Source organism: Oncorhynchus keta, chromosome 28 (assembly GCF_023373465.1).
Source record: "Oncorhynchus keta strain PuntledgeMale-10-30-2019 chromosome 28, Oket_V2, whole genome shotgun sequence".
In the NCBI taxonomy this organism is placed as follows: Eukaryota; Metazoa; Chordata; class Actinopteri; order Salmoniformes; family Salmonidae; genus Oncorhynchus; species Oncorhynchus keta.
This window is the reverse complement of record NC_068448.1, coordinates 25,543,806-25,644,999: the sequence shown is the minus strand read 5'-3', so window position 1 is coordinate 25,644,999 and position 101,194 is coordinate 25,543,806. Positions and strand designations below refer to the sequence as shown.

The window sequence follows — 101,194 nt, the reverse complement described above, 5'->3', positions numbered from 1 at the left end:
GGTGTCTATGTTTTGCAATGGCCTAAAGGTCTAGCCTGCTACATTGCCATAGAGAGGGACTAGGATGATGAATAATGGATTCAATCACTTTCACGCCTCACTTCAAACATGGAGCTTTGGGTTTCCAGCATTTATGTCAATGCACTGGTTATGCCTGGCCTGCAGAAACCATTATTCATTTATTATAGACATGTCTGCACTGGCGTCGTCATGATATTAATATTTTCTATAGAAACAGGCTAACAATATTTGAGTTCAGACTCATTTTAATTTGTATAGCAACTCTATTGTGCATCTATTCACATTTGCAGTGCAAATTTAGCACTAGGGTCGAACAGCATTCCTGTGTAGATTAAGAGACCTCAGAGCCGGCGAGAGATATGTCTTGGAAAACGTACCTCAATCCAGAGATGAGAAAGGCATGGAACTCCAAATTGTCCCATTATCCCAACTGTTACACCAAGAAGATTAAAGGACTGTCCGACCCGAGTGCAGCTGCGGGTTCTGATGGCTAAACGCTGTTGAGCTACTACACATCATTGCTTTGAATCAAAATGTCAAACAGTAGAGTAGGTTTGTTCTGAATACAGGAAATAGAATGTTGCTGTGACCATCTTTTATAAACTTAAATTCAGCTGCCATGTTGTCATCCATTCCTAGTGTGTAATGGATAGAACTTTGGACTCTGAATCCAGTGATCCGAGTTCAAATCTCGGTAGGACCTTATAATGTCACCCAGAGTTCTGATATTACCGGTGGTGGGTCGAAGCATCTGCTCTAGATCAGTCCCTAGTCAACAGATCAAACCTGCTTGCTTACAGCTGCATTAGGGTTGGACAAGCTTCCTGTGTAGATTAAGACACCCCGGAGCTGGCGTGGAATATGTCTCGGGAAAAGTACCTCAATCTAGGGATGAGAAATGCATTGTACTTTTGAATTGTCCCATTATTCCAATTGTTACACCAAGAAGATTCAATAACAGCACATTTGTTCAATCTTCTCAGTGCATCAGTTTGGATAATGAGACAATTCAGAGTACAATGCATTTCTCATCCCTGGATTGAGGTATGTTTCCCGAGACATATCTTGCGCTGGCTCCACATGTCTTAAAGGCGCTGCATGGTCTATCCATTGTCTGCATTAGACGTGCAGCATTTACAGTGATACGACCTCTGCAGAAGTCAGGACATTCATACTTATTGCGCTTCGAGGAACAGCACAGAGATGTTAGCAGAACTGTTGTGAAGGAAGTTGCCAAGGAAGTGACCTCCCGCCCCCATCTACTGTCAACCAACCTATACTGAGCCCTCCTCAATGTTACAACTTTTCGGAGGCCCACAGCGATGCGGTACGGGGCTCAATTTGGCCTCTGCATGCCTCCGGAGGCTCAGGAATTGCGTCACACCCTCCATAGGAGTCTACGACCACATTTCTGGATTAAGCATAAATTGTCTAATAATCTACACAGGAAGCCTGTCCGACACTAGTAAAGCTTTAAGCAGTGGGTCAGATCTGCTGGCTAGTCGGTCCCTGGTGAAGGAGGAGCTGGTTTCTACATATTGTGTATATTTATTTATACTGAACACATTTCCATGTCCAGCGACTGTGAAGCCAACCCCAAGAGGACAGAACCTCTTGATGAGGTTGCTAGGTGTTTGATTAAGGTCACTACACTACATTGCGTGACGGTGTGTACCGAATGACACATTTCCCCAGAATGGTGTGCACTGTTCTTCAAAAGCTTTTTGGTTAGTGAAACTTAGTAAAATAAATATACAGTACCAGTCAAAAGTTTGGACACACCTACACATTCTTTATTTTTATTATTTTCTACATTGTAAAATAATACTGAAGACATCAAAACTATGAAATATATATAACACATATGGAATCATGTAGTAACTAACAAAGTGTTAAACAAATCAAAATATATTTTATATTTCAGATTCTTCAAAGTAGCCACCGTTTACCTTGATGACAGCTTTGCACACTCTTGGCATTCTCTCATCCAGCTTCATGAGCTAGTCACCTGGAAATCATTTCAATTAACAGGTGTGCCTTGTTAAAAGTTAATTTGTGGAATTTATTTCCATAATGCATTTGAGCTAATCTGTTGTGTTGTGACAAGGTAGTGTCACGCCCTGACCTTAGAGATCCTGTTTATGTCTCTATTTTGGTTTGGTCAGGGTGTGAGTTGGGGTGGGTATTCTATATTCTATTATTTGTATTTCTATGTTTTGGCCTGGTAGGGTTCTCAATCAGGGACAGCTGTCTATTGTTGTCTCTGATTGAGAACCATACTTAGGTAGCCCTTTTTCCCACCTGTGTCACGCCTTGGTCTTAGTATTTTGTGTTTTCTTTATATATTTGGTCAGGCCAGGGTGTGACATGGGTTATTGTGGTGTGTTTTTTGTCTTGGGGTTTTGTGGGGCGTCGACGTAGTCTATGGCTGCCTGAGGCGGTTCTCAATCAGAGTCAGGTGATTCTCGTTGTCTCTGATTGGGAACCATATTTAGGCAGCCATATTCTGTGAGTGTTTTCGTGGGTGATTGTTCCTGTCTCTGTGTTAGTTGACACCAGACAGGCTGTACAGGTTTTCTCGTTCCGTTTGTTGTTTTGTGTATCTATAGTTATTTCATATATCGTCTATTCTTCATTAAAGAACATGAGTAACCACCACGCTGAATTTTGGTCCGACTCTTCTTCAACAGACGAACGCCGTACAACCTGTCTTTGTGGGAAGTTGACCTGGTTTAGGGCACATAGCCTTTCGCTTCACGGTTTGTTTGTAGTGTTTATTGTTTTTGTCGGCGTCATCTTAAATAAAGAATATGTACACTCACCAAACTGCACCTTGGTCCTCCTCCTTCAACAGCTGTGACAGGTAGGGGTGGTATACAGAAGATAGCCCTATTTGTTTAAAGACCAAGTCCATATTAGGGCAAGACCAGCTCAAATAAGCAAAGATAAATGACAGTCCATCATTACTTTAAGACATGAAAGTCAGTCAATACAGAACATTTCAAGAACTTTGAAAGTTTCTTGAAGTGCAGTTGCAAAAACCATCAAGTGCTATGATGAAACTGTCTCTCATGAGGACCACCACAGGAAAGGAATACCCAGAGATACCTCTGCTGCAGAGGACAAGTTAATAAGAGTTAACTGCACCTCAGATTGCAGCCCAAATAAATGCTTCACAGAGTTCAAGCAACAGACACAACTCAACATCAACTGTTCAGAGGAGATTGCTTGGATCAGGCCTTCGTGGTCAAATTGCTGCAAAGAAACCACTACTAAAGAAGATGACTTTCTTGGGCCAAGAAACACGAGTAATGGACATTAAACCGGTGGAAATCTGTCCTTTTGTTCTTATGAGTCCAAATTTGAGATTTTTTCTTCCAACCTCTGTCTTTGTGAGACACATAGTAGGTGAATGGATGATCTCTGCATGTGTGGTTCCCACCGTGAAACATGGAGGAGGAGGTGTAATGGTGTGGGGGTGTTTTGCTGGTGACATTGTTTAGAATTCATTTATGTAGAATTCAAGGCACACTGAAGGCAGCATGGCTACCACAGCATTCATGGCTATCAAGGCAGCATGGCTACCACAGCATTCTGCAGCTATACACCATCCCATCTGGTTTGTGCTTAATCCCACTATCATTTGTTTTTCAACAGGACAATGACCAAACACACCTCCAGGCTGTGTAAAAGCTATTTTATTTTTTATCCCCTTTTCTCCCTAATTTCGTGGTATCTTGTCTCATCGCTACAACTCCCGTATAGGCTCGAGAGAGACGAAGGTCGAAAGCCATGCGTCCCCGAAACACAACCCTACCAAGCTGCACTGCTTCTTAACACAGTGCGCATCCAACCCGGAAGCCAGCCGCACCAATGTGTCGGAGGAAACACCGTGCACCTGGCCACCTTGGTTAGCATGCACTGCTCCCGGTCTGCCACAGGAGTCGCTGGTGCGCGATGAAACAAGGATATCCCTTCCGGCCAAACCCGCCCTAACCCAGATGACGCTTGGCCAATTGTGCGTCACCCCACGGACCTCCCGGTCGCTACCGGCTGCGACAGAGCCTGGGCGCGAACCCAGAGTCTCCGGTGGCACGGCTACAGTGCCCTAGACCACTGCGCCACCCGGGAGGCCGTGTAAAAGTTATTTGACTGCAGAATGAAGGAAAAGCAGCCAACAAGTGCTCAGCATATGTAGCAACTCCTTCAAGACTGTTGGAAAATCATTCCAGGTGAAGCTGGTTGAGAGAATGCCAGTGTGTGCAAAGCTGTCAAGGCAAAGGGTGGCTACTTAGAATCTCAAATATATTTTGATTTGTTTAACAGTTTTTTTGGTTACTACATGATTCCAAATGTGTTATTTCATAGTTTGATGTCTTCACTACTAATGTAGAAAATATTAAAAAGAAAAAAGAAATGCTTGATGAGTAAGTGTGTCCAAACTTGACTGGTACTGTATATGTTCACCTAATTTTAGCTTAGTAAAACACATCTCAAGAGGTTAAATGGAAAAATAAATTATAGTAAGTGCCTACTAAGTGCTAAATAAAGTAACAGGGTTGACCATTTCATTTTAAATCAGTCATAAATCCTGTCGTGACAGGGGGATGGAAGTTTGCTTTGTGTAACAGGAAGGGACAATTGAATGCAAGCTTCACCCAAATATGTTATTGTTAAAACATGTTTAACCTGTCTATCTATGCGTAACAGGGATGGCGAGTTATGCTCGACCCATTCAGTTTTCCACCATAAAACACCAGAAAATGTCCAAATAGAGTAGAAACAGCTAACCTGCTTTTACACTCTGATTCCACTGTTACAGTATATGTTCAATGTTTCTTTTGAAATGAATAGTTTAACCATGTTAAAATGAGATTTCAGTTCACTGTTCACTTGAAGGCAGTCAGTTGTACAACTGATTAGGTTGTCCCCCTTTCCTTTCACTTAATAGGGTTGACCTTTTACCATGAGGGACAGACATTTCATGTGATTAGATGAATCGCATCAAATAAATCATCTTCAGAAATGACTTTGTCAAAGCAACAAAATAACTAGGGCTTTACAGTGATGGTGAAACGCTGGGATTAAGTGGTTTCAAATCTTCCTCAAAGTCAGAGAGGGAGCACAGAGGGACATGTCAAAATGATGAATTTTGGCACTTCAGCAAGTCTTTATTTATATTTAAAAAATCAGATGCATTGAATTTTCTATATTAAAGTGCACTTCATTAAATAATAACAGGCTTTTGGTGTTTTATTAGGATTTCCATTAGCTGTTGCAAAAGCAGCAGCTACTCTTCCTGGGGTCCACATAAAACAAGAAACATGACATAATATAGAACATTAATAGACAAGAACAGCTCAAGGACATAAATAAATTCAAAAGGCACACGTAGCCTACATATCAATACATACACACAAACTATCTTGGTCAAATAGGGGAGAGCTGTAGTGCCGTGAGGTGTTGCTTTTTCAGGTTTGCTGTTCACTTGAGCAATATGAGATGGAACGGAGTTCCATGCAATAAAGGCTCTATTTAATCATATTTATATCAATCGCATGCTTCCAGTTAGAATGCCCAGCTTGGGTCTTGTCTGCTTTAACATTGGACCCAACACAGAACTTTCAATATGGGAAATTTTGTTTTTTTGCATCTGCAGCAACCAAGTATTCCAGCCACTCTCTTCCTATGACCAGTTGTTATTACTTGACATTTTTTAGACAGAAAACCAGTGGCTAGGGTATTTCAGTATTTCTGTTGCCTATCTCCGCTGTATCAGCACTATGGACCGTGCCCTACACACTAAAGCAAGGCGGTTTTGGTAATGCATATAGGCTACAAGATAGATACACTGTTTGTAATAGATGAATTATCCTATGTGAATGCAGTCGTACACATAGCTGTCTTACCAAAAGAATGCAAACTAAATGCCGAAAGTAGTAGCCTAGTTATTCATGCATGCAAACAAAAATACTGAATAGCAGTTTGGCTTAGAAAACGGACACAACCGTGAATAAGAACAAATGATTGCAAACAGAACAAAACAGCGATACCAAGTAGGCCCTAGTAAACAACACAATCTATATTTAGGCTAGTTACATTAAAAACCTAGTGACTCCCCATCCCGCATGCGGGAGCGTAATCATCGCCTGACACTAATTAGCATAACGCAACGGACATAAATATCCCTAGAAAATATTCCTATTCATCAAAATCACAAATGAAATATATTGAGACACAGCTTAGCCTTTTGTTAATCACACTGTCATCTCAGATTTTCAAAATATGTGTCACGCCCTGGTCGAATTATTTTGTGTTTATCTTCATGTATTGGGTCAGGCCAGGGTGTGGCATGGGGTTTTTGTATTGTGGTGTGTTTTGTCTTGGGGTTTTGGTGTTGGTATTGGGATTGTAGCTTAGTGGGGTATCTAGCAAAGTCTATGGCTGTCTGGAGTGGTTCTCAATCAGAGGCAGGTGTTTATTGTTGTCTCTGATTGGGAACCATATTTAGGCAGCCATATTCTTTGAGTTTGTCGTGGGTGATTGTCCTTAGTGTCTTTGTTCCTGACGCTGTGTTAGTTGACACAAGTATAGGCTGTTTCGGTTTTCGTTTCGTTATTTACGTTCTTTGTTTTGTAGTGTTTGTGTTAATTCGTGTTTACGTTGTTCATTAAACATGGATCGCAATCTACACGCTGCATTTTGGTCCGACTCTCCTTCACACCTAGAACACCGTTACAGAATCACCCACCACAAACGGACCAAGCAGCGTGTCAACAGGCAGGAGCAGCCCAAAGAGGAGATGCGCAATAAGGATTTCTGGACATGGGAGGAAATCCTTGACGGGAGAGGACCCTGGGCTAAACCAGGGGAGTGTAGCCGCCCAAAGGTGCAGCAGGAGAAGAGGCAACAGGAGCAGCCCAAAGAGGAGGACAGTATGGACTATACTTCTTGGGAGGAGATAGACAGGTGGGCGGTCGATCCAGGGAGAGTGCCGGAGCCCGCCTGGGATTCGATGGAGCAGTGCGCGGAAGGTTATCAGAGAATGGAGTTGGCGAAGCAAGCACGGCGACGCGGATGGAAGCCTGAGAGTCAGCGCCAAAAATGTATTGGGGGGGCTCCCAGGGAGTATGGCTATGCCAGGTAGGAGACCTGCGCAAACTCCCTGTACTTACCGGGGGGCTAGAGAGACCGGGCAGGCAACGTGTTATGCTGTGGTGCGCACGGTGTCTCCAGTGCGGGTGCATAGCCCGGTGCAGTATATTCCAGCTCAGCGTATCGGCCGGGCTAGATTGAGCTTCGAGCCAAATGCCATGAAGCCGGCTCTACGCATCTGGTCCCCAGTGCGTCTCCTTGGGCTGGCTTAGAGGCACCAGCCTTGCGCTCGGTGTCTCCGGTTCGCCTGCATAGCCCAGTGCGGGCTATTCCACCTCGCTGCACTGGCAGGGCGACCGAGAGCATTCAACCAGGTAAGGTTGGACGGGCTCGGTGCTCAAGAGCTCCAGTGCGCCTGCACGGTCCGGTCTATCCAGTACCACCTCCACACCCCAGCCCTCCGGTAACAGCTCCCCGCACCAGGCTTCCTGTGCGTATCCTTGGTTCAGTACCACCAGTGCCAGCACCACGCATCAGGCCTACAGTGCGCCTCACCTCTCCAGCGCTGCCGGAGCCTTTCTCCTCTCCTGCGCTGCCGGAGTCTCCCGCCTGTTCAGCGCAGCCAGAGCCTTCCTCCTCTGCAGTGCTGCTGGAGTCTCCCGCCTGTTCAGCGCAGCCAGAGCTGTCGGTCTGCATGGAGCAGCAAGAGCTGTCAGTCTGCATGGAGCAGCCAGAGCTGTCAGTCTGCATGGAGCAGCCAGAGCTGTCAGTCTGCATGGAGCAGCCAGAGCTGTCAGTCTGCATGGAGCAGCCAGAGCTGTCAGTCTGCATGGAGCAGCCAGAGCTGTCAGTCTGCATGGAGCAGCCAGAGATGTCAGTCTGCATGAAGCAGCCAGAGCTGCCAGTCTGCAAGGAGCTGCCAGTCTGCACGGAGCTGCCAGTCTGCAAGGAGCTGCCAGTCTGCACGGAGCTGTCAGTCTGCAAGGAGCAGCCAGAGATGTCAGTCTGCATGAAGCAACCAGAGCTGCCAGTCTGCAAGGAGCTGCCAGTCTGCAAGGAGCTGCCAGTCTGCAAGGAGCTGCCAGTCTGCAAGGAGCTGCCAGTCTGCAAGGAGCTGCCAGTCTGCAAGGAGCTGCCAGTCTGCACGGAGCTGCCAGTCTGCAAGGAGCTGTCAGTCTGCAAGGAGCTGCCAGTCTGTAGGGAGCTGCCAGTCTGCAAGAAGCTGCCAGTCTGCACGGAGCTGCCAGTCTGTAAGAAGCCGCCAGAGCTGTCAGCCTACATGGAGCAGCCAGAGCCGCCAGTCAGCGTGGAGCAGCCAGAGCCGCCAGTCAGCGTGGAGCAGCCAGAGCTGCCAGTCAGCATGGAGCAGCCAGATCTTTCAGTCTGCCAGGATCCGCCAGATCTTTCAGTCTGCCAGGATCCGCCAGTCAGCCAGACTCTTCCAGATCTGCCAGTCAACCAGACTCTTCCAGATCTGCCAGTCAACCAGACTCTTCCAGATCTGCCTGTCAACTAGACTCTTCCAGATCTGCCAGTCAACCAGACTCTTCCAGATCTTGCCAGTCAACCAGACTCTTCCAGATCTTGCCTGTCAACCAGACTCTTCCAGATCTGCCTGTCAACTAGACTCTTCCAGATCTGCCAGTCAACCAGACTCTTCCAGATCTGCCAGTCAACCAGACTCTTCCAGATCTGCCAGTCGGCCAGGATCCGCCAGTCAGCCAGGATCCGCCAGTCAGCCAGGATCTGCTGAGACCACCAGCCAGCCAGGATCTGGTAGATCTATCTACCTGCCTGAGCTTCCTCTCACTCCTGAGCTTCCTCGCACTCCTGAGCTTCCTCTCACTCCTGAGCTTTCTCTCACTCCCGAGCTTCCCTTCAGTCCCGATCTGCTCCTCAGTCCAGTGGGTTTCTGGGTGAGGACTACTAGGCCATGGTCGGCGGCGAGGGTGGACTATCCAGGGACGCAAGGAGAGGGGACTAAGACATTGACTGAGTGGGGTCCACGTCCCGCGCCGGAGCCGCCACCATGGACAGATGCCCACCCGGACCCTCCCTATTGTTTTGAGGTGCGTTCAGGAGTCCGCACCTTAGGGGGGGGGGGTTCTGTCACGCCCTGGTCAAAGTATTTTGTGTTTATCTTCATGTATTGGGTCAGACCAGGGTGTGGCATGAGGTTTTTGTATTGTGGTGTGTTTTGTCTTGGGGTTTTGGTGTTGGTATTGGGATTGTAGCTTAGTGGGGTATCTAGCAAAGTCTATGGCTGTCTGGAGTGGTTCTCAATCAGAGGCAGGTGTTTATCGTTGTCTCTGATTGGGAACCATATTTAGGCAGCCATATTCTTTGAGTTTGTCGTGGGTGATTGTCCTTAGTGTCTTTGTTCCTGTCGCTGTGTTAGTTGACACAAGTATAGGCTGTTTCGGTTTTCGTTTCGTTATTTACGTTCTTTGTTTTGTAGTGTTTGTGTTAATTCGTGTTTACGTTGTTCATTAAACATGGATCGCAATCTACACGCTGCATTTTGGTCCGACTCTCCTTCACACCTAGAAAACCGTTACAATATGCTTTACAGCCAAAGCTAGACAAGCATTTGTGTAAGTTTATCGATAGCCTAGCATAGCATTTTGGCCAGCTAGCAGCAGGTAACTTGGTCACGGAAATCAGAAAAGCAATCAAATTAAATTGTTTACCTTTGATGAGCTTCGGATGTTTTCACTCACGAGATCCCCAGTTAGATAACAAATGTTCCTTTTTTCCAAAAATATTATTTTTGTATGCGAAATAGCTCCGTTTGTTCTTCACGTTTGGCTGAGAAATTGCCCGGAAATTGCAGTCACGAAAACTGCAAAAAATATTGCAAATTAGCTCCATAATATCGACAGAAATATGGCAAACGTTGTTTATAATCAATCCTCAAGGTGTTTTTCAAATATCTTTTCGATAATATATCCATCGGGACAATTAGTTTTTCAGTAGGACCGATTGGAGTAATGGCTACCTCTGTATTTTACGCGAGAATCTCTCTGGCAGCATCAGGTGACCACTTGCGCAATGTAGCTGCTTACGGGTATTCTTCAACATAAATGCGTAAAACTATGTCACAATGCTGTAGACACCTTGGGGAATACGGAGAAAGAGTAATCTGGTTGATAGCCCATTCACTGCTCAATAGGGACTCATTGGAACGTAGAGCTTTCAAAACATGGGGCACTTCCGGATTGGATTTTTCTCAGGCTTTCGCCTGCAACATAACAGTTCTGTTATACTCACAGACAATATTTTTACAGTTTTGCAAACTATCCTAAGCTGTCAATTATATGCATATTCTCGTATCTTGTCCTGACAAAATATCCCGTTTACTACGGGAATGTTTTTTTTTTCAAAAATGAAAATACTGCCCCCTAGTCACAACAGGATATTATTAACAGTAAAAGAATGAGGCTGCTGAGCTCCAGGTAGCTCCGCATGCAGAGCCTACCCACCCTTCCACAAGCGCGGCCACGATAATAGCTCCACAGCCCCCTCCACCTCCAACTGTTCCTGATTCTCTTGGAACAGAGAATCCAGCCCAAGTTAGCTTAGAATCCTACTCTAGCTGCAGATTTTCTGTCCAAAAACATTAATTTAATAACAATTGGTCATAGGAAGAATGCTGCAATGCTCGATTGCTGCAGATGCAACATTTTGTTTCCAATGTCGACGGTTCTGTGTTTTGTCCAATGCTTATGCAGACAAGGCCTTCACCCAAGCTGTATGTATTCATATATAGTATTAATTTATGTGTCAATATTGTCCCTGAGTTTCTAGCAGATACCATATGGTTCAAGAGAAAATAGCCTAATTAATTTGAAACTGTCTAATTGTCACACCCTGACCTTAGAGAGCCTTTTTATGTCTCTATTTGTTTTGGTCAGGGTGTGATTTGGGTGGGCATTCTATGTGTTGTATTTCTTTGTGTTTGGCGATCAGAGGCAGCTGTCTATTGTTGTCTCTGATTGGGAATCATACTTAGGTAGCCTTTTAACACCTATGTTGTGGGATCTTGTCCTTGTATTGTTGCTGTTGAGCCCTACAAGGCTGTACGTTTTGTTGGTTCTCTCTTTCTTGTTTTTCTGGTTATCATTAAAGAATATGATTAACCTACCCCACGCTGCATTTTGGTCTAATTCCACCAACGACGATTGTTACACTAATCAACAATAGCATTAACATTCAATTAACTTTTCCAACTATTTACTTTCTTCACTACTGCCACCAGTTTGACTCCAAAATATTGACAACAAATACATTTGTTGACATAATAAAATAAATAAAACTATTATATATTTTCTTTTATTTCACTTTATTTAACCAGGTAGGCTAGTTGAGAACAAGTTCTCATTTACAACTGCGACCTGACCAAGATAAAGCAAAGCAGTGCGACACAAACAACAACACACGTGGAATAAACAAACATACAGTCAATAATACAATAGAAAAAGTCTATATACAGTGTGTGCAAATAAGGGAGGTAAGGCAATAAATAGGTCATAGTGGCAAAATTATTACAATTTAGCAATAAAACACTGGAGTGATATATGTGCAGAAGATGAGTGTGCAAGTAGAGATACTGGGGTGCAAAGGAGCAAAATAAATAAATAACAGTATGGGGATGAGGTAGTTGGATGGGCTATATACAGATGGGCTATGTACAGGTGCAGTGATCTGTGAGCTGCTCTGACAGCTGGTGCTTAAATTTAGTGAAGGAGATATGAGTCTCCAGCTTCAGTGATTTTCGCAGTTCGTTCCAGTCATTGGCAGCAGAGAACTAGAAGGAAAGGCGGCCAAAGGAGGAATTGGCTTTGGGGGTGACCAGTGAAATATACCTGCTGGAGCGCGTTCTACAGGTGGGTGCTGCTATGGTGACCAGTGAGTTGAGATAAGGCGGGGCTTTACCTAGCAGAGACTTATAGATGACCTGGAGCCAGTGGGTTTGGCGACGAATATGAAGCGAGGGCCAGCCAACGAGTGCATACAGTTCGCAGTGGTGGGTAGTATATAGGCTTTGGTGTAAAAATAATAATATATATATATACACATACACTGCCCTTCAAAAGTTGGGGTCACATAGAAATGTCCTTGTTTTTGAAAGAAAAGCAAAAAAAATGTGGTCCATTAAAATAACATCAAATTGATCAGAAATACAGTGTAGACGTTCATGATGTAAATGGCTATTGTAGCTGGAAACGGCTGATTAAAAAAAAGGGATATCTACATAGGTGTACAGAGGCCCATTATCAGCAACCATCACTCCTGTGTTCCAATGGCACATTGTGTTAGCTAATCCAAGTTTATCATTTTCTTTAAGAGGCTAATCATTAAAACAATTTTGCAATTGTTAGCACAGCTGAAAACTGTAGTGATGATTAAATAAGCAATAAAACTGGCCTTATTTAGACTAGTTGAGTATCTAGAGCATCAGCATTTGTGGGTTCGATTACAGGCTCAAAATGGCCAGAAACAAATAACTTTCTTCTGAAACTTGTTAGTCTATTCTTGTTCTGAGAAATGATTATTCCTTGTGAGAAATTGCCAAGAAACTGAAGGTCTCGTACAATGCTGTGTACTACTCCCTTCACAGAACAGCGCAAACTGGCTCTAACCAGAATAGAAAGAGGAGGGGTGGGCACAACTAAGCAAGAGGTCAAGTACATTAGTGTCTAGTTTGAGAAAGAGACGCCTCACAAGTCCTCAACTGACAACTTCATTAAATAGTACCCTCAAAACACCAGCCTCAACTTCAACAGTGAAGAGGCTGGCCTTCTACGCAGAGGGGCAAAGAAAAAGCCATATCTCAGACTGGCCAATAAAAAGAAAAGATTAAGATGGGCAATAGAATACAGACACTGAACAGAGGAACTCTCCTTAGAAGGGCAGCATCCTGGAGTCGCCTCTTCACTGTTGACGTTGAGATTGGTGTTTTGCAGGTACTATTTAATGCTTTTGCATATGATAAGGCCACACAGTAGACCAAACATGAAGAGAAACCTGTGATCATTTGAAGTACCCAAAAAGGACACTCAATGTCTTGTGATAGATTACATAAAATTCTTGAAAGAGACCACAATTCTGGTAGTTTACTGGTAAACTTCAAATGTTTTCAACCTTAGCCACCGTAATTACAATGTTTTTCAATTGGTCGCTACAGTACCATTTATGTTGAATTCAATGTTGCACACCGTTCTGTCGTTCTGAGGTGAGAGGAGAGCATACACTTCTTACAGAAAAATGCTTGTGTAGAGCACCATCTTCATGTTGGAACCTACGGTGGGCCTATTTATCATGCAAAGTTGCACTTTCATTGACTTCTATCTGCAATAAATAGTAACATCACCCAACTAAAGACCTGTTGGGAAAGCGAATTAGGCATATATATGTGGACGCCTCATGAACCTGTGCCAATGGCGTAGCATAGGGATTCGCCATTAGGCCTACATTTAATTTAGGCCAACATTATTTATTAGGTTCATGTGATCACGTATACACTTAAGGCTTCTCACAATAATAAAACAATTCAATCTAGTTAAACTAGGCCACCGAGCAGTAACACCATCAGCCCATGAAAGGTAACTTTAATTTCCAGCAAGACAGGATTGAAACAGGCCCTGTCCACCGGCACATACGATGAAAAGAGTCTGGAAAAAATACCACCCCCCTTTTTTGATTTTAATGGTTTGCAATAAATTCCCTCTTCCGATTTGTAAGATTAAGTAGAGTGGGAGTGAGTGAGAGTGAGTAGAGTGAGTGAGTAGAGTGAGTGAGTAGAGTTAGTAGTGAGTAGAGTTAGTAGTGAGTAGAGTGAGTGAGTGAGTGGAGTGATTGAAAGTGAGTAGAGTGAGTGAGTGAGTAGAGTGAGTGAGTAGAGTGAGTGAGTGAGTGAGTAGTGAGAGTATGTAGAGTGAGTGAGTAAGTAGTGAGTAGTGTGAGTGAGTGAGTAGAATAGAGTGAGTGAGAGTGAGAGTGAGTGAGAGTGAGTAAGTAGAGTGAGTAGTGAGTGAGTGAGTAGAGTAGAGTGAGAGAGTAGAGTGAGAGAGTAGAGTGAGTGAGTGAGTAGAGTAGAGTGAGTAGTTAGTAGTGAGTAGAGTGAGTGAGTGAGTGAGTAGAGTGTGAATAGAGTGAGTAGAGTGTGAATAGAGTGAGTAGAGAGTGAGTAGAGTGAGTGAGTAGTGAGTGAGTGAGTAGTGAGTGAGTGAGTAGTGTGAGTGAGTGAGTGAGTGAGTGAGTGAGTGAGTGAGTGAGTGAGTGAGTGAGTGAGTGAGTGAGTGAGTGACTAGAGTAGAGTGAGAGTGAGTAGTGTGAGTGAGTAGAGTGAGTAGAGTTGGTGAGCCGAGTGAGTGAGCAGAGTGAGTGTGAAGAGTGAGTAGAGTGAGTGAGAAGAGTGAGTGAGTTTAACAAAAGCTTTTCACTCCTGGTGGTCTTTATTTTAATACCTCTGCCTTTGAAGAGATCACATTCTGAGTGAGTCACATCTACATTACAAAAAAAGTTATACTTAAATAGAAAATAACAAGCAAAAAACTCAATTATAAAAGTTTATTTTAATACCATTGTTACACAATTAAATAGGTTTATAAAGTAGTGTATTCAGTTAGGCATTTATTCTGAAGTCAAAGTGGAATGTTTTTCATAAACGGCAGCATTTCAAATTCTCCCCACTACACACATATGTATGCATGTATAAATAGTTCAACTGCAGCTCAGTGCTATAATACATATATCCTTAGATTTGTATATGGTGAAAAGCTACTCAATAAACAAGACTTGTAAAACCGTAAGAAAATAAGACTGGATAAAAAGTGACTTTTGGGTGTTGTCAGACATAGGGCAACCCCACATCACTGAATCATAGGTTCTCCCATTAGAGTGTCAAAGCACACAGACACACTACTCCTCATTTTGTTGTGTGCCTTATTCACTGTCAGTCATCTTCCTTGCCTCTGAGAACTCAACATTCAGCAGTCAGAACTATGCCAAGTAATTTCATGGTTCTAAAAAGGCAAACTTATGCAACAAAATTAAATCATAAGTTCCACATCATTAAAGTGACATCAAAAAGACAGATCCTAATTTTAACAATATAAAAGGAGTGTCAGAGTTTAACTCATCAAATATAAGAGTGCTTATATACTGTACAAATGGTACAATAGGCCTACAGAAAATGATTATATCAGACACTAATTCGCATTGAAGGCCAAGATCAAACATTACCAGAGACAGCCATCTTCATTGGGTCCTTGTATCACTGGATTTGTTCCATAAGGCCAACATGAGCAACAGTGAGAAGCTACAGTGAAATGTATATACATTTGGGGTGAATACTTGTCTGCAAGGTTTCAACTGGACCCTGTAAACGGATCATTCATTATCAAATGTGTGTGTCTTTGTCTGTGTTGCGTGTTTGTGCTTGCATGTGTATCTTGTACACATTTGTGCGTATATTCTTACAGTGTGTGTGTGTGTGTGTGTGTGTGTGTGTGTGTGTGTGTGTGTGTGTGTGTGTGTGTGTGTGAGATCCTCTTTTTCTGCTCTGACCAATTGTCTGTGGCCACGCTGTGAGCTAAGTGAGCCTGTTTGTGACCAGCATAATGTGATGACACCTATTGGAATGGACAATACAATGTTCTCAGATGTCAGTGGTTTCCAGGATCCTTGGCGTGTCCATCTCCCTATTGGTGCAGCGCTTGCCGTTGCTCTGTCCATTGACTCGGTAGTGCACACTGCCACCTGGCTTAATGATGGTGTCCTCCTCAGAAGGAGTGAGCTCCAGGCTGACTGTAGCGCGACTCGTCTCGGTCACAGAGGAGTTGGTGTTGTAGTGGGAGTAGGAATCTGTCCATTTCCACACCAGCTTGGTCTGGGCCCATTTCCTTCTGAGACATGCCTGCACCTGTGGAACCAAAGACAGAGTGGTTTAAGAGCAACATAAATGCAAGCTTGAACCTTATCAGTAAATACTGGCAAACAATTATATATAGAATTCCTGAATGACAATGATTCTACTTCTAAATGAAATGATAGACTGAGGGTAATCATCAGCTATTTAAGAAATACTGGCACTTACCTCTGCATTGCAAAAGCAGAATATAATTGCGACCAGGAGTCCCTATACAGGAATAATTATTCAGTGAATATTTCTCCAGATTAAACATTCTTTAATGGCCTTATATCACTTGTGGATATTGGGTGTTGAAAGGTTATCAGATTTGCTTTTAATAAAAAAACACCCATACCTGGAAATGTGTGAAGATGTTCATGGTGAACTCATAGATGGCCCTGGCCTTATGTCCCTCTGGCCTCCAAGGAACCAGGATGAACTGGGCTCCCAGCAGAGGTATCAGGATTAGAGTGGCTCGCACAGCCTTCATATAGGCATTGGACTGCGCACTATGGGTCACCTGCAGCTTGGTGATCAGCACACGCACTATGTTGAGTAGGAAGAACAGGTTCACCTGGAAACAGCCAGAGGGAAGCAGAGGAGGAGGGATCGAGTTTGAGCACACTGTCCACTTTGGTTTCTATTTTTGTTAGATATTTTTGTTTTGGTAGTGCAGACTCACCAGCAGGGCAGCTTGGAAAGGACCATGGATGATGTAGAGCAGGTGTGTGTCGGAACTGATCCAGCATCTGGGAGACAAGGAGAGACGAGGCTAAAGTCAACTGAGACAGTCAAATAAGATCCTGAGCTTTACTGGGACATAAGTATTGTAACTGACAGGATGCAGCGTACTAATGCAGCGTGCATTGCACTGTCAACCTCTGCTACTATTGTGCACAGTAGCATATTATTCAGAGGGAGGAGTTGACACATTACCTGTCATCATAGAAGACCCCGCGGGCCACAGCATGGGTAATGGCAGGAATGATGGGGAAGCCTGGGAGAGAGACAGAGGAGTCCATGGCTGCAGTTCAAACGCAAAGTAGACAGCCCTCAGCCCTAAACCCTCAGCCCTTGAATGACGTTTTACATCGTCACATCAGAGTGTACCTTAAATGTCCCTTGCCCAAGCGAGGGAGAGAGAGGCAATGTCTTTGGTGAAAATCTTGAAGTTGAGCTGAAAAACAACCAACCTAAAGCTATTAATGTAGCTAGCAAGCTAACGTAACTAGCTAGCACTCCCGTCAGGTAGCTAGCTACAGTTACCCATAGCTGGCTAGCTAGGTTTATAGTTTGGTAATTTATTCCAAATCATTTTCACAATTCCCAAAAAATGTTTATGAAGCTAGCTACATTTTATAGTCTCATGGTGAGGAGCCTAAGCCAATTTGAGCGTTATTCCCATTTGCCAATGCTAAAATCAAATAAAATTGTATTTGTCACGTACCCGAATACAACAGGTATACAGCAGTTGCCATACCAGGCAGTGACGCAACGAGTCCGGATGTTATCAATGGTGCAGCTGTAGAATTTGAGGATAGGAGGACCCATGCCAAATATTTTCAGTCACCTGGCATTGTCGTACCCTCTACACGACTGTCTTGGAGTGTTTGGACCATGATAGTTTGTTGGTGATGTGGACACCAAGTAACTTGAAGCTCTCAACCTGCTCCACTACAGCCCTGTCGATGTCGTCCATGATCATCTCCTTTGTCTTGATCACATTGAGGGAGAGGTTGTTGTCCTGGCACCACACTGCCAGGTCTCTGACCTCCTCCCTATAGGCTGTCTCGTTGTTGTTGGCGATCAGGACTACCACTGTTGTGTCGTCGGCAAACTTAATGATGGTGTTGGAGTCGTGCTTGGCCATGGAGTCATGGGTGAACAGAGAGTACAGGAGGGGACTGAGTATGCACCCCTGAGGGGCCCCCATGTTGAGGATCAGCGTGTCAGATTTGTTGTTGCCTACCCTAACCACCTGGGGCCGGCCCGTCAGGAAGCCCAGGATCCAGTTGCAGAGGGAGATGTTTAGTCCCAGGGTCCTTAGCTTAGTGATGAGCTTTGAGTGTACTATGAATAGCATTATCACATCCTTTTGTCCAGGTGGCAAAGGGCAGTGCAATAGAGATTGCGTCATCTGTGTATCTGTTGGGGCGGTATGCAAATTGGAGTGGGTCTAGGGTTTCTGGGATAATGGTGTCGATGTGAGCCATGACCAGCCTTTCAAAGCACTTCAAGGCTACCGAAGTGAGTGCTACGGGTCGCTACAGGTCACAATATCATCTGTATATACACTGCTCCCAAAAAATAAAGGGAACACTAAAATAACACTTCCTAGATCTGAATGAATGAAATAGTCTTATTAAATACTTTTTTCTTTACATAGTTGAATGTGCTGACAACAAAATCACACAAAAATTATCAATGGAAATCAAATTTATCAACCCATAGAGGTCTGGATTTGGAGTCACACTCCAAAATTAAAGTGGAAAACCACACTACAGGCTGATCCAACTTTGATGTAATGTCCTTAAAACAAGTCAAAATGAGGCTCAGTAGTGTGTGTGGCCTCCACGTGCCTGTATGACCTCCGTACAACGCCTGGGCATGCTCCTGATGAGGTGGCGGATGGTCTCCTGAGGGATCTCCTCCCAGACCTGGACTAAAGCATCCACCAACTCCTGGACAGTCTGTGGTGCAACGTGGCGTTGGTGGATGGAGCGTGACATGATGTCCCAGATGTGCTCAATTGGATTCAGGTCTGGGGAACGGGCGGGCCAGTCCATAGCATCAATGCCTTCCTCTTGCAGGAACTGCTGACACACTCCAGCCACATGAGGTCTAGCATTGTCTTGTATTAGGAGGAACCCAGGGTCAACCGCACCAGCATATGGTCTCACAAGGGGTCTGAGGATCTCATCTCGGTACCTAATGGCAGTCAGGATACCTCTGGCAAGCACATGGAGGGCTGTGCGGCCCCCCAAAGAAATGCCACCCCACACCATGACTGACCCACCTCCAAACCGGTCATGCTGGAGGATGTTGCAGGCAGCAGAACGTTCTCCACGGCGTCTCAAGACTGTCACGTCTGTCACATGTGCTCAGTGTGAACCTGCTTTCATCTGTGAAGAGCACAGGGTGCCAGTGGAGATTTGCCAATCTTGGTGTTCTCTGGCAAATGCCAAACGTCCTGCACAGTGTTGGGCTGTAAGCACAACCCCCACCTGTGGACGTCGGGCCCTCATACCACCCTCATGGAGTCTGTTTCTGACCGTTTGAGCAGACACATGCACATTTGTGGCCTGCTGGAGGTCATTTTTCAGGGCTCTGGCAGTGCTCCTCCTTGCACAAAGGCGGAGGTAGCGGTCCTGCTGCTGCGTTGTTGCCCTCCTACGGCCTCCTCTACGTCTCCTGATGTACTGGCCTGTCTCTAGGTAGCGCCTCCATGCTCTGGACACTACGCTGACAGACAGAGCAAACCTTCTTGCCACAGCTCACATTGATGTGCCATCCTGGATGAGCTGCACTACCTGAGCCACTTGTATGGGTTGTAGACTCCGTCTCATGCTACCACTAGAGTGAAAGCACCACCAGCATTCAAAAGTGACCAAAACATCAGCCAGGAAGCATAGGAAATGAGAAGTGGTCTGTGGTCACCACCTGCAGAACCACTCCTTTATTGGGGGTGTCTTGCTAATTGCCTATAATTTCCACCTGTTGTCTATTCCATTTGCACAACAGCATCTGAAATTTATTGTCAATCAGTGCTGCTTCCTAAGTGGACAGTTTGATTTCACAGAAGTGTGATTGACTTGGAGTTACATTGTGTTTTTTAAGTGTTCCCTTTATTTTTTTGAGCAGTGTATATTTTTATCAACCAAGCTTAATCATTTTGTTGATTAAATTTGACACTTTGTAGGCACCGGAGTTTGACACGTGGCTACAGTTGGTAGTCACATGTCAAACCCACAAGTGATTAAAGTTCTTCACTCGCTCCCTCAAGCTAAATCGAGGGCCGAGGGGGCAACGTTTGAATTTAACCTCCACTTATGTCGGCAATCAAACTGTCTCTGGTTTTGACGGGGATTCTCCCAAGGGAAAGTGGCAAGCGCAAGGGCTGAGGAGGTAAAATGAAAGTGTTTGGACTGCAGCCCAAGAGTGTCATGAGCTTCCATAAGGCCTTCTTAGATGACACAATGCATAATATAGAGATATGAAACCATAGAATAAATGTTCAACATTGTGCTAGGGGAACAGGATGCTGAAACAACAATGAATTTCAGATAGCGGAGCAGAACATACAGCAGTGTGACAAAGATGCAGTCAGTCACTCACCCCAACCAAGGACATAATACCAGCCCAGCTGCTGCTCTCCCACAAACACAGAAACGACGATGAGAGTGTGCAAGTAGATCCCCTCACACAGCATCCAGAAGTAGTTGGAGCCAAATATATACTGGTTCAGGACTGTCAGGATCTTGCATCCAATCTGAGAACAGCACAGGGACAACTTTCTGAAGTTGTCACTCATTGCCATACATTGTGGAGTGTAGCACCTCAAAATTGCATCTTCACCAACTTCATGAGTTCAACCAGTAGCCATTCATGTTCAGAGTAATCCCCCTGATGGCAGAGGTGTACATTACTTACAGGGTAGCTGGCCCCCAGCTGCTGGTTTTTGGCTACAGCAGAGATCCAGATGACGGTGCAGATGGAGTTGAAGATAAAGGACAGGAACATGTTCTTATGGAGGGAGATCCTCTGGCAGCTCAGACTCCTAATGGGAGGATTAGAACAGAGGGACACAACTCAAGAAACAAGGGGTGTGGTAATTACTTAGTAAAAAAAAATAAAAAAATAAAAGTGTAGGTCATAGGATAACTTTCTTATTTTTCACTTTTCCACTTCATGGTGTAGCACTAGTAGTCAAATGTTGTGAATTCAAGTTGGCAATGTAGGAAGAACCAAATACCTCTGTTTTAGAATAGAGAGCTCAGTGTGTAGTCAGAACCAAATACTTCTGTTTTAGAATAGAGAGCTCAGTGTGTAGTCACAACCAAATACTTCTGTTTTAGAATAGAGAGCTCAGTGTGTAGTCACAACCAAATACTTCTGTTTTAGAATAGAGAGCTCGGTATGCAACACCAACAGAATCACTTTGATTCAAGGATGTAAAGTGAAAAAGTACACTAATGTGACAGTCTACTGTTGTGCTCTGAATATCTGCCTCAATGGGTCCATGGAGGAAACCATGAATGACTTACTTGAAGTAGGAGAAGATGCAGAGTGAGATGATGAGGGATACCACAGACAATCCATGTCCCACAATGGCCAAGTAGTACAAGCTGAAAGCAAACTGGGCAAGAAGGGAATGAGGATACAAGAGGAAGCATTAATTCACTTCTTTAACTAAGTGGACACAATAGAGATGTTGACAACAACAATCACTAAATGGACTCTAATAAAAATGGTTTAGCCACTGTCAGAATTTATAAACTACTTGGCTTAGAAGTATACCATCAGTTTATCCTTGGTGTACATCTGACACTGGGTGTAATTGGACCAAATTCGGTTGCTCTCAGGGTGACGAAACCACTGTCCATCCAAGTTGCACACTTTGGTCGCTTTCTCTGTTTGAATGGACACAGGGAGAATATGGATGTCACAAAACATTTCAGGTAGGGCATCATCAGTAAAGATCAAGTCAGTTGAATTGTGATTGAATGAGATGTGTGGCTGACTGGCTGGCTCACCTGAGGGGTCAAAGTCCTGGAAGTAATCAGGGCAGAGCTGCATGGCCGTGCCAGGGGCAGAGTCACTCCAACATAGCCATCCGTCCCATGTGCGGTTACAGAATGTGCCTGCAGGGGGCAAAGAGGGAGGAGCAGCTGTTTGCAGTGTATTATAGTAATGCAACTATTTCATGTTTCAAAAAGTTTAGGTTCATTGCATTAGTGAACTCTGAACTGTGTATTATATCATGAACATATACAGGTTGAGTGACATCTGGTATTAGTGATCAAAGAACAGTTCTAATAACCTAGGTATAAATCTTTCACACTCATTTTAAAATACTGTGTTGGGTCGTTTTCTAAGACAAACTGAAAACAACAGTCTATTATTTTCTGTGAATGTGACGCAAAAGCCAACAGAGAAACGAAAAACAGATGGAACCCAACACCTAAAATGTCCCTTCAAAATATTATTGATATAAAACATTGAACATTGTATCAATACTGTACATTAAAACAGCTGAGAGAAACAGCTACATATGCAAACACACATATCACTTTAAATACATTCCTAGTAAACAATACAAGGAAGTCTGTGTCCAGGTTGTTGCATGTAGGGAAATAGAGCGCAAAATAGCATTTCAAAGGCTGTTATTTACTGAGCTCCAGTAACGGGGGCAGCTTGGAGACAAAGAACACTTCCCTCCTTTCAGACCTGAGGGTAGTCACTTCCCTTCTCCCTATTTCTCTCCTGACCTGCACTACTCCTCCACTCTTATTATGATGAGTGTGTCTGTGGCTGCATGTCAGTGGCGGTCAGTGCCATTTATTTAGATTATTAGACTGTATTTAACCAAGAGAACCCATTGAGACCAGGGTCTCATTTCCAATGGTGCCCTGAGAACAACAGTGAGCAACAATTCAAGCATGTTCACTACAAAATTACAGTTAAAACATGTAAAATAAACTAAGTTCCATTCAAAAGGGCAGTAGAAACAAATAAACTCAGCAAAAAAAGAAATGCCCCTTTTTCAGGGCCCTGTCTTTCAAAGATAATTTATAAAAAAAACAAATAACTTCAGATCTTCATTGTAAAGGGTTTACACACGGTGCTTGTTCAATGAACCATAAACAATGAATGAACATGCACCTGTGGAACGGTCATTAAGACACTAACAGCTTACAGACTGTAGGCAATTAAGGTCACAGTTATGAAAACTTAGGACACTAAAAAGAGGCCCTTCTACTGACTCTGAAAAACACCAAAAGAAAGATGCCCAGGGTCAGTGCTCATCTGCGTGAACGTGCCTTAGGTATGCTGCAAGGGGGCATGAGGACTACAGATGTGGCCAGGGCAATAAATTGCAATGTCCGTACTGTGGGACGCCTAAGACAGCGCTACAGGGAGACAGGACGGAAAGCTGATCGTCCTCGCAGTGGCAGACCACGTGCAACAACACCTGCACAGGATCGGTACATCTGAACATCACACCTGCGGGACAGGTACAGGAAGGCAACAACAACTGCCCGAGTTACACCAGGAACGCACAATCCCTCCATCAGTGCACAGACTGTCCGCGAGAGGCTGGACTGAGGACTTGTAGGCCTGTTGTAGGTCCTGGCAGGTCCTGACCAGACATCCCTGGCAACAACGTCGCCTATGGGCCCAAACCCACCTTTGCTGGACCAGACAGGACTGGCAAAAAGTGCTCTTCACTGACGAGTCGCGGTTTTGTCTCACCAGGGGTGATGGCATTTATCGTCGATTAAATGAGCGCTACACCAAGGCCTGTACTCTGGAGCGGGATCAATTTGGAGGTAGAGGGTACGTCATGGTCTGGGGCAGTGTGTCACAGCATCATCGGACTGAGCTTGTCATTATAGGCAATCTCAATGCTGTGCGTTACAGAGAAGACATCCTCCTCCCTCATGTGGTACCCTTCCTGCAGGCTCATCCTGACATGACCCTCCAGCATGACAATGCCACCAGCCATACTGCTCGTTCTGTGCATGATTTCCTGCAAGACAGGAATGTCAGTGTTCTGCCATGGCCAGCGAAGAGCCTGGATCTCAATCCCATTGAGCACGTCTGGGACCTGTTGGATCGGAGGGTGAGGGCTAGGGCCATTCCCCCCAGAAATGTGCGGGAACTTGCAGGTGCCTTGGTGGAAGAGAGGGGTAACATCTCACAGCAAGAACTGGCAAATCTGGTGCAGTCCTTGAGGAGGAGATGCACTGCAGTACTTAGTATCTGGGTGTGGCCACCAGCTGCATTGACTGTTACCTTTTGACCCCGCCTTTGTTCAGGGACACATTATTCCATTTCTGTTAGTCACATGTCTCTGGAACTTGTTCAGTTTACGTCTCAGTTGTTGAATCTTATGTTAAAACAAATATTTACACGTTAAGTTTGCTGAAAATAAACACAGTTGACAGTGAGAGGATGTTTCTTTTTTTGCTGAGTTTATATACAGTCAATCAAAACAAGTACTGTTTTCATTGGTCAGATTTATTTTTAATCAGAGCCCTGAATTCACCTTTTTGGACCAAATCATTTAGTTTTAGAGTGACCTGTAGGTCATTCCAGGACGGAGACGCATAGTAACTGAAAGCTGTCTTCCCTAACTCAAAGGAGACACTGGAACCTTTAGTACCAACCAGTCTTGAGAGCGAGTTTTACAGTTACTAGATGTCCAATTTAGAAGTGAGGTGAGGTAATAAGGGAGTTCCTGGAGAAGTGCTTTATATACGAATAATAGCCAATGTTGGGGTCTTCTGTTAGTCAGAGACTCCGAGCCAACAGAAATATATAAGAGACATGATGCGTACGGAATTCTCACCAGTGATAAAACGCAAGGCTGAGTGGTAGACTGAATCCAGAGGTTTTAATTGTGTCGCAATAGTCAATTACAGGGAGGAGTGTCTTCCTCCTATTTTCAAAAGTGAGACAGGATTTATTTTTATACTCGCAACTTTGTCAGTTTATCAATGTGTTTTTTAAAAGGCTGGCTTATCGTCAATCAAATACCGAGATAATTATAATGGGGGCCTAGCTCAATTTGGACTCCTCTTAATGTACATATATATATATGCAGGTCTTTAGGATACATTTTATGAGACCTGGAGAAAAATATAAACTTTGTTTTATCAACAAATTTTTGCACTAATTTAAGATTGAATTTAATCAAAGCCAAGCTGAAAATTGTGAACGGCCTGCTACACTGAGGGGACGGGAATAAGTAACTGTCATCCACAGAGATGTAAGCCCCAGTTGCTGTTGGGGGACAAACCAAAATGATGATTGTAAATAGGGAACAGTAAGGGCCTAGTACTGAGCCTTGTGGCACTCCTTTGGTTATGCTAAGAAAATTAGACTGAACTCCATAAGATATACACCGACTTCTGTTGTGCAGGTCATTTTTTAACCAGCCGCAGGTCTCTTGGTCCAGACCAACTTCGAATAGCAGGAGTGATAAACTATATCAGATACTTTCGACAGATCAATAAAAAGGGCAGCGCGCAGTACTCTTTCCTGTCTGGTGTGTTTATGTCATTTAAGACTCGAGACGCAGGGAGATGGTGCTGCGACCTGGCCTAATGGTGAGCATTCAGAATACATTTTCTAAAAAGGACGACCGCATTTGAGAATTTACCAAAAGTTCTAATATTGTCGCTAGACGTGAACGTTTTGAGGTCTGGCAATAATTATTAAGATCGCAGGGATCACCACCTTTGTGGAGCGGAAGAACAAAAAGGGCCAATTTTCACACGTTAGGAATAATAATTAAAATAATTAAAAAAGATTAAAAACATGTCAAGGGCTGCAGAATCAGGCATTTTTATTTTACATTTATTTAACTAGGCAAGTCAGTTATGAACAAATTCTTATTTTCAATGAAGGCCTAGGAACAGTGGGTTAACTGCCTGTTCAGAGGCAGAACGACAGATTTGTATCTTGTCAGCTCGGGGATTTGAACATGCAACCTTCTAGTCCAACGCTCTAAACACCAGGCTACCCTGCCGACCCAGGGCATGGGTCAAGCATGTCTGTCCCAGTGGATTTTTTTACATAAATAAAATAGGATTATTAGGAAAGTTCTGGACGCTAACCGATTACTTTCATACCATAACTGCTACACAGGGATCGGAAGGGTTGCATTCTTTATTTATTTAACAAGGCAAGTCAGTTAAGAACAAATTCTTATTTACAATGACGGCCTACCAAAAGGCAAAAGACCTCCTGCGGGGAAGGGGACTGGGATTAAAAATAATTATAATAATTTCTAAATGTAATCCGTTAGTTACTAGATACCAGTCCAAAATTGTAATCAGTAACATAACTTTTGGATTACCCAAACTCAGTAATGTGATTACTCAGTTACTTTTAGATTGTTTTCTTTTAATGAATCTTAGGGGAAAGTAAAAAGGATCCATCAAACGCATTTAGTGTTTCATCACATTGGTCTCTCACTTGTGGTTCGACTCGCTCAGGTGGAACAAACTTAAATGTGTGCCTTTTTTCAATGCTGAATTGAATGTTATTGAGAGAACAAAGGTATCATAATGTACTTTTTCTTTTTTCGCTAACATCCTTTCTGAATTTAAAAGTAATCTAGGTTTTTCAAAAGTATCTGCAATCTTATTACAATATTTTTGTGGGTAAAGTAACTGATTTACAGTTAGTTTCTTTTTAATAACTGATGACATGCAATCAGTTACTCCCCAACCCTACCTCTACACAACCTACATCGTTGTCACGATATTAGCTAACATCATAGTCAACAGCGGAACTAACGCGTTAGTAAACCTACAACCCAATCCATGTGTACAATCACGCAGTACAGTGTACAGCAAGCAGTTCAGCAGCTACACCGTTGGGGCCCAGTGGCAATAAATTGATAAAAAATTGCCACTGCGTTGCAGTGTTGGATAGCCTTGGCCAGCTAGCTAACATTTTAATATAATTCCTCTCTGTTTAAGTCAGGTTGTTGAGTAGGCTAAATTTGCTGCATTAGCGAGCGAAGTAAGTGAAAGGTAAACTAAGAAGAACAAAAAAAATGTAACTACCGTAGCTCTCTCTCTGCTGCTTTTCCTTAATTTTTTAAACAAAGGAATTTGTTCAAAACTGTTCAACTATTGTCTTTCTCTCTCTTTGAGTCAACTACTCACCACACGTTATGCCGTGCAGTGCTAGCTAGTTGCAGCTTCTGCTTTCAGTACTGGAAGAATTATCTGATGGGATGGACAACATGTCAGAGAGCTCTGATAGGTTGGAGGCCATCATCCGGAAGTAATCATAATTGCTGTGTAAGTCTATGGAAGGGGGTGAGTGAGAATAGTTAAGTATTGAAGTCAATGTACCCAGATGAGGATGGAAGTTAGCTGTCCTCCAGCTACACCATGGTGCTACCCTACAGAGTGCTGTTGAGGCTACTGTAGATCTTCATTGCAAAACAGTGTGTTTTAATCAGCTAGTTGGTGACTTGTGAATATATATTTAGTATGGTTTTTATTAGAGCCTCCACAGGTGCATGTGTGTGTGGGGGTGCATGTGTATAGTGCCTCACCATCTTCATTGTGTGGTGGGTCATGGAGAATCTTTAGGTAGCACTCAAACTGAGCTGAGAGGATCTGGCTGCGGGTCACTGTGGTTGACACAGGGTTGATAGGCACCTCTTCTGATTCCAGCACATCTTCACAGTGGCACACCTATTGGATATGTTTAAGGGCCCCTTTTCAGTTTCTAATATGACAAAGACATCACACACACACACAGAGAGAGTAGTCGAGCTCTCTCACCTCAACTCCCAGGAGTAGCACCGGAAGCCATAGTGCTAGGATCCTCCACATGGTTCTATATGGGACAAAGAGAGGTGTTGCCAGTGAGCATCAGTGAACTATGGCGAGAGGAATCACAAGCATGGAAATAATATAGAGGTGAGTGGCTGTATTTCTAACTTTGCGATATACTTCATGTGGTTTGGTTCACAGTGGGGATTAATTGCAGCAATAGCTCTTTTTTGAATGGACCACTCAACAATAATTGGCCATACTATGAGGAAACAACAAAAATACTTGTTTGTTCATGATTCTACTGTCCGTCTTTGCACTCGCTGAACACGCAGCGCAGTGTGTACAAATGTCTCAGAACAGGATGGCCACTCTCAATAGGAGGTCACAGCACCGCAGTCGTTCCACTCAAGGTCAGGGAACATGCATATTTACAATACCAAGCAGGATGTTTATTTGATTATGGTTGAAATTTGAAACGGGAAAAAACGTGAAGTATAACAGTCTATACACTCTTTAAAAGAAAGTGCTATCTAAAACCATAAAGGGTTCTTTGGCTGTCTCCATTGGAGAACCCTTTGAAGAACCATTTTTGATTGTACGTAGAACCCTTTTGGGTTCCATGTAGAACCCTTTCTATAGGGAAAGCCAAATAACCCTTTTTTTCTAAGTGTATATACAGTGCATTCAGAAACTATTCAGACTCCTCGACTTTCCACATTTTGTTACGTTACAGCCATATTCTAAAATTGATTGTTTTTCATCAATCTACACAAAATACCCCATAATGACAAAGCAAAACAACCTTATTCAGACTATTTGATAGGAGATTCAAAATTGAGCTCAGGTGCGTCCTGTTTCCATTGATCATCCTCGAGATATTTCTACAAATTGATTGGAGTTCACCTGTGGTAAATTAAATTGATTGGACATGATTTGGAAAGGCACACCATATAAGGTCCCACAGTTGAGAGTGCATGTCAGAGCAAAAACCAAGCCATGAGGTCAAAGGATTAGTCCTAGAGCTCCGAGACAGGTTTGTGTCGAGGCACAGATTTAGGGAAGGGTACTAAACATTTTCTGCAGTATTGAAAGTCCAAGAACACAGTGGCCTCCATCATTCTTAAATGGAAGAAGTTTGGAACCACCAAGACTCTTCCCAGAGCTGGCCGCCCGGCCAAAGTAAGCAATCGGGGGGGAAGGGCCTTGGTCAGGGAGGTGACCAAGAACCTGATGGTCACTCCAGAGTTCCTCTGTGGAGATGGGAGAACTTTCAGAAGGACAACCATCTCTGTAGCACTCCACCAATCCGGCCTTTATGGTAGAGTGGCCGGATGGAAGCAAGTCCTCAGTAAAAGGCACAACAGCCCATTTGGAGTTTGCCAAGGGGCACCAAAAGAACATGAGAAACAAGATTATCTGGTCTGATGAATCCAAGATTGAACTCTTTGGCCTGAATGCCAAGCGTCACGTCTGGAGGAAACCTGGCACCATCTCTACAGTGAAGCATGGTGATGGCAGCATCATGCTGTGGGGATGTTTTTCAGCGGCAGGTACTAGGAGACTAGTCAGGATCGACAGAAAAATGAAAAGAGCAAAGTACAGAGAGAGATCCTTAACGAAATCCTGATCCCGAGCGCTTAGGAACTCAGACTGGGGTCAAGGTTCACCTTCCAACAGGACAATGAACCTAAGCACACAGCCAAGACAACGCAGGAGTGGCTTTGGGACAAGTCTCTGAATGTCCTTGAGTGGCCCAGCCAGTCCCCGGACATGAACCCGATCGAACATCCTCTGGAGAGACATGAAAATAGCTTTGCAGCAACGCTCCCAACCAACTTGAGGCTGTAAACGGCTGCCAAAAGTTACTTCAACAAAGTACTGAGTAAAGGGTCTAAATACTTATGATAAAGTTTTTATTTGTAATACATTTGCAAAAAAAACTCACAATGGTGTATTGTGTGTAGATTGGTGAGGGGGGAAAAAAACTATTAAATCAATTTTAGAATAAGGCTGTAACGTAATAAAATGTGGAAAAAGTCAAAGGGTCTGAATAATTTCCGAATGCACTGTCGGGTCCTCTCTCTTCAACGGCTTGTCACCTGACCAAAGTCCCAAAGGGAGACACAGGGACATCGTGTCACACATGTTCAATAGTGTTCTTGTCCAAGACTATACAACACCCTTTCACAATCAAGCCACGTTCCCAATCCCTTTACATCTGTAAAACTACTATTTGCCTCCTATGCCAAGGAAAACAAACTGTAATGAGAACTGTAATAACAGTCTGGTTGTTATCATAAACTGAGTAGTAATGAGCAGAATATTACATTCTGAGGACACCAATTTATCAGATGAGAGAGAGAGGGAGAGAGAGACTGCTAGGCCTGCGGGGAAGAATGTCCAACAGAAAATGTTTCCATGGAGGGACATATTTTCCATGGAGGGACTATTTTCAGGTTGTTCTCCATCATCTAGGGTTGTGTTTCCATGGAGGGACATATTTTCCATGGAGGGACTATTTTCAGGTTGTTCTCCATCATCTAGGGTTGTGTTTCCATGGAGGGACATATTTTCAGGTTGTTCTCCATCATCTAGGGTTGTGTTTCCATAGAGGGACTATTTTCAGGTTGTTCTCCATCATCTAGGGTTGTGTTTCCATGGAGGGACTATTTTCAGGTTGTTCTCCATCATCTAGGGTTGTGTTTCCATGGAGGGACATATTTTCAGGTTGTTCTCCATCATCTAGGGTTGTGTTTCCATGGAGGGACATATTTTCAGGTTGTTCTCCATCATCTAGGGTTGTGTTTCCATGGAGGGACTATTTTCAGGTTGTTCTCCATCATCTAGGGTTGTGTTTCCATGGAGGGACATATTTTCAGGTTGTTCTCCATCATCTAGGGTTGTGTTTCCATGGAGGGACCTATTTTCAGGTTGTTCTCCATCATCCAGGGTTGTGTTTCCATGGAGGGACCTAGATCAGTCTATCAAGTGAGTGACACCCTTCACTTTCTCCTTTTATGAAGGATAAAGGTCATCAGCAAACATCATGATCACACAACCCTAGATGATGGAGAACAACCTGAAAATAGTCCCTCCAACTGCCCTTTTGATGCACTATAGCTCTAGCATAGTGGTCAGTAGATGTTTTGCCAACAACAGTTTTTTTCCCAAGAGGAACCCGTTTGGGTCCCAGCTAGAACCCTTTCTACAGAGGTAACCCAAAAGGGTTCTCCTATGGGGATAGCCAAAGAACCCTTTTACACATCCCATGTAGCTCAGTTGGTAGAGCATGGTGTGTGCAACGCCAGGGTTCTGGGTTTGATTCCCACAGTGGACCTGTATGAAAAAAGGATGGAAATGGATTCACTCACTAAGTTGCTCTGGATAAGAGCATCTGCTAAATGACTAAAATGTAAATGTTAGTGAATTTTCTGCCAACTACAGTTTTAAGTATGAAATACAATGTTTAGTTGAGTAAATCTAGTTTAAAAAAAAGTGTTAACACCACTGTAGTTTGTCTGTGAACAAAGCTGATGTTGTGTCATTGAATATTAGTGTCTAACAAGTCTGGGATTTGTTTTATTTTCAATTTAATTTGGCACCATGCTTTGCCACATTTAATTACCCCAATTAACAAGTATTGATTCCATCACATGCAGTGTTTGCTATCAAAGCATTTGAATTCCTGTAGACCAGACAAATAGGCCTAATTAGGCTGTGAAAAATATCAAGACCAAGAAAGAAACTGCAAAAGAAAGCCTTAATCAAGCCGTTTCATTTGTTGCCAGAAACAAAGCCATGACTCATGAGCTACAACAGCTTTGGGTAAAGACCCATTTGTCTATTGTTATTGTACTGTTCTGTGTTTGTTGCTTTGATGTAGAGAATCGTAAAACAAAAGATAGAGGCCATGCTGTGATTGTGAACACCCTTGACTTGTATAAGAACGAGAAAGACATTACCAGAGGCCACTGCCTCCTATCATTACCCTGACATGGAGGGGAAGAGTAGTCTGTTTGGATACGTGTCTGTGGCCAACACTAGCGGTCCCATACTCTGAGTCCTAATCTAGGTTCAACAGAACTTCAACTCAAAACAAAACACACCAGAGATTGCGTTAAGAAACTCACATCCCTGGTCCAGCATCCTAGGTAATCAACATATTTAAAGATCATATTGGTACTTATATTAATAGTTGATGCAAAATTTTGATTTACACTATTTACATTGATTTATTCACAGGTTTGCACACTGACATATTTACAGGTATGACTATTTAAAAATGGTAATTACTGCTAGAAACTGTCCCTTGACTCCCAATCAGGAGGCTCTTCATAAGCACTCAAATAATTCATTCATTCCAGTCCAAGTCTTTTAAGTCTGACTCACAGGAATGTATTCTGTGTTCAAAGCTTTCAAAGCACTTTTACTTGTTTTGATTATCTTCTTGGGTTACATATAGCACATGTGGACTTCCATAGATAAATGAAAATGTCCATTTACACTTTCATAAATGTCTCCATGTACCATGGAGTGTATGGGTAGGTTCAGACAAGCCTTTCTCTTGTTCACTCTTCCTTACATTATTTTCTACCAAAGAGTCCTACCACTGGAAAAATACAGATGTGGCTGCAGTGTGTCTTCCCACATGAAAAAAAATACTACAGTTTTCTATAGTAAAATGTAGTATACAATACAACACACTCTAGTAATCAAGTCAAATCAAACTGTAATGGTTGCATACACATATTTAGCAGATGTTCTGGGGGTGTAGCAATGCTTATAATGTAGCAAAAAGCTTGTAAAAACTAGTATCCCTCGATCATACTTACTATAGAATGTTGTAGTATACTATAGAATAATATAGTAAATACTACAGTATTATCAGCAAAAACACACACTGTAGCAAATAAAAGTAATGTTTTTTCACTATAGTAAAAACTACAGTATTTAATTTGCATATACCCTGCCCATTCCCCTCCCTTTGTATTGCAATTTGTGCCACCCATTAGTGAGTAACCTAAACGCAAAGTGTTGGTCATATATTGTGTTCCCTACAGGTGCAGACTCAGCGCTTCTGCTCTGTTCGGACCCCAGTTTGACCTATCTACAAGTTATGGAAAATGTGTGCTTTTCTCCAGTATGTTTCCTGAAGGAGAAAAAATATAATAAAACAAAAACACTATAGTAAACACTGCAGTAATGTCCACAAAAACACTACAGTAAAAAATACAGTATACTAGTCTGCAAAAACAACAGTAAATACTACAGCCTGCAAAAACACCACATTAATTATAAACAAGTATATTTACTACAGTATTTAGTTGAGTTAACTGTAAATACTACATTAAATAATACAGTATTTCAGTGTAGTGTTTTTGCAGACTAAAGTACACAAAAACACTACGGGAAATATAGTTTTTATACCATAGTATTTTTTTAATGTGGGTCGCACCGTACATTGAACAACTTGAGTATTTCCGACAGCAGCAAGAGGAAGTGTTTATATTGTGTTGGACTTTTACGAGGGAACTCGAAGTGGATGGAGGGGAAGCAACACGTTTCCCACGATTTCCATAGGACTCTAAAGTGGCTGACGCGTTTGTGAAATGGATTGCCATGAAAATGTCATTTTCAACCCAGATCCTGAAACCTTTTTGTGTTATGATGTGCAGAATCATCCCAAGGCTCAACTACCCCCGTCATATGGCAAGAAGACCCCTTCTTTATGATTTGTCTAACCTAGCTGTCTTTGACCGGACAATACAATATCATCTTATGGTGTGATTCTAAAACCAAGGTCTCTCAGAAAAGCTTTTCTCCTGTTTTTTTGTCTCCACAAAGCACCATCCATCCTAACCCTAAGCTGTTTACCGTTTTATTTCACCATTTAAAAAAAACTTTCATCCAGTCAGTTTTATAAATTCCTCTGAGACATCAGACCTTAATGACGTCTGGGCTCTAAATTTCCACCCACGCGTTAGAAACATCTGTAACCCATTTGACTAGGAAAGATGCTAATCATGCATTCCATGTTTTTATGAAAAATATTTGGATTTCCCAGCTCCTTTTTGATGACCCCATGACCCCCGAGAGCAATTAATCTATTTCTGTCCTTTAGGGGTTACATTCTAATGGTGGCTCTCTGGTGCCAATTAGTTGTTTCTTGCCACATGACGTTGGTAGTTTTGGTATTTTATTAGGATCCCCATTAGCTGTTGCAAAAGCAGCACCTACTCTTCCTGGGTCCACACAAAACATGACATAATACAGAACATTAATAGACAAGAACAGCTCAAGGACAGAACTGCATTAAAAAAAGTTTTAATGGCACACAGCCATATCAATACATACACACAAACTATCTAGGTCAAATAGGGGAGAGGCGTTGTGCCGCGAGGTGTTGCTTCATCTGTTTTTTAAAACCAGCTTTGCTGTTTATTTGAGCAATATGAGATGGAACGGAGTTCTATGCAATAATGGTAAACCATTTGTTGAGCTTAGGGACGACCTCTACACAACTTCCCCATCTCTTTTGCTAATTGTAGGTCAGGCAGTCATAGCTCACTGACTGTTACTCACTGGGGAGAGGCCTGTTTATTTGTATTTCAAAGGGGCTGCGGAGAGATCTCCAAATCCCAGGAAGGATAAAGTATGAGGAGGCCTCTCTTCCTTAGTTGTCCTGGCACTTCCGTCCCCCTCTCCCAACAGCCACAGGTTAAAAATACGCCATTGTTACACCTACACAAAGGCAGAGGGTTTTAGAAGGAAGAAAATGTTGAACTTTCAACATTGGTTGTTGGTGTCAGTAATACTATTATTATTATTTATTTATTTATTTACATTTAACTGCCTGAAAATGTTTTATTATAACTAAAACAGTTCTGTCAATTACAATGTATTCGTCATATACAGCGAATACAACGGATATAGACATTACTATTAAAATGCTTGCTTACGAGCCCTTACCAATGATGCAGAGTAAAAAAATATTTTCAGCTTCCAAGGAATTGTATACATAGCCTTGCGACCATGGGGGCGTGCCTTATCACACTGAAACATGAGATGATGGCGGCAGATGAATGGCACGACAATGGGCCTCAGGATCTCATCACGGCATCTCTGTGCATTCAAATTGACATCAATAAAATGCAATTGTGTTCATTGTGTTCAGGCTTATGCCTGTCCATACCATAATCCCACCGCCACCATAGAGCACTCTGTTCACAATGTTGACATCAGCAAACTTCTCGCCCACACGATGCCATCTGCCCGGTACAGTTCATCGGGATTCATCCGTGAAGAGCACACTTCTCCAGCGTGCCAGTGGCCAACTAAGGTGAGAATTTGCACACTGAAGTCTGTTACTACACCAAACTGCTGTCAGGTCTAGACCCTGGTGAGGATGACGAGCACGCAGATGAGCTTCCCTGAGACAGTCTGTGCAGACATTTTTCGGTTGTGCAAACCCAGTTTCATCAGCTGTCCAGGTGGCTGTTCTCAGATGATCCCGCAGGTGAAGAAGCCAGATGTGTAACCACGCCAGCCCAGGAACTCCACATGGTCTGCGGTTGTGAGGCAAGTTGGACGTTCTACCAAATTTTCTAAGACGACTTTAAGAGATTTTTGTTCAGTGTACATCTGGATAGATGGTACTTAAACACATCCGGTATACTGTACATTATATATAGTGTTTGCAGTCATAAATATTATAGATCAATGGCTTTAAAACCCACCCCTCAGCTGCTCTCAGCCCATCCCACCTACAGTATCTCCGTAAACCACCCCCTTATACGTATGTGCCATATATTTTTCCAACTGTGCTGGGATAATTCACATACATTCTGACCCTTTCTAATCACATAGTATCTACAGATTGTAAGTTAAAGATGCATACATAAAGTTATTATATTGTTGATTGACAATGGCTTTCCAAATCTCCCAACAGTGTTATTTGCAGGGCTAGTTTTAGGTAAATGTGATTTTTCAGACACTCCCGAACCTGTGATCAGAAATAAGCCACACAGGGGTAATACCAGAATAAGTGATCTAATGATGTTTCTTCTCAGTAAAATCTGCAGAGATGAGATGGTTTTACGCCCCATACACAACATTCTATTGGTGGCAAGAATTTTGAATAATAATTTTAATTGAAAAACGTAAAGTTTTGAATAAAGCGTTGTTTTGTGTATCAGTTCATAAACCATGTGCCATGGAACATCCTAAATCTTTTCCCAGCTATTTTGCATCCTGTATTGCGCTGCCGCTGTCAACATTTGTCCTCAAATGAAACTGGTATATGCGTTTATTTTATGCCCCCCTAAAATGTCTAATTTTGGTATTTTAATTAATAAAAGGCAGACACACAAGAACCTTCTCCCCCTTCCACCTGCCTCCTTCATTTGTGCAGTAACGTTGCAATCAGTTGGTTAACGCTGCAATCAGTTGGTTAACGTTGCAATCAGTTGGTTAACGCTGCAATCAGTTGGTTAACGCTGCAATCAGTTGGTTAACGCTGCAATCAGTTGGTTAACGCTGCAATCAGTTGGTTAACGCTGCAATCAGTTGGTTAACGCTGCAATCAGTTGGTTATCACTGCAATCAGTTGGTTAACGCTGCAATCAGTTGGTTATCGCTGCAATCAGTTGGTTATCGCTGCAATCAGTTGGTTAACGCTGCAATCAGTTGGTTAACGCTGCAATCAGTTGGTTATCGCTGCAATCAGTTGGTTATCGCTGCAATCAGTTGGTTATCGCTGCAATCAGTTGGTTATCGCTGCAATCAGTTGGTTAACGCTGCAATCAGTTGGTTAACAGACCATACAAACGCTCCACACCGCGTGGCCGCGACCACCCTAATCTGGTGGTCCCAGCGCGTACGACCCACGTGGAGTTCCAGGTCTCCGGTAGCCTCTGGAACTGCCGATCTGCGGCCAACAAGGCAGAGTTCATCTCAGCCTATGCCTCCCTCCAGTCCCTTGACTTCTTGGCACTGACGGAAACATGGATCACCACAGATAACACTGCTACTCCTACTGCTCTCTCCTCGTCCGCCCACGTGTTCTCGCACACCCCGAGAGCTTCTGGTCAGCGGGGTGGTGGCACCGGGATCCTCATCTCTCCCAAGTGGTCTTTCTCTCTTTCTCCCCTTACCCATTTGTCTATTGCCTCCTTTGAATTCCATGCTGTCACAGTTACCAGCCCTTTCAAGCTTAACATCCTTATCATTTATCGCCCTCCAGGTTCCCTCGGAGAGTTCATCAATGAGCTTGATGCCTTGATAAGCTCCTTTCCTGAGGACGGCTCACCTCTCACAGTTCTGGGCGACTTTAACCTCCCCACGTCTACCTTTGACTCATTCCTCTCTGCCTCCTTCTTTCCACTCCTCTCCTCCTTTGACCTCACCCTCTCACCTTCCCCCCCTACTCACAAGGCAGGCAATACGCTTGACCTCATCTTTACTAGATGCTGTTCTTCCACTAACCTCATTGCAACTCCCCTCCAAGTCTCCGACCACTACCTTGTATCCTTTTCCCTCTCGCTCTCATCCAACACTTCCCACACTGCCCCTACTCGGATGGTATCGCGCCGTCCCAACCTTCGCTCTCTCTCCCCCGCTACTCTCTCCTCTTCCATCCTATCATCTCTTCCCTCTGCTCAAACTTTCTCCAACCTATCTTCTGATTCTGCCTCCTCAACCCTCCTCTCCTCCCTTTCTGCATCCTTTGACTCTCTATGTCCCCTATCCTCCAGGCCGGCTCGGTCCTCCCCTCCCGCTCCGTGGCTCGACGACTCATTGCGAGCTCACAGAACAGGCCTCCCGGGCAGCCGAGCGGAAATGGAGGAAAACTCGCCTCCCTGCGGACCTGGCATCCTTTCACTCCCTCCTCTCTACATTTTCCTCCTCTGTCTCTGCTGCTAAAGCCACTTTCTACCATTCTAAATTCCAAGCATCTGCCTCTAACCCTAGGAAGCTCTTTGCCACCTTCTCCTCCCTCCTGAATCCTCCCCCCTCCTCCCTCTCTGCAGATGACTTCGTCAACCATTTTGAAAAGAAGGTCGATGACATCCGATCCTCGTTTGCTAAGTCAAATGACACCGCTGGTTCTGCTCACACTGCCCTACCCTATGCTCTGACCTCTTTCTCCCCTCTCTCCAGATGAAATCTCGCGTCTTGTGACGGCCGGCCGCCCAACAACCTGCCCGCTTGACCCTATCCCCTCCTCTCTTCTCCAGACCATTTCCGGAGACCTTCTCCCTTACCTCACCTCGCTCATCAACTCATCCCTGACCGCTGGCTACGTCCCTCCCGTCTTCAAGAGAGCGAGAGTTGCACCCCTTCTGAAAAAACCTACACTCGATCCCTCCGATGTCAACAACTACAGACCAGTATCCCTTCTCTCTTTTCTCTCCAAAACTCTTGAGCGTGCCGTCCTTGGCCAGCTCTACCGCTATCTCTCTCAGAATGACCTTCTTGATCCAAATCAGTCAGGTTTCAAGACTAGTCATTCAACTGAGACTGCTCTTCTCTGTATCACGGAGGCGCTCCGCACTGCTAAAGCTAACTCTCTCTCCTCTGCTCTCATCCTTCTAGACCTATCGGCTGCCTTCGATACTGTGAACCATCAGATCCTCCTCTCCACCCTCTCCGAGTTGGGCATCTCCGGCGCGGCCCACGCTTGGTTGCGTCCTACCTGACAGGTCGCTCCTACCAGGTGGCGTGGCGAGAATCTGTCTCCTCACCACGCGCTCTCACCACTGGTGTCCCCCAGGGCTCTGTTCTAGGCCCTCTCTTATTCTCGCTATACACCAAGTCACTTGGCTCTGTCATAACCTCACATGGTCTCTCCTATCATTGCTATGCAGACGACACACAATTAATCTTCTCCTTTCCCCCTTCTGATGACCAGGTGGCGAATCGCATCTCTGCATGTCTGGCAGACATATCAGTGTGGATGACGGATCACCACCTCAAGCTGAACCTCAGCAAGACGGAGCTCCTCTTCCTCCCGGGGAAGGACTGCCCGTTCCATGATCTCGCCATCACGGTTGACAACTCCATTGTGTCCTCCTCCCAGAGCGCTAAGAACCTTGGCGTGATCCTGGACAACACCCTGACGTTCTCAACTAACATCAAGGCGGTGTCCCGTTCCTGTAGGTTCATGCTCTACAACATCCGCAGAGTACGACCCTGCCTCACACAGGAAGCGGTGCAGGTCCTAATCCAGGCACTTGTCATCTCCCGTCTTGATTACTGCAACTCGCTGTTGGCTGGGCTCCCTGCCTGTGCCATTAAACCCCTACAACTCATCCAGAACGCCGCAGCCCGTCTGGTGTTCAACCTTCCCAAGTTCTCTCACGTCACCCCGCTCCTCCGCTCTCTCCACTGGCTTCCAGTTGAAGCTCGCATCCGCTACAAGACCATGGTGCTCGCCTACGGAGCTGTGAGGGGAACGGCACCTCAGTACCTCCAGGCTCTGATCAGGCCCTACACCCAAACAAGGGCACTGCGTTCATCCACCTCTGGCCTGCTCGCCTCCCTACCACTGAGGAAGTACAGTTCCCGCTCAGCCCAGTCAAAACTGTTCGCTGCTCTGGCCCCCAATGGTGGAACAAACTCCCTCACGACGCCAGGACAGCGGAGTCAATCACCACCTTCCGGAGACACCTGAAACCCCACCTCTTCAAGGAATACCTAGGATAGGGTAAGTAAGGGTAAGTAATCCTTCTCACCCCCCTTCTCCCCCAACAAGATTTAGATGCAAGTGGCTGTTCCACTGGTTGTCATAGGTGTTTGCACCAATTTGTAAGTCGCTCTGGATAAGAGCGTCTGCTAAATGACTTAAATGTAAATGTAAATGTTAACGCTGCAATCAGTTGGTTATCGCTGCAATCAGTTGGTTAACGCTGCAATCAGTTGGTTAACGTTGCAATCAGTTGGTTAACGCTGCAATCAGTTGGTTAACGCTGCAATCAGTTGGTTAACGCTGCAATCAGTTGGTTAACGCTGCAATCAGTTGGTTAACGCTGCAATCAGTTGGTTATCGCTGCAATCAGTTGGTTAACGCTGCAATCAGTTGGTTAACGCTGCAATCAGTTGGTTAACGCTGCAATCAGTCGGTTGTAATTTTGATAGATCAAACATTTCCATATTTTTGTTCACTGCACTTGTGACATAACTCCACCAGTCCTAATATCATGAACAAATCAAATAAAAAAGATTAATTTTTTTATAAATAAATCAGTATATTTGTGTTTAACCATAATATTTATTCTGTCTTTTCTGGGGGATAACTGGAATTGCAACCAGCTTTGTATGGCTTTTTTGAGTATAACTTTTGTATTACTTTAGCTTTTAGTGAGAGGTTTAATGCTTTAATGTGTAATCATTTTAGACTCAAACTCGTATTCATTATATAAATAGGCATATTTAATTTTGTCTGTCTTACCCTTCCAAATAAAATTATTTTTTGCTCATATAATTTGAAAAACTATTCGTCTGGAGTACGCAGTGCCATAAGTCATTATGTGAACTGTGATATGACTAGAGTTATATCAGTGTGATTTCCATAAATGGAGAGGTATGGCACTCTCCCTGGTTGCAAGATCCTGTTCATTTTTGCTAACTTTCATAGTTAACATTTAGATGGCCAAAACAAAGATACGAAGACAATGGGCAACCTTGTTGAACTCCTTGACAGTTCAATACATTGAGAAGTAACCATTATTTACTATTTTTATTTTGCCTTCAGAAAGTACTCGCACACCTTGACCTTTTCCACATTTTGCTGTGTTACAGCCTGAATTTAAAATTGATTAAACATTGATATGTCACTTGCCTACACACAATACCCCATAATGTCAAAGTGGAATTATGTTTATATATATATATTTTTTTTATTATTATTTATTATAAATGAAAAGCTGAAATGTATTGAGTCAATTAGTATTAAACCCCTTTGTTATGGCAAACCTAAATAAGTTCAGGAGTAACAATTAGCTTAACAAGTGACATAAGTTGTATGGACTGACTCTGTGTGCAATAATATTGTTTAATATGATTTTTGAATGACTACCTAGTCTCTGTACCCCACACATACAATTATCTGTAAGGTCCCTCAGTCGAACAGTGAATTTCAAACAGATTCAATCAAAGACCAGGGAGGCTTTCCAATGCTTTGCATAGGGCATAGGGCAATAAGGCAGCTATTGGTACGGTGCATTTGGAAAGTATTCAGACCCCTTGACTTTTTCCACATTGTTACGTTACAGCCTTCTTCTAAAATGGATTAAAATGTTTTTTTTTCTCCCCTCATCAATTTCATAATGGCAAAGCAAAAACAGGTTTTTGAAATGTTTGCTCAGTCATAAAAAATAAAAAACAGAAACATTACATTTACATAAGTATTCTGGGGCGGCAGGGTAGCCTAGTTAGAGTGTTGGACTAGTAACTGAAAGGTTGCAAGTTCATATCCCAGAGCTGACAAGGTACAAATCTGTCATGAACAGGCAGTTAAACCAAGCCTGAACAGGCAGTTAACCCACTGTTAGGCCATCATTGAAAATAAGAATTTGTTCTTAACTGACTTGCCTAGTTAAATAAAGGTTAAATAAATTCAGAACTTTTGCTATGAGACTCGAAATTGAGCTCAAGTGCATCCTATTTCCATTGATCATCATTGAGATGTTTCTACAACTTGATTGGAGTCCACCTTTTTGTAAAATAAATTGTCTATATGAGGTCCCACAGTTGACAGTGCATGTCAGAGCAAAAACCAAACCATGAGGTTGAATTCCTTGTTCGGGCAGTTTGCACATTCAGATCAAGATAATTGATAATTTAATATCATCACCACTTGAGTTTCTTTGCCCATGACAGAACTATATTGCTCTCTCCCAGTCCTTTCCCCACACAACCTCATCTGTAATTGTAAAGTGAGTTTACCTGGCTAAAAGATAAGTAATATCCATTGTTTACAGGAAAGACCCATCGTCTTTTTGTATAATCTGCTAAACCACTACAATTATAACTAGCTATACTCATAATGAGATACAAGTTTCAATTATACATGCCTGTAAACTTACTAACAAAACATACCATGATGATCAAGCTGCTAGACACCCTGAATGTATCATACTTACCAATACTACTAGAATCAATACATGACCTCTATCCATGTAGCTGTACTAAAATGTATGCACTGCTAAACATACTGTAGCTGCAACTGACTCCAAGTGGACCTCCAGCTGTCTTCCAATATCCTCCCTGTGAAAGTCTCCCCGATCCCAGATGGGGCTGTTGTCCCTGATACTATCATACCACCTCTGTACCCATAACACACGTTTAGTGTCTTAATGCACACCGTCAACCACCGATTGGCCAAAGTAAAGAGTTGGTACTGTCCCATGAAACCTGTTTCAATGCTACCACCCCTCAAGCGCGCAGCCAAAACCCTGTAAGCCATGAGAAGTGCATGACCATGAGAAGTGCATGACCATGAGAAGTGCATGACCATGAGAAGTGCATCTCCTCTTTTGGAATTAATGGAAAAAGAAAAAAAGGACAACGAGAAAGAACAATAACTGCAATAGCACTGAGGACAATACGACCTTAAGATACCGAGATAACAGCAAAGTGTGGAACATAATACTAATGATAACTAATTATATCATCTTCCCAATATTATACCAATATTCACTTGTGAGCTTTACCTTAACAGCATTGTATGCTGCATTTGAGGTAGATTCTGTATGTACATGAAGGCAGGGTAAAGTCACTAGGTGTCAGGATAGATAAGAGTTGGTGTGTGTGTATGTGTGTTTGTCTTGTGTCTGTACGCATGTGTGTGCGTATGTACTGTATGTGAATTTGTGTTGGTTGTGTGAGAGTGGCAGTGTAGTGTGTGTGGAGTGAGTGTGTATACAATTAGTGTACAAAACATTAAGAACACCTTCCTAATATTGAGTTCCACCCACCCTTTTGCCCCAAGAACAACCTCAATTCATCAGGACATGGACGCTACAAGGTGTCCAAAGCGATGCTGGCCCATGTTGACGCCAATGCTTCCCACAGTTGTGTCAAGTTGGCTGCATGTCCTTTGGTGGACCATTCTTAATATACATGGGAATCTGTTTAGTGTGGAAAGACCAGCAGTGTGGCAGTTCTTGACACAAACCAGTACCCCGTTTAAAGAAACTCACATTTTTTGTCTTGCCCATTCACCCTCTGAAAGGAACACATACCAGGTCTCAATTGTCTCAAGGCTTAAAAATCTGTATTTAACCCAATTGTCATAGTTCATTTACACTGATTGAAATGTATTTAACAAGTGACATCAATAAGGGATTATAGCTTTTACCTGAATACCCCTGGTCAGTCTGTCATGGAAAGAGTAGGTGTTCTTAATGTTTTCTACACTCAGTGTATATAGTCATGTGATTGTGCATAGTCAGTGCAAGATAGGGTCAGTGCATACTGTACATAATTTTAACTTAATTTAACCTGTATTTTACTAGGCAAGTCAGTTAAGAACAAATTCTTATTTTCAATGACAGCCTAGGAACAGTGGGCAGAACGACAGATTTGTACCTTGTCAGGTCGGGGGTTTGAACTTGCAACCTTCCGGTTACTAGTCCAACGCTCTAACCACTAGGCTATCCTGCCGCCCCAATATGTAAACCTACCTCAACTACTGTATGGATCACAGTGCAAAGTCTAATCTGACAAATGGTAGAGTATTTCATGGAAAAGATTCTTTACTTTTACTGACTGATTCCATAAATCACTGTTTGTTTTCTAGGGATTTTCAAAAAGCTGTCTATTTGTGAGTGATTATGGACTTGCTTATTTTCCCATAGCTGGATCCAAAAATAGTTTTCCAAGCTTGGAGCCATGCCACAATTTTTCCTGGAGGCAAAGAGCGAAAGAGCGATAGAGAGAAAGAAAGACAGCACAGACTGTCCAGAACAGCACCTCAACACACTGTCCCAACTCCCATAACTTATCACTGTGATGCCAGTAGGACTGGGAGGATGCCCCCCCCAACTACCAGTTTATATGCCATCCAGTTTCTCAAAATAAAAAAAGAATACATAGGTAACATGATACCCTGGCCCCCATTTCCTTTCACTACCCCCAAAAAGCAGAGGTTAGTTAGGTACAGTGTCTTGGCATGATTGCAAAAGGGTTTTGGACTAAAGTACAAGGCACACAAAACCTATTTATACCAGTCAACAGCTGCCTGGCAGGTCCAGCATGTTCTGGGGCAAAGACATGTTGGGGGGCGGGGACTTCTGAACAGCACCATTAAAAGCAATATTGCACCCAGATAAAAAAATGACACATTGGTTTCCTTAACCTGTAAGCAGTCTACAGACAAGACATGACCACAATCATGCTTTGGTTTAGTTTCCAGTGGGGGAAAAAGTACCCAATTGTCATAGTTGAATAAAAGTAAAGATTCCTTCATAGAAAATGAGTCAAGTAAAAGTGAAAGTCACAGAGTAAAATAATACTTAAGTCTAAAAGTATTTGGTTTTAAATATAATTAAAAGGGAAAATCCACCCACACACTATATGTTGGTATTTGTTTCATTAGTCCATTGTTGATATAGCCCCAAAAGGTTTTGAATATAAGCAATCAAGTTTAAGATATAACTGTCAAAATACATAAATACAGCTGATATGAATGCATCATATTGTCTGTATTTATGCATTTTGAAAGTTATACATCTTGAAAAATGGATTGCTTACATGCAATTTTTAAAAATAAAATATACTTAAGTAAATGTTATAAATAATTTCAAATGTATTATATTAAGCAAACAAGACAGCACAATTTCTTGTTTAACATTTCTCAGATAGCCAGGGCCACATTCCAACACTCAGACGTCATCTACAAATGAAGCATTTGTGTTTAGTGAGTCTTCCAAATCAGAGGCACTAGGGGTTACTACGTGAATTGGACCATTTTCTTGTCCTGCTAAGCAATCGAAATGTGAAGAATACTTTTGGGTGTCAGAGAAAATGTACAAGAGTAAAAAGTACTTATTTTCTTTATGAATGTAATGGTCTAAAAGTAGAAGTAATCAAAAATATAAATAGTAAAGTAGAGATAACCCAAAAAACGACTTAAGTAGTTCTTCAAAGTATTTCCCTGGTCTGTTTCCACATGCTAACATTTTAGCATTTGTGGCACAAGCCCCATTCAAGTCATGGTACTTTTTCACACATCATGTTCAAACCATCCTAAAGTATCTCAAATTGATTTGTGAAGCTCAACAATGTCACTTGTAGATGTTTTAAATATGATGCACGAAAATGTATAATATTTGTCCCATGACTTGAATGGAATTTGTGCCACAAATGATAAAACATTAGAATGTGGAAACCGTGACAGAGAAACTAAATCAAAGCATGGAAGGCAGTCATGGAAGGAAACCCAAATACAATTTTGTCATTTGGGCGAACTTTCCCTTTAATACCAGTAAAACAATATGCATACATGGAACAGATCTGGAAACACCTCAAGTTACTTATTGCAAGAATTTGATGTGATCCCCTATTCATAATTTGTGACATAAAACAGTCACATGTAGTTATGAAGGCACAACTGTCAAGGAAATTAATTTCATTTCACGTATATTACTTGTTCTTAAAAGTCCACACGCACGCGCACAAACACGTACACGTAATTAGATTTTGCAACTTTAAATTCATGCACTCCAATTCCCAAACAAGGCAACCAACTAACTGGTCTGGGCTTGTTATTCACTCAACATGTTTGGGTGGAGTTATCCGTGCATTAATGCCCAAATGTGCCAATATAACCAAATGTGTTTTAATTGTTTTTGCTCATTGACATTTTGTTTAAAAACAAAAAAAATCAATTTACTTAAAAGGACACTAAGTTCTTGAAGTTTCCCTAGGCATACATACATTACGCTACTGATAGGCTACGCGCATAGCCTGTCTATGATTTGAAATCGTGAGACAATCACAGTAACATAGATGTCACATTCCGTAACTGGTAAAAAAAAAAAAAAACGATTTATGTTACAAGCAAAAACATTTAAATCTAACATGGACATACTCTTGGAAAATATGCAAAAATACCTTCAGAATTTGTTGGATGCTCTAACTACTTTCCAAATCTTCCCACCTTCACATGTTCCAGTATAAATGTGTCAGGCACTGCGTCCAGCCCGCACCAACGCATTGAATTGATAACCGCAGATATTGAGGGCGGTCCATCTCACGAGCATGAGGCTCTTGGGGATTTTATTATCAACATTAAAGGTGCAATATACAAAATCACACCACCATTTCCTGGTTGCTAAAATTCGAAAAGTTCTACTAATTTCAATTTATGTGACAAACAAGCAATGTAGATATTCATTGTACCATCTCAACCTATGTGAAATATATTTTCAATAAACATAAATATTTATTTTCTGCTTTTTGAAGCTGGTGTACAAAACCGAAAGTAAAAGAAGCAAATACGAAACTTCAGACCTGGAAGCATAGTGCACAAAGAACAGATATACCACTTCTTAGACTTGCTTTCAATGAGAATGACAGATCTATAACACATATTTCTATGTGAATTCGGTCATAGCCCAAAAAGTTACATATTGCAGCTTTACATTTCATTATTGAGCTCAATTGGTTATTTCCATGATTGATTCAGTGTTTCAATTGTTGAAGTCATGCTCAGACATATTTTATAGTCACTCTTATGTGATGTAGTCAACCAACTACTCCTTCCACTGCACATGACTGTTGACATTAACGGCAGGCCAGCTGTCTGAGGCTTTTAGACTATAGCAAGCTGCTGCTTCACTCACATTAAATAGAAAATAATAGAAAATAATTGGCTGAAGAGTGTGTGATTTTTGGTTGATGTTTCAATTGAATGAAGTCACAGTTACATTTATAAACATATACCTTGCACGGTCAAAAAAAAAGAAGGAAACTCTGCACAACCCGAATTTTGGTAAATTACTCCATTTCTCATGATCTAACATTCTAGTTAATATTCAAGAGTACTGAGCACAGACATAAGGATTTCACCCTCTGACATAGAGAAGACATTACACGTAGACACTCAGTAGCTACTGAGTAATGCTGCCCTCTGATGTCTATTTAGGGCTCCCATTTTCTCATTTTATTTTTTTGCTGAATATATTTTGTTCAGTCTTTTGCATGAATGTTACCGGATCAACAAAATTATACAAATTATGATGAACAAGTAAAAGTAAATCATGTCATTAAGCCTACATTAAGAAACGTAGAACATGAGAAATGTAGGACATAAGGTTACACATCCTTTATATGTACATGACTCGGGAAACCATGCCGTTAATTAGTCTACAGATTAAATAAATGATGATGAACTTCACAGAGTTGTGAAAATGCATGGTCATGTTGATGCTCCTTACAATAAATATCGAGGTTGTTATTCTGGTGACATGATGATCTCGACGGCCTTTTGACAAATAAAAATATTCTAGCTTTTATCCATAATAATCTCATCATGTCGAACCTATTAGCACTGTATCTGCGAGCTGTTGGCGAGAGTGCATGTGCAAAAACCAGAGCAGGCACATTTGCTATTTAAAGCAGCAGTTTTTGTGACAAGCTACGGTAGAGTTGAAAATAAGATGGAAACATGAAAATGTAAGCAGAAAAAAATAACATTTTATGTGCACTATGTCATCATGCACTGACTGTTATCTGCAACAAGTCCGTTTGAGGGAAACACTGGTGGGAAAATGCATATATTTTCTTTATGGTGATATTCGCATGAAAATCTGTCACCAATTGGACGGAAACCTAGCTAGTGTGTTACATTTTTAGCTATAATGTTTTATCTGTATCCTTTTCCAGCAGTGGGGGCATGCTCCATCACACATATAAATAGATATAGAACTCATCTTTATATCTGTGCCATTAAAGCATATGTGACAGCATCGGTAGCGCCATAGCGATGTAGGTAGAGTTGGGAGAGATGCTGTTAAAGTTAAGAAGACAACAACTAAGCATGACACATTGGGTAAATCTACAAAGACATAAGGTTACACATCCTACAAAAATGGTACTCTTGGAGTGCTGGGAACATGAACGAAATCTGAATACCAGTTTTGGGTGGATAGGCAATGGCATGGCGAGAGGTTAAGGAAGAAGTTTAGCTCCTCTGTGGTTCTTCCTGCTATCCCACCTTGGTTGCTCCCGCTGACAGTGATAGATGTAGGGTTGCTTGAGAGGGTAAGAGATGTTGAGGAAGGAGTAGATTCAGTTGTAAGTGACCATTTAAGAACACAGTACTATGCTTTGTTGAATATATTCACAAATGGATCCCTAAAACAGGGAGGACAGGTGCAGCTTTTGGTGTTCCTGAGTTTAAGGTCACAGTGATAAAAAGAGCAACAGATAATTTATCTGTTTACACAATGAAGTTGCTGTCCATACTCTTGCCTGCAGAGTGGGCGGAGGAGGTGAAGCCAGACAGGGTAGTCCTCTTCTCTGTTACCTGTGCAGCACTGAGGAACTTCAATTAATTTGTGTTTCGGAGCAGACAAGATGTATTGTATGAGGTTTTGCATTGCTTGTATAGGGTGAGACAGATGGGGGTATGTGTGATGTTCTTCTGGGTACCAGTTCTCATGGGAGTAGAGGGGAATGAGGAGGTGGATGTTCTCACGAAGCAGGCTCCTAAACATTCTAATGTTGAGATCGAACTGTCAATCAGTAAAGCAGAAGCCAAATGGCAAGAGTTGTGGAAAAGAGAGGGAAATACATCTGTATAAGATCCAGGAAACGGTGGGGGCAGTAAGGGCTGAGACTGACTGGGACACACAAGGCTCAATAGTACATTGAAATTGGTGGGAAAACATTCGACTGGGAGGTGGGATCATTGTCAGAAGGAGATGGAGACAGTGGAACAATTTCTACTTTAGTGCGAGCAATATAGTAGGGAAAGGGAGCGATTTGTTAATATATTTAAAGAGAAATGGGGTTGAAATGCCAAGATGAAGTGAACTGCTGGGGATATCTTCAGTGAATGTACTATTTCATTATGTATTTGAATTTTGGGTAGGATTCAGACCTTTCCTGTCATTGGCCCACACTCCAGTCCAGTAAGTGGTAGTAATGCACCTTAAAGTTGGTTGACAACCGCCATAAAATATCCACAGCACTGTTGAGGCTATAACCCATAGGAATCCCAAACCAGGTGACTACTTTGACAACTTTATAATGGCAGAAGCATGTTGGAAGCCCACAATGGCACTGTCCATGCTAAAACCACAGTTTCTAAACCCCAAGAAACAACATTACGAAACTTCAGGGAAGACTTGCAAAACAGACCAAACAGACTAGGCTGAGGTTTGAGAAGTCAATGAGAGATGTGAAAAATACTTATTTGGTCATTTTCTCAAAATGTAATGGCACAAACTAATTAGATTCGAACCGATGTCTTCAAGGGATACTTTCGGATTTTGGCAACAAGGCCCTTTATCTACTACCCCAGAATCAGATCAACATGTGGATAACATCTGTGCCCATTTAGTAAAAGTAATATGGCAATATATTAATATTACTTATGGTTTACGAACATTACATATGGAAAGTATTCAGACCCCTTGACTTTTTCTACATCATGTTAAGTTACAGCCTTACTCTAAAATTGATGAAATAGTCCCCCCCCCCTCAATCTACACACAATACCCCATAATAACAAAGCAAAAACAGGTTTAGAAATTTTGCACATTTATTACATATAAAAAACTGAACATTTTACATCATTATTCAGACCCTTTAGCCGTTACTTTTCTGAAACACCTTTGGTAGTGGTTACAGCATTGAGTCTTTTGGAGTATGACGCTACAAGCTTGGCTCACCTGAAATGGCGCCAGAGAGGATGGCTAATGTTTTATGAGCACCTAACCAACTTATTTTGTTCATTTTTTGCATTGTTTGTAACTTATTTTGTACATAATGTTGCTGCTACCGTCTCTTATGACCGAAAACAACTTTTGGACATCAGAACAGCGATTATTCACCACGAACTGCAAGAAGCTTTTTCCTTTAACGAATCCGATGAGTCCGACGTGAAGGATATACTGCTTTCACGGGAACAGGCCCAATTCACCGTCATTTGTGTGAAAAAAAAGACAGAGAAAAAGGGGGCAGAGGTCGAGCTGCCTTCTGAGAATTCGAAGGCGAGTGAGTACCAATTCGAGTACCAATTCTATTGGCAAACATGCAATTATTGGAAAATAAAATCGATGAACTACTAGCAAGATTAAACTTCCAACGGAATATTAAAAACGGTAATATCTTGTTTCCCCGAGTTGTGGCTGAACGACGACATGAACATCATGAGCTGGCGGATTTTACACTGTATCGGCAGGATAGAACAGCAGCCTCTGGCAAGACAAGGGGTGTAGGTCTATGTATATTTCTAAACAACAGATGGTGCACGATACCTAAGGAAGTCTCAAGGTTTTGTTCGCCTGAGGTAGAGTATCTCATGATAATCTGAAGACCACACTATCTACCTAGAGAGTTTTCATCTGTATTTTTCGTAGCTGTCTACATACCACCACAGACCAATCCTGGCACAAAGAATGCACTCATTGAGCTGTATACCGCCATAAGCAAACAGGAAAACGCTCGTCCATAGATGGCGCTCCTAGTGGCATGTCACTTTAATGCAGGGACACTTAAATCCGTTTTACCTCATTTCTACCAGAATGTAGAATGTGCAACCAGAGGGGAAAAAAACTCGAGACCACCTTAACTCCACACAGAGACACGTACAAAGCTCTCCCTCGCCCTCCATTTGGCAAATCTGACCGAAATGTAATCCTCTTTCAAGGAGCAGAACTCTAACCTCTAAGCCTACCAGATACTTCTATGCTCGCTTCGAGGCAAGTAACACTGGAACATGCATGAGAGAATCAGCTGTTCCGGACGACTGTGTGATCACGCTCTCCGCAGCCAATGTGAGTAAGACCTTTAAACAGGTCAAAATTCACAAGGCCGCAGGGCCAGACGGATTACTATGACGTGTACTCCGAGCATGAGCTGACCAACTGGCAAGTGTCTTCACTGAAATGTTTAACCTCTGTCTGTCTGAATCTGCAATACCAACATGTTTCAAGCAGACGACCATAGTCCCTGTGCCCAAGAACACTAAGGTAGCCTGCCTAAATGACTACTGACCCGTAGCACTCACGTCTGCAGCCATGAAGTGCTTTGAAAGGCTGGTCATGGCTCACATCAACACCATTATTCCAGAAACCCTAGACCCACTCCAATTTGCATACCGCCCTAACAGATCCACAGATGATGCCATCTCTATTGCACTTCACAACACCCTTTCCCACCTGGACAAAAGGAACACCTACAGTTGAAGTCGGAAGTTTACATATGCTTAGGTTGATATCATTAAAACTTGTTTTTCAACCACTCCACAAATTTCTTGTTAACAAACTATAGTTCTGGCATGTCGTTTAGGGCATCTACTTTGTGCATGACACAAGTCATTTTTCCAACAATTGTTTACAGACAGATTATTTCACTTATAATTCATTGTATCACAATTCCAGTGGGTCAGAAGTTTACATACACTAAGTTGACTGTGCCTTTAAACAGCTTGGAAAATTCCAGAAAATTATGTCATGGCTTTAGAAGCTTATGATAGGCTAATTGACATCATTTGTGTCAATTGGAGGTGTACCTGTGGATGTATTTCAATGCCTACCTTCAAAGTATTTGCTTGACATCATGGGTAAATCAAAAGAAATCAGCCAAGACCTCTACAAAAAAAATTGTAGACCTTCACAAGTCTGGTACATCCTTAGGAGCAATTTCCAAATGCCTGAAGGTACCATGTTCATCTGTACAAACAAAAGTACACAAGTATAAACACTGTGGGACCACGCAGTTGTCATTCCGCTCAGGAAGGAGACGCATTCTGTCTCCTAGAGATGAACGTACTTTGGTGCGAAAAGTGCAAATCAATCCCAGAGAAACAGCAAAGAACCTTTTGAAGATGCTCGAGGAAACAGGTACAAAGGTATCTATGTCCACAATAAAACGAGTCCTATATCGACACAAGCTGAATGGCCGCTCAGCAAGGAAGAAGCCACTGCTCCAAAACCGCCATGAAAAAGCCAGACTACAGTTTGCAACTGCACATGGGGACAAAGATTGTACTTTTTGGAGAAATGTCCTGTGGTCTGATGAAACAAAAACAGAACTGTTTGGCCATAATGACCATTGTTATGTTAGGAGGAAAAGGGGGGAGGATTGCAAGCCGAAGAACACCATCCCAACCGTGAAACACGGGGGTGACAGCATCATGTTGTGGGGGTGCTTTTCTGCAGGAGGGACTGGTGCACTTCACTAAATAGATGGCTTTATGAGGGTGGGAAATTATGTGGATATATTGAAGCAACATCTCAAGACATCAGTCAGGAAGTTAAAGCTTGGTCAAATATGGGTCTTCCAAATGGACAATGACCCCAAGCATACTTCCAAAGTTGTAGAAAAATATATTAAGGTCAACAAAATCAAGGTATTGGAGTGACCATCACAAAGCCCTGACCTCAATCCCATAGAAAATTTGTGGACAGAACTGAAAAAGCGTGTGCGAGCAAGGAGGCCTACAAATCTGACTCAGTTACACCAGCTCTGTCAGGAGGAATCGGCCAAAATACACCCAACTTATTGTGGGAAGCTTGTGGAAGGCTACCCGAAAAGGGTTTGACCCAAGTTAAACTATTTAACGGCAAGCGTTCACTCTACTGTTATTCTGACATTTCACATTCTTAAAATAAAGTGGTGATCCTAACTGACCTAAGACAGGGAAAGTTTACTAGGATTAAATGTCAGGAATTGTGAAAACTGAGTTTGAATGTATTTGGATAAGGTGTGTGTAAACTTAATATATAATAATAATATAATAATATCCAACTTCAACTGTATTTGAGAATGCTATTCATTGACTACAGCTCAGCATTCAGCACCATAGTGCCCTCAAAGGTCATCAATAAGCTAAGGACCCTGGGACTAAACACCTCCCTCTGCAACTGGATCCTGGCCTTTTTGACTGGCTGCCCCAGGTGGTAAGGGTAGGTAACACCACATCTGCCACGATTATCCTCAACATTGGGGCCCCTCGGGGGTGCGTGCTCAATCCCCTCTTGTACTCCCTGTTCACGCATGACTGTGCGGCCAGGCACAACTCCAACATCACCTTTAAGTTTGCCAATGACACAACGTAAGTCCTGATGACTTTCAACGAGGAGACAGCCTATAGGGAGGAGGTCAGAGTCCTGGCCGTGTGGTGCCAGGACAACAACCTCTCCCTCAATGTGATCAAGACAAAGGAGATGATCAAGGACTATTGGAAAAAGAGGACTGCACACGCCTTCATTCTCATCGACGGGACTGTAGTGGAGCACGTTGAGAGCTCCAAGTTCCTTGGTGTCCACATCACCAACAAACTAACATTGTCCAAGCACACCAAGAAAGTCGTGAAGAGGGCACGAAAAATATATTCCCCCTCAGGAGACTGAAAGGATTTGGGTCCTCAGAACCTCACAAGGTTCTACAGCTGCACCATCAAGAGCATTCTGACTGGTTGCATCAATGCCTGGTATGGCAACTGCTCGGCCTCTGACCTGCATGGCACTACAGAGGGTAGTGCTTAGAGCCCAGTACGTCACTGGGGCCAAGCCTCCTGCCATGCTGGACCTCCACACCAGGCGTTATCAGAGGAAGGCTAAAAATTGTCAAAGACTCCAGCCACCCTAGTCATAGACTGTTCTCTCTGCTACCGCATGGCAAGAGGTACCGGAGTGCCATGTCTAGGTCCAAGAGGCTCCTAAACAGCTTCTACCCAATCCATAAGACTCCTGAACATCTAATCAAATGTATACCCAGACTATTTGCATTACCCCCCCCCTACACCACTGCTACTCTTATCTATTCATAGTCACTTTAAAAGCTCTACTTACATGTACATGATCTCAATTACCTCAACTAACAAGTGCCCCTGCACATTGGCTTTGTATCGGTACCCCCTGTCTCTATTGTTATTTTACTGCTGCTCTTTAATTTTTAAAATTTGTATTACTTATTATTTTTTAGCTATTTAAAAAAAATGAATTGCTTTGTTGGTTAGGGCTTGTAAGTAAGCATTTCACTGTAAGGTGATGTTGTAGTCGGAACATTTTGATTTGGGAAGTTTGTCCTATTCTTCTCTGCAGATCCTCTCAATCTCTGTCAGGTTGGATGAGGAGCATCTCTGCACATCTAGGTCTCAGGTCTCCAGAGATGTTCGATCGGGTTTAAGTTCGTTCTATGGCTGTGTCAATCAAGGACATTCAGAGAAGCTACTCCTGCGTTGTCTTGGCTGTGTGTTTAGGGTCGTTGTCCTGTTGTAAGGTGAAACTTCACCCCAGTCTGAGGTCCTGAGTCACCTGGAGCAGATTTTCATCAAGGATCTCTCTGTGCTTTGCTCCGTTCATCTTTGCCTCGATCCTGACTAGTCGCATGATGCTGCCACTGCCATGATTCACCATAGGGATAGTGCCAGGTTTCCTCCAGATGTGACGCTTGGCATTCAGACCAAAGAGTTCTATCTTGGTTTCATCAGACCAGAGAATCTTGTTTCTCATGGTCTGAGAGTCTTTAGCTACCTTTTTGGCAAAAACCAAGCAGTCTATCATGTGACTTTTACTGAGGAATGGCTTCCGTCTGGCCACTCTACAATGAAGGCCTAATTTGTTGGAGTGCTGCATAGAGGGTTGTCCTTCTGAAAGGTTCTCCCATCTCCACAGAGGAACATCTCCACAGAGGAACTCTAGAGCTCTGTCAGAGTGACCATCAAGTTCTTGGTCACCTCCTTGACCAAGGCCCTTCTCCCTGATTGCTCAGTTTGGCTGGGGCAGCCAGCTCTAGGAAAAGTCTTGGGGGTTCCAAACTGCTTCCATTTAAGAATAATGGAGGCCACTGTGTTCTTGGGGACCTTCAATGTTGCAGACATTTTTTGGTACCCTTCCCCAGATCTGTGCCTCGACACAATCCTGTCTCGGAGCTCTACGGACAATTCCTTCAACCTCATGGCTTGGTTTTTGCTCTGACATAAACTGTGGGACCTTATATAGACGGGTGTTTGCCTTTCCAAATCATGTCCAATCAATTGTATTTACCACAGGTGGACTCCAATCAAGTTGGAAAACATCTCAAGGATGACCAATGGAAACAGGATGCACCGTAGCTCAATTTCAAGACTCAAAGCAAAGTGTCTGAATACATGTAAATAAGGTATTTCTGTTATAATTTTTTTATACATTTGTAAAAATGTCAAAACCCAGTTTTTTGCTTCATCATTATGGGGTATTGTGTGTAGATTGATTTGAATCCATTTTAGAATAAATGTGGAAAAAGTCAAGGGGTCGGAATACTTTCCGAAGGAACTGTATTTACAGATTTTATGCTCATATATACAGATGGATCAAAAGATCCATGGACATGCCACACTGGGTCAGCCTTTGCTGTACATGGATGTGGTTTTGCAGTAAGGAAACGTATTACAGACCACCTGGCTGTATGCATTGCAAAACTGATGGCTGTACTGTTGGCCTTGCAGTGAGTGGTGGAAGTCAAGACAAACATAATGGATATATGCTCTGATTCATGTACTGTGCTGATGAGTATGCAAACACAGCTCATATATGCTGTACTCCAAATTCATGCACGGGTGAGACAGATGGGTGTCCATAAGTTTTTGCTTGGGTCCCAGCCCATGTGGGGGTGAAAGGAAATGAGGAAGTAAATGTGCTAGCTAAACAGACCTTTAGGAGAAAGGATGTGGAGTAAAACATATTAAGAGTGTCTCAACATTTTTAAGAGAACCGGAACTACGGATTTACTTCCTCCCTGTCTCTGGCCCACATTCCAGTACAGTAGGTGGCGGTAATATACCATAAAGTTGGATGCCAACCGCAGATAAACACCACGGAAATAGTATGCGTGCGCACCACCTTGTTTCGGTCACGTGAGACGATTACGAATATGGTGGAAGTGTATTTCTTGAAGTGAAGCCGCAAAAGAACCAAAACAGACCGGGATATTAAGGAAAGTTGCCTGTCACGTCTTGAACTTCTTTTGCCCTTGGATTCGGGTAAGCATAACATCCGTGGTGGAAAGTCCTCAACCACAACATTTAGCCTAAACACTGGGTCAGCCAGCCACGACACAGGCTAACCTGCCAGCTTTTTATTTAATTAATTTTTTTTGTATTTCGTGCTCTTGTGTTGTCACGAGCAGTTGTGAGTAACCCATTCATAGATGGTATAACTATTCATAAGTTGCCAGCTGATATGTAACACGTAAACAACACAAATATTGCATCCAAGCTCTGTATCCCGGAGCAGAACGTAAATAACATTTCGCTAGCAGAGCGGAGTTTCAAGGTTGTAATTTCACTCGTTTTGAGTTAGACTACATCTAATTTAGCCACTCAGCTAACTAGGCTAAACGCGTTAGCCTTCATTGTCAAACATGCCGGAGATACCTACACTTTGCCTTTTGCTAATGTCATGCGACTGATGGTTAACATCTAATCCTAGCGATGGCAAACGAAATGCTATCAAAGTTAGCTATGTTTATGTTCTCCAGACATATTGTTATTGCGTAAAATGACGTTAGGGTTCTCTTGCTGTCATCCAGTCACATGTGTTCATAAAGCATACTGTCATTTCAACAACCCCACCCTTCCAATTTGTTTGAACTGAGGGGTGGGGCTGGGTAAATGTAGCTAACCTTTCTCAATGCATTGTGGGTAATGATTGGTAAGGAAGTTGTTTGGCATTTTATAAGTTGTATTCTTCAAGAAACAAAGCTCTTCCTGGAATGTTGCACTCTAACCAATACTTTAAAAACAAGGTAAACATGCCTTTGTGTATATTATACTGAACAACAATATAAATTCAACAATTTAAAAGATTTTACTGAGTTACAGTTCATATAAGGAAGTCATTCAATTGAAATACATCCATTAGGACCTCATCTATGGATTTCACATGACTGGGCAGGGGTGAGGCCTGGGTGGGCATAGGCCCACCCACTGGGGATCTAAGCCCAGCCAATCAGAATGAGTTTTTTTCCCCACAAAAGGGCTTTTACTACAGACAGAAATATTTCTCAGTTTCATCAGCTGGCGTGTGGCAGGTCTCAGTCGATCCCGCAAGTGAAGAAGCCATATCGGTAGGTCCTGGGCTGGCGTGGTTACAAGTGGTCTGCGGTTGTGAGGCTAGTTGGACGTACTGCCAAATTCTCTAAAGCATGTATTTTATTTCAGCCCATGAAACATGGGACCAACAATTATATTTGTGTACAGTATAGTTGATTTTGTCAGTTCTTATGTTAACTATTAACTTGGTAGTCAATAGCTAAACCCAAAGACATAACCTAACCCAAACAGTAGTTTATGTGGAAAGATAGTAGCCTACTAGCCTTGTCAACAAGAACCTCAGCGGCAGAGCTTTCCTGAGGTTGTGTACAGTTGCTTATGCTGCTATTTAGCCTTTAATCAGGATATTTTCATCTAACCTTGGCAATACTTAATTCATTCTCGATTTGGACGTCACCGGTATCTAAACTCCCAAGGCTAGCTTTAGGGGGAAAGTTGGAATTTATTTATGCTCAGTTATTAAATTAAATATGTTTTTGCTGCATGAAGTAATCCAACAAGACTAGATGGCGGTGTATACCTTGTTGGATTATTTCATGGAGAAAAGGATTTTAATTTAATTAAGGAGCATTTTCTAATTTCCAACTTTCCCCCTGCAACTAGCCATGGGAGTTTAGAAGTCTTTTGTTGTTAGAAAATCTCTCTTTTGAATAATTCAACATACCAGCTACAACAGCAAATGATACATAGCTGTATTATCTAGTTAGCCTTGCATTGTGTAACAATGTAACATAATGTAGATACAAAAATGGTTGAACTGCAGCTTTTAACACTGACAAGGGCCTTGTGACTCGAGTATAAAGGACTGACTCGTACTTGAAACCTAGGGACTTGATACTTGATTAGGATTCACGGTTTATTGACTTGACTACTGCCATCCGCTAGCCTACTCCTGAAGCAGGACTAGATTGAAACATTACAAATAGGCCTATCCTGTGGTGTAGGCATTCCAAAATTCACAACCACCTGTAATCAACTCTAATAGCCTAGGCTGTGTTTCCACTTTTTTTATTCATTTGTGCATTATCTGATATTTAGCTAAGGGATGTAATCATTGCCTTAAGGTGAGTCTGATCCTGGTCGTAGCTGATGAGTTTCTGACGAGTGAGTTACCTGGCACACAAAGCAGTCGCTCACTGTATGCCCAGGATCAGCAGTAATAAATTATTGACTCCGGGTACAACCAAAGTTAGTTGGTCAAGAGCTTTTTCCTCTCATTTGCATAGGGGAGAAAGGCAAGGAACATACTTTTGTGTAATATAGTGTATGTAGACACTGCTTCAAATGAGTGGATTCTGCTATTTCAGCTGCACCTGTTGCTGACAGGTGTATAAAATTGAGCACGCAGCCATGCAATCTCCATAGACAAACATCAACAGTAGAATGGCCTTACTGAAGAGCTCAGTGGCTTTCAACGTGGCACTGTCACCTTTCATCGGTTTTGTCAAATTTCTGCCCTGGTCAACTGTAAGTGCTGTTATTGTGATGTGAAAAAGTCAAAGAGCAACATCGGCTCAGCCGCAAAGTGTTAGGCCACAGAAGCTCACAGAATGGGAACTGCGAGTGCTGATGCGTGTAAAAATCATCTGTCCTCGTTTACAACACTCACTACCAAGTTCCAAACTGTCCCTGGAAGCTACATTAGCATAATAACTGTTTTGTCAGGAGCTTTATGAATTGGGCTTCCATGGCCGAGCAGCCGCACACAAGCCTAAGATCACCATGCCCAATGCCAAGTGTCGGCTGGAGTGGTGTAAAGCTTGCCGCCATTGGACTCTGGAGCAGTGGAAATGTGTTCTCTGGAGTGATGAATCACGCTTCACCATCTGGCAGTCCGAAGGACAAATCTGGGTTTGGCGGATGTCAGGAGAACCCTACCTGCCCCAATGCATAGTGCAAACTAAAGTTTGGGAGGAGGAATAATGGTATTGGGGCTGTTTTTCATGGTTCGGCCTAGGCCCCTTAGTTCCAATTAAGGGAAATCGTAACGCTAAAGCATACAATGACATTCTAGACGATTCTGTGCTTCCAACTTTGTGGCAACAGTTTGGGGAAGTCCCTTTCCTGTTTCAGCATGACAATGCCCCTGTACACAACACAAGTTCCATACAGAAACGGTTTGTTGAGATCGGTGTGGAAGAACTTGGAATAGCCTGCACAGAGCTTTGACCTCAACCCCATCAAACACCGTTGGGATGAATTTGTACGCAGACTGTGAGCCAGGTCTAATCGCCCATCATTTTGGAATGATATGTTCGAGCAGGTGTCCACATACTTTTGGTCATGTACTGTGCATTTGGAAAGTATTCAGACCCCTTGACTTTTTCAAAATTTTGAAATAAAACATTTACATAAGTATTCAGACCCTTTTACTCAGTACTTTGTTAAAGCACCTTTGGCAGCAATTACACCCCGAGTCTTTTGGATATGACGCTACAAGATTAGCACACCTGTATTTGGGGAGTTTCTCCAATGCTTCTCTGCAGATCCTCTCAAGCTCTGTCAGGTTGGATGAGAGGCGTCACCACACAGCTATTTTCAGGTCTCTCCAAAGATGTTGGATCGTGTTCAAGTCTCGGCTCTGGCTCAGGCACTCAAGGACATTGAGACTTGTCCCAGAGCCACTCCTGCCTTGTCTTGGCTGTGTGCTTAGGGTCTATGTCCTGTTGGAAGGGGAACCTTTGCCCCGGTCTACTGTCCTGAGCGCTCTGGAGTGTTAATCTTTTCCTCAATCGTGACTAGTTTCCCAATCCTTGCCACTGAAAACATCCCCACAGCATGATGCTGCCTCCATGCTTCATCGTAGGGATGGAGCCAGGTTTCCTCCAGACGCTTGGCATTCAGGCCAAGTAGTTCAATCTTGGTTTCATCAGACCAGAGAAACTTGTTTTCTCCTGGTTTGTTTTGAAAACTTCAAGATGGCTGTCATGTGCCTTTTACCGTGGAGTGGCTTCCGTCCGGCCACTCTACCCTAAAGGTCTGATTGGTGGAGTGCTGCAGAGATGGAAGGTTCTCCCATCTCCACAGAGGAACTATAGTGCTCTGTCAGAGGGACAGTTCTTGGTCACCACCCTGACCAAGGCCCTTCTCCCCCGATTGCTCAGTTTGGCCGGAGCAGCCAGGTCTAGGACGAGTCTTGGTGGTTCCAAATCTCTTCCGTTTCAGAATGATTGAGGCCACTGTGTTCTTGGTCACCATCAATGCTGCAGAAATGTTTTGGTACCCTTCCCCAAACCTGTGCCTCAACACAATCCTGTCAACTGTGGGACCATTTTATAGAGACGGGTGTGCCTTTCCAAATCATGTCCAATCAATTTAATTTACCACAGGTGGACTCCAAGGATGTTTAACGGAAACATGATGCGCCTGAGCTCAATTTTGAGTCTCATAGCAAATGTAAATAAGGTATTACTGTTTTTTATTTTTAGTTAATCTTCAACAATTTTTAAAAAACAACTGTTTTTGCTTTGTCATTATGGGGTATTGTGTGTAGATTGAAGAGGCAATCAAATATTTTTTTCACTTTAAGAATAAGGCCGTAACGTAGCAATATGAAAAAAGCCAAGGGGTCTGAATGCACTTTAGTGTACATTATGCACAATGAGGTAACCGCAAACCAGGAATGAGGACTTGGCTGTGATTCCTGATGCTACTTTCACCAGTTTGATTTTCCCTAGAAACTGACTTGTGGGATGGTATCACACGCGATGCATTTTCCAGAGAACAGTTATTTGTAAATGGGCAATTCCACAGTAACAGACTGACACTGGGACTTTTTCACTTTAAAATACATTTCAAACAAACCAATGATTGCCAAGTTAAACAAACCATACTATGCATAAAGACTAGCTTCAACAATTTCCACTGAGATTTTTACAAAAACACATTCACTTCAAGAACAGTGCAGACTTCCATGTACTTATAGAGAAGTCTAGCCTCGTCAGAGAATGGTAGGTACAAGCATAACCGTATTACACCTTTTAACTAATAGCAATATGATTTCATTACCATTCAAAAGAGGTCTGAGTTAGTTGCTGGGTGGTAATAGTGTAACTAACAGAATGCTGACCATGATATTTTGTTTCATTACAATCAGATAACATCACATTTAGATAAGCTCACTGTAATCATAAAGCGTCTCTCACAATGCAGTGAGACAGAGGATAGAAAGGCTGTAACTTGCATTGCATGGAATGTACGTTGGTCCATTGAATGGTTGACTGAGTGTGGTGTTTTGTTGCAGGTATGTCATGGCCTCCAGCATTGCTAAACCAGGCCCTGGGAATGTCTACCCCATGAAGGCACAACTGCAAATTATGGGTAGGTTCTTAATCCTGATCCTTGTCATTTATTTTGGGTGTTGAAGGGCTTAGTCTATACCAACCATAGGAAACGCTCTCTCAGGGTGTGGGCGATGTTCATAAAACAGAATTGACCTGAAGTGCCCTATAATATGGTAAAATATGTCATTTAGTCATGTGTGCATACATTTTTATGTATGGGTGGCGAAATCGAACCCACAACCCAGGCATTGCAAGCACCGTGACTACTAACTGAGCTGCTGTCAAACTTCCAACAGACAGTTTTCCTTCCAGCTCTGCCCTAATTCACAACATTCTTCATCTCCTCAGTGCTATCAGCAAAACTGAAAGAGAACAAGAAGAACTGGTTTGGCCCCAGTCCATATGTTGAAGTTGCAGTTGACGGCCAGTCCAAAAAGACCGAAAAATGCAACAACACCCACAGTCCCAAATGGAAGCAGCTGCTCACTGTGTAAGTTGTCATCGTGTTATTGTTGAGAACAAGGAACAGCCGCCTATTAATTTAACGAGTACAAATGCTCTCGCAAGTGTATAGTGTTGACTGAGGATCCACTCATGATTTAGTAGTGCCAAGTGCCAACACATCCACACAATCAATCCCTTCTTTATATAGCTCTGGAGTCTTACTCTGCAGTCCCTTCTTAATTTAAAGTCCCTCTCCAATTTCAGTATGTCTTGGTGTGGAGAATTCAGAGCAGTTATACTATGGTTGAGTAAGCTGATGCGCTTCCATAACTGTCTTTTCATGCAAATATTCAGGGTTTAAATAGGCAGCTCTAATAGTGGGCATGGACACTTGCTTCTATTTGTCTCCATGCTAACGCTGTTTGTTTTGTCTTCAGATATTTGATAATAATTGTCTTTGACTATTTCGTGTCTGATAACTCTCACCTAAAATGTATGCTATATTCCCAGTGAATTAACCAACGTGATCTTCGTTGTATGTTTTTCTTTTATCTCGGCAATAGAATTGTCACTCCTTTCAGCAAGCTCATCTTCCGGGTATGGAGTCACCAGACCTTGAAGTCGGACGTATTGTTAGGCATGGCAACTCTGGAGGTCAGCGACACACTCAAATCCAACGACATGAATAGTGAGTGCCTTCCTTGTATCATGTTATGCATACCTTGCTTGGCTGTATGATAAGGGCCTGTACTGTGTCTGTGCTCTCTCTCTTACATAACACAGCCACAAGCACCTCCCTCTGCTTTGACGGTGTGATGTCACAGATGAGATTACTTCCCCTTCATAAAGAGTTAATTCAGTCCCCTGCCAATTTTCTAAATACAGTTTAAGACAAACCAGATTGAACATGTCACACCAGTCTCCTATTTTGACAAAGCAGTAAACAATGACAGCTTAGTTTTAGAGTAGGGTAATTACTCTGTTTCTTATGGCTGTATATTTATTTGCCTCTCCTTGTATTCCTTTTACGGGAATGATCTCTCCATGACTTTGTTTCCACTAGTTTGTTGAAGATATATTTCATAAGGTGACAACCGAGATAATCATTGGTCATAGCCTATGCGGTATACTATCCAAGCAGTTCGTTAATGTCCCTCTTGTGTCTCAAACTCAAGGTTATCATCCTGGTGCAAAGTGGCAGGATGACTCAAAGTGCTGATAAAGGCTTTTGACAGACAAGGAACTGAAAGGAGGCTTTTTATTACATAACCAATAGTGCTGGGAATTGCCAGGGACCTCACGATACGACATTATCATGATACTTAGTTGCTGATATGATATGTATTGCGATTGGATAATGTGATTTTTATTGCAACTCGATATTCCAAACATATTGCTCACCATATGTCTGCTGCAGAGAGACAAGCGAGAGACATGAGAAAATAAGTTTTGATCAGTCATGGAAATTAAAGTGCTGAAAACAAATTGGCTCCCTATTTAAAAAGAAGATGGAGAACAAGCTATGAAGGAAAAATACTATAGTTTTGGTGCAGATACAGCCAACTAGCGCAAACATAATATTCAGCTTATTGACAATACGATTTTTTGTGAAAAATAATATCCCGATTTGTAACTAGGTTCTTTCCCCCATCTCTGATAACCAATGATTTTGTTCCATGGTGTTTTTCCCTTCAGTCTCTGAGGTGGTGCAGACCCTGCAGCTGAGTGCAGACAAAGACCAGACCGATGTGGTGGGGGACCTGTCTGTCTGTCTGGACGGCATGCAAGTCGACCCAGAGATGTTTGCCTCTGCTATCGAGGCCAACAGCCGAAGTGCGTCTGCTCTGTGCAATGTTATCCGCACTGTTATCTGTATTGATTTATGGGAGAGTTATGGTTTTCCCAACCTGCCCAGAAAATAAGCTCCAGCTTCCCGTCAGTATGTTCAGTTCACAACTCTGTTTGTGTTTCTGATCTCAGGTATGCCAAATGGGGAATCGCAACACAACGGGGATCATGATGTGAGGTAAGCCTATTATTCCTGGTTACTGTGGTAATGATGGTCTTGCTTATGAACAGAGTTAATAGTTGACCTTGTGGCAGGAGGAGTAGAGACGGCTCTCCTTCTGTGGATGGTTTGGAGCACAGAGCTTCCCCAACTGGGCGTGTGGTCGCAGTGAACGGCACAGGGTCTCCTGCTCTGTCAGCAGGGGGCTCCAAGGGGAATCCTCTACGGCCCCCCAGGCCCTCGCGACCCCCACCACCCACCCCGCGCAGACCAACCTCCTCTCCGGGTGAGTGGGTCAAACTCTTAGCCCATCTTAAACCAACACTAATGCTCCTGGGGATTTTATGGCATGGTGTTTTGCGTTATGCTTAGTTTTGTATGCATTTGTCAGATAATGTGGCAGAAAACAACCATTTAGTGTCGTTTTCTCAAACTCGCCCAATCTTTTTTCTCATTCACTGGTTTTCGGCAGCATCCTCTAATAGTTCCATACCAACTGAAGGAAGCGATGGCCCCAGCTCAGAAACCCCAGTCCGTATGCCTGCACCTGCAGTACCAGCCGCAGACCCCAATGCCCCACCCCCTACACACGACCAGAGCCAGGCAATAGCAGCCAGACAAGCAGCCAGTGTTGCTCCAGGCCCCCCCAGAGTCCCCACTGTCGCTGCAGGCCCACTGCTTCCTGGGTAAGGGTCAAGCCATCCATGTTGATCGGTCTGGCAGTAACACTGTTAGTCAGTTAGTGGTGTCAATACAACTCAGGAGTTCATCTGACATGTTCTGTTAAACTGAAGATGTGAGCAAGAGAGCTGTTTGAAATATGTCTGCTGCGACTGCTTACCAACTGCAATTACCTGTTATTATTGCTCCAGGGTTACTTAGTCTCATCATTTTTATACTGTAACTCTACACTACCTGATGTGATTTGGATTCTAGCTTTTTTAGCTGGTGGACTGTTTTTTTAAAAAGTGTAAACATTTTCTTTGTGTTGCTGTGAAGATGGGAGCAGAGGGTGGATCAGAACGGAAGGCTGTATTTTGTAGATCATGTGGAAAAGAGGACGACGTGGGAGCGGCCTGAGCCTCTACCTTCTGGGTAACTCCCCCCTTACATATCCTGTATCTTCATACTCAACTGATACTCCAACTACAATATACATTCTACATACAGTATTCAAATGCATTTTTCCTACCTCCATACTAACACAGACAATGGTGTCTTTGTTACTAGAAGATACTAAATGCCAAAGCTCTTATACTGTCTCTCCTGTTCCTCTTTGCCCTGTGTGTAGGTGGGAGCGGCGAGTGGACCCCATGGGCAGGGTCTACTTTGTAGACCACATCACCAGAACTACCACCTGGCAACGGCCCACCATGGAGACGGTACGGAACTATGAACAGTGGCAGCACCAACGCAACCAGCTACAGGGTGCCATGCAGCAGTTCAACCAGCGCTTCATATTTGGGGTGAATGGGGTAAGTGGGAACTCTGACTGTTCAAATCAAGTGCTCAGTTCCTTCAATAACAGTACTGAACAGTTGTGAAACACTCAAGAGATGAAGGTTTTAAATAAATGGGGAAAGCTGCTATTTGCACTGTGTGAAATGATAATGCCATCAAATGGATTGGGTAATTTACAGGATGTTTATTAGGAACTAAAGGGGATGCTACCCCTGGCTTTATTTAGCCAAATGAGCTAGCTGGCAAGCCAGACATGATATTATCTTCCTATAGCTGCTCTAACTATGAAATGTAATTAATTGGGCCTTGCTGTTGTGTCTAGACAATCTATTAGTGTGTGTCAGCCTTATCAAATTGTCTGCTTCTCTTAATTCTTTACATATTGTGCTGTAAACAGTTTCCCCTCTTTCAGTTGGTGATATTTAACCAATCTTGATCAGTTGAATTTTTTAAAACTTTGTTCAAATATTATTCCTTATTTTCTCTGGTACACTGAAGGTCCAGGACCAGGTTCCAGCCACTGAGAATAAGCAGTTTGATCCCCTGGGCCCGCTGCCACATGGATGGGGTAAGACCTCACTACCTCACATCGCACAGATTCATTAAATGTTTTCTAGAATTTTTCATGAATTGCTTTACGTCCTCAGAGAAAAGAACTGACAGCAACGAGAGAGTGTACTTTGTCCAACACACCACACGGACTACACAGTGGGAGGACCCTCGCACTCAGGGGTGAGAAGTTCATCTGTGCTACTGTTAGTGCAAATATGTATTCTAACAGTTACTTTTAACCTCCGTGGGGGCTATCCTGGCAAGATTAGCTCAGCCCCTGGTTCTAGTGCTCTCCACATGCCCATGTGCTGGATCTGAAGTGTTAATTCAGACATTGTGCAGATCTGTGTTTGACTCTTGGTCCAAGTGATGACAGACACTCTCTCTCTCTCAGGCTGCTGAATGAAAAGCCTCTTCCAGAGGGCTGGGAGATGAGGTTCACTGTCGACGGCATCCCATACTTTGTGGACCACAACAGGAGAGCCACTACATACATCGACCCTCGCACTGGAACATCCTCACTGTACGTCACAAGATTCCATTCACTTGATATAAAAGCATTGGGCTCACACTCTGACTAAATCATTTGAGGCCATATTTTAGAATAAAACTAGGCTGTATGTAGCAAACACGGTTCTGTTTGAGACTAGTTTTGACCTAAAACAGACTGGTGATGGAAGTGTTGCTACTAGTAACAGCCCTTTATGTTCTAAAAATGTCAAATAAGGATGACTAAAATGGGCTGAACCGATAATGTACTGTCTATCTTTTAGTATTGTAATGAGCCACACCTGAAGGATGATGGTGTACTGTCAACATGACTGTTCTCTGTGCAGCACTGAGTTTGCTTAGCTCTATTCCCCAACTAACAGGAATGACCTGTTTGGTGCCTTTTCACAGGACTGAGGTTATTGATATTTCCCCTCTAGCTGTTTGTCTGCTCACATGTAGCATATTTTGGCTGAAACAATTGTCATTGTCTAGCCATTTGTTATTTCTGAAGAGAGTAGTGAACACATACCATGGTCTGTCTGGGGTCTATGATTTGACAGTATTGTGTAGTTCTCATAAACTATACAATACCATGGTCTGATTTGTGTTTTGGCCATGTGTGACAATGTGTGCCTTTGTTCCTTCCCGCTTACTATAAAACAGTGAAAATGGGCCCCAGATTACTTACGTTCGAGACTTTAAAGCCAAAGTCCAGTACTTCAGATTCTGGTGCCAGGTAGGTGTCATGCCTTCTGAGTTTGAGTGGTTAAACATTGTCACTGTTTTTATGATCAACAGAACCACATGAATTCCAATACAGTGACCCAATTAAATGAAAATGATGACCTGTTATTTCTGTTGGCCCATTCTGAAAAAAGTCACATGCTTCAAAATCACTAATGATTTCCTCTTCTTCTTGTCCAGCAATTGTCAATGCCTCAGCACATCAAGATCACTGTCACCCGCAAAACCCTGTTTGAGGACTCGTTCCAACAAGTGAGTAAACATCCTCCCAAATGATCATGCTGACACTGACATATTGTCCATATTAATTTGACTCTTTCCGTTGTAGATAATGAGCTTCAATGCACAGGACCTCCGCAGGAGACTATGGATCATATTCCCTGGGGAAGAAGGCCTCGATTATGGTGGGGTGGCAAGGTAAAGCTCTGTGCTCTTGTACAGTCATTGCACTCCAATAAATAATATGTCGTCGTAGTGATGAAGTTGCCTTTGGTAAAGGTTTCAGCTTTTTTGAATTGCCTTGTAAAATATCCTAGATAAGTGGTTGTCTACCAGTTATTTGACCACGTTATAAAGTATGGTGTTAGTTGGATGCTTGCAGAGAAGTATTGTGATGAGTTATCAATTTCTTCTTCTGTAGGGAGTGGTTTTTCCTGCTGTCTCACGAGGTGCTGAACCCCATGTACTGCCTATTTGAATATGCTGGGAAGGACAACTACTGCCTGCAGATCAACCCTGCCTCATACATCAACCCTGACCACCTTAAATACTTTAAATTCATTGGACGCTTCATCGCTATGGTAACTATTTTGAGTCATTAAGTTCAACTTCTACTGCAATGTGATATGTTTGCAAGTGCAAAGATCTGATGCAGTTCTATATTTTTAGATGTTAACCTCCTGATCTCTTTACCCAGGCTCTTTTCCATGGGAAGTTCATTGACACAGGCTTCTCGCTGCCGTTCTACAAGCGCATGCTGAACAAGCCATGGGCACTGAAAGATCTTGAGTCCATTGACACAGAATTCTACAATTCTCTTATCTGGATTAAGTGAGTCTTCTGCGGAAGCTGTACTGATATTAACTTTGGTTGTAACGGATGTTAATGTTTGTTCAATATTTTGGTCCCATTTTTCTTAATGAAAGTTGTTGTTTCCTGTGTTAAGTCGCTGACACATGTCTTTGTCATCTTTTTGTATACTTTAGGGAGAATGACATTGAGGAGTGTGGCCTGGAGATGTACTTCTCTGTGGACAAAGAGATTCTGGGTGAAATCACCACTCATGAGCTCAAGCCGGACGGTGGCGAGGTCCTGGTCACTGAGGAGAACAAGGGGGAGTATATTAGGTCTGTCTCAGCGTATGGCCGCCTTCTCCCCTCTTGGTACACTCTGACCCCTTTTCACTACTGTCCTGGTGTGTGGTACCTTGATGGTCTGTGTTTCTCCCCCAGGCTTGTAGCAGAGTGGAGGTTGTCCAGAGGTGTGGAGGAGCAGACCCAGGCCTTCTTTGAGGGTTTCAACGAGGTCCTCCCACAGCAGTACCTGCAGTACTTTGATGCCAAAGAACTGGAGGTATGAGTCTTAGTTTGGCTTACTTATTTACACCAGCTTCCCAATATTCACTCTGGTATTGATCAGTTGTTCCATTGAACCAATTCCTGCAGGTGATGCTGTGTGGGATGCAGGAGATCGACCTGACAGACTGGCAGAGGAACACCATCTACAGACACTACGCACGCAGCAGCAAGCAGGTCCTCTGGTTCTGGCAGGTCAGTGTTACTCCTCACCTGTGCTACAGTCAGATGCCACATCTCCTCAGTATCATTCCATTCAGATCACGCACTAAAGGACATGCCTGGACATACTGTACCCTCCTGTACTTTCCTTCCAGCTCATCAAAGAGATGGACAACGAGAAGCGGATGAGACTCCTCCAGTTCGTCACAGGCACCTGTCGCCTTCCTGTTGGAGGCTTTTCTGACCTATTGGGTAAGTTTGAGGCCGTTTCTTCCCCTCATGGGTGGATGAAAAATACAATCTGCAGAGGTAAAAGATAATGAAACATAACAATATGCCCTTTTTACCTGTAAGTAGATGGTTTAGGGACTTACATATTTGGTTTTGTAGGGAGCAATGGCCCGCAGAAGTTCTGCATTGAGAAGGTGGGAAAGGAGAACTGGCTGCCCAGAAGTCACACCTGGTGAGTACTGTATGGAAGAGTCTAGGTTAAAACAGAGTAAAGGCTTCATTCGACAGATAACGAACCTGCCTCTCTTTCCCCCTTTTCTAGCTTCAATCGATTGGATCTGCCTCCTTACAAAAGCTATGAGCAACTGAAGGAGAAATTGATGTTTGCAATTGAAGAGACTGAGGGCTTTGGGCAGGAGTGATCTAGCAACTGATCGATAGACACAGGAGTGTGGTCTTCGTTTGTCAGTGTTTAAGCCAGGGAGCCTCTCGAAGACTGGCATCTGTGTAAGCGTGTTTGTGCGTGCGTGCTGTTGAAGGGAGAGACCTTGCTCTAAAATATTGGAAGCATATTAGAGGTGGTTATTGAGCCACAAGAGTAAACTGCTCTTGTCTCATAGAATGTGTGCCCCTCCCCCCATCATGTATTAACGCTGGAAACTCACCCTCAATAACATCATATCATATATGGGACAGGGTTATCAGCAGCATCGGTCCCAACACTATTTCTGACTATCCCAACACTGACTTTGAGGAAAATGTTTAAATAAAATTGTTACGTCTGATAAGACAATGGCCAGATCCAGAAGGTGCACTGCACATGCTTTTAAAATAGAACAGTTCTTCTGTTCAAGGTTCCTTAGCATTTATCTGTGAATCAATAAAATATTGCACGGGACAATAATATTGGCCCCTATATTTATAAAGGTACGTGGATGTGGATCTACTATGACCCTAGTTTTATAGGGCATTGTGACATGATAAAATGTAATCTCTTTAAGTATTCTGGGGAATAGGAAGTGTGAAATGTTTGTGTCCAGAATATTGCCTTGATGTCTTGGCTGATTTGCGATTTAACCAAGTTGTGTGCTGAGGTTGTGCCTGTGAAGACTAAACAGGTAGCTTTTAAAAGAGATTTTTAACAAACTGATTTATCCATTTTATATTAATGGGAGATGTTTTTCTGGCTGTGGCAAAGGCATGGGAACGTCGGTGAGAATACATTTAGTTTGTTTTTCTGGGTTGATTTTGAATGGAAATCCTAGGGTAGTTAATGTGTAAATAATGATTTATGGTGCATTGCAAATAAAAAGTTGGCTCCTATTTTTGTCTCCAGATGTATCCTTAATGCAACTTAAACTGCTCTCCCTGTATATGAAACCATGTTGTAAATTGTGTTAATAACAAATTAATTTTAATTTGTAAAATAAAAATAGTTTAGTAATAAGGGGTGTGTTGTGAAACACCATTTGAAAGATGTTTTTCCCATGTTTTGATTTATATGTACATTATGAATTTGTTTTAAAAAAAATGTATAAAAAAAGAATATAAAATTAATTCTATGGGTTTAGTGTTTTTCCTTTTGTGGTGTTACTGTGGTAGTGACGTCAGTGAAGAAATCTAAACAATCTAGTTAAACGAGTGAAAGGCTTCAAATCATGGCTATCCATTTTGAAGTTTTATTTTAGCTAAATGCAGTGTATTAGAGTGCATGCCTCAAGATTCATTCATAGAATGTTACATACAAAAATAGAATTGGTACCTCCAAAGGAAGTTGGGAATCTGCACGATAGATTTACTGTACATGAGGCAGGTGAAAAAAGACATTGCCCATGGATGAGATGCAGTGCCTTCAGAAAGTATTTATACCCCTTGACTTTACATATTTTACAGCCTGAATTCAAAATGGGTCAAATGTTTTTCTTACGCATCTACATACAATACCCCATGACAAAGTAAAAACATGTTTTTATAGATTTCTTATTAAAAATGAAATACAGAAAAATCAAAATGACCTAAGTATTCAGACCACTGAGTCATTACTTTATAGAAGCACCTTTAGCAGTGATTACAGTGGTCTTTCTGGGTAAGTCATTAAGAGCTTTTCACACTTGATTGTGCAGCGTTTGCCCATTATTATTTTCAACATACTTCAACCTCTCAAATAGGTTATTGATCATTGCTATACAAACATTTCCAGGTCTTACCATATATTTTCAAGTAGATTTAAGTCAATTGTAACTCAGCCACTCAACATTCAGTCTTCTTGGTAAGAAACTCAAGTGTAGATTTGGCCTTGTGTGTTAGGTTATCCTGCTGAAAGGTGAATTCATCTTCCAGTGTCTTGGAAAGCAGACTGAACCTGGTTTTCCTCTAGGATTTTGCCAGTGCTCAGCTCCATTCTGTCTTTTTAATCCTGAAACTCACCAGTCCTTAACTATTACAAGCAAACACAACATGCAGCTGAGTGATACTCAGTAATGTGTTATTTGATTTACCCCAAACATACCACTTTATATTCAATGAATTATTCAGACAATTTTTATGCAGTATTACTTTAGTGCCTTGTTGCAGGAAGCATTCATGTTTTGTAATATTTGTATTCTGTACGGGCTTCCTTTTCACTGTCAATTAGGTTAGTATTGTGGAGTAACAACGTTGATCCATTCCCAGTTTTATCACAGCCATTAAACTCCATTTTTTAAAGTCATCATTGGCCTCTTGGTGAAATCCCTGAGCAGTTTATCTTCTCCGGCAGAGTTAGGAAGGACGCCTGTATCACTGTAGTGACTGGGTGGATTGATACTCCATCCAAAGTGTATTAATAAGTTCTCCGTGCTCAAAGGGATATTGAATGTCATTTTTGACCCATCTACCAATAGGTGCCATTCTTTACTAAGCATTGGCAAACCTCCCTGGTCTTTGTGGTTCAATCTGTGTTTGAAATTCACTGCTCGACCGTACAATTATCTGTGTGGGGTAGAGATTTTTGTATGACAACCTCATGTTAAACACTTATTGCAGAGTGAGTCGATGGAACTTAAGCACATTTTTACTCCTGAACTTATTTAGGCTTGCCATACGAAGGGGTTGAATACTTATTGACTAAAGACAATTTAGCTTTTCATTGAAATGTTTTAATTTAAAAAATTCCACTTTGACAACATGGTATTGTGTGTAGGCCAGTCATTTTAAACTCGAGCTGTAACACAATACAGAAAAAGGTCAAGGGGTGTGTATACTTTCTGAAGACATTAACTCACTGTTCTGAATAACAATCATCAATGAAAGACAAAGTGCCAAGCTTCAATGTTTTAATATAAAACAAATAAACCCCCTTTAATTTAATTGGAGGGATATAGTGAGATTCAAATCCCTTCCATATACAAAGGTAGTCTCAGGACAATCTTTTCAAGATTCTGCTTGAATAACTCAGGCCTAGTCTTGGCACCAGTCTGTTTAGCTATCATTCTACTCCTGTCATGCAAAACTTTGGCATTTGACAAGGAGACAAGGTGTGAAATGTTAGCCTAGGTACCAGTCTGTTTAGCTAACTCAGGCCTCAATCCACTGTCTCTATGAACATGGGTGCTCTGCTGTAACCAGCCAGTCTCACTCAGCAGTCTCCAAAGTGTTCCTCTCCTCCCGCCGGCAGATCCTCAACTGGGACAACTGACTGCCTGAGGGTCCTCGATCCTCTCCTCTTCATCGTCACCCTCCTTTTCATCCACCTCTCCCCTGCTCTGTTCCATATCTGACTCCTCGTTCCCCTTTGACCCCTCTGTTCCGTGTCCCTGCCTCGTCACTCTTTTCTCCGCCCTGTCCTTCTCCACTGCAGCCTCTGCCATGGGGCACTTGTGGTCTCTGTAATACTTCTGTCGGGTGAAGCCCTTTTTGCAGGTGGCACATCGGAAACGATAGTTGTTTGTGTGGGAGCGTTGGTGCTCAAGCATGTGGGCTCTTCTGCTGAAAGCTTTCTGGCAGTACCCACATTTATAGGGCTTGATACCTTGAGACAACAGAAACGAAAGTATGGCTCTAAATGGTTTTGAATCATCACTTTAAATGGCCGTTAAGAGCTGCAACAAGGTCAATTATGTTTACAGTTGTGACTATAAACTGGTATATTAATCATTTACTACAATAGACAGGATAGACAGGAAATACTCACCAGAATGAGACAGTATGTGTGCCTTCAGCTTGTCTGGTCTGTTAAACTCTTTAATGCAGCCAACATGTGTCCTGAAAGCACAAAACAATGCTTTGAATACACAACTTTCTGTTACATTGACGCATCTCCAGGTTTTTATTGGAATCTTTTGTGGCTCAGGTTTCCAAATAGGCTCACATAGGTTCTGTTAGAAAAATATACACCTCACTTACCTAAATGGACATTTGTATTTCTTAAAGGGCTCATGAATGAGCATGTGCCTCTTCACCTTGTCCTTCCTGTTGAACATGGCCTCACAAACAGAACATTGGTACGGCTTTTCTCCTGCAATGAAATGAGTGTTGCCATAAGCACAGCAGAGAGAATCGAGTGAAAGTTATTTGCACCATAGGGTAATGTGTCTGCATGCCTCACCTGAGTGGATACGAGTGTGCAGTTTGAGGTAGTGCTCTGTTTTGAAGAACTTTGTACATATTTGACATTTGAACCTTCCTCCGATACCATGTGTGGGCAGGTGCCGCCGGAAATACCTCTCACAAGGAAAAACCTGTTAAAAATAAATGCATTATTTAGAGCGACTTAATTCGAACATAGCAGCGAGTGACATCCACTTTTTCTAGAGCATACCTTTTGGCAATGTGGGCAGGGGAAGTTATGTGAGGCGGTTAACAAATGCTGCTCCAAGGCCTCTTGCGTGGAGTACCGGCTTTGGCATTTCATGCACCTGAATGTGACAGAAACACTGGTGAAACCCGTAACCATGGGGTCAAACTAAAGGCCATATAAAAACAGAGAGAAGCTGTGATCACACTGAAAAGAAAGCAACTGACTGAACTTTGTAAGCATTAATATGACCTAATTAGGAGACTGGAGTTTGTGTCGCTAACCTATAGAAAGTGGTCTCCTTGCGTGGGTTCTGCTGGGGACAGAAGCAGTGGGAGTACTGGTGCACCCCCAGCTCAAACAGCGAGGGGAACACCTTGCTACACAGGTGGCAGCGGTAGGTGAGCTGCTCCTGGTGCATCCGGGTGTGCTCCAGGAACAGATCCAGCTTCTGGAACGTCTGGGAACAGGTCTTCACCACACACTTATATACCTGAAACACAGCAGGAAGGAACATTAGAAGGATGAGTGGTGAGGACAGAGCTCAAGGAAGACATCTGACAGAATAACATTTGTATTTGAATACCTGTTCAAAGGAGAACAAAAACGTTTTTCCAAATAATAATATTGCCCCCTGTGCTTAATAATGCTTGTGCTTCATTATTGTTCTGGGTAGATCCTTCCCTCTGGCCATGTGGACTCACCTGCTCTCCTTTGTGCTGGGTCATGTGAGATTTGAGCTGGAAGTAGGTGCTGAACTTGCCAGCACAGAACTGGCACTGGTAAGAGCTGTCGATCAGGATTATCTGCTTGGTCTGAGCCTGCTGGCCATTGTGCTTGCCGTCATCATCACCCAGGCTGTCTACATCAGTCTGGGAGTCACAGTCTCTCTCCTCAGGCTTACCTGGGGCTTCTGAACACACAATCTACATTTATAATACATACTTGGGCCCTTAATAATACATTCATTATGACATACTTAATTGATTTAGGATTTAGGATATTATTACCACTATGTCATCCACAATATTAAAAGGTCTGAATGGCCTATAGAGAAAAAGATTCCACAGTGAGATGATTACCTGGCTGCTCCTCCTCCTCCTCATGCTGCTGTTGCTCCATGACCTCCTCTGCACACAGTGGGACCACCTTAACTGTGATGGGCAGTCTGGACACTGTACTGGCCACGCCCGAGGGCCACACTTTGTGTGTCTGCATGTGCTTCTTCACATTAGACTTCTGGGCAAAGGCCCGGCCGCATACGATGCACTGGAAAGGCTTCTCCCCTGTATGACTGTAGAGACATCAAAGATGTCAACGCATATGGATATTGTTTTTCTGTTTGGGCTGAATGGTACATTTGGTTTGTTAAGCTCACCTTCTGATATGTTGCTGGAGATCAAAGTTTTTGGAGAAGACTTTGTCACAGAAATTGCACTTCAGCTTCTGCGACTTTCCTTTAATTTGTTCTGCTGAAGAGCCAATGGATATTAACAATGGACAACATTATTTTATTTAGCCAATGATGAGAAAACAATGTAAACATATATTTGTTAGGGTCAGACCAATATTTATTGTATATTAACATTTGTTTTCAAATCATACCCACTGCTCCATCCTGGCCTTTCTTTACATTTTTGGGTCGTTTAGGAATGATCACTTTGTCAAACTCCTCAAGCCCAGTTAGGTTTGCAGTGATGCTGCAGGTTTTGGTCTTGGTGCCTTGCTTCCCAGGGCTGTATATTGGAGGAGTATTGAATGACTGGCTCTCCACACACTGACTCGGGACCTGTAGGCAGAAAAAATGTATAGTGTTAGTGAACTACTGAGCCAAACTCTTTAGGAAGTTGCCCAAAGACTGCAGAGTACAAGTCTGTCATCCTCCTCATTCTCTGCAAATCACAGATTGCATTAGTTAAAGCTCACCTGTACAGATTGGAACAGCTGCAAGCCCAAGGTGTGAATCTCTGCACTACCACTCCCAGACATTTGAGGCATTGTGCTGTAGACCTGGACCACTGAGTTGCTGATACTGGGTGGCACCTGGGAGGACAGAGGCTGAGACTGTCCAGGTGGGAGAGAGTGGGAGGACTGCTGATGGTGCTGAAGGTAGGATGCACCTGTGTGCATACTCAGGTTACTCTGAGAAGGAAAGGTAAACATGATATGCAGTGAATAAAGGATAAAGGAATATACTTATTGAGAAGAATAGCTTAATTTGGGATGCAAAGTTCCATTAACAATTCCGGAAAGCTTCCCATCCAAGTTAGGCAATAAGCAAGGAAATCCAGAATCCTCCAAAACGGGATTTCTGGAAAACCAGGGAATCTTGGGAAAGTTACTGGAATTGTGCAACCCTATACTTAATTGAATGAAAACAACTTACCTGAATAGGTGGCTGCATTGCTGCCATGGGTTGGTCAATGGATGTGAAGGCGGAGATGGCAGACATCAGAACATCATCGCTCACTAAAACATTGCCTTGGACCAGTGTGTGAGTAAGAGGAGATGGAGGCACTGTGATGTATGTGGATACCTGATGTGGATAGCAAAACAAAGAAAAAAGGAAGGCTGCATTATTGCATTTACATTGCAAGTGAATTATTGTTCTGGTGCAAAAAAATAAAAAAAAATAAAAAAAAATGCTATGATACTGTATGGGCTGGGAGTAAGTACAGGAGATAGGTAACTAGTTTATCTTGCCAGACTCATGGTGTGGGAAAAGACTAAGTGATCAACAACAAAAAACATCTTAGTTATCAATCAAAACCATACGTCATAAGCCAGTAGTGCTGTACCCACCTGTCTGTTGGGGGTCTGTGGCACAGAGCTAATGGAGGGCACAGGGGTGTAGGCGTTACTAGATGCCAGTGATACTGTAGACAGGGAAGGGGCATTGGACTGGCACTGCTCTCGCTTGTGGGTCATAAAGGCAGGCAATGAGTTGAACTGTTTCTTGCACTTCCCACAAAGAAAGACATCTTCATCATCTGTAGAGGACAATTGGGAATATACAGTACCTTCAGAAAGTATCCACACTCCTTGACTTTCTCCATATTTTGATGCATTACAGCCTGAATTGAAAATGGATTAAATGTAGATTTTAAGACACTAGCCTATACACTATATATACCCCATAATGTCAAAGTGGAATTATGTCCCGGAGTAAAAATATGATTAACAAGTCATATAACAAGTTGCACGGACTCACTGTGTGCAATAATATTGTTTAACATGATTTTTGAACGACTACCTCATCTCTGTACCCCACACATATAACTATCTGTAAGGTCCCCCAGTCAAGCAGTGAATTTCAACCACAAAGACCAGAGTGGTTTGCCAAAGCCTCACAAAGAAACACACCTATTGGTAGATGTGTAAAAAAAATCATATATATATATATATATAAACCCGACATTTAATATCTCTTTGAGCATGGTAAAGTTATTAATTACATTTTGGATGGTGTATCAATACACCCAGTCACTACAAAGATACAGGCATCCTTCCTAACTCAGTTGCTGGAGAGAAAGGAACCCGCTCAGGGATTTCACCAAGAGGCCAATGGTGACTATAAAACAGTTAGAGTTTAATGGCTGTGATAGAAGAAAATTGAGGATGGATCAACAACATTGTAGTTACTCCACAATACTAACCTAAATGACAGAGTGAAAATATGGAAGTGTGTGTGTACAAGTAACCGATGCGAAATGGCTAGCTAGTTAGCGGTGGTGCGCGCTAATAGCGTTTCAATCGGTGACATCACTCGCTCTGAGACCTTGAAGTAGTTGATCCCCTTGCTCTGCAAGGGCCGTGGCTTTTGTGGAGCGATGGGTAACAATGCTTCGAGGGTGGCTGTTGTTGATGTGTGCAGCGGGTCCCTGGTTTGAGCCCAGATAGGGGTGAGGAGAGGGACGGAAGCTATACTGTTACATACAGAATAAAAAAATATTCCAAAACATACATCCTGTTTGAAATAGGGCACTAAAGTAAAACTGGAAATTAACTTTGTCCTGAATACAAAGCATTATGTTTGGGTCAAATCCAACACGAGTACCAATCTCCATATTTTCATGGTGGTAGCTGCATCATGTAATAGGTATGCTTGTTATCGGAAAGAACTAGGGAGTTTTTTTATGCTAAAAAGAAACAGAAGAGCTAAGCACAGGCAAAATCCTAGAGGAATAGCTGGTTCAATTTACTTTCCAACAGACATTGGTAGACAATAACCTAAAATACAAGGCTAATTATAAACTGGAGATGACACTAAATGTTCCAGAGGAGCCTACAGTTTTGACTTAAAAATCGTCTTGAAAATCTATGGCAAGAATTGAAAATGGATGTCTAGCAACCAACTTGGCAGAGCTTGAAGAATTTTTTAAAGAATAATGTGCAAATGTTGTACAATCCAGGTGTGCAAAGCTCTTAAAGGCCTACCCAGAAAGACTCCGCTGTAAACACTGCCAAATATGATTCTAACATGTATTGACTCTGAATACTTATGTAAAATTAGATTTCTGTATTTCATTTTCACTTTGTCATTATGGGGTATTGTGTGTAGATGAGTGAGACAAAACATATACTTTGAATTCAAGCTTTAATACAACAAAATGTGGAATCAAGAGTATGAATACTTTCTGAAGGCACTGTATCCACCCTTCCATATTTAAACTGCAATCAGTGGAGATACAGACGGGATCCTTGTTTTGAGTTACTGTAGTACCTCGTTCTCCGATCAACACAATAGAAATTGCAGTGAGACAACAATTAAGTGGATAAAAGGGAAGTACACACCCATTGCCTGAATGGTAGATGAGCCTGAGATGTTCTGGTTGTTTTGGTCAGGGACACCTCCCTGGCCATCCAACAGAGACTGGACAGCCAGGACTGTCTGGTTGTCCATCCCTAGAAGAGAATAATAGATCTGGAGGTCAGAACGGTGCAGATCATGGTGATGATATACCATAGCACGACAGGAACAAAATAAAATAGGATTGGTGCGCTACTGCTAATTTGACAACAAGCAGCCTCTCATTGGGTTGAAGCTAGCGCAAGTGGCTGTTGTTTCAATGCGACATACTCCCTCTTCTCAAAAAAAATCCCCAAACAAAAGAAATAGCTATACATTACCATAAGCAAATTTCAAGAACAAATGCAAAATTATCCAAATTTACTCAACCAAATGATAACTAGCTAGCTCTCTGGCATCGATTATTATAATACAAATTGTGCTTTACCATATTACATTACCATAATTACACCTCCCAGATAACCCAAAATAACCTCACTTTTTCTAGAAAAAGTTGTCTTACAACACATTCATATGTTGTTAAATTAAAAGCGTGATATATGATCAACGTGTCGATACCTTCCAGGACTTCAAATATAGCCTGCGCCATCTTGTAGTTCTTCTGTGTGTAGGCTTTCGATGAATATGACTGCGTAGCCAATAACGTTATGTAGGCGGATTCTCTCTGCCCAACAGCTGGTCCAGGGCCAGTTTCAACAGTTTTTGTCATATTTTTGGTTTTGGATTCGGGTAGGAAAGGCTGATCCCAAGTCAGACGTTAACTCATTCATCACCCCTTTCGATTTGCTTCACAAAATAGTTACCAAAGAATAAGCTAATCAAATCACTTATGACATATTCAAAGGTACGCTTTCTCACAGTTTATCTATTAGCCAAAAACATGTTTTCCCATTCATAACAATGAAAAGCGTGGCATCACAGAGAGTGGCATTTCATGGGAGCCAATGACAAGTCTCGGAAATTCTGACGTTCGAGGGACGCAGTCGCCCAACCAATTGAAATCGTGATTTTCATGCACGTGCATGTTTCGCGGCAAAAATATTTGGCGCGTAAACCTCAACACTTGTTCTGATCAGCTGGAACAATAACAACAATAACACAATCGGTTTGGCGCTCAGATTATAACTTTTATGGAAGGACTTCAGTCAAGGTGATCAACAAGATGATCCATATAATTTGTTTATAGGATATGTAGATTTTTTTGTGGGGGAATTATTTGCCATTATTTCGTTTTTTGTCGGATTTGTTCCTCGGTATGCTGACCAAACGAAATGGTGAAGAACTGAGTTGGCTGGTAACGTTACTGCAGCAAGCTTGCTAGCATTCTAAGGTGCCCTAATTGTCATTTGAAAGGATGCGTAATAAATCCAGTTATTCGTCCAAGGTAGCTGAACTAAAAGTTCAGGTTCGTGCAATATTGCGTTAGGAAGAATACAAACTATTTAGGTTCCTGATTTGTTTGTAGCTAATATGTTGCTGGTACATTGAGTCTGAAACTGAATTGGCTTGTGTCTTCTGTCCCATCCTAACCCTGAAGCGAACACAACCACTTTTCTTGGCTAACAATACCAGCTAGGTAGCTAACTAGAGTAGCTAAGTTTTTCTAGGTCGTTGCAGTATTCAAGGAACTCTGCTTGCTAGCAACACAGTAAGCAAATGATGAGTTGTGTTCACAAACTGTACCAAACGAACGTTATTTTGATGTCAACCAACGTCAGGTAGTGAATTAGCAATTAACAAAGGGAAAGTAGTTGATAGATGTGGCCAGGCCTCACCGCACTCTCATTGTAAAGATGAAAACAATAGATTGCATAGAAAAGCTAGCAGCGAGTTAGCACGCTAGCTAACATTGATGCATGTTTATTTCACTTTTGTAAACTATAGATAAATTATTCAATATAACGATTTATCTTGTATAGCTACGGACTGTAACTACAGTCTGCAGCTGTCAGAAAGCGCAACAACTGTCTCTAAGGTTATTTTATAGCTGGCTAATTGTGAGGAAGCATTACCATGCATTTTTGATTTTGTGAGTTTTAGTTGTTGAAGCTTGACTGTCAGTAAGCTAATGTTAATATTAGACATGCTTAACCTCAGTATTTGTAAACCAACTCTTCTAATACGTTTGCACTATTATTCTCCCAAATTAGAGATGACTTGTGTCAGAAGGTGCTGAAAGTAGCATATCAAGCCTTTGGACTTGAATTTAGCCACAAAAGACAATTTAGGGGACTAGAGCTGTGTGTGCCATGTCAGAGGCACTCGTATCAGGTCAGACGTCGGAGGATCTTTTGGCAGACTTTGAGTCTCTTTTGAATGCTGGGAGTATTGACCTATCAGAGAACCACCAGATAGTCATAATTTCTACCCCCAGCAATGTGGGCTTAAACTCAGCTGTACCCAGCAACACTGGAGAGATCCTCCTGTTCGCTACCCCCCAAGGCCCTGCGGATGTGGTCCAGGACCAGCGACGGCCAACTCTGGGACGACCTCCGGTAGGTAGCTAGTTGACCATTTTCAAATAGGTGTTGGCTGGGGTGGGAATATGATGTAAAGTTATCCCTGTACAATGACTACAGAAAGTGTGCCTGTGTGAGAAAGAATGATCTGTAGCATCCACACTAACTTTTTACCTTTGACCCCCCCCCATAACTTGTTTCAGGTGAAGAGGAAGCTGGACTTGGACAGTGATCACCAGTATGTCAGCACCTCTCGCCCACCTTCTCTTGGGAGGGCCCCAACGTCCACACCAGCACCACCCAGAGGTACAGACCCCCGGTTCATAATTCAAATATAACTATTCATTTGAATTCAGTTGAAACTATTATAATTTTGGCCAAAGACAATAAATAAAAGTATTTTCATTATTGTGTCCCGCTCTCAGTTCCAAAGCCTTCGACAGAGAAGTCTCGCTATGACACATCTTTGAACCTGACCACCAAGCGCTTCTTAGACCTGCTAGCCCAGTCTCCTGACGGGGTGGTGGACCTCAACTGGGCCTCACAGGTCCTGGAAGTGCAGAAGAGACGCATCTATGACATCACCAATGTCTTGGAGGGTATCCAGCTCATCTCCAAGAAATCAAAGAACAACATACAATGGCTGTAAGTCTGGATTCTCGTACTGTACAGTATGACAATATCAAAAGTGTGTTCTGGCCTTTCTGGCTTATAATCCTTATTGTGCGTGCCTCTACAGATATTATTCAATACATACAATACACCATCATCAGTGATTCCACAGGATATGTGTATTAGCTAAAAAAAAAACACAAAAAACATTATCCTAACATTCTGTTTGTCACAGGGGGAACCGCATTGATGGAGCGTCTGTTTCCCGTTACCAGGACCTACAGAAAGAGGTCTCTGATTTGACACAGGCTGAGGAGAAACTGGATGAGCTTATTACCAAGTGTAACCTCCAGCTCAGACTCCTCACTGAGGATACCCAGAACAAGAAATATCCTTTTGTGTCTTGTCTGTCTTTCTGTTTGTGTTTCTGTGCTTTTTCTATCTACTGTATGTATTTGAATATGCATTATAGGTCAGTGTTTTTTCTTTAACATAATTGCACGCTGGGTTATTTGATGTGCCAGGATCTACGGAAGTCTTTTGACTCTCCTGACCAGCTGGTGATGGTCATCAGAGCCCCTCCAGAGACCCAGATGCAAGTGTCAGAGCCCAGTGAGGTATGTGGGAGGATAATAGACCAATGGACTCTTGCTCAAGACTCTCTTCTGGACCAAATACTGTATTCCAGCTAATGTGGTTTACATACCAACCACAACTATTGAATTGTATCCTCTCTGTTTCAATAAATGATTCCTTTGTTGTCTACTGGCAGGGCTATCAGGTCTCCTTGAAGAGCACCCAGGGTCCCATTGATGTCTTCCTGTGTCCAGAGGACATTTCTGGTGTCTGCAGCCCAGTGACAGGCATCAGCCCTTCTAAAGCCACATACCAGATAATGCCCCAGCCTGCAGAACAACCACAGTGCAGTTCCACACAGGAAATGACATCGTCAACAGCTGCGTCCCAACAGAACTCCTCTCCACTGCCATTGTTTCGTGAAGCGGGTAAGCTGCTCTCACTAGTGTCACACTGTCACCCTGATAGGTTCAAGAATGCCAGGGATTTCTTTCAAGAAATCCATTAAAGCACAACTCAAGGCAATAAACAACCTATCTGATAGAAAACAGCTTATGGGAATCAATATTGGTCAGAAACACAAGGTGAGACAGACTACCCAGCAGCATAGCGTATTGTACTTTGTTTACATAAGACAACACTTCGCATTTTTTTACTTGAGAAATACTGCACCAAACACCTTAAGTAGATTTAAATTGCCCGACCAAAACCTATGCAATAATGTCAGTTAATTACAGATTTCTTGAGTTGTCTTACAGTGCATTTTGTTACATTACAGCCTTATTCCCGTTACCAGGACCTTACAGCCTTATTCCCGTTACCAGGACCTTACAGCCTTATTCCCGTTACCAGGACCTTACAGCCTTATTCCCGTTACCAGGACCTTACAGCCTTATTCCCGTTACCAGGACCTTACAGCCTTATTCCCGTTACCAGGACCTTACAGCCTTATTCCCGTTACCAGGACCTTACAGCCTTATTCCCGTTACCGGGACCTTACAGCCTTATTCCCGTTACCAGGACCTTACAGCCTTATTCCCGTTACCAGGACCTTACAGCCTTATTCCCGTTACCGGGACCTTACAGCCTTATTCCCGTTACCGGGATCTTACAGCCTTATTCCCGTTACCGGGATCTTACAGCCTTATTCCCGTTACCGGGATCTTACAGCCTTATTCCCGTTACCGGGACCTTACAGCCTTATTCCCGTTACCGGGACCTTACAGCCTTATTCCCGTTACCGGGACCTTACAGCCTTATTCCCGTTACCGGGACCGTACAGCCTTATTCCCGTTACCGGGACCTTACAGCCTTATTCCCGTTACCGGGACCTTACAGCCTTATTCCCGTTATCGGGACCGTACAGCCTTATTCCCGTTATCGGGACCGTACAGCCTTATTCCCGTTACCGGGACCGTATAGCCTATTTCCCGTTACCATTCCTAAAATTGAATATTATTATTTTTTCCCTCATCAATGCCCCAAAATGACAAAGCAAAAACAGGTTTTTAGACATTTTTATAAAAAATGCTAAACTGAAATACCTTATTTACATAAGCATTCAGACCCTTTGCTATGAGACTTGAAATTGAGCTCAGTTGCATCCTGATTTTTTGATCGTCCATGAGATGTTTCTATAACTTGATTGGAGTTCACCTGTGGTAAATTCAATTGATTGGACATGACTTGGAAAGGCACACACCGGTCTATGATCCCACAGTTAACAGTACATGTCAGAGCAAAAACCAAGCCATGAGGTCAAAGGAATTGTTCGTAGAGCTCAGAGACAGGATTGTGTCGACTCACAATTCTGGGGAAGGGTACCAAAAAAACGTCTGCAGCATTGAAGTTTTCCAAGAACAGTGGCCTCCATCATTATTAAATGACTCTTCCAAGAGCTGTCCGCCCAGCCAAACTGAGCAATCGGGGGAAAAGGGCCTTGATCAGGGATGTGACCAAGAACCCAATGGTCACTCTGAGCTCCAGAATTCCTCTGTGGAGATGGGACAACCTTTGTGTAGCACAACCATCTCTGTAGCACTCCACCAATCAGGCCTTTCTGGTAGAGTGGCCAGACGGAAGCCACTCCTCAGTAAAAAGCACATGACGGCCCGCTTGGAGTTTGCCAAAAGGCACCTAAAGGACTCTGACCATGAGAAACAAGACTCTCTGGTCTGATGAAACCAAGATTAAACTATTTGGCCTGAATGCCAAGCGTCACGTCTGGAGGAAACCTGGCACGATCCCTACGGTGAAGCATGATGGTGGCAGCATCATGCTGTGGTGATGGTTTTCAGCGGCAGGTGCTGGGAGACTAGTTGGGACCGAGGGAAAGATGAACGGAGCAAAGTACAGAGAGATCCTTGATGACGACCTATTCCAGAGTGCTCAGGACCTTAGACTGGGGCAAAGGTTCACCTTCCAACAGGACCACGACCCTAAGCACACAGCCAAGATGACGCAGGAGTGGCTTCGGGGCAAGTCTCTGAATGTCCTTGAATGGTCTAGCCAGAGCCTGTACTTGAACCCGATCTAACATCTTTGGAGAGACCTGAAAATAAGTGTGCAGCGACGCTCCCCATCCAACCTGACAGAGCTTGAGAGGATCTGCAGAGAAGAATGGGAGAAACTCCCCAAATACAGGTGGGCCAAGCGTGTAGCGTCCTACCCAAGAAGACTCGAGGCTGTAATCGCTGCCAAAGGTGCTTCAACAAAGAACTGAGTAAAGTGTCTGACTACTTCAGTTTTATTTTGAATACATTTTGTTTTGTCATTATGGGGTATTTTCTGTAGATTTGAGGGGACGACGATGATGACGACAACGACTATTGAATCAACTTTAGAATAGGGCTGTAACAAAATGTGGAAAAAGTCAAGGCGTCTGAATACTTTCCAAATTTACTGTTGATTCATTCGGACTATTTTGAGGAAGTGATACTGGCTTTGTTCCTATTGTGTCTCATGGGGGACAAACATCAGTAACTGCCACATCGAACCACACCCCCAAAGACGGAAATCTTGTTTTTCTTAATGAGCAACAGAGAAACCCATACAGAATCGGTGCATTCAGTCGCTCTTTAACATTCCTCAATGGCTATTGGCCGTGGTCACTAAAACTGCATTTCCATTTTTTTTTTTTTTTTTTTTTTTTTACAGGAGCAGTCCTGGAATGTTACCCGTTCACTAACTTGGGAGTGCTGCCAGAATTTGACCTTTCACCCTTGTCATCCTCTGACTTCCTCAGTGGGGAGGGCCTTGGTAACCCACTGGATGGGTTCATCAACCTGTCCCCACCACAAACCCACAGCTACCACTTTGGCCTAGAGGAGCATGAGGGCATCACTGAACTGTTTGACTCTGACTTTGGAGACTTCACCCCACTAGAGTTGGGGTGGAGAGAAACACCCACAGAACAAGAATGAGGTTGTATCTCTATGGAAACACCTAATACACACCCTTTTCCCCTCAGAAAAGTATTCCCATGTGGCTAAAATACAGAATTGTACAGCACAGACAGTAATGGCACTTAAGTCGTCTAGCAAGAGGTTAGCTTTAGATGGCTATTTAATTTATTTCTATACAGATAATGTTTTTGTATCAAGAATGTTTTTTTTCTTCTTCCCCTCAGTGGCTTGAGAAGGTGTACTTGTGGGATATGGACTTATCAGCTTGGAAGCTAATACTGAATTTGTTAGGTAGGCATTTTTGCCATAGTCTCAGGTGTAAGGAAGAGTCAGACTTTTCCACTAAGAGTTGGGTTTCAGATGCATTTTAATAAGTCTTACAGTATGTTGGCCAATGGTAATGGCAGGATATAGCCTATGTAGGTTAAGAGACCTTTTATAGATGAAGTTTGGGATGTCATGCCTTAAAGCAGTGGTTCTCATTCCTGGTCCTGGGAACCCAAAGGGGTGCACATTTTTGTTTTTGCCCTAGCACTACACACCTGATTCAAATCATCAAATCCTGGTCCCCAGGACCAGGATTGAGAACCAGTACCTTAAAGGAAAGATTCACCCGTTATGAATGTTATATCGTTTTTGTGCATCTCTGAGCGATGTTCTATCGATTCCTGGGGTCCTTTCATGTTTTCATGTCTATCTAAGCTATTGTCTTTTCAATCTTGAGATGCACAAAAACACTTACATTCAAAATGGGCAAACATTTCCTTTAACATTGATTAGATCTGTTTGGTAATATAATTACCAATAAGAAAATATTATCTATTTTTAAAACCTGTCCATATTGGTCTACAGTTTGAATATATTGTTTTACCAGGCTTTACATTTGGTTGATTGTCAGTCATACATTATATCACAGTTTGTCATTATCATGAACCTTATCACAGCTCCTTTTCTGCAGGTCTTATGCAGTGCCTTACAACAACAACATAAAAGTGTTGGATGGATGCAATTCAGGTGTTATTCTGTGTCTATAATTGAGGTTTTTGAATGAAAGTGTTAGATTTTAATTTCCTAACAGTAAATTGTGGATTACTACTATTTGGGGCTGTCAGGCTACTTACTTTACTTGAGAATTCAGCCACTGTGTTAAAAGTGCTTAAGGGAATTTAACTCTGCAGTCAATTTCACATTGTTCAGCACTTTGTTTTGTAACAACATTACAAAATGAGCTTTTTTTTTTCCACAAATTCAGTGGTGAAAATAATGACTTGTACCAATCCGAGTGGTTTATCAAATATGTCTTTTGTATCAAATTTGTTTTTTGAAGAATAAAAACATTGCTATATGGGGTAGTTGATGATGATAAAAATAAGGTGAAAACAAACTGCAAAGAGTTCCATTAGTGTAAAACAGACATTTCTAGTTCCATCCCGTTGTTTAATAAGTGAAAGACAGACAATTTATGACTGTCGGGCAAGTTGAACCTGCGTATATTTTTACAAACAAAATACAAAGAATTCCAATACTGATCTTTCTGATTGGCCAGGTCGATGAAGACAGCTGCACAATACTGTCTTTCTGATTGGCCAGGTCGATGAAGACAGCTGCACAATACTGTCTTTTGTCGATGGCGGTTATGGTATTGTTTCGGACCTTGAGCGTTGCTGAGGTGCACCCATGAGCAGCTCGGAAACCAGATTGCGTAGCGGAGAAGGTACGGTGGGATTCAAAACAGTTTGTTAACTTGGCATTTGAAGACTTTAGAAAGACAGGGTAGGATAGATATAGGTCTGTAACAGTTTGGGTCTAGAGTGTCTCCCCCTTTGAAGAGGGGGATGACCGCGGCAGCTTTCCAATCTTTAGGGATCTCAGATGATACGAAAGAGAGATTAAACAGGCTAGTAATAGGAGTTTCAACAATTGCGGTGGATACTTTTCAGCTTTGGTTATTGTTTTGGTGGAAGATCCAGGACCAGTGGAAGCTTAATTTGCTTCCACTGTTCATGGGGCCCTTAAGGTCAACAAACATCATGAACTTTACCCTGTACCAGGACATTTTATCCAAAATTCTGGTTGCCACTGCCAGGAGTCTGAAACTTGGCCGCAAGTGGATTTTCCAACAATACGATAACCCCAAGCACACATCAAAATCCACAAAAACATGTTTTTTTGACCCAAAGTCAACATTTTGCCATGGTCATCTTAGTCTCTGGACTTGAACCCCATTGACCTGTGGTTTGAATTGAAGAGGGCAGTCCATAAGCACAGACAAAGGATATCAAGGATCTGGAAAGATTCTGCATTGAGGAATGGTGTAAAATCCTTCCAAATGTGTTCTCTAAATGTATACATTTTTAGAAAAAGGCTCAGTGCAGTTATTCTCTCAAGGTAAGTTATTGAAAGGTATTGAAAATAGGTGGCAATCATTTTTTACCCCTCTTTGAGAGAGAACAATATTACTTGTTAAACAAAATGCTTTGTAGCTCAGTATTTGTATTATTTTATACAGTCTTTTCTGCTCATCTTTATCAAGGTTGCCAATAATTCTGGACCTCATTGTATATGGCACTTCTGTGTACATAACTAATTTACATTTTTGGGTAAATTATCATTAAAATCAAGCAAGCAAAAAAATAATCCTGATTTGCTTGATCGGCAAGTGCCTTTCAGAATTTAATCTCAATCCCTGGTTCAAAATATACATAATTGAAATGTCACTGAGTTTTAATGTGTTCTTTTACTTCACTGAGTGTACAAAACATTAGGAACAGCTTCCTAATTTGAGTTGCACTCCCTTTTGCCCTCAGAACAGCCTAAATCTGTCGGGCATGGGCTCTACAAGGTGTCAAAAGTGTTCCAAAGGGATGCTGGCCCATGTTGACTCCAATGTTGAGTCCAATGCTTCCCACAGTTGTGTCAAATTACCTGGATGTCCTTTGGGTGGTGGACCATTCTTGACACACACGGGAAACTGTTGAGTGTGAAAAATGCAGCACCATTCCTGTTCCTGACACACTCAAACTGGTGCGCCTGGCACCTACTACCATATCCCGCACTTAAATATTTTGTCTTACCCATTCACCCTCTGAATGGCACACATACACAATCCGTGTCTCAAGGCTTAAACATCATTCTTTAACCTGTCTCATCGTCTTCATCCACACTGATTGAAGTGGATTTAACAAGTGACATCAAAAAGGGATCATAGCTTTCACCTGGTCTCTCTATATCATGGAAAGAGCCAGTGTTCCGAATGGTTTGTGCAGTCAGTGTAGTCAGTGTATATGTCATGTATTGGTGGATTCTCCATTGTTGAGCGGCCTGACTTCTAAGGTGTAATGTTTGCGCCAAGCCAACAAAATGCTCATCACATACAGCACCAAGTTTGGGAACAACTGTAACCTCTCTCTGTGTGTCTCTTCCTCCTGCATTGCAGCCTGCCTTATATACATGATAATAATATTGAATTGTCTTTTATATTTTTTATTTTAGGTCCCACGTGCTGTTCCAACACAAAGTGCGTTCTAACAGTGTAAAAGGCCCTTAGTTTACCCATTTGAAGAGAAACAAGTTATTAATGTATTTGATAAGATTAAAGATTCTCTCAGGGGACCCTATTTAAATTTCAGGGGACCCCACATGGGTCCCCTACCCCAAGTTTGGGAAGCACTGTACTACTAGCCTTGCTCTCTGTGTCTCCTTTCCCTACTGCATTGCAGGCTACCTCACCATTGTCTGTCTCACTATTCTCTTTAAAGCAAGGTTATTTTGTTATGAGAACTTATGTAGCCTATCTTTTGTTAATATTATAGTTACTTTATCAAAAGCCTTTTTAAAGCTATGACTGGAATGTACGTATATATAAATGCCTGGAATATAACAATTTGTACAATTGGTGAAAAAGAGTAAATAATGAAAGTATTAAGAGGAGTTAAACAAGGTTGTATAGTATCGGCATATCTATTTGAAATATTAGCTATTAAAATCAGATCTAACAATAATATCAAGGGGCTAGAAATCCAGGGCTTAAAAACAAAGGTGTCCATTGTATGCTGATGATTCATGTTCTCTTTCAAATCCACAATTAGAATCCCTCCACTGCCTCAATAATGATTTAGATCATTTTTCTAACCTCTGGATTACAATCTAATTATGATCTGTGTACTATATTGCGTATTCAATCACAAAAAAATACAACAGGGCAGTGTAATAGTCTGGTGGCCATTTGATTAATTGTTCAGCCGTCTTATGTTTTGGGGGTAGAACCTGTTAAGGAGCCTTTTTGTCCTAGACTTGTAGTCCGTAATAGTTTTCAAGCCCTGCCACATCTGACGAGAGGCAGAGCTGGTGTAGTTGGATTCAATCTTAATCCTGTATTGATGCTTTGCTTCTTTGATGGTTCGTCTGACGGCATAGTGGGATTTTTTTATAGGCGTCCGGATTAGTGTCCTGCTCCATGAAAGCAGCAGCTCTAGCCTTTAGCTCGATGCGGATGTTGCCGGTAATCCATGACTTCTGGTTGGGATTTGAACGTACCGTCACTGGGGATGACGTTGTTGATGGACTGATTGATGAAGCCGATGACTGAGGTGGTATACTCCTCAATGCCATTGGATGAATCCCCCGAACATATTCCTGTGCTAGCAAAATAGTCCTGTAGCGTAGCATCCGCATCATCTGACCACTTCTGTATTGAACGAGTCACTGGTATTTCCTGCTTGTAAGCAGGAGGATAGAATTCTGGTCAGATTTGCCAAATGGAGGGCGGGGGAGAGCTTTGTATGCATCTCTGTGTATGGAGCAAAGGTGGTCTAGAGTTTTTTTTCCCTCTGGTTGCACATGTGACATGTTGGTAAAAATTTGGTAAACTGATTTAAGTTTCCCTGCATTAACGTCCCCGGCCGCTTCTGAGTGAGCATTTTCTTGTTTGCTTATGCCCTTATAGAGTTGGTTGAGTGCGGTCTTAGTGCCAGCATCGGTCTGTGGTGGTAAATAGATTGCTATGAATAATATAGTTAATAACTTGTTCTCGCTGTGTCGCTATAGGTGGCACAAAACACACGCCCTGGTCCCATGGTCTGCTGGGGGTGTGGCCAGCCAGGCCATCTGCGCCGGGATTGCCCCATGTCCCCCAGGGCTCAGGGAAACACCTGGGGTCCGCATTGACGGGGCAGTGCAGACCCCCCCCCATCTGTGTGTGACCTTTCCCCTATCTGATGTGCAGATATGTAGAAGACTAACAGATGAAAGATGAACTGTCAGTATACTCAGTGGGACTGTTGGCGATATTAGTTGCCCTCCAGTGAGTCGAGGACGTACAACCTGTTAGAATTATAGTGGGCTCAGATTCTGTGTCTGTATTGAATAGTTTATCATCTGGTAAATCTAATTATAAATCTAAAAGTAAATCTAGAATCGGCTTCCTATATCGCAACAAAGCATCCTTCACTCATGCTGCCAAACATACCCTCGTAAAACTGACCGTCCTACCGATCCTCCACTTCGGCGATGTCATCTATAAAATAGCCTCCAACACTCTAACTAATTGGATGCAGTCTATCACAGTGCCATCCGTTTTGTCACCAAAGCCTCATACACTACCCACCACTGCGACCTGTACGCTCTCATTGGTTGGCCCTCGCTTCATACTCGTCGCCAAACCCACTGGCTACAGGTTATCTACAAGTCTCTGCTAGGTAAAGCCCCGCCTTATCTCAGCTCACTGGTCACCATAGCAGCACCCACTTGTAGCACGTGCTCCAGCAGGTTTATCTCACTGGTCACCCCCAAAGCCAATTCCTCCTTTGGTCGTCTTTCCTTCCAGTTCTCTGCTGCCAATGACTGGAACAAACTGCAAAAATCACTGAAGCTGGAGACTCATATCTCCCTCACTAGCTTTAAGCACTAGCTGTCAGAGCAGCTCACAGATCACTGCACCTGTACATAGCCCATCTGTAAACAGCCCATCTATAAACAGCCCATCTATCTACCTCATACTGTATTTATTTACTTATCTTGCTCCTTTGCACCCCATATCTCTATTTGCACATTCATCTTCTGCACATCTACCATTCCAGTGTTTAATTGCTATATTGTAATTACTTCGCCATCATGGCCAATTTATTGCATTAACTCCCTTATCTTACCTCATTTGCACTCACTGTATATAGACTTTTTGTTTTAGTTTTTCTACTGTACTATTGACTGTATGTTTTGTTTATTCCATGTGTAACTCTGTGTTGTTGTATGTGTAGAATTGCTATGCTTTATCTTGGCAAGGTCGCAAATGCAGTTACAACTAGCCTACCTGGTTAAATAAAGGTGAAATAAAAATAGGAGTGACCTACTATTGGAGATATTAATGTTATTATGGAGAATTGAGAGACTGGGTGTAGTAGTGAGATCCTGCTGGGTCCCAGCACATTCGGGTGTGGAAGGGAATGACATTTAAGACCAGTTAGCCAAAAGAGCTTTGAAACTCGATAAAATAGCTATTAATGTTCCTCTGGGTAGAAGTTAGGCCAAATGTAAGATCAGATACATTTTGCTAGATGTGTGGCAGAAGAGATGGGACTCTGAGCCCAAGGGCCGGCATTAAAATAGCCTCCTAAGAAAGGTCGGTGGACCAAGATTCAAAGGTCAGATTAGGAAGGAAGAGGTGGTGTTTGCTCGATTGTGCTTAGGACATTGTACATTGAACTCGTTATTACATCTGGTTCGCAATATGCGAATGGTTTGTGTCTGGTCGATGAAACGGTGGAGAATGTTATATTGTTGTAAGTATGTTGAAGAGAGGGAAAGATTGAAGTGTAGGTTCATTGAGGTTGGACGGGGTTAAAATATTTTTTAAGTGATTTGGGTGTGGGGAGGATATATTTGAAGTTAGTAAGGCTCTTTTTATTTTCTCAGAAGTACTGAGTTAGGTAGGATTTAGAAATGTTGCAAACCGTGATTGACAACACTCCAGCACAGTAGATGGCGGCATGCACCTTTACGCTACCACGTTCCCCAAGGGCACCCCCCTCCGCTCATCTGCGTGAATGTGCCTTAGACATGCTGCAAGGAGGCATGAGGACTGCAGATGTGGCCAGGGCAATAAATTGCAAAGTTCGTACTATGAGACGCCTAAGACAGAGCTACAGGGAGACAGTACGGACAGCTGATCGTCCTCGCAGTGGCAGACCACGTGTAACAACATCTGCACAGGATTGGTACATCCGAACATCACACCTGTGGGACAGGTACAGGATGGCAACAACAACTGCCCAAGTTACACCAGGAACACACAATCCCTCCATCAGTGCTCAGACTCTCCGCAATAGGCTGAGAGAGGCTTGTAGGCCTGTTGTAAGGCAGAAACTCGATTAAATAGCTATTAAGGTCCTCACCAGCCATCACCGGCAACAATGTCGCCTATGGGCACAAACGCACTGTCGCTGGACCAGACAGGACTAGAAAAAGGTGCTCTTCCCTGACGAGTCGCGGTTTTGTCTCACCAGGGGTGATGGTCGGATTCGCATTTATCGTCGAAGGAATGAGCGTTACACCGAGGCCTGTACTCTGGAGTGGGATCGATTTGGAGGTGGAGGGTCCGTCATGGTCTGGGGCAGTGTGTCACAGCATCATCGGACTGAGCTTGTTGTTATTGCAGGCAATCTCAACGCTGTGCATTACAGGGAAGACATCCTCCTCCCTCATGTGGTACCCCCCCCTGCAGGCTCATCCTGACATGACCCTCCAGCATGACAATGCCACCAGCCATACTGCTCGTTCTGTGCGTGATTTCCTGCAAGACAGGAATGTCAGTGTTCTGCCATGGCCAGCAAAGAGCTCGGATCCCAATCCCATTGAACACGTCTGGGACCTGTTGGATCGGAGGGTGAGGGCTAGGGCTGGTGCAGTCCATGAGGAGGAGATGCACTGCATTGCTTAATGCAGCTGGTGGCCACACCAGATGCTGACTGTTACTTTTGATTTTGACCCCCCCTTTGTTCAGGGACACATTATTCCATTTCTGTTAGTCACATGTCTGTGGAACTTGTTCAGTTTATGTCTGTTGTTGAATCTTGTTATGTTCATACAAATATTTACACATGTTAAGTTTGCTGAAAATAAAGACAGTTGACAGTGAGAAGATGTTTCTTTTTTTGCTGAGTTTATCATAGAATAAGAATTTACGTAGCAGGTTAGCTGAATTGGGTTAAATTTAGAATAAGAGTTAGGGGAAAAGTTAGTTAAAATGATATGGTTGTCCCCAACAAGACTGTAACATACAAGTTTTGGATTGACCATTGTGGATTATGCCCACCCATCCTCCCTGACCACTTTCCCTACTTTTGTTTCCGTTTCAAGTAACTCGACCATTAGTAGGTATCATAGATGGGTTGGTTGTTTAGTGACTAACTGACGCATACACAACTATGGTGCAAAACTTAGATTGGCTTAGATTTTTGACGTGTAACTATATTTCATTTCCACATGTTTATTGAAAACATAAATACATTTCCACATGTTTATTTAAAACATAAATACATTTGCACAATGAGCAATTGTTGTCTCTCAAATACATCTTTACAATTGTTGGTTTGCTAGCTTGCATTTTTTTTTTTGCCATATTAGCATTGACATGAAATCAGTCAAAACACCTCAAAACAAGACATGGTATCAACAACAAGATAAAACTAGCTGAAACAAGCCACCTACGATTCCTCACATGGCAGCTTCTTGTCATTGTTGCGCATGCACATCATTTTTGGGACATCAGTCAACCCGTCTATACGTCTTGGAGGTGCTCCGAAATATGTAAATCATATTTCGTATGGCTCTGAGGCCAGGCTGGCTATTATGTACTTTGATAGAAGACCTAAAATATCCTCAGATACTGTTCAGTTATGTTTGAAATACCTAAGTCTATTCTCACCACAAACACCCAGTCTATGACTGTGAGTGATGCCCTCCCACTTTTCTTTGTTTAGTGTCTGTGAAGATGGTCAGGTGTTTTGAAGGGAACTGGTCAGGGAACTTTAAAGATGGAGTTACCCAGATGGAATGGACTTGCAGTTCCAACTGGAGCTGATCCAATTTCAGCGCTGTGCATTATGGCCAATGCTGGGTCGTTGCCTCTGTCATGTGTACAGTTAATTGAAATTTGACTATCCACTTGAATATCATTCACCATTAGAGGTCTTTCCAGTGGCAATATACATATCATTGTCTTGAGTTGTCTTTGTGTGTTTCGTTCTTTTTTCAGTTATGACAGTTTTGGGGGTCCCATCAAGAGTTGTCACAATCTTTAACTTGTTATGGGGCGGTAGGGTAGCCTAGTGGTTAGAGCGTTGGACTAGTAACCGGAAGGTTGCAAGTTCAAACCCCCGAGCTTACAAGGTACAAATCTGTCGTTCTGCCCCTGAACAGGCAGTTAACCCACTGTTCCGAGGCTGTCATTGAAAATAAGAATTTGTTCTTAACTGATTTGCCTGGTTAAATAAAGGTAAAATAAATGGCTGAGTAGATTCATTGAATGAATAAGGTGCCCAGAGTAAACTGTCTGCTACTCAGGCCCAGTTGCTAATATGTGCATATTATTAGTAGATTTGTATAGAAAACACTCTGAAGTTTCTAAAACTGTTTGAATGATGTATGTGAGTATAACAGAACTCATATGGCAGGCAAAAACCTGAGAAAAAATACAACCAGGAAGTGGGACATCTGAGGTTTGTAGTTTTTCAACTCTTTGCCTATTGAATATACAGTGTCTATGGGGTCATATTGCACTTCCTAAGGCTTCCACTGGATGTCAACAGTCTGTAGAACCTTGTTTGATGCTTCTACTGTGAAGGAGGGGGGAATGGGAGCTGAATGAGTCAGTGGTCTGGCAGAGTGCCACGAGCTGGTCACGCGCGTTCACGTGAGACTGCGTTCACGTTCACTGCGTTCCATTGCAATTCTACAGACAAAGGAATTCTCCTAAATCCTAAAGATTGATTCTATACTTCGTTTGACATGTTTCTACGGACTGTAACAGAACTTTTTGACTTTTTGTCTGGCCTGCGTGTCATGAATTTGGATTACTGGGCTAAACGCATGAACAAAAAGGAGGTATTTGGACAAATGATGGACTTTATCAAACAAATCTATCATTAACCTTTGATGATCTTCATCAGATGACACTCATAGGACTTCATGTTACACAATACATGTATGTTTTGTTCGATAAAGTTCATATTTATATACAAAAATCTGAGTTTACATTGGCGCGTTATGTTTAGTAGTTCCAAAACATCCGGTGATTTTGCAGAGCCACATCAATTTACAGAAATACTCATAATAAACATTGATAAAAGATACTACTATTATGCATGGAATTATAGATACACTTCTCCTTAATGCAACCGCTGTGTCAGATTTCAAAAAAGCTTTACCGAAAAAGCACACCATGCAATAACCTGAGTACAGCGCTCAGACAACAAATCAAGCCATACAGATATCCGCCATGTTGTGGAGTCAACAGAAGTCAGAAATAACATTATAAATATTCACTTACCTTTGATGATCTTCATCAGAATGCACTCCCAAATCAAAAAATGGTGTGAAATACTTCTGTCTTTGAGGAATTTTAATTATGAGATTTCTGTGCTTTTGAATTTGGCGCCCTGCACGGGATTCAAGCCATAAGAAGTTTTTAACTCCGCCCATGACACCAATGGAAACATGGTCATCGAGGAATATTACACCAACACTGGGGGGAAAAAAGAAAATGTAAACAAATTATATCTCTAAGGACAGCATATGAGTTGGTGTTTAAAATGTAATATGTTTTGGTCTGAAAAAAAGAACACTGTTTTCTCTGTCATCTGAGATGGTTGCATCACCTCTTATAGTATTTAGCGTTTTATTATTTTTGGGTGTGCAGTCATGTACGTACATGTATGTCCTAAATGTATACAAGTATTTCCAGGAACTGACCTGTGTCAAGGTTTTGGCGGTTGGCAGGTGTTTGGATCCAGGTCAAATACCTTATTCTATTCAATAATCACTTTCTGTTAATTAAATCATTAAGATGACAGATTGAAAGCTAATTAAGACTATGCTGTTTTAATCTAATTTTGACCTTTGATTTTCTGAAATATCTGATCGTCAAATGTTTGCCCTTTCAATAGATTAATAATGGGAATTGATGGGAAATTATGTAAAATATATCACTAGCCACTTTAAACAATGCTACCTAATATAATGTTTCATACCCTACATTATTCATCTCATATGTATACGTATATACTGTACTCTATATCATCTACTGCATCTTAATGTAATACATGTATCACTAGCCACTTTAACTATGCCACTTTGTTTACATACTCATCTCATATGTATATACTGTACTCGATACCATCTACTGTATCTTGCCTATGCTGCTCTGTACCATCACTCATTCATATATCTTTATGTACATATTCTTTATCCCCCTACACTTGTGTGTATAAGATAGTAGTTTTGGAATTGTAAGTTAGATTACTTGGTTATTACTGCATTGTCGGAACTAGAAGCAAAAGCATTTCGCTACACTCGCATTAACATCTGCTAACCATGTGTATGTGACAAATAAAATTTGATTTGATTTGATTTATAGTGCAATATTTAACAAGTATCAGGGAAGGGGGGATTCAGGGGGCAAGTGTTTATATTGTGCAGTATTAGCAATAGTAAATTGGTGGGAAGTCTAGTTAGAGTGTTCAGCAGTCAGGTGGCTTGTAGATACAGTGGCTTGCAAAAGTATTCACCCCTTGGCATTTTTCCTATTTTGTTACCTTACAATCTGGAATTAAAATAGATTTTTTGGTGGGGTTATATAATTTGATTTACACACAACATGTCTAACACTTTGAAGATGCAAAATATATGTTTTATTGTGAAAGAAGACAAAAAAACAGACCTTAAACATGCATAACTATTCACTCTACATGGTAGAGCCACCTTTTTCAGCAATTACAGCTGCAAGTCTCTTGATGTATGTCTCTATAAGATTGGCACATCTAGTCACTGGGATTTTTGCCCATTCTTCAAGGCAAAACCGCTCCAGGTCCTTGAAGTTGGATGGGTTCCGCTGGTGTACAGAAGACTCTTTAAGTCATACCACAGATTCTCAATTGGATTGAGAAAACCAAGCACCGCTCATCACCTGGTCAATACCATCCCTACGGTGAAGCATGGTGGTGGCAGCATCATTGCTGTGGAGATGTTTTTCAGAGGCAGGGATTGGGAGACTAGTAAGGATTAAGGAAAAGATGAACAGAGCTAATTACAGAGCGATCGTTGCTCCAGAGTGCTCAGGACCTCAGACTGGGGCGAAGGTTCACCTTCCAACAGTTCAACGACCCTAAACACAACCAAGACAACACAGGAGTCGCATCGGGACAAGTCTCTGAATATCCTTGAGTGGCCCAGCCAGAGCTCAGACTTGAACCCAATCAAACATCTCTGGAGAGACCTGGCAATAGCTGTGCAGCGACGCTCCCCATCCAACCTGACGAACACAGGTGTGCCAAGCTTGTAGCATCATACCCAAGAAGACTCGAGGCTGTAACCGCTTTCAAACATTTGCAAAAATGTGCTTTGTAATTATGGGGGATTGTGTGTAGATTAATGAGGGAAAAAAACATTTCATCCTTTTTAGAATAAGACAGTAACGTAACAAAATGTGGAAAAAGTCAAGGGGTCTGAATACTTTCCGAGTGCACTGGATATCAGCCCTCGGATTACAATGAAGAGAAAGACATGTCGCTTTGTTCTGTGCCAGATGCAGCTTAACTAGGTCTTTCCTTGCAGCATTCGACCACACGACAGGACAATAATCAAGATAAGAAAAACTAGAGCCTGCAGGACTTGCTTTTTGGAGTGTGGTGTCAAAAAAGCAGAGCATCTATTTATTACTGCCAGACCTCTCCCCGTCTTTACAACCATTGAATCAATATGTTTTGACAATGACAGTTTACATTCTAAGGTAACGTCAAGTAATTTAGTCTCAACATGTTCAACAGCCACACCATTTATTACTAGATTTAGTTGAGGTCTAGAACTTAGGGAATGATTTGTACCAAATACAATGCTCTTAGTTTTAGAGATGTTCAGGACCAGTTTATTACTGGCCACCCATTCCAAAACAGACCAACTTTGTTAAGGGTTTCAGTGACATCATTAGCTGTGGTTGCTGATGCTTATATGATTGAATCATCAGCACACATGGCCACACATGTTTTGTTTAATGCCAGTAGCAGGTCATTTGTATTTATCATGGATCCCCATTAGATGCTGCTAAGACAGCAGCTACTCTTCCTGGGTTCCAGCAAAATTAAGGCATTTTATACCATTTTAAAAACAATACAATACATTCACAGAATTCACAACACACTGTGTGCCCTCAGGCCCCTACTCCACCACTACCACATATCTACAGTACAAAATCCGTGTGTATAGTGCGTATGTTATCGTGTGTATGCATTTGTCTGTGCCTATATTTGTGTTGCTTCACAGTCCCGCTGTTCCATAACGTGTATTTTTAATCTGTTTTTTTTTTTAAATCAAATTTACTGCTTGTTTAGTTACTTGATTTGGAATAGAGTTCCAGTCATGGCTCTATGTTGTACTGTGTGCCCCCCCTGGACTTGGGGACTGTGAAGAGACCTCTTGTGGCATGTCTTGTGGGGTATGTATGTGTGTCCAAGCTGTGCGCCAACAGACAGCTTGTGCATTCAACATGTCAATACCTCTCATAAATACAAGTAGTGATGAAGTCAATCTCAAATCAAATCAAATCTTATTTGTCACATGCACAGAATACAGCAGGTGGCTGGAGTCTTTGGACATTTTTAGGGCCTTCTTCTGACACCGCCTGGTATAGATGTCCTGGATGGCAGGAAGTTTGGCCCCAGTGATATACTTTACGGAATTCAAAATGACAGTGCTTGTCTTTCTTAATATATTCAGATATACTTAGATGTGATGTGTCGTGTCAGCATTTGTTGCTGGCATGTCATGCCTAAGTTTGCTAATCTTGCCAATGAAAAAATATTCAAGTAGTTGGCAATATCAGTTGGTTTTGTGTTGAATGAGCCATCTGATTCAATGAATGATGGAGCAGAGTTTGCTTTTTTCTATCATTCTTTGTCTTTTATCTTTGTTTCATAGTGTAGTTTCTTCTTTTCATTCAGTTTAGTCACATGATTTCTCAATTTGCAATACATTAGCTGTGCAGCCAGACTTATTTGCCATTCCTTTTGCCTCATCCCTCTCAACCACACCAGTTTTCAATTCCTCATCAATCCACAGGGATTTGACCATTTTTACAGTCAATTTCTAAATAGCAGCATGCTTATTAGTAACTGGAATAAGCAATTTCATAAAAATGTCAAGTGCAGTGTCTGTTTGCTCTTCATTACACACCACAGACCAACCAAAATTCTTTACATTAAAATAAAAGGGAATCACTACACAACTTCTTGTATGACCTCTTATACACTATGTTAGGCCCAGCCTTTGGAACTTTTCCTAGATATGGCTACTATATTGTGATCACTTCATCTGATGGATATGGATACTGCTTTCAAGTTCATTTCTGCAACATTAGTAAAGATGTGCTCAATACATGTTGATGATTTCATTTCTGTGCTGTTTGTAACTATCATGATAGGTTTACTGAACCATGTTAACCTGAACCATGTTGCAGGCACTGGTTACAGTGTAAAGCTTTTTCTTGAGTGGGCAGCTTGGTAAAATTAGAAAAGATTAGAGGGCCTAGAGAGCTGCCCTGCAGTACACCACACTTTACATGGTTTGGCATTAGAGAAGCTTCCATTAAAGACAACCATTTTAGTTATATTAGATAGATAGCTCTGAATCCATGATATGGCAGAGTTTTAAAAGCTATAACACGTATGTTTTGGTCAATAGTATCAAAGGTTGCGCTGAAATCTAACAGTACAGCTCCCACAATCGTCTTATTGTATATTTATTTCAACCAATCATCAGCTATTTGTGTCAGTGCAGTACATGTTGAGTGCCCTTCTCTATAAACATGCTGAAAGTATGTTGTTAATTTTTTTTACAGAGAAATAGCATTGTATTTGGTTTTTAAAAAATCCAACAGTTTGCTAAGAGCTGGCAGCAAGCTTATAGGTCTGCTGTTAGAACGAGTAAAGGCCATTTTACCACTCTTGGGTAGTGAAATTACTTTGGCTTCCCTCCAGACTAGAGGACAAAGACTTTCTTCTAGTCTCAGAATAAAGATATGACAGATAGGAGTGGCTATAGAGTTAGGTACCATCCTCAGTAGCTTTCTATCCAAGTTGTCAATGCCAGGAGGTTTCATTATTGATCGATAACAATAACAATAAAATTAAAACTTGCAATGCTTTTCTTTCATTCTTTGTTTTTATGCATGAATATGATGGCTCACTGTTCGATGTTGGTATTTCCTGCCTGCTCTTTAACAAGCCTATAAGGACCAGGGGTAGAACTTGAGGTGTGTGTACCGTGGAGTCGTCCTACCTGTCATGATCTTGAGTCGTCACTAGATGGCAGTATTGAAGTCTCAAAATTAATGTCACCTTCTTGTCTCTGTGTGTGTTTGCCTTTGTATCCCTTCTGTGTGAATTTGGCAAGGTGTCATATTTCAAATTCTTTCTAATGTCAACATTGTTTTGACAAATGTTCTGCTGTGGCATAGAAAATAATAAGCATGATTTTTGCTGAAGTCAATTTGAAGTCTATAACCTAGGCTAGGTGTAAC

At 42.4% G+C, this 101,194-nt stretch overlaps 4 protein-coding genes and 1 long non-coding RNA gene across 21 annotated transcripts; 2 read left to right on the top strand and 3 right to left on the bottom strand.

The window, feature by feature from the left end:
- Positions 1-14,674: 14,674 nt before the first annotated feature.
- Positions 14,675-45,805, bottom strand: LOC118360919 (calcitonin gene-related peptide type 1 receptor-like). Of its 2 annotated transcripts, XM_035740488.2 has the most exons (13): positions 45,670-45,805; positions 27,562-27,616; positions 27,330-27,471; positions 21,784-21,891; positions 21,548-21,660; positions 21,295-21,386; positions 20,681-20,807; positions 20,366-20,519; positions 16,967-17,027; positions 16,713-16,779; positions 16,386-16,604; positions 16,217-16,258; positions 14,675-16,042 (listed from the first exon to the last, which is right to left on the bottom strand). In XM_035740488.2, the coding sequence occupies exons 2-13, from the start codon at positions 27,610-27,612 to the stop codon at positions 15,779-15,781; spliced, it is 1,440 nt and encodes a 479-aa protein (XP_035596381.1). In that variant the 5' UTR covers positions 27,613-27,616; positions 45,670-45,805; the 3' UTR covers positions 14,675-15,778. The 2 variants fall into 2 exon arrangements, with proteins under 2 accessions (XP_035596381.1, XP_035596382.1); XM_035740489.2 differs by lacking the exons at positions 27,330-27,471; positions 27,562-27,616.
- A 9,784-nt stretch (positions 45,806-55,589) lies between these two features.
- Positions 55,590-70,098, top strand: LOC118360917 (E3 ubiquitin-protein ligase Itchy-like). 3 transcript variants are annotated; one of them, XM_035740486.2, is made up of 24 exons: positions 55,590-55,753; positions 61,068-61,144; positions 61,456-61,597; positions 62,115-62,239; positions 63,247-63,384; positions 63,532-63,577; positions 63,655-63,845; positions 64,032-64,245; positions 64,559-64,654; positions 64,851-65,034; positions 65,519-65,588; positions 65,668-65,752; positions 65,967-66,095; positions 66,728-66,800; positions 66,989-67,060; positions 67,137-67,225; positions 67,449-67,608; positions 67,725-67,858; positions 68,014-68,154; positions 68,260-68,380; positions 68,473-68,577; positions 68,700-68,796; positions 68,935-69,007; positions 69,098-70,098. In XM_035740486.2, the coding sequence occupies exons 2-24, from the start codon at positions 61,075-61,077 to the stop codon at positions 69,195-69,197; spliced, it is 2,655 nt and encodes an 884-aa protein (XP_035596379.1). In that variant the 5' UTR covers positions 55,590-55,753; positions 61,068-61,074; the 3' UTR covers positions 69,198-70,098. The 3 variants fall into 3 exon arrangements, with proteins under 3 accessions (XP_035596379.1, XP_035596378.1, XP_035596380.2); XM_035740485.2 differs by lacking the exon at positions 55,590-55,753 and adding an exon at positions 56,495-56,517; XM_035740487.2 differs by lacking the exon at positions 55,590-55,753 and adding an exon at positions 56,711-56,838.
- A 1,977-nt stretch (positions 70,099-72,075) lies between these two features.
- On the bottom strand, positions 72,076-79,172 carry LOC118360916 (zinc finger protein 341-like). 11 transcript variants are annotated; one of them, XM_035740483.2, is made up of 16 exons: positions 78,918-79,172; positions 78,344-78,454; positions 76,570-76,623; positions 76,352-76,465; positions 75,936-76,085; positions 75,476-75,691; positions 75,155-75,338; positions 74,928-75,021; positions 74,632-74,843; positions 74,254-74,462; positions 73,834-74,042; positions 73,574-73,670; positions 73,361-73,493; positions 73,159-73,270; positions 72,947-73,017; positions 72,076-72,784 (listed from the first exon to the last, which is right to left on the bottom strand). In XM_035740483.2, the coding sequence occupies exons 2-16, from the start codon at positions 78,410-78,412 to the stop codon at positions 72,435-72,437; spliced, it is 2,274 nt and encodes a 757-aa protein (XP_035596376.1). In that variant the 5' UTR covers positions 78,413-78,454; positions 78,918-79,172; the 3' UTR covers positions 72,076-72,434. The 11 variants fall into 11 exon arrangements, with proteins under 11 accessions (XP_035596376.1, XP_035596369.1, XP_052341165.1 ...); XM_035740476.2 differs by having other exon boundaries at positions 78,838-78,963; XM_052485205.1 differs by having other exon boundaries at positions 74,254-74,459; positions 78,838-78,963.
- A 221-nt stretch (positions 79,173-79,393) lies between these two features.
- On the top strand, positions 79,394-86,755 carry LOC118360914 (transcription factor E2F1-like). 4 transcript variants are annotated; one of them, XM_035740474.1, is made up of 8 exons: positions 79,394-79,509; positions 80,510-80,854; positions 81,022-81,124; positions 81,244-81,463; positions 81,666-81,818; positions 81,933-82,047; positions 82,203-82,434; positions 85,163-86,755. In XM_035740474.1, exons 2-8 carry the CDS (start codon positions 80,609-80,611, stop codon positions 85,426-85,428), a joined length of 1,335 nt encoding a protein of 444 aa, XP_035596367.1. In that variant the 5' UTR covers positions 79,394-79,509; positions 80,510-80,608; the 3' UTR covers positions 85,429-86,755. The 4 variants fall into 4 exon arrangements, with proteins under 4 accessions (XP_035596367.1, XP_035596364.1, XP_052341164.1 ...); XM_035740471.2 differs by having other exon boundaries at positions 79,398-79,689; XM_035740475.2 differs by having other exon boundaries at positions 79,407-79,509; positions 80,734-80,854.
- On the bottom strand, positions 82,445-85,148 carry LOC127913269 (uncharacterized). Its single transcript, XR_008085464.1, has 3 exons — positions 83,198-85,148; positions 83,030-83,113; positions 82,445-82,973 (listed from the first exon to the last, which is right to left on the bottom strand). It is a non-coding gene; the product is annotated as an uncharacterized LOC127913269 (long non-coding RNA).
- Positions 86,756-101,194: the final 14,439 nt, after the last annotated feature.

Bases quoted from the DNA above. Each gene is read 5' to 3' on its own strand.
- LOC118360917 (XM_035740487.2), top strand. From the start codon at position 56,726: ATGAGTTTTTTTCCCCACAAAAGGGCTTTTACTACAGACAGAAATATT. The intron at 61,598-62,114 runs GTAAGTTGTCAT...TCTCGGCAATAG, and splicing joins TGGAAGCAGCTGCTCACTGT to AATTGTCACTCCTTTCAGCA. The intron at 63,846-64,031 runs GTGAGTGGGTCA...GGTTTTCGGCAG, and splicing joins CAGACCAACCTCCTCTCCGG to CATCCTCTAATAGTTCCATA.
- LOC118360914 (XM_035740474.1), top strand. From the start codon at position 80,609: ATGTCAGAGGCACTCGTATCAGGTCAGACGTCGGAGGATCTTTTGGCA. The intron at 80,855-81,021 runs GTAGGTAGCTAG...AACTTGTTTCAG, and splicing joins CAACTCTGGGACGACCTCCG to GTGAAGAGGAAGCTGGACTT. The intron at 81,819-81,932 runs ATATCCTTTTGT...ACATAATTGCAC, and splicing joins GAGGATACCCAGAACAAGAA to GCTGGGTTATTTGATGTGCC.
- LOC118360919 (XM_035740488.2), bottom strand. From the start codon at position 27,612: ATGTGGAGGATCCTAGCACTATGGCTTCCGGTGCTACTCCTGGGAGTT. The intron at 16,605-16,712 runs GTGAGTCTGCAC...GGCTGTTTCCAG, and splicing joins CTTTCCAAGCTGCCCTGCTG to GTGAACCTGTTCTTCCTACT. The intron at 16,043-16,216 runs GTAAGTGCCAGT...TTGGTTCCACAG, and splicing joins TCTGCTTTTGCAATGCAGAG to GTGCAGGCATGTCTCAGAAG.
- LOC118360916 (XM_035740476.2), bottom strand. From the start codon at position 78,948: ATGGCGCAGGCTATATTTGAAGTCCTGGAAGGTATCGACACGTTGATC. The intron at 78,455-78,837 runs GTGAGGTTATTT...ATTCTCTTCTAG, and splicing joins GACAACTTTTTCTAGAAAAA to GGATGGACAACCAGACAGTC. The intron at 72,785-72,946 runs GTGAGTATTTCC...TGTTGTCTCAAG, and splicing joins ACACATACTGTCTCATTCTG to GTATCAAGCCCTATAAATGT.